The sequence below is a fragment of the Garra rufa genome, chromosome 18 (assembly GCF_049309525.1).
Source record: "Garra rufa chromosome 18, GarRuf1.0, whole genome shotgun sequence".
In the NCBI taxonomy this organism is placed as follows: domain Eukaryota; kingdom Metazoa; phylum Chordata; class Actinopteri; order Cypriniformes; family Cyprinidae; genus Garra; species Garra rufa.
This window is the reverse complement of record NC_133378.1, coordinates 29,970,645-30,077,751: the sequence shown is the minus strand read 5'-3', so window position 1 is coordinate 30,077,751 and position 107,107 is coordinate 29,970,645. Positions and strand designations below refer to the sequence as shown.

Genomic DNA, 107,107 nt, shown 5'->3' with positions numbered 1-107,107 from the left:
AATATTTTTATTTTAAATAAATATAAATAAGTATATTTTAATTAATCAAAGAATCCAAAAAATTCAAAGGCAGCACAACTGTTTTCAACTCTGATAATAAATATTAATAGCATATTAATCAGCATTTGTGACCCTGGACCACAAAACCAGTCTTAAGTAGCACGGGTATAAATAGCTCAAAATTAGTGGTGGGCATAGATTAATTTTTTTTTTCTAGTTTAATCTCACTGTAATATTGGAATTAATCTAGATTAATCTAGATTAAAATGGCTAATTTGAATTCTGCCGAAGGCATTCTGAATATGTGTGCTACCCAAATAATGACTAAAAGTAAGTCTTTTACTTTTACTTTGACTGGTTTTGTGGTCCAGGGTCATATATACCTGAAAAAAAAAAAACTGGAGTAATGGCTATTGAAAATTTGCTTTGCCATCACAGGAATAAATTACATTTTAAAATATATTATGGAAAACCATTTTTATTGTTTTTTATTATAATAATCTTTCACAATATTACTTTTTAAACTATATATTTGATCAAATGCTAGTGAGTGTATGTGTATATGTCTCAGTCATACCTTGGACTGGGTGTGATAAGAGCAGCGGGCCAATCAGAAAGCAGGGGCTCAGTACTGGTGAGAGGCATGGGCAGAAGAGACAGTGGCATGAGTTCATGATTCCAGTCCATCTGGGGCAGAGAATCCACCAAGCAGGGCAATGCTAACTCTGTCTCCCTGGAGTAACTGTTAAAGGACACCTCTGGGGCGCTGGACCACAGGTGCACACAGCCACCAGAGTCCCCAAAGGAGAGCGCCTGTTTGCTGGAGGACACATCAAAGCTCATCAGCAGCTGCCCCACAGTGTTGACGTGGAAGATATCAGCCAGATTGGCCAGGCCGGTGGGCTCGCAGAACTGACACTGACCTTCAAACACAAAGACACAGGCTTACTTACCAGGATTTTTCTAAAAGGGTTTTTTTTGTTTGGTGTTGAACAGGATTTGTAATTTCTTTTTAAAGAAGTCTCTTCTGCTCATCAAGTCTGCATTTATTTGATACAAAATACAATTTAAAATAACTAAATATATGAATATATTTTAAAATGTAATTTATTTCTGTGACCAAAGCTACATTTTCAACATTATTACTCCAGTCTTTAGTATCAGATGATCTTTCAGAAATCATTCTAATATGCTGATTTGCTGTTCAAGAAACATTCTTATCATTATTATTATCAAGAATGCTTTAAATCAAAAATGATGATAAAGACATTTATAATGTTACAAAATATTTATATTCAGTTAAATGCTGTTCTTCTGAAAGTTCTAATTATCAAAGAAACCTGAAAAAAAAAAATTATGCTCAGCTGTTTTCAACATAATAGTAATAAAAATAATAATAATAAATGTTTTTTGAGCTGCAAATCAGAATATTAGAATGATTTCTAAAGGATAATGTGACTGAAGTAATGATGCTAAAAATTCAGCTTTGAAAGCACAGGAAAAAAATTATTTTAAAATATATTCAAATAGAAAACAGTTATTTTAAATAGTACAAATATTTTAAAATTGTACTGTTTTTGCTGTACTTTGGATCAAATAAATGCAGGCTTGGTGAGCAGAAGAGACTTCTTTTAACAACATTAAAAATCTTAATGTTCAAAAACTTTTGACTGGTAGTGTATGTATTAAATGTAATAGAATATTCTTATAAGTCTTATTAAAAATGATCTTAAGACTTTTTATTTTTATGCAATCTGTTATTTTATATTTACAATATAATTAATTTTGCTTTAAAACAGAGTATGTTTGATTGCATAAAAACACTTTAATTCATGCAAAAAAACTCTAATGATTAGGCTATATCTGATAAAACCACAAAAGGTTTCACATAAATTTTAAATGATGGTTTCATATATTGTTTTTTCACATTTGTGACCATTTTAGTTATAATATGGAGCCCTTTAAAGTTGTTCAATTCTGTAACAATTTCTGAAATCACATATTGTTGTATGTTTAACCTAAAATCAGCATTTGTAGTGGCTTTTGTTTTCCTTTTTTTTTTAATAAACTCAAAACCTTTAGTTCATTTTGTTTAGAAACACTACACATTACAGATGGTAAATGCATTGAAAATGCTGAGTCAGAATGTCTTTAAGCCAAGTACTTTGTAAAGCTGTTTAGCACCTTCAGCATGATTAGTTCATGTGACCCACAGACTGAAAATCTATGTGGACAACATGACAACCACCAAAAGGGAAATGAAAGTAAGGTGGGACTTTTGAAAGCAAAAAATCTGCAATAACATTAGTAAGTTTCAGAAGAAAAGAACTAGATTAAACGTGAGGCTGGGAACAACAACGGTAATCCAAAGAAGACCACTACAGGATGATTAAAATACTTTGCAAGTTGCAAACAAAAATCCCCCAGCAGTTCTTCAACACATCAGGGACAGTTGGCAGCCGACTGGGGTGTGGCAATGACACCAATATCATCCTGTGTATTTTTCATAGTATTTTATTCTGCGTATTACCATTAAAGTTCTCCTTTTAGTGACAACAGTTAGGTGAATACCACCTTCGTACATGCATCATACCTGTTTGTGAAATGATAGCCAGACGGGAGGTGTATGTTGGGATGAAGCGGAGGAAAAGGGGATCCACGTGGACCTGCAGTGGGGTGATGGCCCTCATCATGCGCAGGTCGTATACCATGAGGAATCTGTCACATGACAGTCCATTCAAGCCCCGGCTCGAGAAGCCACACGCCGCCAACAGGTTACCGTGTACGTCGAAATCAGACAGGCTGCCAGAGAAGGCATCAAACTCGTGCTCCATTTTAAAAGTGCGTACATCACGCAGAGACATCTATGACAAATGATTGACACAAATAAAAAGATTAAATTAATGTTCATCACACTCCAGTGATTAAATAAGGTTATGCATGTTGATGAATGCATTTAAAAAAATAATAGTGTCATCTTTTAGCTTTATTGCAGTTTATTTCAATTTTACATTTTAACTTTTACATTTAAACTTTACAAAAACTATACTACCAGTCAAAGGTTTTTGAACAGTAAGATTTTTAATGTTTTTAAAAGAAGTCTTCACTGCTCACCAAGCCTGCATTTATTTGATCCTAAGTACAGCAAAAACAGTAAACTTTTGAAATATTTTTACTACAAAAAATAACTTGTTTCTTTTTGAATATATTTTAAATTGAATTTTTTCCATCGTTACTTCAGTCACATGATCCTTCAGAAATCATTCTAATATTCTGATTTGCTGCTCAAAAAACATTTATTATTACTATTGGTATATTGAAAACAGCTGAGTAGAATTTTTCAGGTTTCTTTAATGGATAGAAAGTTCAGAAGGACAGCATTTATCTGAAATAGACATTTTTTGTAACATTATAAATGTCTTTATCATCACCTTTAATCAATTTAAATCATCCTTGCTAAATAAAAGTCTTAATTTCTATAATTTCTTTAAAAAATTATACTGACTCCAAGCTTTTGAATGGTATAGTGTACACTGTTACACAAGCTTTTTTTTTTTCAGATGAATGCAGATTTTTGGGTATTTTAATGTGACACTGATCCTTCAAAAATCTAATATGCTGATTTGCTGAAAATGTAGCTTTGATCACAGGAATAAATTACATTTAAAAATATATTTGAATAAAAAGCAGTTCTTTTAAATAGCAAAATATTTCACAATATTACTGCTTTTGTTGTATTTTAGAGCAAATAAATGCAGGCTTGGTAAGTAGGACAATTATAAAAAATAAAAAAAACATGAAAAATTTTACTGTTCAAAAACTTTCGACTGCTGGTGTATATATTTAAAGGGATAGTTCACCCAAAAATGAAAATTCTGTCATTAACTTCTCACACTCAGTCGTTTCTAAACCCGTGAGACCTTTGTGCATCTTCTCAACACAAATTAAGATATTTTAGAAAGAAATCTGAGAGCTTTCTGACCCTGCACAGACAGCAACGCAACTGACACGTTCAAGACCCAGAAAGGTAGTAAGAACATGGTTAAAATAGTCCATGTGCCATCAGTGATTCAAACTTAATTTTATGAAGCTATGAGAATACTTTTTTTGTGGTCAAAGAAAACAAAAATAATGGCTTTTCTTCCATGTCAGTGTTCTCGTAGCTTAATTACATTACAGAGGAAACATTAATGTCACATCGACTATTTTAACAATGTCCTTACTACCTTCCTGGGCCTTGAACGCATCAGTTGCATTGCTGTCTCAGAAAGCTCTCAGATTTCATCAAAAATATCTTAATTTGTGTTCCGAAGGCAAACAAACTTTTTACATGTTTGGAGCCATATGAGAGTGAGTAAATAAGGACAGGATTTTCATTTTTGGGTGAACTATCCATTTAAATAATGATCAACAACATGCTTGAAAATGACTTTAACTGCAGTTACTAATGAAATACCAAATTCTTTTTCTCTGTTTTTTTTTTTTTAATGAAGTTGTGGTCAGACAGATGGATCCATGCACATTAAGCTCTTCCACCTAATTTTGTGGACCATCTGAAAATTCCAATCAGCAAAGAGTCTGAGCTGATCAGCCTGTGAGAAAATCAGGAATGTGTGAAAGCACAAAAAGAAAAAGCCCTATGTATTCTACCCGTGTTTACAGCTAACGTGTAGGCAGCGTGTTACCACATTAGCTCAGACCAAAACTTTTCACACACAACATCCTTCTATTCTGCGGGAAAAGCGAAAGAAGGAAACTATTTGTTCCACATCCATTTTCGCTTTACTCCTTCACTTACCTTGCCAGATGTGTGACCACAAAAGAAAAAGCGGTTGGACTGTCTTATGATGGCGACTCCGGGAACCTCAACAGTAAACTAGAGTGAATGAAATGAAATGTCAGGAAAAGATCTCTGGGTATTTAAATACTAAAACATCTTCTTATGTATTATATATAATAACAAAATATATATGTGACCCTGGACCACAAAACCAGTCGTAAGTAGCATGGGTATATTTGTAGCAATAGCCAAAAATACATTGTATGGGTCAAAATTATAGTTTTTTCTTTTATGCCAAAAATCATTAGGATATTAAGTAAAGATCACGTTCCATGAATATATTTTGTAAATTTGATATTTGATGTCAAAACCTAATTTTTGATTAGTAATATGTATTGCTAAGAGCTTCATCTGTACAACCTTAAAGGCGATTTTCTCAATATTTAGATTTCTTTTGCACCCTCAGATTTTCAAATAATCTCGGCCAAATATTGTCCTATTCTAACAAACCATACATCAATGATGGAAAGCTTATTTATTTAGCTTTCAGGGGATTTATAAATCTCAATATCAATACTATGACTGGTTTTGTGGTCCATGTATAATAAAACCATATAAAAACAGGTCCAGTTTTATTTTAAAGTATTACTGCAGTGTCGTCTTACTTTTTGTGTTTCCTGTACTGTTGTGAGGTCCAATTCAGCCACATAGTTCTGCAGACCCCCCATTAGCAATGTGTTATTATCGGTTAGAATCAAACTGTGCATGTCGGCACCCTCCTCCATTCTGAGAAAAAAAATAAAAAATGAATGAATTAACACCCACACATAGGCACAGACAAGCAAATAAAACCTTTTATTACAGTATTCGCAGAATATGCCTGTGTTCTGTGTGATATTAGGCTTTGAGGGCTTCCAACTCACACCAGTGCCGGTCTGGACATGACCTGCATTTATCTGCAAATGATAAATGTAACATGTAGGTGTGCAACTCACGGATAATCAAACATAACTAAACCTCCCCGCGTGTGGCATTTAAGATTGTTTTTGGTCAGAAACAGCACTCCTGTCTCCATACTCTGGATGTGGCGAATGTCATCAGTCATGTGCACCTGGAAAGAGGAGTAGCGGCCCATTGTTGGACCAAAGAAGGAACTTGCATGCCCCTGTTATAAAACAGAGAAAAGAACAAACACACACACACCAAAGTTTGTTATGCGGCTCACGCTTGTGAATAAAGTGACATCACTTTTTCAATGTGGAAGTACTCCGGAGATAATGTAATTTGATGGCCAAAACCACAGCTGAATTTTTGGAGCGAGATTAAACTTTAGCCTTAAATCTCCCAAGTTCAACAGAAACATTTATTCATTCATGCAGAATTTTTGGTGAAAATACTTGCTAGGTGTATTCATTCATTTTATAGCTCTGAGTATTATTTGAATATGACATACACTGCTGGTCAAAGGTTTGGAATTATTATACATTTTTAAAGAAGTTACAATTTAGGGTGCATTTATTTAATAAAAATACAGTAAAACCATCATATTGTGAAATTCTATTACAATTTTAAAAAGTGTTTTCTATTTGAATGTGTTTTCAAATGCTATTTATTCCTTTCATGGCAAAGAATTATATTCAATTACTCCAGTCTTCAGTGTCATGTGTTATGCTGATTTGCTTCAGAAAAATATGTGATTACTCATATTTTTGTAAGAACTGTCATAATGTATGATAGTTTAAGTATTTTAAGGGAAAAAAAGAACAAGAATGCATTAAATTGATCAAAAGTGAAAAAGATTTATATTTTAAATAAATTCTGTTCTATTGAAAAATCCTGAAAAAATGTATCACAGTTTCCACAAAAATACTGAACAGCAACAGCTGTTGTCAATATTGATAAAAATAAGAACCATTATTATTAAGTGGGCACAAACTCGGCATATTAGGATAATTTCTGAATGATCATGTGAGACTACAGACTGGAGCAATAGGTGCTGAAAATTTAGCTTTCCTATCTTGAAATATATTAAAACAGAAAAGTGTTTAATTATTACCATTTAAAATTGTAAGAATATTTCACAATATTAATGTTTTACAGTGTTTTTGATTAAATAAATGCAGACTTGGAAAGCATAACTGGCTTCTTTAAAAATCATAATTACCCGGTGGTTCCCCATCCATAGCAGCTCCTCTTGCATGTCGAAGTGTGTTGCTGTCACAGGGATCCCAACTTCGGCAGCCACGCTGTGCAGCTCCGAGTACATGCCCTCCACTATGTGCATGGATTCAGACACGGGAACAGCCAGCGCGTCGGGGTCAAGCTCCACGCCCTGCAGCAGCGCTGGGTCGAGCCGTGGGTCCATTGAGGAGTCCAGACCGGGCTCCAGGCCACCATGCAGGCCGGGCGTGTACTCGCCCAAACCCGGGTCCAGACCCTCAAAGTTCATCATGAGGATGGTGGTGCTGCAGTAGAGGGATAGGAAAATTGGGTCAATGGTGACTTTTGTGTCCTTTATAAATGTATAGGTCTTTAACAAAGAAAACTTTCCATGTGCATACAGTGAGGTCAATAAGTATTTGATCACCCTGTGATTTTGCAAGTTCTTTTACTTAGAAATCATGGAGGGGTCTACAATTTTCAGCATAGGTGCATTTCCACTGTGAGAGACAGAATCTAAAAATAAAAATCCGGAAATCACATTGTATGATTTTTTAACAATTTATTTGTGAATTATTGTGTCAAATAAGTATTTGATCACTTGAGTCAAAAAATAATAATATTTGGTACAGAAGCCTTTGTTAACAATTACAGAAGTCAAATGGTTCCTGTAGTTCTTCACCAGGTTTGCACACACTGCAGGAGGGATTTTGGCCCACTCCTCCATACAGATCTTCTCTAGATCTCTCAGGTTTCGGGGCTGTCGCTGAGCAACATGGAGTTTCAGCTCCCTCCAAAGATTTTCTATTAGATTTAGGTGTGGAGACTGGCTAGGCCACTCCAGAACCTTGATATGCTTGTTATGGAGCCACTCCTTGGTTTTCCTGGCTGTGTGCTTTGGGTCATTGTCATGTTGGAAGACCCAGCCACAACCCATCTTTAATGCTCTGACTGAGGGAAGGAGGTTGTTGCCCAATATATATGTCACAATACATGGCCCTGTTCATCCTCTCCTTAATACAGTGCAGTCGTCCTGTCCCCTGTGCAGAAAAACACCCCCAGAGCATGATGCTTCCAGCCCCATGCTTCACTGTAGGTGTGGTATTATTGGGATGATACTCATCATTCTTCTTCCTCCAAACACGGCGAATGAAGTTAAGACCAACAAGTTCTACTTTGGTCTCATCTGACCACAGGACTTTCTCCCATGACTCCTCTGGATCATCCAGATGGTCCCTGGCAAACTTCAGACGGGCCTGGACATGGGCTGACTTAAGCAGGGGAACCTTCCGTGCGATTGCAAGATTTTAAACCATGACGTCTTAGTGTATTACTGATAGTAGCCTTGGAAACGATAGTCCCAGCTCTCTCCACGGCATTGACCAGCTCCTCCCGTGTAGTTCTGGGCTGATTATTCACCATTCTTAGCATCATTGATACCCCACGAGGAGAGATCTTCCGTGGGGCCCCAATCCGAGGGACATTGACAGTCATCATTAGCCTCTTCCATTTTCTGACAATTGCTCCAACAGCTGTTCTTTTTTCACCAATTGGCAATTGCCCCGTAGCCCTTTCCAGCTTTGTGAAGGTCTACAATTTTGTCTCTTGTATCTTTTGACAGCTCTTTGGTTTTGCCCATGTTGCTACTTAGACTTTGGCTTATTGTGGGGTGCACAGGTGTCTTTATGACAGCTAAAGACCTCAAACTAATGCTACTAATTTAGAATCATGAGCAGAGTGTAGTTGGACTATTTAGCAAAATAACAGGTCTTTGAGGGTCAGAAATCTGGCTGATAAGCAAGTGATCAAATACTTATTTGATACAGTAATTCACAAATAAATTGTTAAAAAAAACCATACAATGTGTTTTCTGGATTTTTATTTTTAGATTATGTCTCTCACAGTGGAAATGCATGCTGAAAACTGTAGACCCCTCCATGATTTCCAAGTAAGAGAACTTGCAAAATCATAGGGTGATCAAATAATTATTGACCTCACTTTACAGTCGTGGCCAAAAGTTGAGAATTACATAAATATTGGAAATTGGAAAAGTTGCTGCTAAAGTTTTTATAATAGCAATTTGCATATACTCCAGAATGTTATGAAGAGTGATCAGATGAATTGCATAGTCCTTCTTTGCCATGAAAATTAACTCCCGAAAAATCCCGAAATCCCGAAAAAAAACTTTCCACTGCATTTCATTGCTGTCATTATAGGACCTGCTGAGATCATTTCAGTAATCATCTTGTTAACTCAGGTGAGAATGTTGACGAGCACAAGGCTGGAGATCATTATGTCAGGCTGATTGGGTTAGAATGGCAGACTTGACATGTTAAAAGGAGGGTGATGCTTGAAATCATTGTTCTTCCATTGTTAACCATGGTGACCTGCAAAGAAACGCGTCCAGCCATCATTGCGTTGCATAAAAATGGCTTCGCAGGCATGGATATTGCGGCTACTAAGATTGCACCTAAATCAACAATTTATAGGATCATCAAGAACTTCAAGGAAAGAGGTTCAATTCTTGTTAAGAAGGCTTTAGGGTGTCCAAGAAAGTCCAGCAAACGCCAGGATCGTCTCGTAAAGAGGATTCAGCTGCGGGATCGGAGTGCCACCAGTGCAGAGCTTGCTCAGGAATGGCAGCAGGCAGGTGTGAGCGCATCTGCACGCACAGTGAGGCCAAGACTTTTGGAAGATGGCCTGGTGTCAAGAAGGGCAGCAAAGAAGCCACTTCTGTCCAAAAAAAAACATCAGGGACAGATGGATCTTCTGCAAAAATATGGCGAATGGACTGGTGAGGACTGGGGCAAAGTCATATTCTCCGATGACGCCTCTTTCCGATTGTTTGGGGCATCTGGAAAAAGGCTTGTCCGGAGAAGAAAAGGTGAGCGCTACCATCAGTCCTGTGTCATGCCAACAGTAAAGCATCCTGAGACCATTCATGTGTGGGGTTGCTTCTCATCCAAAGGAGTGGGCTCACACACAGTTTTGCCCAAAAACACAGCCATGAATAAAGAATGGTACCAAAACACCCTCCAACAGCAACTTCTTCCAACAATCCAACAACAGTTTGGTGAAGAACAATGCATTTTCCAGCACGATGGAGCACCGTGCCATAAGGCAAAAGTGATAAATAAGTGGCTCGGGGACCAAAACGTTGAAATTTTGGGTCCATGGCCTGGAAACTCCCCAGATCTTAATCCCATTGAGAACTTGTGGTCAATCCTCAAGAGGCGGGTGGACAAACAAAAACCCACTAATTCTGACAAACTCCAAGAAGTGATTATGAAAGAATTGGTTGCTATCAGTCAGGATTTGGCCCAGAAGTTGATTGAGAGCATGCCCAGTCGAACTGCAGAGGTCCTGAAAAAGAAGGGCCAACACTGCAAATACCCTTTGCATAAATGTCATGTAATTGTCGATAAAAGCCTTTGAAACGTATGAAGTGCTTGTAATTCTATTTCAGTACATCACAGAAACAACTGAAACAAAGATCTAAAAGCAGTTGAGCAGCAAACTTTGTGAAAACTAATATTTGTGTCATTCTCAAAACTTTTGGCCACGACTGTATATATATATATATATATATATATATATACATACACACTGCCATTTAAAAGATTGGGATCTGTAAAATCAGCGAGACGTTTCTTATGATCATGAAGGGTTTTGATCAAAAATACAGAAAACAATGTAATATTGTGAAATATTATTAAAATGTTAAATAATGTTTAATGCATTAAACGAATTTATTCCTTCTGAATTTTCAGCATCATTACTCCAGTATTCAGCATCACATGATCCTTCAGAAAGATGTTTATTCTTTCTTTTTTTAATCAATACTTTTATTCAGCAAGAATGTGTTAAATTGATAAAAAGCAAAGACGTATATTGTTAAAGAAGATTTATATTTTGTATACATGCTGTTCTTTTTTTACTTTTTTATTCATCAAAGAATCCTGAAAAAAGAATGATTTCTGAAGGATTATTTGACAATTAAGACAGGAGTAATGACTGATGAAAATTAAGTGTTGCATCACAGAAATAACTTCTATTTTAAAATATATTAAAACAGAAACCATTATTTTATATTGTAATAATATTTTGCAATTCTACTGTTTTTTTTCTGCATTTTTATCAAATAAATGCAGCCTTGATGAGTATAAAATACTCATCTTTCTGATCCCAAACGTTTGAACGGCAGGGTATATTTACATCTTCCTTCTTAATGTAATGACTTTTTTGCATCTTACCATCCCAATTTCTCCTTAAAATATTAAATATGAAAATAAAAGCTAACATTCTGCATGTATTCTCTCCCTCCCATTTTTATTCACTTATTTTTATTTTATTTTACTGACATGACATTGTATTGACTTGAAGATGCATCATATAAAGTATCATATAAACTATGATAAGTCCATCAATGCTAGATTTTTAAAAAAATGTTATTTAATTTAAAGTTATTAATATTTCTTTTTCCAGTTTAGCTCATATAGTGCTAGGTTTGTCAGTAAATTGTTTATTGAAATTATACAAGATGTTTGCAGAAATATTAGTAATCAATACAATTTTAGTAAACAGAGTTATAAAGTAAGCAAATCTTAAAATAAACTATAAAACTATCAACCTTGTGACATTTCAAAGGCACGGCAGTTTATGAACATAATGCATTCACCAATACATTCATAAGAAATAATAAATGCACCCATTTAGACAATTAAAGCTAGTCATGGAGACTTTCTGTATGTGCTGCTTTTACAAAGCTAGTGAGCTGCCTAGAAGGCATGTTTAAGCATGATGAGTTCAATGAGCATATTCCAATTCTGAATGAACCCAAAAGAGCGGTCTATGTAACGTTAGGCAGTTCGGGTTTTAAAAACAGCAATACTGCTGCATACTACGTGAATAAACGTGATGGTATCACATCGAGGTGTCCGACAGTTTTTCGGTATTCAACCGCAGTGAATACAAAGAATGATTATAGCGTAAACTTTGAAAAAGAACGTGCAAAAATAACGTTACGTCTGAGTAAAAGAGCAAAGTTAACGTAACGTTGTTCATTTTCTGTGCATGGCACTTATGACATTTTACACTTAGGATTTTAATCCGTTTCTAAAGTTCTTCAAGCAAACTAGCAGGGAGGGACTTAAAATGTGTACTGTGAACATTTAACAGGATAAATCATACCTCTAAAATAAAGTTATCCTCGGGTCCATATGCTCATACTCCTCGCTTCATTCAAAACAAAAACAAACACGCACTTCCGGGTTAGACAGAACTGCATCCGGAATCATCATAAGCGCTTTTGGACTGACATTTAAAAAAAATTTAATCTATCTATCTATCTATCTATCTATCTATCTATCTATCTATCTATCTATCTATCTATCTATCTATCTATCTATCTATCTATCTATCTATCTATCTATCTATCTATCTATCTATCTATCTATCTATCTATCTATCAAAATAGAAATTTTATATAACTTTGTAACTTGCATGATCTGTGACTGTTGGCTCCAAATTATGAAGGCCTTTGTTACAATTCAGACTCAAATTTGTTGCTTTTAAGCTGTTTGAGATTAAAATATTATTTAAGTTATCTATCTATCTATCTATCTATCTATCTATCTATCTATCTATCTATCTATCTATCTATCTATCTATCTATCTATCTATCAAAATAGAAATTATATAATTTTGTAACTTGCATGATCTGTTGGCTCCAAATTACGAAGGCCCTTGTTACAATTCAGACTCAAATTTGTCAAATAATAACACAAACTAAATATAAACCTTTAACATTTTCCTGACATGTCAAATGAATGTGTAGAAAAGTTTCTTAAGTCTAAATGTGGAAGGGTTATTTATTGTTGAGATGATCTAGGTAGGACAGCTTGGATACAAACATGACCAGAAGCTATAAAGTCAGCAGTAACTTAGATTTAGTCAAGACAGATGTTGATGTCACTACAGAAGCAGGCAGCTGTCTTTAGGAAAGAAGAAATTTTGTGCATGCTGTCGCCATGGTTTGTGGACATAGTCTCACTTCCTCTGATTATAAAAAAAACTTTCAGATGAGGGAACTATCTCATTCAGGTTTCTAAGAATGCTGTGTGGTTAGATTTACAGCATTGGAACTTCTATAATTTCAGTTGTAATAAAAGATGAATTGTTTTGCTTTGTAGTAACAGCAACGAACTGATGAAACATTTGTGAATGGGAAGACCTACAGGAGAGATTTACCAACCTAAATTTTCTCATGAATCTTTTATGTGCTTAGTCGAGGTGGAAGAAAATTCCTGTAACTATGTAATGCAGAGTTCTAAGTTAAAATATTGTGGCTCACAAGTCCGTGTGAAATTCAGATCTCTACTTTATTTCAATCACTTAATCAACCAATGAATAAAAAATAAATACATATATGAATAGCTGGTGCTTATGTAAAACTGTATACAAGTATTGTAATACTAGATTGGTTATGTTAGAATAGCATTGTTCAGTAGTAAGTCTATTAGTATAATTATTAGTTACTTATTATGTCATCAAACTTCCCATATCGCTTTTGTTGTGGCTTTTGTTGTCTTTTTAGTACATCACGTCAGTGGACAAGTTGATGGTCTTGTAAATTTCAAATTTAATAATTGATAGAATATTTATCAGAGGATGTATTTTCAAGAAAATTCCACTCATATCTGACCTCACACCACAATCAGCACAAGCGCCATAGAAAATAAAGTCTACACCAGTGTCAGAAATACAATAAACAAGTTAAATGTAAAAATGTAAATACATAATTTATGTAAAATGTAAAGACAATATATAAAATGCAGACACATTCACAAACTATTTCTATGTGTGTGTGTGCAAATTATTTAGTGATATTTGGAGTGGGACCTAAAATTCATCATTTATTTAAGAATTAATAAGATAATAAAACTTAAATAATACATTTTTTGTAATGTCCTTATGCCCTTGATAAGTAATGTCTAAATGTAATATCTGACATAAAAGCTAACATTACTCCAGCAGTTAACCTCCTCAGGTGCGACTTAACTTCATAAGCATTTATTTAGTGCACTTTGACTAACTTGTAATGTTACAGAGCCCCTAAAGCAGATTTGTCCAAAACAGGACCCATTTTTAATTTCCATTTATTATTATTATAATTATTATTTTTTATTTTTGCGCATTGAAGTGTAAAAATTGAATGAAGTGAATTTGATTAAATAATAATTTGATTTGAAAAAAAAAAGTTATTTAAATGTTTGTTTAAATATTTTAAAAATGATATATTTGAATATAATTCAACATTTACTTTTGGCCCAAAGGCATAACATACATATTTTAAAACATATATATTCTTATTTATAAAAAGGATATATACCTTTAAAGGGATACTTCTCCCAAAAATGAAAATCCTCCAATTATTATAAACAATCGCTTATTTATAACCATCAGGTGTCAACTTTTGAATATCAACCTGCTTTATATGGACACAGAGATGGATTGTTGGGTTTTTTTTTAAATCGTTATCAGAATAAAATGTCATATTGTCACGCCAGGCCAGCAGAGGGAGCCCTTACCCCCACTGACTGTTGCTGCTCCCTCTGCTGCCTCTATGGTTACTTCCTGTTTATCAGACATAAAAGCCAGCTCATCACACACACACATCGCGAAGTATTGTTTTGCTCCAGCGGACTCTACCAAGCGTTTTCCTTTGCTCTCAGGTTTCCTAGTCTCCTTGTTGTTCCCTAGCCATAGTTCTGTTTTTGTTTTCCCAGTCTTAGTCTTAGTTTTCTAGTTTCTTGTTTTCATTTCATTGTTTCATTTGGACTGCCCACTTGGATTTTGACCCACGCTTGTTTATTGGATTACGCTATTGGATTGTCTTCGCTGTTCATGTTTGCTGGTGTTTTCGACCCTGTCTGTCTGACTACGATCTGCTTAATAAAGCCTTGCATTTGGATCCTCACTCTTGGTCGTCCCGTTTGTGACAGAATACTTCGCCACACCCGGATCCAGCGGCTTTACTCACCACCAGCATCACAACATGGACCCAGTCGACCAACTTCTGCTCCTCAGACAAGGAGATCTCCCCATCAAGGAATATGTTCAACGTTTCAGTGAGTTGTTGCATAAAGTATCATTTTTTGATGAGGTATACTTTAAGGACTTATTCCGTATGGGGCTGAATGAACCAACAAGATCAATGTTGCCTGGGGGGAAATCCTTATGCTCACTGAAGGATTATATGAACTATGCACTGTCGTTATGCGGCTCTCCATGTACTGTGGGTATTCTAGTTGAGCCCCAGCACAAGATGTCTGCTAGCTTCAAGCCACAGCACAAGATGTCTGCTAGCTTCGAGCCACAGCACAAGATGTCTGCTAGCTTCGAGCCACAGCACAGGACGTCTGCTAGCTTCGAGCCACAGCACAAGATGTCTACTAGCCCAGAGCCAAAGCACAAGATGTCTGCTAGTTCAAAGCCTGTTCATAAGATGTCTGCCTTTCAGGAGCCCCTTCACAAGATGGCTACCTTCCCTAAACCTGTTCACAAAATGGCCGCCTTTCCCGAATCAGCTTTCGGAATGACCATCCTTCCTGAGTCCGCATTCAAGATGGTCACCCGATTGGACCCAGCTCACAAGAAATCTACCACGTCTGACTTCTCTCACAAGATGGCTGCCACCCCAAGGCCCGATCACAAGATGGCCGCCATCCCCAAGCCTGTTCACAAGATGGCTGCCACCCCCAAGCCAGTTCACAAGATGGCCGCCGTCCCAAAGCCTGCTTCCAAGATGGCTGTCCTTCCCGAGTCAGCTCATAAGATGGCCGCCTTTCCTGAGACTGCACCCAAGATGGCCGCCCTTCCTGATCCTGTTCGCAAAATGGCCGCTCTTCCAGACCCTGCTCACAAGATGGCCGCCGTTCCAAAGCACGTTCATAGGATGGCTTCCGTTCCTGAGTTCCCGGTCAGAATGGCCACCACGCCAGAGCCTGCTGCAAAGATGGCCGCCACGCCAGAGCCTGCTGCTAAGATGGTCGCCACGCCAGAGCCTGCTGCTAAGATGGCCGCCACGCCTGAGCCTGCTGCAAAGATGGCCGCCACGCCAGAGCCTGCTGCAAAGATGGCCGCCACGCCAGAGCCTGCTGCAAAGAGGGCCGCCACGCCAGAGCCTGCACCCAAGATGACCGCCACGCCCGTGCTGGCACACAAAATGGCCGCCATACCTGAGGCTGTTATTAACAGGGTGGCTACAGCGTCAGACTCTCACCCTTCCAGGACGTATCAGAGACTAATGTCTAGCTTGGAGGACCCACCACTGCTGTCAGCTCGTTCGGCTGGTCCCTTACTGTCAGCCGAGCCAACGTCTGCTCACCCCACATCAGCCAAGCCAGCGTCTGCTAGCGCCACATCAGCCAAGCCAGCGTCTGCTAGCGCCACGTCAACCAAGCCAGCGTCTGCTCACGCCACGTCAACCAAGCCATCGCCTGTGAACGTCATATCTGCTTCTCTCGAACCTGCACCAGCTGCCGTTCCTACCAAGTCAAGTTACAGCTGCTGTCCCTGCCGAGTCAAGTCACGTCACAGTCACTGTCCCTGCCAGGACAAGTCAAGATACAGCTGCTGTTCCTGTCAGGCCAAGTCAAGCAGCTGTTCCCTCCGAGCCAAGCCAAGCCACAGCTGTCCCTTTCACGCCAAATCAAGTCACTGCTGCTCTTGTCATGACGAGTCAGGTCATAGCTACTTCTTCACTGCCAAGTCACATCTCCCCTGAGCATCCAGAGCCTTCACTCCCAAGCCATGCAGAGCCAACGCTCCCAAGCCATGCAGAGCCAACGCTCCCAAGCCATGCAGAGCCAACGCTCCCAAGCCATGCAGAGCCAACGCTCCCAAGCCATGCAGAGCCAACGCTCCCAAGCCATGCAGAGCCAACGCTCCCAAGCCATGCAGAGCCAACGCTGCCAAGCCATGCAGAACCAACGCTCCCAAGTCACGCAGAGCCAACGCTCCCAAGCCCCACGCCCAATGACCCGGAGGGCATTCCTCTGCCAACTGTGTTACCTGTTATGGCTATCGCCATTTTGAGTGTGTGGGCTGCACACTGCGCCCCAGTTGCCTCTTCGGCCCATGAGTCTGCCCACAAGTTTGTTCTGGAGACCTCATCTACAGGCATGTCCGCTGCGCCTATACCTCTTTCGGAGGTGGCGTACATAGCGGAACTTCACGCTCTGCCCGCTCCGCCAAGGCTTCACGCCCTGCCCGCTCCGCCAAGGCTTCACGCTCTGCCCGCTCCGCCAAGGCTTCACGCTCTGCCCGCTCCGCCAAGGCTTCACGCTCTGCCCGCTCCGCCAAGGCTTCACGCTCTGCCCGCTCCGCCAAGGCTTCACGCTCTGCCCGCTCCGCCAAGGCTTCACGCTCTGCCCGCTCCGCCAAGGCTTCACGCTCTGCCCGCTCCGCCAAGGCTTCACGCTCTGCCCGCTCCGCCAAGGCTTCACGCTCTGCCCGCTCCGCCAAGGCTTCACGCTCTGCCCGCTCCGCCAAGGCTTCACGCTCTGCCCGCTCCGCCAAGGCTTCACGCTCTGCCCGCTCCGCCAAGGCTTCACGCTCTGCCCGCTCCGCCAAGGCTTCACGCTCTGCCCGCTCCGCCAAGGCTTCACGCTCTGCCCGCTCCGCCAAGGCTTCACGCTCTGCCCGCTCAGCCAAGGCTTCACGCTCTGCCCGCATCGCCTGTGCTCCCTGCTCTGCCAGCACCGCCAGTGCTCCCTGCTCTGCCAGCACCGCCAGGGTTCCCTGCTATATCTGCTCCGCCAGGACTCCTTGCTCTACCTGCTCCGCCAAGGTTCCTTGCTCTGCCTGTTCCGCCAAGACTCCTTGCTCTGTCTGCTCCGCCAAGGTCCCTTGCTCTGTCTGCTCCGCCAAAATTCCCTGCCCTGCCAGCTCCGCCAAAGTTCCTTGCTCTGTCTGCTCCGCCAAGGTCCCTTGCTCTGTCTGCCCCGCCAAGACTCCCTGCTCTGCCTGCACCGCCTAGGTTCCCTGTCATCTCTGTCTTGGCGTCTGGGGCCGTTCCAGAAGTCTCTGTCTGCCCAGGAACTGCCACGAAAGTCGTTCCTGAAGTTCTCGTCTGCCTGGTCACGGCTATGGAGGCCACGTTCTCCCATGAACTCTCTACTTCTCTCCTTGCTCTGTCTGCCTCCTCTATCTCTGTTCTCCCCAGGTCCCAGTCCATAATGCGGCCTCCTGTTCCGCCCTGGAGGGCTTCTACGCCTCCTGTTCCGCCCTGGAGGGCCCCTGCGCCTCCTGTTCTGCCCTGGAGGGCTCCTGCGCCTCCTGTTCCGCCCTGGAGGGCTCCTGCGCCTCCTGATTCGCCCTGGAGGGCTCCTGCGCCTCCTGCTCCGCCCTGGAGGGCTCCTGCGCCTCCTGTTCTGCCCTGGAGGGCTCCTGCGCCTCCTGTTCCGCCCTGGAGGGCTCCTGCGCCTCCTGATTCGCCCTGGAGGGCTCCTGCGCCTCCTGCTCCGCCCTGGAGGGCTCCTGCGCCTTCTGCTCCGCCCTGGAGGGTTCCTGCGCCTCCTGCTCCGCCCTGGAGGGCTCCTGCGCCTCCTGCTCTGCCCTGGAGGGCCGCTCCGCCTCCTGCTCCGCCCTGGAGGGTTCCTAAACCCCTTGCTCCGCCTTCGGCTCCGCCCTGGAGGGCTTCTACGCTTCCTGCTCTGCCCCGGAGGGTCGCTAAGCCTCCTGCTCCGCCCTGGAGGGCTCCTAAGACTCTTGCTCCACCTCAAAGGACTGCTCTGCCTCCAGCCCTGCCCTGGAGGGCTCCTGAATCTCCTGCCCTGCTCTGGAGGGCCTTTGCCCAACCTGTTCTGCCTCAGTCTCCTGGCCCCCCCACCGCTCCCCTGGACTGTTTCCTCCTGTTGTTTTTTGGAGCGTCTGGAAGCCGCTCCTTGGGGGGGGGCTATGTCACGCCAGGCCAGCAGAGGGAGCCCTTACCCCCACTGACTGTTGCTGCTCCCTCTGCTGCCTCTATGGTTACTTCCTGTTTATCAGACATAAAAGCCAGCTCATCACACACACACATCGCGAAGTATTGTTTTGCTCCAGCGGACTCTACCAAGCGTTTTCCTTTGCTCTCAGGTTTCCTAGTCTCCTTGTTGTTCCCTAGCCATAGTTCTGTTTTTGTTTTCCCAGTCTTAGTCTTAGTTTTCTAGTTTCTTGTTTTCATTTCATTGTTTCATTTGGACTGCCCACTTGGATTTTGACCCACGCTTGTTTATTGGATTACGCTATTGGATTGTCTTCGCTGTTCATGTTTGCTGGTGTTTTCGACCCTGTCTGTCTGACTACGATCTGCTTAATAAAGCCTTGCATTTGGATCCTCACTCTTGGTCGTCCCGTTTGTGACACATATACATCTGGCATGACAGTGATATAATAATATTATCATTTGATGATATAATAATAAGTAACAAATAATTATACTAATAGACCTAATACTAAACTACAGTCAAACCAAATACTATTCAGACACCAGATATCATTTTTGATATTTTTTTTCAAAAATATAGTGCAGGACACTATAGTTCATTTACAGTATGTAAGTGAGGATAGCAAAAGAAAGTAAACTGTGATATTATACCCAAAAATTCTTTATACATTGGACTACCAGTAAAACTTCTTTATACACTGGACTACTAGTAAAATTGATACAAATTTGGGACGAAAATTTTTATTTGACACTTTGACCTGACCATGTTTTGTTACATATACCTTTCTATCAGATCTTATCTGACATTTTCAAGATGAATTTGTTCTGACACAGCCTAACTCTCGAAGTTCTTGTCATATTTTATTACCATTTTACCAGTTCAAATTTTAAAGGTGTCCGAATAAATTTTGGCTTGACTGGATTATTTTTCTAAAAATCTTTATCAGAAGAAAGTAAGTCATATACCTCTGGCATGAAGTTTTATAAATAAAAAAAATCAAAAGATATTTTAAAGGTCCATCAAATTCATTTGGTGATGTAATAATGAGTAACTAATAATTATACTAATAGACCTAATACTAACCATGCTATTATAACACAACCAATTGTATTTATATGTGTATTTATTTTTTGGTGATTTGTTAATGAAGTGATTAAAATAAAGTAGAGATCTAAGTTTCACACGGATATACACCTTTAAAACACAGTTCTCCCAAAATTCTCTAAGCATAACAATATATGTAACAATCACCATAACTTATAACCATTAAGTGTCAACTTTTGAACATCCACCTGCATTATAGAGAGATGGACACAGAGATGGATTGTTTGTCTAAAAATCTTTATCAGATAAAAGTTAGTCATATGTGAAGGTGAATAAATGATGACAGACTTTAGTATCACTTTAAGACCCCTAAACCACAAATGCCCCCCATAATACAATAGGACCTAGCACCCACAATTCAAAAGATATTTAATGCATTTCACGTCTTTAAAGGTCCTTCATATTTAAACTTGATGGCACCAAGGAGCTACTTATGTTAAAAAAGTCTATAAAGTTATTATTTGAGCTCATCAAAGTTTGAAGTATTATGTTAAGCATCTTAAGTTTGAGGAACAATACGTATTTTTTAATGAAAGCGAAACTCAAAACTTAATTAGGCTAAGTCTATCTAGCCTACCTGTAGTGGGGAAATCCTGGTGACTCACCGCCCCAGCATAAAAGATGCGCTGCTTCCACTACAAGCAAATTGCCTTCCAAGCACTGCAGAAGAAAGGATAACTCTAACAGATTCTATCGGACTGTAGGACATCTTATTACAATGAATTCATCATTATTATTAATACTTTACGTGGCGTTATCGGCGCTGTCAAGCGCCAATGGAGCTCCGACGCGGGCAGATGATGAGGTGAATTTCACTGAGTGTAAAGCGCTGTCCATCAAACTCAACGAGATGGCAAGAGATTTATACAATACGGTACGTACATTAAGGATGGTATATTAATTTTAAATATTTGTTAATTAGTATTTTTTTTTTCAAACACATTATTGAGTTGTTGATAATAACGTATTTTTATGCTGTCTGCAGGTTGAGTCTCCAAACTTTACAAGCATCATTGATGACCCTCCAGTATCTATAAGACCGATTGACATATGCGACCCACTAAGCCTTCAAAACAACAGAGAGGTAAACACCTGAATAATTCAGATGCACACTTTTACATTAATGATTTTCTCATAGATCAACTACTGCTTATAGACCTTATTTAGTGTAACGCCATATTTAATTTTTGACAGGATTGAAAACATTCGTACTCCTGTTTAACAACATTCCATCTGTTCAGCTAACGTTTTTTAGGAAAAACAAAAGCAGATAAAAACTCCATAAAAAGTGTTGAGAGTTCTGAAAATGACAAACTTTGATACATTAGAAATGTTTACATCTATGTAAAATTCTAAATGGTGTCTATTTTGTCTAACGTTGTAATTTGTCCCTATCTTGCATTTCAGACTTGTCAATCAAGAATTATCCTCGCTCTGGAAAACTACACTACAATTTTCAACGAGGATGGTGTGTTTAAGAATCCTGCTTGCAGTAAGTGGAGAGAGAGCGCCAACAAGGTGGCTGATGTTACCAGAGACCTCCTGCGCAAGCTAAAGGTATATCAGTTTTTATTCAAAAATCTTTGCGATTGTTTCATGTATACTTCCTTTTGATATAATGTCTGGACACCTGCCACCAACAAGAGGCACAAGGTTGTTCCCACATCCTTATCAGTTATCCTCCTGGAAAGTTTTGTATGTAAATGATTGCTGCATCAGCTTCTCTAAACACTTTTAATTTCATTATTGTTCTAGTTTGATTATCAGAAACCAGCGGTGGTTGCTCCGTTGACTGCGGTGGACTGGTACGGCAATGCTCTGTGCTGGGACAGTGTGGAAAGGCTCTATTCCTTCTCCATTATATCTGCTCGCGTCTTCTCATTCCTGGCGTCCACAGAAGCTCCTGGAGTTGAGATGAAACAGTGTTAGATTAGAGAGAAAGTTGTGTCATTTGTGATCATGTTGGTCGAAATGTTCAAACAGCTTTTGCTGCTTCTACAAAGGTTCTCCTGTGTTATAATAACATGGATTTAATAACATCTTTATAACATTAAGAGTTCATGCTTGACATGAGGTGATATATTTATGCAACTATTTATTATGTTTGTATTTATTTCTATATTTATTGTATCACAATGTGTAACATTTTCTAATGTAACTTCCAAAGAAGTGCGTAATAAACACATCGACAAATCTTCTGTATATTGTCTTCGTTCATGTGTATTGTTTGCTGAGGGAACAAAGAAATTAACTGAAGAACTAGCATGTATGCAAATCACTTTTACTAGTATTAGTGCTCTAATCAACAAGGAAATGACTGAGCGAGTGTGGCCAAATTTCCCAGTCTGAAGTCAACAGCTCTCTGTAAAAGGAGAGGGAAGATGTGATTTCCATAAACATTCATGCTACGCTTTACGGCGGTATGCAGCTTCCTGCAAAATATGTCCCAAATTCGGAGTGGCTGTCACCACTCAGTTCTCTCAGGAACGTGTGTGTATTGTCCTGCCAAGAATGATGTCATAACTACAAAGAGGAACTTGGTTTACCAACAAACACACAAGACGAGCAAAGACAGAGTACACATTATTGACTTATTCCAGCTAATAACGTTTTTTTTCCTTTTGACAGGAGAAGATACATAGGCAAAAACAACAAATAACTAACATATTCAAAGAATAATTTAAACAAATAATCATCAGACATTTTATGACTGCACTGCGAAAATATTTAACTCTTATCATTCTTCTTATTATGACATGCATGTGTGAAAATTTTCCTGTGGTTACAGTATGTGAAAAGGAAGTAGGAATATTGCCACTACCAGTGAATCTAAAAACTCTAGATATCACCTCTGATAACTTCTCTTACTCATGAAATATTTTAATAGAGTCTATGTGTGTGTATATATGTGACTCTGGACCACAAAACCAGTCTTAAAGGAGTACTTTCAGAACAAAAATTTACAGATAATGTACTCACCCCCTTGTCATCCAAGATGTTCATGACTTTCTTTCTTCAGTCGGAGGAAAATTATGTTTTTTGAGCAAAACATTTCAGGATTTCTCTCCATATAATGGACTTAGAGATGGTGCCCCAGAGTTTGAACTTCCAAAATGCAGTTTAAATGCAGCTTCAAAGAGCTCTAAATGATCCCAACAGAGGAAGAAAGGTCTTATCCAGCGAAATGATCGGTTATTTTCTAAAAACATTTACAATTTATATACTTTTTAATCTCTACACAATGTACACAGCTAGACAAGACAAGACAAGCATTTGAGGTTAAAAAGTATATAAATTGCTAGATAAGACAATTCTTTCCTCGGCTGTGATGGTTTAGAGCCCTTTGAAGCTGCATTTTGGAAGTTCAAACTCGGGGGCACCATAGAAGTCCATTATATGGAGAGAAATCTTGAAATCTTGGATGACAAGGGGGTGAGCACATTATCTGTAAATTTTTGTTCTGAAAGTGAAATACTCCTTTAAGTAGCACAGCCATATTTGTAGCAACAGCCAAAAATACACTGTATGGGTCAAAATTATCGATTTTTCTTTTATGCCAAAAATCATTAGATATTTTGTAAAAACTACCACAAATATATCAAAACTTAATTTTTGATTAGTAATATGCTTTACTAAGAAACAACTTTAAAGTTTTTTTTTCTTACTATTATGATTTGTTTGCACCCTCAGATTCCAGATATTAAAATAGTTGTATCTCGGACAAATTTTGTCCACTCATAACAAACCATACATCAATGGAAAAAGTATTTATTCAGAATATCAATGGTCCAGGTATATAGATATTAAATGTTAAACGTTTAATTTATCAAATGTAAAACCTCAATATCAGTACTTGTGGAGATATAATAAAATGTACACGTATATAACTCTTACAGAAAAATACCCATATAATATAATTTCAAATAAAACAAAGAATAAAGTAAAATACATTTTAATTCCTCGTTGTAGCAATGGTCCAAGGGCGGAGCGAGTCTACGGCTGTGTTTCAAACCTAGTACGCTGCTTATCTAGACATCGACATAAGGCATGACATCGTCATTAGGATGCTGCCTACGTAGGTAGCTCGCTAGGTTTTCTAACACAGCCGCAGACTCTCTATTTCCTGGTTACTTCGCAAGGTGGGTGGCTGTCATATGACAACATTAGTTCTTTATTTACACTATTTAATGCATTTAAACTTGCATTTTGAGCTGTTTTCATTACTTGCTTTCTTTGCGCTTCAAACGTGACTCTTTTTCATGTCGCCTTATCTTCAGCTTTTATCAGCAGCGACTGAACTTGTCTTGAATCCACTAGCCGGATAGCTAACAGTGTTCGGATGATAAATTTTCAATGAATGTCGTACATACTACGCATAAACATCCCGCAAAGTACATATTAGACGTGGTCGGTCGTATACACACTTAAATAAACAACCAAAAACAAACAAGTTATCGTCGTCAGAGGTTAATGTTATGCAATTGTAAAAACGCACGTCTCATTGTAAAGAGTGTGGTCTCTGTTAAAGGGCAACCTTATTTGTTTTTTTAATGGCTTTGGATGTTTGCATTAAGCATATTACGGCTGTTGTTTTTGTGCAGGATGAATGTGGGCGTTGCTCACAGCGAGGTGAACCCAAACACGCGGGTGATGAACAGCCGGGGGATCTGGCTGGCCTATCTGCTGCTCACCACTGCCCTGCATGTAGTCCTACTCAGCATCCCTTTCTTAAGTGTGCCTGTGGTGTGGACGCTTACCAATGTCATACACAACCTGGTCAGTCCATGCAAGAAGTCTTTAAAGGAATAACTCACCTGAAAATGAAAATGTGTTTATGGTTTACTCACCCTCAGGTCGTCCAAGATGTAGATGAGTTTGTTTCTTTGTCTGAACAGATTTGGGAAAATGTATCAATTTATCAGCTGCTCACTACTAGTGGATCCTGAGCAATGAATGGGTGCCGTCAGAATAAGAGTCCAAACAGCTGATATAAACATCACATTTCATCAGTTCATTAGTTGAGGTCAAAAGTTTACATACATGTTGCAGACTCTGTTAAATGTTATTTTACCAAAATAAGAGGGATCATACAAAATGCATGTTGTTTTTTTTATTTAGTACTGACCTGAATAAGATATTTTACACACAGTCCGCAAGAGAAAATAATAGCTGAATTTATAAAGATGACCTATTACATACACTTCTTAATACTGTTTTGTTACCTTTTTTTTGTGATAGTTATTCAAGAGTCAATTGTTTGCCCTGAACAGCTAAACTGCCTGCTGTTCTTTAGAAAAATCCTTCAGATCCCACATATTATTTGGGTTTGCAGCATTTTTGGGTACTGTACTTGAGGGACTTATATGCAGCTATCACAGAAGGTTAAAACGCTCACTGATCGCTCACTGATCCTCCAGAAAGGAAAACGATGCATTTAGAGCCAGGGGTGTAAACGTTTGAAAAAAAATTAAGATGTGTACATTTTTCATATTTTGCCTAAATATCATATTTTTCCATTTAGTACTGCCCTTCAGAAGCTACGTAAGATACCTACACTCAAAAATAAAGGTGCTTTACGATGCCATAGAAGAAACTTTTTGTCTAAATGGTTCCATAAAGAACCTTTTAACATCTAAAGAACCTTTCTGTTTTACAATCTTCAAATTCAAAAAGCTCTTAATGCATCGTGTTTCCTTCTAAAGCATCAGTGAGCATTTGAACCATTTGTAGTAGTTGCATATGAGTCCCTCAGTTGTCCTCAGTGTGAAAAGATGAATCTCAAAATCACATAGTATGTTGGAAAGGTTTCAAATACACAAAAATGCTGAAAAACCAAAGAATTTCAGGGACCTGAATGGTTTTTCTGAAGAACAGCAGACAGTTTAACTGTTCAGGACAAACAAGGGACTCATGAACAAATATCACTAAACAAACAAACAAAAACACACACACACACACACACACAGCTGTGGATCATTCAGTATTAAGAGTACGTCAACTTTTGAACATTTCTCTTGTGGACTATATATATGTAAATATCTTTCATGTGAAATATCTTATTCAGGTCAGTATTAAATAATAAAATACCACGCACTTTGTATGATCCCTCTTATTTTAGTAAAATAATTAACATTTAGCAGATTCTTCAAGGTGTATGTAAACTTTTGACCTCAACTGTACATCTTGGATGGCCTCAGGGTGATAATCAGTAATCAGCTCATTTTCAAATTTAGGTGCACTATTCACTCTTAAAGGGATAGTTCACCCAAAAAGAAAAATTCTGTAATAATTTACTCACCCCCATTGTCTATTCTTGATGGAATACTAAAGCAATAATAAAAGCATCAGCTAAATAACACATTGGTAATTAGTCAAATTAATAAAGCCATGTCAAGCTTCAGTAATTGTAGAATAAACATGTAATCGTTGTATTCTCGGTTCAGTGGCCGTGTGTTAACTCACTTCTCTGCCGATTAGGCGATGTATCTGTTTTTACATACCGTCAAAGGCACGCCGTTTGAGACGCCAGACCAAGGCAAGGCACGTTTGCTCACTCACTGGGAGCAGATGGACTACGGTGTCCAGTTCACAGCATCAAGAAAGTTCCTCACCATCTCGCCTATTATACTGTGAGTCATATTCATATTTCTGTAGTAAGTGACAGAAATAGGACCATATGTCCTCAATAGAATGGCTTTACTACTTTTTCCTATAATCAATTACAATCATTTGAAATTACTTATTACAATTCTTTACAAACTTTTATTTAATTTATATTCTGTTATATCTTATTCGATTTGTATAATTATATAATATTTATTTGGTAACACTTTACAGTAAGGTTCATTAGTTAACATGAACAAAGAATGAACAATACTACAGCGTTTATTAATCTTAAAGTTAAATTTCAGCATTTACTAATGCATTATTAAAATTACAAGTTGTGTTTGTTAACATTAGTTAATGCACTGTGACTAACATGAATAAACAATGAACGACTGTATTTTTGTCATTGACTAACATTATAAAAAGATGAAAAAATCGTCTAATAAATGTATTGTTCATTATGTTAGTTAATACATTAACGAATGTTAACAAATGACACCTTACTGTAAAGTGTTACTATTTATATCAGTTATTTTATCTTAATTATATATAGTCTTTTACTTTGTTAATTAAATGCCGTTTTTTTTTTATAGGTACATCTTGGCCAGCTTCTACACCAAATATGATACTACTCACTTCCTAGTAAACACAGGCTCACTACTAAGTGTCCTCCTTCCCAAGTTGCCTCAGTTTCATGGAGTTCGTCTGTTTGGTATAAACAAATACTGATATGACACTTCAGCCCACTTGTGGATGGGATGTAGCATCATGGAGATGAGATGAGATGACTGAAGTTCCTTTATTCTCCATATGGTGCTTCCTTGGTCTAAAGCCGTAAGGCCTTAAGGAACTGAAACTGCACTGGACTGAAGTACACCATTTAAAAAAAGGCCTTCCATGCTCAGGTTTATTCGATCTGTGGAATTTCTTTTTTTTAAATCCTGTCTCATGTCTGTAATTTCACTTCATCGTAATCTCTAGATCTCCCATTATAATTTCAAGATTCATCACATTCAAGGACGTTTTCGTCTGCATTGCACCAGACAATGTGCCAGTTATGCACCCTCATGTCGTTCCAAACCTGTAAGAAATTAAGATATTTTTGATGAAATCCGAGAGCTTTCTGACCTTGCATAGACACTAACGCAACTGACACGTTCAAGGCCCAGAAAGGTAGTAAGGACATCATTAAAATAGTCCATGTGACATCAGTGGTTCAACCTTAATTTTATAAAGCTACAAGAATACTTTTTATGCACAAACAAAACAAAAATAAGGACCTGATTCAACAATTTCTTCTCTTCTGCATCAGTCTTCGCTGATGTGGTAGTTGCAGGGTCAGAAAGCTTTTGGATTTCAGTAAAAATCTTAATTTGTGTTGCGAAGATGAACAAAGGTCTTACAAGTTTGGAACAACATGAAGGTGAGTAATTAATGACAAAAATTTCATTTTTGAGTGAACTATTCTTTTAAGGTTCACTTTGCGTAAACCTATTTTTCACTACATGCTCTGTTACTGTGGGGTCAAAAAATGATAGTGCTGAGTTATAATATTCAGTTTTTTTTGTCAGTGTTCTAGTATATATACAACATGTCACAACTGCAGTAAATAACTTATGTTGAATTATTAAGAAAAACTTATTTTAATTTGAATTCTAATCGCATTTTTCATTTCATTTGCTTCAAAAAAGCAAAACAATGATCTGTGACAATGTATGAATGTGATATGATAAACAATCTTAAAGTGCTCTCTTAAAGTTCATTGCTTAAGTTTCTTGTGGAGTGCTGGCTAATATTAGATTTCTTTGAATTCCTGTATTTATTTCATTTGTTGTCATATCATGAAACCTTCCAATTTGAAGCAATTGCCATAGTGCACATACATTATTATTACAGATTTTTAAAATGTACTTGTCTGCATGGATCATGTTTGTTCGCAATACAAAAGTGAAAGTATGCACAGTGGGGAACAAAAGTCTGAGACCACATTGAAAATGTAGTATTTAAAACCTAATTTAAAGCTGGAAAGTTTTAGAATGTTTCAAAATAAAACATTAGAATGTAAAATGACAAAAGAAATAGTATATTCTGCACTACTGCTTTTCCATGTTCCTTTTTTATGTGAAAGACGTACAGATGGTCAGATGTTGATAAGATGGTTTTTGGATCAGTCTCAAGTAATGCCGGAGATCACGGTTATCAGGTTTTAACACAAAGTTGTAGAGATCATACAGCGCATTTAAACCAAATATTGTGACATTCTGATGTATAAAGTTTTGTTAAAATTTGTGATGAAAAATTGTTACATTTGGACCCCATACTGTCACAATATAACGTTTCAGCATCAAATATCCAGTTTAGTGTGTTCAGCTTTTTTCCCCAACTCAGTTGTATTGTGTTGCACTGGTATAATTAAAATGGCTCTTGCACAAGATAACTTATCAGTCATTTGGACTAATATACATACATTTGGACATATACATCAATCTAGTTGAGGTCAAAAGTTTACATACACCTTGCAGAATCTGCAAAATGTTAATTATTTTACCAAAATCAGAGGGATCATACAAAATGCATGTTATTTTTTATTTAGTACTAAGAGAAAATAATAGTTCAATTAAAAAAAAAGACACAGTTTGCTTGATTCTTAATACTGTGTTGTTATCTGAATGATCCACATGTGTTTTTTATAGTTAAAGTTGTTCATGAGTCCCTTGTTTGTCCTGAACAGTTAAACTGCCTACTGTTCTTCAGAAAAGTCATTTAGGTCCCACAGATTCTTTGGTTTTTTTTTTTAAAGCATTTTTGTGTATTTGACCCTTTCCAACAATTACTGTATGATTTTAGGATCCATCTTTTCACACTGAGGACAACTGAGGGACTCATATGCAACTATTACAGAAGGTTCAAATGCTCACTGATGCTTCAGAAGGAAACACAATGCATTAAGAGCTGAGGGGTGAAAACATTTTGAATTAAGGGGTAAATTTAACTTATTTTGTCTTCTGGATGACATGTACTTATCTCCTGTAGCTTCTGAAGGGCAGTACAAAATTAAAAGAAAAAACATAATATTTATAGTAAAATAAGAAAATTGTGCGCATCTTCATTCAAAACGTGTTTCTTTTTGAAGTTGAATATGACTGCATGCTCTCAAAATCATACAACATTGTTGGAAAGGGTTCAAATACACAAAAATGCAGAAAAACCAAAGAATTTGTGGGACCTGAAGGATTTTTCTGAAGAACAGCTGATGAACAACTATCACTAAAAAAAAAAAAAAAAAAAAAAAAACAGCTGTGGATCATTCAGGTAACATCACAGTATTAAGAATCTTACTAAATTCAATTATATTCTCTTGTGGACTATATGTAAAGGTCTTTTGTGTGAAATATCTTATAATCCAGGGTGGTACTAAATAAAAAATAACATGCATTGTGTATGAATAATCAACATTTTACAGATTCTGTGTAAACGTTTGACCGATATATCAAAGATATTACATTTACAGTTGAATGTGTGGGAGTAGCCTATATGGTCATCATTGCTCAGCCACCGGTGTTTATTCTATAATGATCAGGGGCGCCGCTCGCAATTTTGGGCCCTATGACAAAATATGAGGTTGGGCCCCCCCTACCACACAAAAGCAGATCTTTGGGGGCCCCTAAAAGGCGTGGGCCCTTAGAATTGTCCTAACTTACCCCCCCTTAGCGGCGCCCCTGATAATGATAAGCATGTAATGAGCACGACATTAAAGTCTGATACTCAGACAGAATGGCATGAATTGCATCATGTCACGAGGAAGGATGTAAATCATATGAAGCAATCATAATACTACAGGATCAGTCTAACCACATGCAGATGAACGTGGGAATCCTCGCCTCTGACCTATTGGATAACAACAAACCACGCAGGTGAACAAGGAAGAGGTGAAGAATGAGCCACGCGGAAGCTAAACAAACACAAGTTGTACACATACGCACAGACTCGGCTCTTTGTCAGCTCGATTATACTGGATGCGCATTTGGATAAATTGTGAAGGTGTACAGGGGGAAATCCGTGAGTTTTACATGTTACACACCTACACGCGGACGGGGCAAGCCCAGCGACTGCGATAAGCCGATAGTTGCACGGGAATCCCCACCTACAGGTTCAGGTGTCTCCCAACTGCATTTCAGGGAAGAGGTAGGAGGAGGGGAATAGTGTCCTCGGCCCACCATGCCACCGATTTGCGTAGCATATGTAACACCCGCTGTCTATTTACCACGGATGCACATGCAAATGGTATTCTGGCTCTGTGTGCTAGAATACTGAGGAATCATGTGCTTCTGACTCGGGGACCACCGCTGATCTCACCGCTGGAATGCAAACAGCATTTGCATGAGCTGCAGACAGAGGAAGAACAGCAACAAGGAAGGATGTGACAGCTGCTTTTGCCCGCAACTTTAGATTCAGAATTTCAAAGCCGGTCGAATCCAAAACCAAACGCTGAGACGGGATTCCTGACAGGCGCGGTGACAGAACTGACAATGCTTCTGCTGTTTCTCGCAATTCTGCTTTCTTCGTGTTCCTGTTCCGAAACCTGCTATAAGAAAGGTCTGCACTGATCGATGAAGGTCAGCCAAACCACAGCATTTGTATAAAGAAAACCAAAAGGTGATCAGCCGTAAAACAGTGGTTAAAGAGGGACTGCGTCTTGTTCTGCTGATGGCTGCGGAATGACTTAGTATTTTTACTGATTCACTTACTGGAGAGGTGAATGTAGAAGCGTCAGCAATAATAAAAACAAGACAAGAACAAAGAGACAAGAACAAAAGTGAAAATGATTTTAGGGGAACCTTGTTATTATTTTTTGTTTCTTATTGCAGAGGAAACTGTTGAAAGATGGAAATGTAAATGTTTACAATGCTTCTAATATGGTGTTAGAAAAAAATAAGTTAGGGAGGAAAATTTCAATGTTTTTCCCTCCTGCAAAAAACATTTGGGTTCCTCCTTACATAGCAAAAGTTCTGAAATATAGTTTTTAATCCTACCTAATGTTGTTTCTTCATTACAAACGTTTTGCGAACAATTCCACTGCGTGTTGGAATGACCAATAAATAAATAAATTAATGGTAGTGCTGTCAAATCGATTAATCGCGATTAATCGCATCCAAAATAACAATTTTTTTTTCATAACATATGTGCGTATGCTAAGTATCTTTATGTCAACAGTTGAGGTCAAAAGTTTACATACACTCTGCAGAGTCTGCAAAATGTTCATTATTTGACAAAATATTTTTTTATTTAGTGCTAAGATGAGTAAGATATTTCACATAAAAGACGTTTACATATAGTCCACACAAGAAATGAGCCCTTTGTTTGTCTTGAACAGTTAAACTGCCCGCTTCAGAAAAATACTTCAGGTCCCACAAATTCTTGGGTTTTTCAGCATTTTTGTAAACCAAGTTTTAACCCCATGGCTCTTAATGTGTAATTTTTCCTTCTAGAGCATCAGTGAGCATTTGAACCTTCTGTAATAGTCAATATGTCAACTTTTGAACAGGGCTATTTTTATTAATTCAACTATTATTTTCTCTTGTGGACTATATGTAAAAGTCTTTTATATAAAATATCTTATTCAGGTCAGTACTAAATAAAAAAATAACATGCATTTTGTATAATCCCTCTTATTTTGGCAAAATAATTAACATTTTGCAGATTCTGCAAGGTGTATGGAAACTTTTGATGTATGTATATATATAGGCCTATATATATATATATATATATATATATATATATATATATACACACACACACACACACACGTATATATTTAAGAAATAAATGTAATATATATTTATATTATATAAATCATATATAAATATGAATACATTTATGTTTGTGTATTTATATATAAATATACACAGTACACAATTTTTTTGGACGCAATTAATAGGTTTGACAGCAGCACTATTAATTAGTTTTATTGTCTAAAGGTTGTTCTACCATATATTACAACTAGGGTGCCAGTATATATTTTCATAATGATTTTTGTATTTATAAAAGTCTTACTGCGTTACAGTTGTGGTTTTTCTTTGCAAAGCAAAGAAATATATGTGGACACAAAATGTTAATTTTAACAATGCTCTTGAATAGATGAAATGTCATATTTTTGGAGAAAATTAAATATGAAAATATTGTGGGCCACATCTATAGATGATGACAATAATAAGTTATGTTAAACGTGTTTTGTCCTTAAAGAATTTCAAAGTTGCAAATAAAGCAGTGCTGAAAGCTCCTGATGCATTTTGGTACATTCTTTAAGGACATCCATCCCAATGCTAAATCTCCTCTTTCTAAAAAAGTGCCAGTATCAATGAACAGTTTATGTTGACATGTAAAATCTTAATTTATGCTGCCACCAAGTGGTCACTACAAAGACGTATTTAAAAGGTTTACACAGTTTCTGACAATCTCATGTTAATCTAATCACCTACCTTATTTTTGCAGTAAGAGTGTGTGCGGCCATTTGCAAATTTTAAGTATCTGGCTTCCATCACATTGGCATCCAACTATTTTCAGCTGCACAAAACATCTTGTTCTACTGCTTGATATAGAAATTGGTGTGTCTTACCATGTTATTGTATGTACAGTCGTGGCCAAAAGTTTTGAGAATTACATAAATATTGGAAATTGGAAAAGTTGCTGCTTAAGTTTTTAGAATAGCAATTTGCATATACTCCAGAATGTTATGAAGAGTGATCAGATGAATTGCATAGTCCTTCTTTGCCATGAAAATTAACTTAATCCCGAAAAAAACTTTCCACTGCATTGTTAAGAAGGCTTCAGGGCGTCCAAGAAAGTGCAGCAAGCGCCAGGATCGTCTCCTAAAGAGGATTCAGCTGCGGGATCGGAGTGCCACCAGTGCAGAGCTTGCTCAGGAATGGCAGCAGGCAGGTGTGAGCGCATCTGCACGCACAGTGAGGCCAAGACTTTTGGAAGATGGCCTGGTGTCAAGAAGGGCAGCAAAGAAGCCACTTCTGTCCAAAAAAAACCATCAGGGACAGATTGATCTTCTGCAAAAATATGGCGAATGGACTGCTGAGGACTGGGGCAAAGTCATATTCTCCGATGACGCCTCTTTCCGATTGTTTGGGGCATCTGGAAAAAGGCTTGTCCGGAGAAGAAAAGGTGAGCGCTACCATCAGTCCTGTGTCATGCCAACAGTAAAGCATCCTGAGACCATTCATGTGTGGGGTTGCTTCTCATCCAAGGGAGTGGGCTCACTCACAATTTTGCCCAAAAACACAGCCATGAATAAAGAATGGTACCAAAACACCCTCCAACAGCAACTTCTTCCAACAATCCAACAACAGTTTGGTGAAGAACAATGCATTTTCCAGCACGATGGAGCACCGTGCCATAAGGCAAAAGTGATAACTAAGTGGCTCGGGGACCAAAACGTTGAAATTTTGGGTCCATGGCCTGGAAACTCCCCAGATCTTAATCCCATTGAGAACTTGTGGTCAATCCTCAAGAGGCGGGTGGACAAACAAAAACCCACTAATTCTGACAAACTCCAAGAAGTGATTATGAAAGAATGGGTTGCTATCAGTCAGGATTTGGCCCAGAAGTTGATTGAGAGCATGCCCAGTCGAATTGCAAAGGTCCTGAAAAAGAAGGGCCAACACTGCAAATACTGACTCTTTGCATAAATGTCTTGTAATTGTCGATAAAAGCCTTTGAAACGTATGAAGTGCTTGTAATTATATTTCAGTACATCACAGAAACAACTGAAACAAAGATCTAAAAGCAGTTGAGCAGCAAACTTTGTGAAAACTAATATTTGTGTCATTCTCAAAACTTTTGGCCACGACTGTATTATCTCTATCATGAACACACTAGTTTGTAGTTCAAAGAGTTTTACCATTTACTGCACGTTGTTATTCTTCTGTTATTTCTCTATAGCGGCTAATGAACCGGAAGTCTGACCCATATAGGGTTACTTTTGCATTGAAGATTAAGGTGAACAGAGTAATTCTACATCCCTCATATCTCTAAAGAGTCTTTAGTTTTAGCAGGTTTATAGAAGACAGATACAGCTGTACTTCTTTTTTTCCAAAATCACAGGAGCTCCTGGAGGCGTGCTGTGGGCGGAGCTAAAGAGCCATGAGCACGCAAAACTTTTCCATAACAATTGTCTGCAAGCTGTGACATTGACATAAAACAGGAACAAAACCGTTGATTTAAATTTGATTTAATTTTCTTATAAAACATTTGTCACCGAAAATCCGGGAACAAACACACTTGCACAACTCCAAAAACACTAATACTTTCTAATGCATGAAAGAGCATTAGATTTCCCCTTTCATTTTTGAATTTGATAAGAGACCATATTTATTGGCTTACAAAGTAATGTCAATACATAAAAACACACTGTATGTATTACTCTTCTTTTATTGCTGATTCATAAAAAAATAATCCTTTTACCATAAACAGACTTACAGCTCAGTCAACGGCCACAGAAAGCTGTATAACGTATGTGCCTCTTCTGATTCACTGATTTAGTAGTATAAACTTAAAAACAAAACATAAAATACAGTCCATGTAACAGCACAGCGTTCACAGTTCCCTGCTGACACAGGAAGTCTAACTTAAACCCAGAGACAAATGAATAAAAGACAAATAAAAACCGATCATAAGAAAAATAAATTGAAACAACTCTTGGCCTTTCTCACGAGCCATGAAAACAACAAAGCATTTTCACTGTTAATAGTCCATCATGAGAGACTGAAGTCACGAATGAAAACCTCCAACAGACACCTACAGAAGAACAGTAAATGCTACACATGAACAGATCTCAGATCTGCTTAAATTAAATATTTTCAAACACCGTCATCGGTCATTTCACCCGTGAGTTGTTGAGTCGTGGCGATGTCACATTTGGCTTCACATCATCGTCCGTCTCCCAGCCATCCTCTTCCTCGACCTGATTTTCCTCATCAGTGGAGAACAGCTCATCCTCAAAGAACGATCCGCCCAGCCCGTACTCCTGTGTGTGAACTGACACCTCATTGGACAGCAGGTGTGGAGAACCCTCAATGAAGTCTGCAAACCTAAGTGCAGACAAAGTAATAAACAATATGATCAAAACTGAGAAAAAGTATTCTCGTAGCTTCATAAAAAATACATTTGAAGAACTGATGTCACAAGAGCTATTTTAATGATGTCCTTACTACTTTTCTGGGACTTGACTGTCGGTTGCATTGCTGTCTAAGCAGGGTCAGAAAGCTCTCTGATAATTTTATTAACACTACTTATTCGTTTCTAAAGTATCCTCTCATACCTTTTAGGAGACTGGAGCCTGGAAACTGTCTTCCAGGTGTTAAATTCAGGACTGCTGCAGTATGTCCTTAACTCTTCTAGAGCTTTCTGAGTCTCCATTTCCGACTGTCTCTGATACTCCTCTTCTGTCAGCAGACGGCGTGGCTCAAGTTTCTTTGGCTTCAGCTTCCTTCACAGCATTTATTCAGCAAGTAGACAGTGACTACATTGCTCAACATGTATTTGAACAACATTTGGTAAAGTTATATACTCACTGATAAAGCATGAAGGCCTTGGTAAAAGGGTACTCTAGGTTCTTGGAGCAGAATGCAGCTATCATGATGGCCAGAGCCACTTGCTGGACCTGAATGCCAGCGTACACCAGCAGAAGGCCGAATATCTGCAGTGTCCAGGACAGGATGTTGATACTTCTCTGATCCACTAGGGGGCCATAGCGGTAACACACTGCAAAACTGATGAACCCGACCACAATGGAATAACCTGAAATTACATATGAAAAAGAACAGTCATCAACTAATATAAAAAAAAAATATTTTATTTTATTTTTTTGATCTAAATAAAAAAATCTTTTTAAATGGAACCGCGGGTATTAAGACTTGTATGGCTTAATATAACAAATGATGTCTCTTACTTAAATATGTACTAAAAAAAAAAAAACACATGAAAGATTTACGTTATTTTAAAATCCACATCGTTTTATACAAATTTTGGATTATGGTGGGCACCATTATTTCGATGACAAGAAATGGCTGCACTCGGTGAGCAACTAGTGCTACCTGTTGCCATTTTTACAGCAATACAACTCTAAAAATAAAAGACTGATACAATGCTCCCTTGTCACCCTGGATGTTCATTTCTTTCTTTTTTCAGTCGTAAAGAAAATGTTTTTTGATAAAAACATTTTAGAATTTCTCGCTATATAATGGACGTCTATGGTGCCCCCGAGTTTGAACTTCCAAAATGCAGTTTAAATGCAGCTTCAAAGGGCTCTAAATGATCCCAGCCGAGGAATAAGGGTCTTATCTAGCGAAATGATTGGTTATTTTCAAAATTTTGTTTACAATTTATATGCTTTTTAACCTCTGCATGAACTCTGTTATTTTCTGAGACAGTTAGAGTATGTCTAAAAATTCCCATCTCATTTTCTCCTGCAAAATCGTCCTACATTGTTGTTTTGCCTTTTTTGTAAAGAGGGTTTGTTCATTTTGTAAACACTGGGTCAGTACTTTTTCAGCAATGTAGGATGATTTTGAAGTTGGAGGAGAAAATGAGATGGGACTTCTTCAACTGTCTTGAACTAGAAAAAAACAGTATATAAATTGTAATTTAAAAAAAAAAAAATAGATCGTTTCACTAGATAAGATCCTTATTTCTAGACTGGAATCATTTAGAGCCCTTTGAAGCTGCATTTAAACTGCATTTTGGAAGTTCAAACTCGGGGGCACCATAAAAGTCTATTATACTGAAATGTTTTCCTCAAAAAACATAATTTCTTTACGACTGCAGAAAGAAAGACATAAACATCTTTGATGACAAGTGGGCGAGTACATTATCTGGTCATTTTTGTTCTGGAAGTGAACTACTCATTTCGGACTCACGTCTTTGTTCTCTCCACTTTAGCCCTGATGCCTTTGAGGCCTTTAGTAGACCACAGCTACTGAAAGAGCTTACAAATGGCAGAGACAAGAAACGCTAGATGCCATCCTGGCAGGATGTAAACATGCCGATGCTTGTCATGACGCCGCGGCCACTGAATGAGTTTCTCAACGTGGATTTCACTCGATATCCGGGGACATTTAGACTCCTTGTGGGGAAAATTGATGGTACCACATTTAGTTTAAGCCTACGCTTATATCCATCATCACCTGTAAGCTCTTTCAGTAGCTGTGGTCATTGTATTAGTATTTTATTTTCCGAGTTGTGTTGCTGTAAAAATAGCAATAGGTAGCACCAGTAGCTCACCAAATGCAAACATTTTAAATCATAATGGCACCCCCACAGTCCAAAATGTGTATTAAACAATGTGTGTTTTTTTTTTTTTTTTTAAATAAAATAAACCTTTCATGGGTTTTGTACTACATATTTCAGTAAGAGACATTTACGTTATATTAAGCCATTTAAGTCTTAATTCCCTTTAAAACTTTACAACCTGACCCAGGCCTGAATACCACCACAATTTTTTTGATGGTTCGCTTACCGATAGCCAGATGCCAGTGATCTTTAAGAATGATTTGGAGATTCCTAAACACCAGCTGGATGATGTAGACAGAAAAAGACCATCCGCCCATCAGCAGCACATAGACTGGGCTTTTCTACAGGCCAAGGAAAAAAAACATGTTAAAAATAACTTAACCATTTAAGAAGAACTGCTACACAAAGCCGAACTAAATCCTAAGGTGTTCAGTGGTAGAGAGAAGAATGTTTAAAACACATTAACAAATTTAAAGAATCTACCTTGGGTAAAAAACGGCTGATGACAAAGACGAGGATGATGAGGGAAGCAATCATTCCAGTGCTCATGCCAGCAGAGTAGTAGAAAACTTGACTTCTACAAGACAAATCAAGTAGGTGTGAGTGTTATACACACTACGTCTAACTAACAACCCAATTGTGCCTACACCAAGGAAAAGAAAGAGCAGAATTGGCTAAAATACTAATAAAAATTTTTAAAACAAAGGAAAAGTTTACCCAAAATAATTAACAACAAATCAACAAATTAAAAATTTTCGGTGAACTATTTACTGTACACTGCTGTTCAGAAGTTTACAATCAGTAAGACTTGGATTGTACAATCAGTAAGACTAGGATTGTTTTAGTAGTCTCTTATGCTGATCAAGGCTGCATTTATTTCCTGTCAAGAATACAGGAAAAAACTGTAATATTGTTATTACAGTTAAAGTTGTTACAATATAAAACAATGGTTTCTATTTTAATATAAATTTAAAATAGAATTTATTCCTGTAATGCAAAGCTGAATTTTCATCAGCCATTAGTCCAGTCTTAAGTGTCACATGATCCTTTAGAAATCATTCCAAAATGCTGATTTATTATCAATGTTGGAAACAGTGCTGCTGAATATTTTTTTTGAAATCTGTGATACTTTTTCAGGATTCTTTGATGAATAAAAAATTAAAAAGAACAGCATTTACTCAAAATATAAATATTTTCTAACAATATACGTCTTTGCTATCACTTCTTATCAACTTAACGCATCCTTGCTGAATGAAAGCATTCATTTCTTTAAAAAAAAACAAAAAAACAAAACAAAACAAAAAAAGATTACAATTTACTGGCCCCAAACATTTGAACAGTAGTGTATATTGTTAGAAAAATTTTTTTTTATTTTAAATAAATGCTGTTCTTTTTCATCAAAGAATCCTAAAATCACATGTTCCAAAAATATATTAAGCAGCAAAACTGTTTCCAACAATAAATCAGATTTATTTATTATTCAGAAATAAAATGATTTCTGAAGGATCATGTAACACTGAAGACTGTAGTAATGGCTGATAAAAAAATTACCTTTGCATCACAGGAATAAATTAGATTTTAATGTATATTCAAATAGAAAAAGTGTTATATAATATTGTAATAATATTTCACAATATTATTTTTTTTTCTGTATTTGTGATCAAATAAACGTAGCTTTGAAGAGCATGAGAAACTTCTTTAAAAACATAAAAACTCTAAAAACTTTTGAACAGCAGTGTATATAAACATCAATTACCTGCTTAGAATGTCTGCAAAAAAGAACAGCAACAGTCCAGCCAGAAAAACCAAAAACAGGTAGATGTCAAAATCTATAGAAGGAAAAACAATGTCAATCTTCCAGTCCTAATCATATTAGAGCATGAAGACTTTACGGCATGACTGGAACAGTCTGGAATAGTGACTGGAACAGTTTTGGACTCACGTCGACTAGGTTGCACTGTATAGAGTGTACGGGAATCTGAAGGGTCCACTCTGAAACAGGTCTTGTTGTTAAAGAGACTGATGCTCACGGTGGTCTCATTGGTCTGTTCACGAACAAAGTACTGCACGAGTTTCCAGATGCTGAAATGCTCAAGCTCCTTTAGGTCATGCTCATCATTAACCACCGTCACCTTTAGTTTTGTAGTGCTCCACACTCTCACCTGTCAATCAAATAAGGAGAAGGGGCTGTGAACACTAATGAAACAGACAAAAGTCATAGCTAAAAGTGCTCTACCTGTATTCTAGTCCATGTTTCCCTCCACCCAGGTACAATTGAGTTGTTGTAGCAAAAATGTTGTGCGGCTTGTACTTTGATTTCTTGTCCATCTTTAACTTCTATAATGGGACGGGTGGTACCTGCAGGAAGATGGAGAAAGACAGTCATACTTTTTGTGAGTCGTTTATATTTAAAATATGCTATTATGGAAAATGCTTTATGTCTAAAGTATTAAATATGTATCAACAATCTCTTGTGAAGGAATGGTTCTACTACAAAATAACTGGCTGAGATATAAAATATTAATTTCGTTATTTTAAAAAGATCTTTTCTCACAGGTTTAACTCATTACATCAGCTAACGTACATACTTAGTACGCTAACAACACTTAGCTTTCTTACTTGTCCTAAATCATTTAAAAGCAATATATATATATATATATATAAACATGATATATCAAGACATATCTATTGCTTACCTGACGTTTGAGATAAATGAAATAAAAACAACACGGCAGTTAAGATAACTTTCAATCTGACAGTTTCGATTCCAAAACCACTTTCAGATTTCATTAATCCCGCCATGATGTCTTCTCGCGTTCCTTCGATGGTCGGAGTGACGTTACCAACGAGACTTGAGTGCTGAACAGCGTCACCTGCTGCACTGGAGGGATGAGAGCATCTGTTTCCTTCATCAGACGTTTGTCAAAAATGATCTAAAATACTGCATTTGCTCTCATTTTTTAAACCGTTGTTTCTATTCAAATCGGGATATATGTTTTTGATGTGATATTTTACAGATATACACTACCAGTTAAAAGTTTTTTAATGTTTAGCTTCTTTTGCTCACCAAGCCTGCATTTGATCCAAAGTACAGCAAAACAATTATCATTTTGAAATATTTTTAATATTTAAAATAACTGCATTCTATTTGACTATTTTAAAAATGTCATTTAATTCTGCGATTTCAGAGCTGAATTTCTGAATCCTTCAGAAATTATTCTAATATTCTGATTTGCTGCTCAAAAAACATTTTTTTTATTATTATGTTGAAAACAGCTAAATAGATTTTTTTCAGGTTTCTTTGATAAATAGAAAGTTCAGAAGAACAGCATTCATCTGAAATAGAAATCTTTTGTAACATTATAAATGTCTTTATCATCTTTTTTGATCAATTTAAAGCATTCTTCCTACATAAAAATAATAATTCCTATAATTTCCTATAATAATATAAATAACACACACACACACACACACACACACACACACACATAATATACATATATAAGTGTAATACTGCTTTACATTGTTGTTACATTGTTGTTGTTGTTACAAAAAAAATATAAAAAAATATTTTTTCTAAATAAAAAATTTATATCATACATTTTCCCCTAATTTACAAAAGACACCCACTAAAATGTCATTTAGTGTAACAATCTTGTCAGGCATATATACAACAAAAATCAATTTATGACATATTAAAAGACAAATTACTTTCACCCCAAATATTATTTTATATATTTTAATAGTATTTTAATATATTTAAATATTTAATATATTTTAATAAAGTCAGAATAAGAATTTTTACATAAATATTGTGTTACACTGAATGACAGTGTTACATTATTTCAATCAAATTTGGACATTTTATTCTCCAAAAACGTATTTGAAACCTTAAAAGTAGACACTTTGCTTACATTTAATGTGCTTTCTATAACATAAAAACTCACTTTTTTTGACGTGGACATCTTAACATCTTTAATATATATACTGACTCCAAGCTTTTGAATGGTAAAGTGTATAATGTTGCAAAAGCTTTTTATTTTAGATAAATGCTGATCTTCGGATCTTTCTATTCATCAAAGAATACTGAAAAATATGTGATAAAAATATTATTAATAATAATAATAATCAAAACTCTTTGTAAATCAGCAAATCAGAATATTGGAATTATTTCTGAAGGATCATGTGACTGGAGTAATGATGCGGAAAATGTAGCTTTAATCACAGAAATAACATTTTAAAATATATTTAAATAGAAAGCAGTTATTATAAATAGCAAAAATACTTCAGAATTTAACTGCTTTAGCTGTATTTTGGATTAAATAAATGCAGGCTTGGTGAGCAGAAGAGACTTCAGAAGAGAAAAAAAAATCTTTTGACTGGAAGTGTAATTTCTACCTTTTATGAAATGGTTTTACTACAAATAAAAAAAACACTGTTAAACTATGGTGACCACAAATAAACCATGGCTTTGCTACACTGACTGTAATTTAACCATGGTATTTTTAATGAAACTGTGGTTATACAAATGGTAGTCAATATGCCAAAAAACATGTTACTACATTTTAATATAATAAAACCATGGCTAATTTTCATAAGGGACAGTCTAAATCGAAGTACACTGCATAGTTTTTAAGAATTATCTTACATTTATTCATGTACTAAATAAATTGACAAAACAGTCCCACTCAGGATTTATTTATATTTTTTTCTTTGTATCACATTTCTTGTAATTCAACAGGTGTTACAAGCATGACAGATACTCAGCTTCACTAACCCTATTAAACAAGTCTTGGCATGGCCATTTCTCCACCCTGTGCCAGATTGTCTTTTCCTGTTGTGCTTTCTCATAATCCCATCCTTTGTCTTTAAGGCTCTTGCCCTAATTACCATTTGAAAACACTTACTTACTCTTACTCTTTCTTACTTCAGCTCTCTAAGAACATTCAGCTTCTTCAAGCAAATCCTCTCTTTTGTCCATGAAATGGACTAAATCACATAAAACATTTCAGAAGGCATTTAATTCCCTTTACAGTGCATAAACATACATGTCTCTTCCATTTAAAGGTCGAAAGCACTTTCACCTTTGTCAACATTACATCTACATAACATGAATTCAGGTCACCATATCACTATAACTTACTAGTAACTACTAGTTCTATAATACAGGAATATTTCATTACTTAAGTACAGAAATTCATATAACTTCTCTTTCAGTCAAAGTAAAATATATACAGATATATCTGAGCGTAAAAGAGTCTTTCTTACAGCTTTAAATGTCAAATGCAAGGTAGAAACCACTTTAATACAAATCTGAAGAGCAGATTTTTACAACAATTTAACAGTTCACAGCATGGCAGGTTGAGGTTAGTCCATTCTCAATAAGCATCTGGACGTGCTGTATTAAATTGTCCTTAAATATTTAGGCCGACAGTGAAGTATAAATGTTGGTCACAGACTGTCTCAACCCCAGGCTCCTCCCGGGTGGAAATCTGGGACAACTGAGGAAGCGGCGGAATAAGGGGTGGAATATCCCACTGTGAAGTTCTGCAAACCCAACATCAGACATTTCCAACTGTAGCGAAGAGCCTTTCCTACGTTCTGTAAAACAAAAAGAATGTTGCAAAATTACACACATAGTGAATCTAACTCTAGCCAACCAATATAATGTCCTAAAGGAATTGATCAAATTTGCTCAAAGCCCTCTGGCTACATTCCCTATTGTTCTCTCACATGAAAATCCACAGACATATTTGTTTAAAACTGTTTTGGAATGTGTAAATGCAAATGGTCCTTGAGCTGTGCATATTTCTCTCCTGATTCAGATAAGATGACTTGTTTGCTAGAGAAAGCAATACTTTGGACTGAGAGCTCGTATTCCAGCCAGAAACAACAGTTTGTAGTTAAAACACTTAATAATGGATTTGTTTCGTACAAACATACAGATGTTAATCGATGGACTGGATTTGTTTGGATCACTTGTGGATTATTGTGATGTTTTATGAGGTGTTTTGGTTTTTATTCTGAATCCACCCATTCACTGTAAAAGATCCATTGGCGGTCCATAATGATAAATTTCTCCAAATCTGTTTGAAAGAAGAAACAAACTCTTTTACAGCTTGGATAGTCTTGGGCAAAACTATTACTTTAAATAACCCTTCTTAGAGTACATTAGCTTTGTTTTTCTTTTATTACATGATATCTGAATATTAAATTATTAAACAAATTACATCATTAAATAAAATAGAATTACTACTAAAGTACTGCATGACAACATAATGTTTTAATGCTTAAAGAACAAATGTTTGTATTTTTATTTTCATTAAATACTGTATTTTTATTACCATATACACCACCAGTCAAAAGTTTTTGAACAGTAAGATTTTTAATGTTTTTTAATGTTTTTCCAAAATACAGCAAAAACAGTAACATTTTAAAATATTTTCACTATTTGAATATACTTTAAAATGTAATTTTTTCCTGTGATTTCAAATCTGAATGTTTAGCATCATTACTCCAGTCACACGATCCTTCAGAAATCATTGTAATATTTTGACTTGGTGCTCAAAAAGAAAATATCGTTTAATGTCACAAAAGCTTTTTGTTTAAGATAAATGCTCATCTTTGGATCTTTCTATTAATCAAAGAATCCTGAAAAAAATTACTCAAGATGGAGAAATGATGCTGAAAATTTGATCACAGAAACAAATTACATTTTAAAATATATTCAAATAGAAAACAGCTGTCTTCTGTCTTGTTGGTTTGTATTTCCCCTGTACGTTTGGTGCTTTTTTTTATTTTCAATTTTAAATAATTTCATTGTTTCATTCTTTATTATTTGCAATTGTAGGTTTTGTTTTTAGATAAATCATTTAAAAAGTGTAATAATTACTCAAAATGATTGGACTGTTAGATTTCCACAATACTTTGGAGTTTCAAAATCATTTAAACTGGATTGAAACACAATATAGTTCTATGTGGGGTGGGGTGACGCGACATGGCTTCATTCACAGATCCAGGAAGTTTAGTCTGTGCCAGCAGCAATGTTACAGAATTAAGACTTTGAGTGGTTTAAATGGCTAAAGGATTTCCAAGTAGACAATTTAGCTGGATTGAACACTAGGCTTTATCATTATAAACTGTAAACAGCATGAAGTTTAGTGGCTTTACGTTAGTGGCTGTCTCTCTGTGTGACAACAGGTCAGAAACAGGATGCACTGCTTTATCCTGTGGGAGGAAGTTTAAGCCGCATGACAATGGAACACTATGTGATCTGAACGACCCTCTCCCTCCCAAAATAACACAAATAATTCTCTAGCTACATAGCCCTTGTTGTATATGGCCAAAAACACAGGCACAAAATTCACTAAATGTAATGTCATAATCTACATGTGTAAACTACATTCATTATTAAAAAATATAATAAATATTAAAAAATGTCAAATCTGTTCTATTTATGGTTGGAGAAAGTCAGTGAAAATGGCAGTATAATCCTTAATGGAATCCTTATTGCTAAGCCCTCTATTTCACTTTGTATTGTTGAAAAAGCATCAAACTTTAACAAGCTACTTGTAGTTGCTTTGGGAAAAAAATTGTGCTGCTATAGATATTAAGTGGATTACAGTGAGATGGCAAGTTTACTAAAGATACTCTATTTACTCACAGTCTTATCAGTTTTAATCGGCTAAGTCTGAAAAGGAAACAGTCTAAGACGGCAGACAGGTTACCCGTTGATCTTTGACCTAGTCTAACACTGGGTTAGCAAACTCACTGAAAAAGTCATGTGCTTGTTCAGGAAATAACAATTTATATGGTTATTTTATTTAAAGCAACTAAAATGGGAACTGAACATGATTTCATAATCATAATGATCTGGTTATTGCAAAAACATTTTGTTTTGAAAGCATCTTTTCATTACTGAATATCACATGACAGTTCTCTGTTGTATAATGTCACTCCTAGCCAGGACACTACTATTCTGAAATTCTGAAAAGGTTTGTGATATTTTAAATCATTTTGAGAAATTTAAATTAAAATGAAATTTATTGCCAAAGTACCCTCGAATTTGTGCAACTGAAAATCAACAACTGGAAATAAAATTAATCAACCCACAAATCACAAATTTACCAATACCACTGGAACAGTTGGAATGTAAATTATACTAGCCAATATTACCAGTAACGTACAAGGTCTGCTTGGGTTTGTCTGCATCCCATTAGCAACAGTCCGTAAATATTAATGAAAAGTTAATGAAAACAAATATATATATAGTATATCTTACCTTTCTGTATTTTTTATACTTTTCTTTCTTTTTTGCTTTCTTTTCCTCCTTTAGCTTGTGTTGGCTGTCGTCTTCCACTAAAGGCTCGTATGGTGATCTCTCCGGTAGTAAAGTGAGACGCAGATCTCTGGGCCTCTTCTCCAGCGGTTGACCGAGGCTCTGCTCCGGTGCGCCGGTATCGACCTGCCGCCTGTATCTACCGCTGACGTCCTCAAAAAGGCCAAGCCGTGGGACACCGAGAGATTTCGGCTTCATGGTCTTTACCAAGACTCAAGAGTGTGTTGTCCGTGCAGTCTGATCAAGCGCTCAGGACTGCATACGCACATCCTCTTGGAGTAGCTCAGCGGTGTTTGGGTTTGGCTGGACTCCAGCTCTGATTGGAGTCCTACATCATCAGGTTCACACCAGGTGGGCGTCTGAAAGACTGGAGTGCAAACTCTTGCTGACAGTCCGGAGATAGTGAAGTATATTCAAATCTAATTTAATTTCCATTCTATTACAGTGTTGGGGGTAACGCATTACAAGTAACGCGAGTTACGTAATCAGATTACTTTTTTAAGTAAAGCATTACGCATTACTTTTACATTTACAAGAAAATGTAGGAGTTACTTTTTCAAATACGTAACGCAAGTTACTTTGTTTTTCTATTCATTCACTGACAGCTCTCCTGTCCCAGTGTTGAGAAAAATGGGGAGTAAGGTGCAGACCAGCCCAGTCCAGGAGAGAAAAAGTAACGTAATGCATTACTTTCCATAAAAAGTAACTAACACAATTAGTTACTTTTTATGAGGTAACACAATATTGTATAGCATATTGTAATCCATAAAAAGTAACTAAGTAACACAATATTATAATGCATTACATTTAAAAGTTACTTTCTCCAACACTGCTATTGTCCAGGTGAGAAAAAGTAACACAAAAGTAACGTAACGCCTAACTTTCAATAAAAAGTAACTAAGTAACGCAATTAGTTACTTTTTATGAAGTGACACAATATTATAATGCATTACATTTAAAAGTAACTTTCCCTAACACTGCTACTGTCCAGGTGAAGAAAAGTAACACAAAAGTAACGTAACACATTCCTTTCCATAAAAAGTAACTAAGTAACACAATTAGTTACTTTTTATGAAGTAACGCAGTATTATAATGCATTACATTTAAAAGTAACTTTCCCCAACGCTGCTATTGTCCAGGTGAGAAAAAGCAACGCAAAAGTAATGTAATGCATTACTTTCTCCAACACTGCTGTCCAGGTGAGAAAAGGTAACGTAATGCATTACTTTCCATAAAAAGTAACTAAGTAACGAAATTAGTTACTTTTTATGAAGTAATGCAATATTGTAATGCATTAACTTTCCCCAACACTGTAATTGAATTAATTCAAAGGCCTGCTACATACAGATAGGGTACTGTTAAAGCTTACATATTGCGCGTGGTGTGGAAATCATTGATTAAATCAATCAATTTATTTGGATTAGAGCATACTGGCACTTTCCACCAAATAGGGCCTGAAATTCTATAAACAAACAAAGAAAAAAGTGTTTAAAAAGTGGTCATTTAAAGAAGTGATTTAAAAATAGTTGACGGTCAAACTAAATTTTATATGAGCTATTATATTATTTTGGTCTAAAAACCCAGGGTTCAAATCCCTGATTTGAGTAATTTTGCGATTTGTATGAAAATTAAGCTATTCGCAAAACAACGATTAAATTAGTTGTTAATAATAATAGTATTTTTTAAAGTACCATATTTGTGGAATGTGTACTTTTTAACAATTATTTTAATCTGTTATAGGCTATAGACTTTTTTTTTAAATCACTAACAGAAACAAAATGTTATTTTCCTACAAATAACATAAAATGCTACAACAAAGATTTTAAATAAATTAAATTATGACTGAAAATAACTTGGAAACGCTGTAATATGAAAGAAAGAACAGACGTTCAGAAACTTGAACCATGACACGCCCCGCCCCTTTGTGATCACGTGATCATTGACTGACAGGAGCAAAATCAGTGAAGCGAAAGTCGAATCAGCAGGCATTTGGACATAGACTCGGCTTGTAAGTATACGTAGAGTTTCTTAATTAACTGCGATAAAAGGTTTTGGTCTTGACCTAAAATTATTATACGAATAGGTAAATTAAACTTTAACGTTTAAAAGGTATGTTTTAATTTTACAGTCGGTGATGGTTGAGAGTTAGCCTATAATAAACTCTCATTACAGTGACTGGTAACTGAATGCTTTTTAATTACTACCTGTCTGCTTTCATTTTCAGTTGTTTAGTGTTTCTAATCTACTGGTTGTTCAGTTTTAAACGTTGTCAAGTCCAGACACCCTATCATCAGCATCACTGCTGTGTGGTACAAAACTGAATAAAATAATAGACTGAACTTATTAAACTTTCTTAGATGATATTAGAGGGCAAAAGTTTTTAAATTAAGATTACACTCCCTTTAAGATGATAAACTCTTAAAGCAGTTTTGCCAGGCAACGTTTTCTGAGCAATGTTCCTTGAACACTTTTCCACCGAGAATGTGTAACAAATTTCTATCTGTAGGCCTATTCTTTAGATCTGTTTTGGGCCCTGTGTTTCACCTGGATGCCCGTTGACAGCAAAATACCAAAAGTTGCCCAGCAACATTGCTCAAAAAATTCCCCTGTGTGTATTGTCAGCCTTAGACTGCCAATGATAACAATAGTGAGAACAAATTATCAGATTCTTTAACTGAGTGTTATAAACAATGTGTTTACTGTTGTTGTAATTTTTATTTAAATTACAAAATGGTATTTTTCAAAATACATAATGCATCAAATCAAAGTAAAGTTACTGATTTGGCAACCAGTTTTGTTACTGTTATTCTATGAGTAGTTCAGGATAGATGTATGATGCAACGTGTGATGATTCAAAATCACATGGCATTAATTCATGTTCATATGCTTATATATACTTTTTTAAATATGCTGAAGAAGAATGCACTAAGAATCACAACACTTATCACAGCCTCACCATTGTTTGTGTACATAATTTAGTAACATGTATAGTGACATGAGGTCATTCATAAAATAGTGTATACAGTTTAACCACAGAAATTTTTTTTTTTTTTTAAAACAAATGTTTGTATGAAACTGGTTAACTTCTCTTAACTTCCTCATTCTTTTGCTGTGTTTTGTAAATTGTAACATCGGTGTTGAAATTACATGCCATTTGTAGATTAAGAGAAAGTCCTCTACACGCTAGTATACTTTAGGTCATACATTCTTTTGAACATACTTGAATACATAGATTTGATTAGAATCCCTTGCTGAAAGTTCATAATGTACCTGTAACACTGGTATTTTTTCTTATCTTTTTCCTGTCTCTTTTGTCCATGCCATATGTTTGTTGACTAATCCTTCCCTCATTGTGTTCAGACATGTCTTGTTTAATCATTGGTTCTTGTGTATTTGTAGTTCTCAGTGTTTTCTGTCCTTTTTCTTTTATTGCATTACATACTCTCTGAATGAGCTTGCTTTCATTTTTCATCCATGTTCCTAGAAAAAAAATCATAATTTTTGGCTGTTGAATCCTTGGACATTAAATTTAACTGAAGAAAAATTGTGGATGAGTCAACTGCATTTGAATGAATCTGCCAGATTTAAACACTCCATGGTGAGAAAAGTGTGGTCATATGTCGTTTTCATCATTTATGAGATAAATCAGTGAGTACATGTATTTCTAAACAAGTTTTCTCTCATTCAAGGATGGTCTCACAAAACCAGCACAGCCTTGTTTCTTTAAAAAGTGCAAATTCTATGCTGGATCCAATTGATTTGAAAAGTGAACCTCTCTATTCAACACAAAGGTATGTAGCATCTACTTAGTCAGAAAATATCACAACATCCTTCATAAATGCTAAAAACATTCATACCAGACTGACAAAAAAAATACTGAATATAGACTGTATTTTATTAATTCTGGATTAGTATCTTCCATATTGACAGTAAAACATAATTGAATATGTTTAATAATAATAGGCTTAATATGAAGAACTTCATGTTCACATGCTGCATGCATTGCACAAATGCAGTTGAAGCCAAAAGTTTACAGAATCTGCAAAATGTTAATTATTTTACCAATCTAAGAGTTATTCAGGTCAGTACTAAATAAAAATAACATGCATTTTGTATGATCCCTCTTATTTTGGTAAAATAATTAACATTTTGCAGATTCTGCAAATTGTATGTAAACTTTTGTTTATGTGTTTTATATGTTTTATATGTTTTAAGTTTTGGTAAGCAGAGCAGGCTGAATGATGTGTCAAACAGAAGCAAAGCATCAATGACTGAGCCAATTTCTTTCAATATTGGAGACTTTGCCACTGAGCAACGGTATGTGTTTACTGTCATTTTTGCTCAATTTAATGCATACTTTAAGTTTTTCATTTTCTCAAAGACAAATATCAAACTGACCCCAAACCTTTGAACAGAGAGTTCAATCGTACACTTTCATTGTATTTCAAATGTATTTTTACAGGTCTCACAAGAACAATGTTACTGACCATTCCAAATCAGCCATGGAGTGCCAACAAGAATATAAATCAAGGCTGAAAGCCAAATTTCAGTGCATTCACAATGACATGTCCAAGCAATCACAACCCACATTCCTGATTGACATCTTCACAGAGCTTTACATCACTGAGGGTGAAAGTGAGAATCTCAACAAAGAACACGAGGTGAGACAGATTGAGACGGCGTTGCAGAGAAAAACCACAGTTGAAATTCCAGTCAAATGCAATGACATTTTTAAACACTCACCTGAACAAAATAGACCCATCAAATGTGTGCTGACTAAAGGAGTTGCAGGCATTGGCAAAACAGTCTCGGTGCAGAAATTCATACTGGACTGGGCTGAGGGCAGCGCTAATCAGGATATCAGATTTGTGTATCCACTTCCATTTCGAGAGCTGAACCTGATGAAAGGAAAGCAGTTCAGTTTGACTGAGCTTCTCCAGCATTTCAAAATGGAAACAGGCTTTGGAGATAATCACGAAAAGCAAAAAGTTCTCTTCATCTTTGATGGTTTGGATGAATGCCGCTTTCCTTTGGATTTCCAGAATAACGCAAAGCTAAGTAACCCAACTCTCTCAGCATCTATTGATGTTCTGCTAACCAATCTCATCAGTAACAATCTGCTTCCTGATGCTCTCCTCTGGATAACATCTCGGCCAGCAGCAGCCAGTCAGATCCCTCTTGAGTACATCGACCTGGTGACTGAAGTTCGAGGGTTTAATGACCCACAAAAGGAGGAATACCTCAAGAAGAGAATCAATGATGAACAGCTCTCTGGTCGTATCATCACACACTTAAAGTCATCAAGAAGTCTATACATCATGTGTCATATACCAGTCTTCTGTTGGCTCTCCGTTACGGTGCTAGAGAGAATGTTCAACGCAGCGGAAGATGAAGAAATCCCTAAAACGTTAACTCAAATGTACATGCATTTCCTTCTCATTCAAACTCATGCGAAAAACACGAGATACACCAACGATCACAACCCAGGAATGGAAGATGAAGATATGATTTTAAAACTAGGTAAACTAGCCTTCCAACAACTAAAAAATGGCAATCTGATATTCTACGAGGAAGACCTGGCGGCTTGTGGGATTGATGTGAAGGAGGCAGTGGTGTATTCAGGAGTTTGCTCACAGATCTTCAGAGAGGAGTCTGCTTTAACTGAAAACAAAGTGTACTGCTTCATCCATCTGAGCATTCAGGAGTTTCTTGCCTCTGTATATGTGTATTACATGTTTAAGGTCCACCACAGCAACGTTCTTGATCATGAAGAGCATCAGGAGCTTACAGAGACCACCTTGTTTGAATTGCACAAGAGTGCCATTGATGAGGCCATACAGAGCGAGAATGGACACCTTGACCTTTTCCTCCGCTTCCTTCTGGGACTTTCGTTGGAGTCCAATCAGAGCCTTTTAAAAGGCTTACTCTCTCAATCTGGCAGCAGAGCCTGTCAGAGCATTGAGGAAACCATTGACTATATCAAGAAAATGATAGAGGAGACATCCATCCCAGAGAAGTCCATCAATTTCTTCTACTGTCTTAATGAACTCAATGATCTCTCTCTGGTCAAGGAGATCCAGCGCTTTCTAAACTCAGGGCATTTTTCTAAACTATCCCCTGCACAGTGGTCTGCACTGGTTTTTGTGTTACTGACATCAGAAGAGAAGCTAGATGTGTTTGACCTGAAGAAGTACATCAGATCAGATGAAGGCCTCACCAGATTGCTGCCGGTGGTCAAAGCTTCAGAATCTGTACTGTAAGTTTTTGTTTTGATGTTTTTGTGTTTTAAAAGTGATTGAGGTCACTTGTGTGTTTGGTTCTTATTTACAAAGTCTACATTATATTCCAGACTGGATAATTGTGGCCTTACCATGAGATGCTGTAAAGCTCTTGCTTCCACTGTTGGCTCCAGTTCTTCTAATGTAAGAGTGCTAGATCTGTGCAATAACTCCATAGGAGACAAAGGACTGGAGCTTCTGACAGCCGGACTGGAAAACACACAGTGTAATTTAGAGGAACTGAGGTAAAGCTCTTAGTCACTGTCTTGTCTGTTCATTTGAAATAGAATCTTAATACATTATAAATGTGTATACTGACACTTTTAATCATTATAATGCTTGCATTAAATATTTAGAGGGAAACGAGATGGTGCTAAACTAACCCTAACTCTGGTACTGAAAAGAAGACGTTTATCGAAAATGGTTTAGCCTATTGTGTTTTTTTAATTTTTTTGAAAGTACTAAATAAGAAAAAACCCAATAAAGCATAAATCATTTTAAAAAATTGTTGCCTATTTTAAAGAAGACCTATCATGCCTTTTTACAAGATGTAATATAAGTCTCAGGTGTCCTCAGAATGGGCCTCTGAAGTTTCAGCTCAAAATACCTCACAGATCATTTATTATATCATTTTGAAAATGGCTATTTTGAGTAGAAGCAAAAACGCTGTTTTCGTGCATTTCTCTTTAAATGCAAATGAGCTGCCGCTCCGCGCCCCTTTTCCAGAATAGGGCTGTGCTTTTACAGCTCCTACATCAGAAACTCTGCCAAAAAACATCTGTTTGGTTTTGATTATCGTGTATGTCGCACTGAAATCATGCATTTTAAAGCATGATTTAAAATCAACAGTTGTGGGCAGGGCCTATAAAATGTGACATCACATTTTACAGATTCTGCGAACGACTTGTTCTGAACACTGCTTATGATTTATGGGGATTAAAAAAAGGAGGAGGTGGATTTGAATCATTTTATGGTGGTTGTGTACACATACTGCCAACACACATTTATGTTGAGTGAATTTTGCATAATTTTGTATTTTTTCAACACAATGATTTCATATTCTAGTTGTAAATTTATATTTAATACTATAACATTAGAACTTAAAAATATTCATGTCATGTGCTACTGTTTCCTCAGGCTCTCATACTGCAGAATCACCACACGCGGCTGCTCTGTTCTGCAATCAGGACTGCTCCCAAACCTTTTAAATCTTAGGGTGCTGGACCTGAGTGAAAACAGTCTGAGAGAAGCAGGAATTAAGATCTTGGCCAATTACCTGAAGCATCAGCACTGTAAACTTGAGAGATTGAGGTCAGTAGCAATAGAAATAAACATCTTCAAACCACTTCAGTTCATCAGAAGACATCAATACCAAATGTAGCATTTGTTTGGTCCATATGATCACTAGTCATTGAATTATATATAGACTCAAGGATTGCAGAGTTACAACTCAAGGCACCATTTCAATAGCCTCAGCTCTACAGTCCAATCCATCTCACTTAAAAGAGCTCGACCTGCATTGGAATAACCCAGGAGATGAAGGAGTAGAGAAGCTTTCAGCTCTAATACAGCATCCACTCTCACAGCTTGAAACACTTTGGTATGTTTTGTGTTTTATTTTACTAATAAAATGTGTTGTCATATGTATATGGCCCACAAAACCAGTCATAATTGTCAATTTTCTGAAATTTAAATTAATACATCATCTGAAAGCTGAATAAGTAAGACATTTCCATTGATGTATGGTTTGTTAGGATAAGACAATATTTTGCCGAGGTACAACTATTTGCAAAAAATCGAAATATTGAGAAAATTGCAAAAAAAAATTGAAATTGAATTTTTTTTTTTTTTTTTTAAAGTTAGCAATGCATTTTACTAACCAAAAATTACGTTTTGATGTATTTACGGTAGGAAATGTACCAAATATCTTCATGTAACATGAACTTTACTTAATATCCTAATGATTTTTTTGGCATAAAAGAAAAATCAATAATTTTGACCAATACAATATATTTTTGGCTTTTGCTACTTAAGACTGGTTTTGTGGTCCAAGGTCACATATATATTATTATAACTCTAACTTTTTACCTAAATTTGCCTAAATGTTCATTTTTCAACCCATAGGCTAACTTATGGTTTGCTCACTGAGAAATCCTGTCAGTCTTTGGCTTCAGCTCTGAGGTCCAGGTTCTCTACTCTGAAAGCTTTAGATCTGAGTGGCAACGCAATATATGATGGAGCAGTGAAAATGCTTTCACATGGACTTGGAAGCCCTCACTGCAAAATAGAGATTTTGAGGTAAGGGTTTTAAATCTGCAGTATATTTAGATGCAACCCTCTGCAAACTCTTAAAGCAAATCCTGTCTTTTCAGGTTGGCATTGTGTGAGATCACAGAAGTGGGTGTTGCTGATTTGGCCTCAGCTCTTACTTCTAACCCGGCTTCTCTGCGAGAGCTGGACTTGAGACAGAACCACATAAAGGATTTTGGTGTATCAAGACTCGCTGAAGTGGTAAAGAATTCCAACTGTAGGCTGGAGACATTACGGTGAGTGGTAGAACTAAAGATAAATTACACAAATTAAGATTTTTTGATGATATCCGAAAGCTTTCTGATTACACAAATTAATTATAAATCTAGTTTTATGTTTTAACAACAAGATATTATGAACATGAATGTCTTTCATTACAGTTTAGGAGACAGTGGGATCACAAAGGAAGGTTGTTCTGTCCTCGCTGCTGCTTTAAACTCAAATCCGTCGTATCTAAGAGAGCTGGACCTGAGCAGTAATGAGCTCACAGACGCAGGGATGAGGCTCCTTTCTCCTGTCCTGAGGAATCACAGCAACAACATTATGAAAATAGAGTAGGTTCTGCACAAATATTTAAAATACATAACATTCAGATAATCTGTTATCAGATAATATCATATCAGATAATCTGTTTTGTATAAACAAGTTTAAAATAGATATTTTACAGAAAGGTAATACTTTTATTCAACAAGGATGCATTCAGTTGGTATTAAGAGACAGTAAAGATATTTATTTATTATGGTATTTTATTTTAAATAAATGCAGTTCTTTTGTACTTTATATTTATCAAAGAATCCTGAAAAAATCCACAAAAATATTAAGCAGCAAAGTTAAGTTTTCAACATTAGGTTTTCAAGATTAAGTTTTCAGCATTGATAATAATAAGAAATGTTTATTAAGCAGCAAATCAGCATATTAGAATGATTTCTGAAGGATAATGTGACACTGAAGACTGTAGTAATGATGCTGAAAATTCAGCTTTGCATCACAGAAATAAATACTATTTTAGAATATATTCAAATAAAAAACAGCCATTCAAAAAATTTAATAATATTACTGTTTTTACTACATTTTTGATCAAATAAATGCAGGCTTTGTGAGCATAAGGTACTTATATACATATATAAATGTTGAATGAAATGCCTCTCTTTCATTGTTTTTTCCTAGTTTGAGTCAGTGTGGTTTAACTATGGGCTGCTGTGATTCACTGGCTTCAACTCTTGAAGAAAAATCAAGTCTTAGAGAACTGATTTTGGGAGTAAATAATCTACAAGATCTGGGAATTAAAATCCTCTGTGCTGGATTGGAAAATCCACAGCTGGACACTTTAGGGTAATGCTATATCCAAAAAAAAAAAGTAAAGTTGCTTTTGGAGAAGTTACTTGTAAAATTGTATTTTATTTATTATGCCTATATAATTGTTTATATGTAACTAATGTTTTTTTTTTTTTGCTGTATAGGCTGTCTAACTGTGGGGTCACAGGGGAAGGCTGCAGAATTTTAGCCTCTGCACTGAAATCTGAGCACTCATTTTTAAGAGTGCTGGACCTGAGTGAAAACAGTCTTACAGATTCAGCCGTGAGGCCGCTATCTGTCCTACTAGATGATCCTGACTGCAAACTAGAGAAACTTATGTAAGTAGTTATTGGTGAGACCAACTGAAACAGCATAATAGCTACAGTGTGTCTTACAAATTGTACATATGCATTTGTTTAGCCTTATGTAATAAACCTTTTCATTTGTTTTTCCAGCTTGTATTAAAATCCGGCCTCTTTGTACCACAGTACTCATCAACATTTGATGAAAGTGTAGCAGAATGCTGCCATACCTCACCATTGATGACTGTGCTTTTTGTTGGTAATTTATATGATGCTTCCAGATGTTTTATTTTAAAATCTTTTATTTATATTGTTTTTATATTTTAGTATGAAATATTGAGCATTGCAATAGTGCTATTAGTTATACAAAGCAACGCTTTCCGTTTGATACTAATATGTACTATGTACAGTTAAAAGTATGTTACAAGTTGACTGATATACTGCTGTTGTTTTCAAAAGATGGGCCAAAGTGTGCACGTCGTTTTTTTCTAAATAAAGGTCATTAACACAGTATTTCCACTGTACTGTTACACTAAACCTGTGTCATTACAAAATAGCTTTAAAGCAATCAGAAAGGTTGTTTGCATAAATTTTATTTGTTTTTTTTTTTCATTTCGTAGTTTAAATTAATGCTATTATTTATTTTATGTAAGACATTTATATTTTAAAAGTTACACACTGATTTTTATATGTACACTATCAGTCAAAAGATTTTTAATGGTTTTTAAAGAAGTCTCTTCTGCTCACTAAGCTTGCAATCATTTGATCCTAAGTACAGCAAAAACAGTACAATTTTGAAATATTTTTACTATTTAAAATAACGCTTTTCTATTTTAATATTTTTGTGTGTAATTTTGTATGTAATTCCTGAGACTTCAAAGCTGTTTTCAGCATGGTTACTCCTACTTCAGTGTCACATGATCCTTCAGAAATCATTCTAATATGCTGATTTGCTGTTCAAAAATATTTATTAGTATTATTATCAATATTTAAAAACAGTTGAGTTTTTTTTCAGGACTCTTTGATAAATAGAAAGATCCAAAGATCCGCATTTATCTGAAATAAAAAGCTATTCTAACATTACACACTATACCATTCAAAAGCTATATATATATATATATATATATATATAATTTGTAATTATACACATTAATACTTTTATTTAGCAAGAATGTTTTAAATTGATCAAAAGTGATTATAAAAACATTTATGTTACAAAAGATTTCCATTTCAGATAAATGCTGTTCATCCGAACTTCTGTTCATCAAAGAAACCTGAAAAAAAATTCTATTCAACTGTTTTCAACATAAATGTTTTTTTGAGCAGCAAATCAGAATATTACAATGATTACTGAAGGATCATGTGACTGGAGTAATGTTAAAAATTCAGCTTTATAAATCACAGGAATAAATTACATTTTTAAATATATTCAAATAGAAAACAGTTATTTTAAGTAGTACAATTATTTCAGAATGTTACTGTTTTTGCTTGGTGAGCAGAAGAGACTTCTTAAAAATACTTTTGACTGGCAGTGTATGTGTATTTGTCATTCATTTAGAAAATCTAAAATCCTTTATCCTGTAAAACTATTTTGTTTGTTTGTATCAGATACTAATTAAAGACGTGTGGGCATCTGTAATCACTCACCTTTTCCAACATGAAAGTGCATATTTTGAACACTTACGTTTAAATAATGTCACTGCAAATATCCGTACAGACTTTTCTCTTCCAAACTTTTATTTTACACAAAACAGCATTAGACATTTAATCTGTTTTACAGTTTTCCATTAATACATGGGACTCAAAAAAAGTACTTCCCCTTTTAACACACCAAAATGGAAATATTTACAAGAAATCAGGTGGAAAGACAATACAGAAATAGACAGACTTGACAGCAGAAATAGAAAAGTTGTGATCCTGAGAAGGAGGAAAGACATGTTTTCATAAACATATATACTGTAAATGTACAACATGAACTCAACATCTATAGATCAGTACAAAGTTGTGATGTGGCTGAGATCCCATACACATCGAACTTCTGTAGCTTGTTAAAGCACATTTGTCAGTTCTGACCATCCATTAGTGCTTTAAGCTCTCATAGTGGTGCAACTTGCTCTTCCAGGCTAATCTTTCTTAAAAAAAAATGTTGAGGTCTGAACTCAGACAGGAAAAGTCTGTGAAGCTTAAGCTTTACCAGTAGAAGGTTTTAGTGAGAAAACTGGCTGCTGTGTTCAGCCAGCTGCCACCGGTGTCTTGTTTAGCACCAGTACGGGATATGGCACGGTCCAGCTCTTTTTCCGGACTTTCGTCTTCAGGCAGGTAATCTGGCACATGCGAATTCTCTTCTACCTTTGAGCCAGAGGTGCTGAGTGGAATGAGAACCTGTAACCAGAGTATAGCCATGTAAATAAATAACAGCGATGTTATGGGTCATAAAACTATTGAAGCAACATGCTGTCATGAATGCGCATCGAAGACTGACAAGGAAGAGAAGAAATTGCTGAATAAATTATTTTATTCTCTCTTTGTAACATTACGGTTGAACCACTGGTGTCATATAGACTATTTTAACAATGTCCTTACTACATTAATGGGCCTTGAATGTGTCAGTTGCCTTACTGTCTATGCAGGGTCAAAAAGTTCTTGGATATCATCAAAAATATCTTCATTTGTGTTCTAAAGATGAACAAAGATCTTACGAGTTTGGAACGACATGAGGGTGAGTAATTAATGACAGAATTTTCATTTTTGGGTGAACTATCCCACTAGATCAGGGGTCATTATTCTCACTGTAAATCATATTTAAAACATAGTTAAAAAGCAACAGAAACACTCACCTCTTCTCCGTTTTCATTTTTCACTACCTGCTTCGCTGAAAGCACTTTTGTGGCAGCAATGGCAGTGGCTAGACTCTACAAAAAGATATTTCCTTTTAGTATTTCATGAAAACAAATCTCCTTTTATTAGCCTCAGAGAATAGGAATAACGCTTACCTCAGTGGGCAGGTCGGCACGGATGCGTACAGTACATCTCTTGAGAGCCATTTGGAATGTGAAGCTGATTACTCCTTTGACTCTCAAAAGGGCTTCTTCACACACACCTCTTTGATCCTGTCAACACAATGCCACATGTGATTTTACTCTGTAGTCTACATAAATATGACAGAACCAGTTTATTAACCAGGGAAGATGAACAAAGTACACGTGTGAAAGCATCATATGGTACATACCGCTCCATCCAAGCCTTGTATATGCAGGGTAACCGATTTGGCTTTCTTGTTGGAGCTGTTGATGAAGAACTGGGGTTTGTTCTTCCTCGTCTGTTGCTCTGCAGTCTGACAAGCCTGTCTCTGTGTTTGAGAACTCAACACGCTATACACCTCTTTTGCAAGGTCTGTAATTTCAGTCGTCATACTAGTCCTTTAAACAGTAGAAAAGGGAGAAAAACAATATCAGAATGATTTTTCTTCCTATTCAAATAATGTGGATTTATGAATTGGGCAAAGTAAGACTTAGGACATATTTTAGTTAAGTGTATTAACTTTGACTTCAAACTGAAATAAAATAAAATACTTAAAACCTTAAACTTGTTTTATTTTAGCTAGTGGCAACATCTCATTTTCATTAAGTTTAACTTGTACATGACTAAATCTGAAATAAAAAGTAATAGAGACTACAAAAGTAATAAAATAATGTACACCACTAGTCAAAAGTTTTTGGAAAGTAAGATTTTTAATGTTTTTTTTTTAAGTCTCTTCTTTGATCCAAAGTACAGCAAAACAGTAAAAATTTGAATTATTTTCACTGTTTAAAATAACTGTTATCTATCTGAATATATTTTAAAATGCAATTTATTTCTGTGATTTTAAAGCTGAATTTTTAGCATGGTATAGTGTATAATGTTACCAAAGCCTTTTATTTCAGATAAATGCTGATCATTGGGTCTTTCTATCTACCTATTATTTGGTATATGGTTAATTTTAACTTGACTTTATGAAATTAAAAGTAAAATACTAATTCAATTAAACTAAAAAATTAAAATTAAAATAACCCAAACTGCAAAAAGAAAAAAAATAAACAATTACAAATATAAAATAATATTTTTTTTTTAATTGACTTTAATTAACTGTCACTCCCATTTTTTAACAGACGTGAAAATGAAGAATTCAAACATTTTTATAATTCATGAACAAATATTTTGTAATTTGATTTTGATAAACATTTTCCATGTTAATGCAATGTCTGATTTTAAAATGGTTCTCAAAGGATGAATTTTGAAATTTTAAATTGTCAACTAATCCATTATTTCTTATGATTTCTAAAGTGTGATAGGGAAAAAAAGCTAACAAGGAGGTCTGTTTGTGGCAAAGGACAGAACTCCTGTTGTGAAGTAGATTTTTGAGGTGCACTCTTGTCATAAATTAATCTATTATTTTTCCTACATATTTAAAATGTAAAATATCCAATTCGGAGTCTTAGACCTATCCAACGATATACAGTTTGACATGATTAGATTAGGATTTATTCGTAAAATGGTGAGGAAACAGGCATCCCACAAAGGGGACGGTGACAGTTATGGGGTTCAGAAAATAAATCAATTTATCTTCTAGTACATATAATAAAATCACCTCTCCATCAGCATCTCCAGGCTCACCATCATGCCAAGCTCATTTTTCATGGTGTTAATGTTGCGGGGCGATTCAGCCAGGTACCGCAAAGTCTGAGGAGACACAAGCCTTAAGAGGTCAACAGACATTTAAAACGATTTAATAGCACAACTGGCTCTTTGTCAGTTTGACATGAATTTGTGCTTTAAAAAAAATCAGATCTGGGTGTACCTGGAGGGTGGCAAAAAGCACTTTAGGATCTTTGTGGTCGAGGAACAGCACTAGTCCTGGAAGGCAACCCTGGTCCTGAACAATGGCCTCCCGATTCTGTGGCTCAGACGCAAGGTCCCGCAGCTGTGTGACTACTGATAATGCGTCCATCATTTTTGCAGATATCTGAAACAAAAAAGATATGAAAACACATTATTTGACTTATTTTTGAATACATAGATCCACTTTTAAAACTAAAACATGATTCAATACTTTAATTTATTCAAAACGTACCTCTTGGTTTTCTCACTGCACACAGTTTTGTATGAATTGTGATCATGAGACAGCAATTTTAATAGTATGTCTTTTAAATAGTATATGTATTAAATAATATAGTATTTGTAGGAGTATTATGGGATGTTTACATGCTTCTTTTTAATGGAGGTTTTTATAACATCTTTTAAAGAGAGCAACAGCTCTGGTCATGTGACCATTTACACCAGCCACGTAAATGTCCACAGTAAATCAAGACGCATACAACTCTCAAAAGTACATTTTAGTCACTAATATTACTAATGGCGTTTAAATAGTTGATTAGAAAACAATTAATTACAGCCCAAACGCTGTACACACTAACAACCTTGAGACAATCAGGTCCTTACACAGCAGTCTGTTAGCATTAAAGCTAGCTACATCGCTGGAAGTCAGATTTGAGTTTAACGTAAATTTACATTCCTGTAATTAAGGGAATTTATTTTATTCGTTTTAACCTTCTTATGCATAATTCTCAAAAATCTTCGTGTTGATTAAATTATAAAATTACAGTGTATTACTCACCGCTACCGTTACTTTACAACAGCGAACACTCAAAATACAAAACTTCCCACTGCTTCTGTTAAAAAAATGATTGGTCGAAGCCATCTGACGAAATTTCTAAACCCTTCAAGATGATTGGCTACAGGCGCCAGCCCTTTTCGTCGGACCAATCACAAACTCTCTCACACAAAGAGCTTTATTTGAGTTTACCTGCGGAAAGCGTGGTACCAGGAAGAGGTAAAGTATATTCTAGTACGCATAAAATAAATCGGCAATGTAACTATTAACTAATTTTGTTTTTTATAATACAAGGCTGTTTTGTTTAAATTAAGCGGAGATTATCGTATAGGTTGGAAATACGTGCGTGTTGTCACGCACAGAGAGATATTGTAGGATACTGGCGGATGCCAGAGATGTTAATGTTAGTCTTTGTTGATGTTGATAGTTAATCACTGCTGTAGTTAGTTGTAGCTTCTTTCGCATTGACGCTGATAGTGTCTTTAACGTTTAAAATTTAACGTCGCACATTTTAACGGCGCTTTTGTTACATTTGAAAAGAATGCAGCTGATTTGATCCCGCAGGTCACGTGGAGAAGTTTGGTGCAGTGAAGTGTTGTTGGCTCATCTGTCAGCAAAAAGCCAGCGTGGAAGCTCACAGGAATACTGTCAATGTCTCTGCTGGAGGACATCGTTGACCTGCTGAGATGTGTCCTGGAGTACTTTGGAGTGCCACCTGACATGGTAAAGTGAAAATTAATTTATATATTTGCATATATTATTAAAGCTAAAAACATAGTTTTACAGGGTCTTTAAATGTATGGTTGTAAATGCAGCTTTTTAACAATACATTTTTGTAAACACTGTGTTGTTGCAGTTGGTTCCAGTATGGGACAGTACACACTGTGGACAGTACCGGAGCATTGTCCGTATGATTGGGACAAACCTTCCCCTCTCTCCTCACCCCAGACTGCGGTTTCAGGTAAACATGTACTCTGTTGTTTGTTCTCAGTCATTTTTATTTCTATTTTTGAGTACTTTAGAGAAATATATATGACTCAAATGAAAAACACATCAGTTTTTAGTTTTATGTATATACTCAGTATTTATTCAGATTTTTATTTTAAGCAAATATTTGGAATTAATTTAAACGTTCATTTTAGTATAGGTTTTAGTAATAAGTTGTGTTTTTATTTCTTTTTTTAATTTTGTGAATTTTCTAAAAAAAAAAAAAAAAAAAGGAATTAAATCAATAATTTGAATAAAAAAAAAAAGTAATTTTAGTACTTCAACTTAGGCTTATTTATTTCAGTTAGTTTCCAATGCAACATGCAACATTATTAATTTTTGTATGTTTTTTAAATATATACAGTTGAAGTCAAAAGTTTACATACATCTTGCAGAATCTTCAAAATGTTAATTATTTTACCAAAATGAGAGGGATCATGCAAAATGCATGTTATTTTTTATTTAGTGTTAACGTGAATATGATGTATTTTACATAAAAGACATTTACATATAGTCCACAAGAGAAAATAATAGTTGAAATTATAAAAAAGGCCCCATTCAAAAGCTTGATTCATAATACCGTGTTGTTACATGAATGATCCACAGCTGTGTTTTGTTGTTTTAGCAACAACACAGTATTAAGAATCAAGTGTATGTAAACAGGTTCATTTTTATAAATTCAACTATTATTTTCTCTTAAGGTCTATGTGTAAACATCTTTATGTGAAATATCTTATTCAGGTCAGTACTGAATAAACAAAAAACATGCATTTTGTATAATCCCTTGTATAATTTTTTATTTATTGTTTTATTTATAAATGCGTGAACATTTGTTGACATTAAAAAAAATCATATAGCAAGTGTACTTTTATCTAAACTCTTAACAAATAGTTTCCTATTTTATATTAATTTCTTTCTTAAAGCTGCTGTTTAGCTGTTATTAAAATTAAATTACTGTTTTTGCATATCAGAGAAAAAAAAAATATAGAAGTGTAATTCTTTTATGCTTGGTTCATTTTGTAACAAGCATAATGCATGCTTATATACAGGACATGCATGTCTTCACTTGATATGAATTGTTAATAAGAGTTTTTGGAAGCACTTAAAAGTCTCTTCATATGCAAAAGGCTTTGAAGAGCTTAAGAGCACCATCACTAATGAGTTCTGACTCTTCATTTCAAGATTCCTCTGCAGACATTCAATAGACATGGCCATATTGATGTGACGGTGGACACTCCAGCCATTCCTACATTAGCGGATGTGCTTTGGCTAGTGGAGGATGAAGGGGACAACCACACTCAATTCAGGTAGTTGCATATAAATATAATTGTCCTTGGACAGGTGTTTATTAATAGCTCACTGACTGTATGAGTGCTAAATATACTTCTGAACAGAAAGTTATGCCTGTTATGAGATTTCTGGTTTGATTCTGGTGTGTCTATTTCATTTTTGTAATTTTGTTTACAAGAGAAAGCTCAGTGTAATCACATCTTATCATGTTTACAACAGGAATGTCATCCCATTGAGGAAAGCATTTGAGATTCCCTCATTGGGGTCTGAACGCTCTGTGTCTGTCCCGGCTCAAAGGGGAGGCAGGGTGCTGGGACAGGGCCCCCAGCCAGAGGCCCTGCAGAAGATCTCAGCTTTGGAAGAGGAACTGCAGAGACTACGAGCACAGATTGCTATGATAGTTACAGTTCCAGCAGGTAACATGTGTTATTTGTTTCTGTAACTGACTGTCTGTGGGGGCTAGACATAGTTAAATAAAGTCTGTATTTTTGTATTCTTTGCGCACAAAAAGTATTCTCCTAGCTTCAGAACATTTACGCTTAGGGCTGGGCGATAATTCGATAACGATAATTATCACGATATAGTTTTTTTTTTTCAGATAAAACGATAATGACAGTTCGTTAATGTTTACTCACTATGCGTAACGCTGCGCAGGCATTTTACAACCTTTACTTCCGGATGCCGCACGCAGTATTTAGTTTATAGCTACAGGGCTCTACAGTGCGACCATTTCACTCGCATTTGCGACTAAAAATTAGTACGTGCGACTGTAAAAAAATATATTAAGGAGCACCCGATCAGCATATTTGCGCTCAGGGGAGCTTCAGAGGGTTCTATGTGTTTTGCAACGTCGTTGAGTAATGTATCACCAATCCTTTCATAAATAAAGTGTAAAGAGAGTGTAAATAAGAGACTGACTGTGCAGTATAGACAGCGTCGTTGATTATGTGTTGATTATTGTGATATCGCAAACTAAGGCCCAATCCCAATTCTATTTTCTACCCCTTCGCCTACCCCTCGCCCCTTCCCCTTGTCCCTTGAAACAAAGTGTAAAGGGGAAGGGCTAAAATATTTCCCCTAAGGAATGGGACACCACTACAACACTGTTATACGTCATCATAGGTTGTCGCTAGTTCCTAATGTTACGTCAGAGGACATGCGCAGATGTTTATCACTCATTCCAAGATGTCAAAATGTTGTCATGTTTCAAAAAGTACAAATGTACGATGTACGCACCGTTCATTCACATGTGGCCGTAAGCAAAACAAACAACGCATTATCACATGCGCGGCAAATTGCTAATCAGTGTAGTGGTGCCTGGAGAAGTATATATGCTTCATTTGTGAATATCGTTTTCAACTTTCTATTTGAACGCGTTCGTTTTCTGGATCCTTGAACTAAAATGTTTACAGGGGTTCACTGGTTTAAGAAATTTCTGATCGTAAAAATCTGCTTCTTTTTATTTGTAAGGTATCGTTTTTATTATTATGTACTGATTTAAATTACTGGTGCGGTGAGCGGGCGCAGGTGCATTAGGCGCAATCATCAAACACATTTCAAAGCAAGCCGGCTCCACGGTCCTGACTACATCATCACTGCCTTTATTGGGTGTTTTTAGGCAATATTTACATTTATTCACATGACTGGATGTGGTGGACTGCCATGATTTTGGCGAATGCAGGACACTACTGAATAATGCGCATCAGAGGGGATTTAAAAAGTGGAAGTGTGTATACACCGTATACCTGCGTACACCCTCCACTACACCACCGTTGCAAATTGCCGTGCCACTGGTCTTTTATGTTTCTAACATGCAGTCAAGTGTAAATGACAAAAATATATTTTGTAATATCGTGCAATCAGTGCTATCTGCTTGCAAACTTTAGCGATTTTTTTGCTAACGTTTATTTACAAAACAACACCTTAAACACAAACACAAGATTGAAGGTAATATACATAAAAAGAAACATTGTCATCAAAATCCTTATTAAAGGCAAAAATTACTTATATTTACGAGTCTGCTTGCTCAAGTGAGCAGCCATGTTGGAAATTTCTCTTAGCCCTTCGTTTGAAGTGAGGTCCTGAAAAATCTTCGTTTGGAGGGCTATCTGGCCCTTCCCCTTACCCCTACCCCTCCAACCAAAAGAGAAATGAGACACCCCTACCCCTTCATGTGAACGCGCCAAACGGAGGGGTAGGGCTAAGTGTAGGGGTAAGGGGTAGAATTGGGATTGAGCCTAAGATAAGTGACAGCTTTTAATATTTTTTAAGGTAGTTTGTAAATGACATATTGATCTAATACAGCAGTCAAATAAACAAGAAGTTATTATTAAGTGACTTACATTGACTGACTACAACACTATTGCCTGATTTTGCTCTATTTCGTTGTCAAAATTAGTCTGAAACAAGTCACAACTGCGCGCATCTCCATTCAAACACAGCGGTGTTTAGTTTATGAATGAAACGTGCGTTTTCAAACGAATCTAGTGAAATGATTCAATTTCCCATTCATAAAGACAGACACTTGCTTTATTCCCGAATGAACCATCTGTTCGAACGAATCAAAAGAATGATGTGATTCAGTAAATAAATCCGTGTCTTGGCGACACCTGCTGGCAGATCTGCTCAGTTATTTAAATCTTTACTATTTCTGTATTCAAAATTGTATATTTTAATAGATATTTAATAAACATTTTATATTTTAATAAACATTAATCTCAACATGAATCTATGATTTTGATTGCACTCATGTCACCTCTGAGCCTCATTAAACATATGAAAAGGTAAAAACAAAGGTAAAAAAACAAAATTCCCCTGTAAATCACTTTGAGGAGTCAAATATCCCCTCGTAATAGAAAGGCAAATTTTTTTATTTTTGATTGTTTAGAATGTGCTCCTAAAATTTTGACTGTGCTCCTAAATTTTTTAAGTTAGGAGCACAAGTGGTCCTAGCAAGAAAAGTAAGCGTAGAGCCCTGAGCCATTATTTTTTTTTATTTACATTGTCAGACAGCTAAAACATTTGACAAAATATGTTAAATCAGCTGCATAAAGGGATTGGCATGCTGAAAAGATTTGTCTATTCTTATTTTTGTTGAATGATAAATATACTTACAAATCACTGTAACTCTGCATTTACAGTCAGAGCCATGTTACAAGTGTTGTATCATATTACAGTTCTAATTTTTTTTATAAAAACGTTTTATATATTCTATTAATATTAATAATATTGTATTTGTAGATAATATTGTAGATTTGACAGTTATCGTGATAATTATCGATATCGACTGATATGAAAAAATTATCGTGATCATTTTTTTTGCCATATCGCCCAGCCCTATTTACGCTTAAACTAAAGATGTCACATGGACTATTTTAACAATGTCCTTACTACCTTTCTGGGCCTTCAACATGTCAGTTGCATTGCTGTCTATGCAGGGTCAAAAAGCTCTCGGATTTCATCAAAAAATACCTTAATTTGCGTTCCAAAGATGAACCAAGGTCTTGAATCTAAAATTAATTTTTGGCTCAAATAATAATTGATTAGTGGAACACAGAGGGAAAATAAAATGATTTTCTGTTTCAGGAAAATAACTTGACTAACATTAGTGGACCTCAGAGACTAAATAAAATAATCAAATAAGTATGATATGACCTCTTTATTTTCGGTATTTCGGTTATTTTTCCTGACCGACAACCGCTGCTCGTTATCCGAACATTAACCGTTAACTGATAAAATTAGAATAATAAATTAGTTTAAAATAAATATACAATGCACGAGTATCTGTGATGATACATTAAAAATACAATCAAATGTTTTATTTTAACGTGCATACAGAGCAAAAACAAAAACTGTATTGACATATATTCAAATTATCACGCATTAGCAGCGCTTCTGAATAGAGAAAATCTGAATAAAAATGATGACAAAACTAAAACACACTGGCGCTTAGAAGAACGGTACCGGTCTTGTTCTTCCCATCGGACATAAAAATATAGGCTACTGTATAGCAGGCCAGCCTATACCTCAGTGTACCTAGTTTTTAACATGTGGACATGCTGTACGGATAGACTGGACCGCTGCCTGTTAACTGTTAGATCCGCGACAAAAACACCATCACAAAAATCCTTTCAATTTGCGGTTCGGGACTTCCATCCACTAGGCGTTTCTCAATGTCAAGGAAGGATCCTCGGAAGCCAGAATTTCGAGGATGCTACGTCATCGACATCCGTCGAAGGACTGTTCCAATGTCGAGGATCCTCGGAGTTTCAACCAAGGACTGCGTCCTTCGTTCGAAAAATATCCCATACACAGGAAAGGATGCATAAGTGTAGCCTTCGCGCTCTTCGCGCTCTAAAATCACCCACAATCCTATGCGCGCAGCTTTGCTATCTTGTTCAAAAATACAAATGTCGGACGTTAGCGGAGTCATGAAGGGAATGAAGGGATCATTTTGCTCAATAGGGTAAAAATAGTGTAGTTGGGGAAATTAAAAAATAAACTTGTTTGTGAGATAGGACAAGTCTTTAACAAATAGTTGTTAAATTATAAATATTTTTCAATATCAAATATTATTACAATGGCTTGGTTGAATTCCGGTCGGTTATTTCTTGATAACAGACAACCGCGAAGTATACGGCACACGGTTGCCATGAAAAACAGAGCGTTGCTATGGACGCAGTTCTGTTCACTCAGGCAATATAATCGTTTTTAAATCATTTTTTGACTGTCAAGTGTGTTTAAACCAAGCGTGCCGTAGGTGTCCTGAAAAGTGAAGCCAAAAGTTTTCGATCGCCCCCCGGTGGCTGGCTGCAGTATAGGTCATAAACCCCGCCCTCTCCATGTAATCTAATGGGACGTGAGCCAAACTAAATAATCGAATTACATGGCAAATAATTTTTTTCCAAAGGTGATTTCCATCGTGTGAGGTAGTTCTTATAATGCTGATTCATGCTCAGGTGTTCGTTTTTCTAATAAGTTTGCTTTTAAGTAGTTATTTGATGCTATAAAAACGGGGTGTGGTGTCATGATTGTGATCATGCGATTGGGTCTGCGGGAGTTTGGGCGGGACTTTGACACCTCGGCTCCGCCTCACGACACTACTGCGCATGCTCTGGCTCCAAACGAACCTCTACTGCGCATGCTCTGGCTCCAAATGACGTAACTTCGCCCAAGATGGTAGCGGCCATATTGAGCTGTTTTGGCTTCACTTTTCTATAGTGGAAAGAAGCGGAAACGCGTTGTCCATCTTTTTTACAGTCTATGGTTTAAACAGTGCAGGGTCAATTTGACGTAATGGATGTAATTATTTTTAAATATATGATAAGAGCGGACCTTTCACTGAGGTAATGACGCAATAACGTGCACTTGCTAGCCTGTTCCATTTATGTGTTCTCCGAATGCTTAAGAGGAGCCTCACCTAGCCTCTGAAGGAAGTGACTTGGAAGGACCAGTCCTGCCAAGGACGTATCCTTGACATTGAGAAACACCTACTGTCATATGCGTGTGGAGAAGCGCGTGTTTTACAGCGTTCAGCAATAGCCAATCACAGACATATATGTTGATTTGATTATCACTGTGGCCAATCAGAGGAGGCTATGTTACAATCCACTCACCACCCAAAGTGCCGGTTTCAGTTTTCCTGATTTCTACACTTTCGCAAACTCTCTCATTAAAACAAAGAAAGTGTAGGTATTATATAAATAAGAGATTAATTGTGCAGTGTAAAGGTTATTTGATTACTTTTTAATAACTTTATGAGATTGAGATGAACTACTCTATGATGAGTGATAGCTTTCCAGTGACTGTAATACCATAAGGGTAGGGCTGCACGATAGATCGTTTCAGCATCTTCATCGCGATGTACGCATACGCGATAGTCACATCGTGACAGTCACGATGCAGGGCAAAAAATTTTTTATGTGTGTCTGATTTAAAAATGTACTTTCTATATTTCTAAACTTTCTATTCACGGATCTATATTTGTCTAAAATAAAGGAATTAACTCATGTTTAAAGGTTCTTTAAAAACTACAATGCACACATTGCTTCTCCTACTTCATGCATGCAGTCTCTGCGTGCGCATGGCGAAATGAGCGCGGGACGGGAGAAAAGCGCCGAAATGGAAGATTTGGTCGCAAAAAGAAACGCAACGTCGGTCATATGGAAGTATTTTGGATACAAAGAGGATGCTGCTGACCAAAAACAGGTGCTTTGTCGGGAGTGCCTGGCAGTTATTGCCACAACTCGCGGAAACACTACGAATTTAAGGGACCGTTCACATGTCGCGCCTAAAAACGCGTGGAAAACGCTAGGCGCACCGCTTTCTCCTTCTTTCCAAAGCGCTCTGTAACTTGAGTGGCGTCTGCCGTTGCTAAGCAACCATGATCCGTGCTCTCCTAAAGACGCGGAAGTTTCAGCAAAGATAAATGGATTTCCAAAACTAAAAATTGCTTGCAGTAGCTCTGCTGCTAAAAAATGTTATCCCTGTAACAGCTATGATCAGCTGTTCCTCCATCTTGGCTAAGCTTTTAACGTTTTTCGTTAAAGGAAGAAGCTGATTTCCCTTTCATCAGGGTAAAAGCAACATTCATTATTAATTTCATATTAGATTTGCCTGAATTGACAGTGAATAAGGTGAGTCAAACTGTTTATGAAACTACCCAAAATAAGCTTTAAAAAGTATTTTATTTCAGGGTTTTGATTATACTGTACTTGTAAATTTTTTTATGCTTTGAAAATGCTTACAAAATTACCCCAATTATTCTTGAATTATTATTTGATTTTTAAGCAGTTCAAAACAACCTGATGAACATAAATGAATTTGTACACATCGCAATATATATCGCAAGAAAAAAATATATTGCAATGTAATTTTTTCCCAATATCGTGCAGCTCTAGTAAGGGGAGCGCCTATTGCGCACTGTCTAGATAATAATTCATTCAGAATTTGAATACATTCATTTACGCATTCACTCTCTGATAACCCAATATCGCCACTTGCCACTGAGTTGCATATACTACATCAGTTTACTAGGTAAACGTGAAGCGAAATATGTCTACAGCCACACTGCACGTGTCGACACTCGCACGTGTGTAAACATAACTTACAAATAGCATTATTTCTTTCACCATGCAGCAAATGTAAAAAAAAAATTAAACCGTTTAACTGATAGTAATAATCGGTTAAAATTCTTACTGTTGGTTAATGGTTAAACGGTCAATATGAGCATCCCTACTCTGATATCTTTTTATATTAATTTCTCAGGCCCTTCCATTCTTCCAGCTGATCCTGGCACTCCATGCTCGACTCTACCAGTTCCTGTCCTCACTTCCACTCCTATCTGTCCTCCACCGCCACCTCCACCACCACTTCCCCCTCCGGCTATCGGCAGCTGTGTCGAGGTTTCCGTGACAGATGTGATTCGACAAAGACAGGCAGCAAAAAAAGAAAAGCTTGCACAATGTGGTCCATCTGCTGATACAGCGCCTGCTGCCCTGCCCTCCATGTTAGATGTGCTGAAAGACATGAATCAAGTCAAACTGCGTTCTGTGGAAAGGTATGGATTTAACATATTCAAACTTTAAGCATAGCTGCGTTTCAAGCTCAGTACTGAGTGTGGATTTGTATTTGTAGATCTCCAGGTGGAACTCCAGTAAAGAGACGGCGAAGTAAAGGTGTAGCGTGTTCATCTGATCCAGCAGCTCTTATCGCTGAAGCACTGAAAAGGAAGTTTGCACACAAACGGAGGGATGATTCGTTTGGAAAAGAAAACTGCTCAGCTGAACCCTCACCTTTCAGCAGTCCAGACACTCCCAGGGTAGGTTACCTCTTTTTCCTCTAAGATGATTTTCTGTTGACAACAGCACAGCAGGAGATGCGTATCTGAGATGTCATTCTGACTGTTTAAGTACACGATGGTGTGTGTAAGGGTCACGCTAACATTTTGTCAATGTTGCGAACAGATATTAATGTCTTTCTTTCTTCAGTCGAAAAGAAATGAAGGTTTTTGTGGAAAACATTCCAGGATTTTTCTCCATATAGTGGACTTCAACGGGGATCAACAGGTACATGTCCAACATTGTTGTTTTACCTGTTTTTGTAAAGGCGTTTGACTCTGTAAACACTGGGTTGGTACTTCTGCATGACCTTTACAACGTGACTATGTAATGCGTGAAGTCTAGCAAAGTATTTATTTATTTTTATTTGGACCTTCATCCTGTTGATCACCATTGAAGTCCACTATATGGAGAAAAATCCTGAAATGTTTTCCTCAAAAACCTTCATTTCTTTTCAACTGAAGAAAGAAAGACATTAACATCTTGGATGACATTAGGGTGAGTAAATTATCAGGATTTTTTTGTTCTGGAAGTAAACTAATCCTTTAACTGTTATGGATAGAATATAATCATGTTTAAGCCATCCGATCAAACCAAAAAAGTGCTTAATTTGACAACGTTAACTTTTATGTACAGCTTTTAGCAGATAAACGGTAATAACAATAAAACAAAACAATCTTCACACCAACATTTTTGCCCATTAGTAGGGCTGCACAATGAATTGGAAAAAAACAACAACAACTAAAATTACAATTATGACTTGTGATTATTAACTTGCAAAGGCTGTGATTTAATTAAGTGAAGCGTGGCATCGTGGTTTTTTTACACACAAGCAGATCATCATAATCCAGTATTTTCAGTCTCTGATCGCTTATTACATTCATTTAGGAATGCAACATGTGCAAACCCATCTTCCCAAAATTGTAATGAGAAGCGCTTATAAACTGTTAGTTGTCAACCAAAGAGAATCCTGCAGTTTTTCATCAAAATCTTCCACCAGAAGCTTGATAGCTTTTCCATTAAGCTTTAAAAATGAAGACATTAAGACAGCCATTATTATTATTATTAATGCAATTTTACAGTTAACAAAATTATTGTGGTTTCCCTGAATATGTAATTTGTTTTTACAGTGAAATAATAGTAATATATCTAATAATATATAGATCAAAACATTTATATATATTTTTTAATTTCTTTTTTTTTTTTTTTGCACAAGCAGATGTTTGATGGTTATCTGTGTTGTTGTGCATGTACACACACTTGCTACTGTTGCTTCCGATTTGTAACTTCCTTTGATTACAGATATGTAAATTTATTGCAGATTTTGGAGGTAGAACTGGGGTTTTTGAGTGCCATAAACAAACATTGTGCCCAACCTGGGAAATTTGGGAGCAGGATTCAGGCTGGATTTTTGACTTCACAGTGGAGTAATAGCAGTGTAACTCTCATTTTAAACCACTAGGGGAAGTGTGCCTGTATGAAAACTTAATAGTGTTACATTTAGACCAGCAGAGGGCGACTTTTCATTACTGTGTCCAGTTTGCACCACGTGAAAGCTGTGGCAATTTTAGCCACCTCAGCACTGACTGAACACATTTCCTAGCAGTATCCAAACATTTATTGGCATTAATGAATCATTTTGAAGCATTTTTTTGCTCAGATCTTTTAATGAGATTTCCCCCACTTTCCAAATCTTTCCTACACCTGTTTGATTTTCTATCATTATTACACAGTACTTGGACAGAACCATTGATGTTTTGCTTTAGTTGCAAATGCAGTCTAATGAGAATGTGTCCTGTTGTGACTTTAGTGTTGTATTGGTTTCAGATTCTCCCTCACACCAGACGCAGCCAGGGACGCATTCACCTTTGACTTTCGACCTTAACGTCTTCCAGAAACAAAGTTGTGTCTTGGACTGACATGATGGATAGATTTGTTATTGTTGGTTGCACTGTTTCTCTCTTTCCCTGTCCCCTTTCTCTCTGTACTGATCACATGGGCCTCCATCTGAATACACTGTGCATGTTTTTGAGATTTTTGTGCAGACATGCTGATTTTTTTATTTGTAAATATTATGTACAGCTGACTTCTTAATTGTGAGTGACTAATGATGAATATTGATATGAGATGGCAGTAAGCATCTCATAAGATGTTACAGGTCGATTACTTTCAGCCACCAATGTAGTATATAACATGGTCTAATCTATGCAATGCTTTTTTTATATATACAGATTTTTTTTTTATTTTTTATTTAAAGCCTAGTTGGACTAACAAAAGTTCTCTGAATGAAATACTATCAGGCTTTAAGTTTCAAAAAATGGTACTTGATTTGCTAATAACCATGTTTCTCGCGTATTTTCATCATTTCCTACAAAATGCTAATGCAGTATCACACTCAGAAGCAATAAACAAGTTATAAGCCTTTCAAATGTGTTCAAAGTATGTCTATTTTATTATTAAAAAAACACTATATTCCATTTCTATTCTATCTGCTTGTTTTTAGCTCAGTGAAACCTTTTTGAATTTGAAGATCGATGTAAATTTAACTTACTTTGTCTTCTGGGAACACGTAAGTATCTTCTGTAGCTTCTGAAGGGCAGTACTAAATGGGGAAAAAATATATTTAGGCAAAAAGAAAAATATACACGTCTTCCTTCTGTTCAAAAGTTTGCACCCCCTGACTCTTGTATCGTGTTTCCTTCAGAAGCATCAGTGAGCGGTTGAACCTTCTGTAATACAGTCCCCTCAGTGTGAAAATACGGATCGCAAAATCATACAGTCATTGTTAGAAACGGTTCAAAAACAAAAATGCTGAAAAACCAATGAATTTGTGGGACATGAAGGTTTTTTTTTGATGAACAGCAGGCAGTTTAACTGTTCAAGACAAAAAGGGTACTCATGAACAACTATCACTAAACAGAACAACAAAAAAGCTGTGGATCCTTCAGGTAACTACATATTAAGAATCAAGTGTATGTAAACTTTTGACAACGTTCAAAAGTTTACATACACTTGATTTAAAATACTGTGTTGTACGAGCAGTGCTAGTATGCCTCTTAACAGAATTACCTAAAGATACTTTTACTTGCATATTATAAAGATACAGCGGCAATAGCACATAAAATGCATTGCAACTATACGCATATGCAAACTTTGCTTGTGTGAATCACTGAATGTGCACTGTGTACCTTTGACCCTGACCTAACAACCTCCACACGCCTGCATGTTTACACTGTTGTTGTCAGGCCCAGTGTATGTATGTATGTGTGGGTGGATGCTTGTTTGATGGAATAATCGCAACGTGTTGTGTCTGTAAACCACATCCTTCCAATCACTAAAGGTTATCATGGAGAGGATATGCTGGTCTACCGAGACAGGAAATGGTTACACGCTGAAAATCTGATTGATCCTTTGCTTCCGTCAGACGTGTTGTGATGTTGGCCTGACAGGAGGGTGTTGAGAGTGGAATATTGCAGTGTGAAGTCTCTCCCCCACTGCTATATCTGGCATATGCTTTCTATTTTTGTTTATCTTTAGAAATGCACCTGCTCTAATGAGAAACTTGTGGACTAAATTTAATACCCCCACGTTTCCGTAACACATGTTTGTTTGTTCTTAAGCTTGACAGAATTTGTCAGGAGGGTGATAGTGGTGATGTTTTTTCCCTCCCCTTTTCAGTTTGTTAATACCGCAAATAAAATGTCGATGCTACCAGACAGGAAATAAGTTTTCCCAGGCCCTGTGATTTTTTTTTTTAAACGACAACCCTGACCGCAGCCCGCATCTGTTAGCTGATCATTTTGTAGGCGGCTGTTTGTATTCCCTCCAAGGTTTTATACAGTGTAAAATGGTTTGAGCATTTGGAGGGGAAAAAAACTAATTTCATTGTGTGAGTTTTGTCAAAAGCTGGCAAAAAGCTATTGAATTTTTAGCTTTTAATCATGTATTCAGGCCATAGATTTACAAGTGTACTACTAAAGCTTGCCAAAAGAATGATAAAAAGATTACACTTTTTAAAAAAATTATATTTCTCTTCCAGACACTGATGGACGTTTTTTTTTTTTTGTTTTTTTTTTATTCACCATCAGGATTTTACATTAAAACTGATATTGAGTGTTTACGGAAACATGTATTTTTAGTTGTTTTTGTAATAAATTTTGATATTTGAAACAATATTCAGCCTGAAAGGTGAATAAATAAGCTTTCCATTGATGTATAGATTGTTAGGATAGGACAATATTTGGAAAATCTGGAATCTGAGGGTGCAAAAAAAAAATCTAAATATTGAGAAAACAGACTTTAAAATTGTCCAAATTAAGTTCTTAGCTTATTTCTATTAGAAAAAATATTTTTGGATATATTTACAATAGGAAACGTACAAAATATCTTTATGGAACATGATCGCTACTTAATATCCTCATGATTTTTGGCATAATATGAAAAAACGATAATTTTGACCCATACAATGTATTTTGGCAATTGCTACAAATATACTTGTGCTACTTAAATGAGTAGTTCACTTCCAGAATAAAAATTTACAGATAATGTCTTCACCCCCTTGTCAACCAACATGTTCATGTCTTTCTTCAGTTGTAAAGAAGTTTTTTCTCTCCATATAATGGATTTCTATGGTGCCCCTGAGTTTGAACTTCCAAAATGCGGTTTAAATGCAGATTCAAAAGGCTCTAAACAATCCCAGCTGAGGAAGAAGAGACTGATCTAGTAAAACAATTGGCAATTTTCTAAAGAAAAAGACAATTTATATACTTTTTTGAACCTTAAATGCTTGTCTTGTCTAGCTCGGCGTGAACTCTGTGTATTTCGGTCCATGACAGTCAGGGTATGTCGAAAATTCCCATCTCATTTTCTTCTCCAACTTCAAAATCCGCCTATATCACTGTTTTACCTTTTTTTGTAAAGGCCATTTGACCTTATTTACATGTTCACTTTGTAAACACTGCAGTGATGTAGGATTATTTTAAAGTTGGAGGAGAAAATGAGATGGGAGTTTTTCGACATACCCTAACTGTCAACCAGAATACACAAGAGTTCTTGCAGAGCTAGAAAAGATGAGCATTTAAGGGTTAAAAAGTATATAAATTGTAATTTTTTCTAGAAATTAACTGATCTTTTTGCTAGCTAAGACCCTTCTTCCTCAGCTGGGATCATTTAGAGCCCTTTGAAGCTGTATTTAAACTGTATTTTGAAGTTCAAACTCGGGGGCTCCATAGAAGTCCATTGTATGGAAAGGAATCCTGAAATGTTTTCCTCAAAAAACATAATTTCTTTACGACTGAAGAAAGAAAGACATGAACATCTTGAATGACAAGGGGGTGAGTACATTATCTGTACATTTTTGTTCTGGAAGTGAACTACTCCTTTAAGACTGGTTTTGTGGTCCAGGGTCACATTTTTAAAGATTTTTTTCCCCGTTTTTATTCAGTTAAATATTTACTTATTCCTTCTATCATTTCACATATTCCTCATTAATATTAGCTCGTACCTGCACGTATAATAAAAAAAGGTAAAGAGTAAATACAGGCTCTGAAATGCGACGATTCTGTGCTTGAGGGCAATCTTTATGAACAAAAAAACGAGTCAAAGAACCACTTGAGGGCGCTTAAGGATTGCCGTCATCGTTCAATCAGAAATAACGCTGCACAAACTGATATCTAACTGATGAACAGAGCCACTTTACAGAGAAAGAGAAAAAAAACCTACAGTGCAGAGATGTGATAAGAGTGGAAAAACAAAAAAAGAGGCAAGGGTGAGGCCACGAAAGTTCATGAGTCGGTGTCATTTTCAATTTGCATACTTGTATGAACTTATTTGCAATGCAAAGTCAAGCCAAAGATTTAAAGGAACACTGCAATGTGATTGGCCGCTCGCTTGGTCACCTGACACACTCTTTGTTCACTATTTTGAACATTTACCTATTTACCTCGGAGAGGATTCCTTGTGGAGGGTTTCCAAACATCAATTTGCAGATTTTTTTGGTGTGTGTGTGTGTGTGTGTGTGTGTGTGTGTGTGTGTGTGTGTTCCAGAGGCGTTTTGCGTGCTTGGAAAAACATGTGGAGGCCATGCTATTGAAACAAGGCTAAACAACTGAAGTTAATAGGTCAGATTAAGGTATTACCAACAATGCAAGGCACTTGAACCATGTTGGGAACTTACTTAATATATATTTTTTCCACTATGATAGTGGATCAACTGTGTTTTTTAGGGTTTTGAGGTTACAAAAGTTCATGTGACTTTTGACTTGCATTGTTCAAGAGCTTAGACTACATGCAAGTTTAAGCAGGAAATCCAAATTACATGTTTAAAGTCATTGAACATAATCTGTTTTTATGTGTGCATGTTACACAAGCACTATTTACACTCAACACAAAGCCCCATGAGGCCCATTGTGACTGGTATGACCCTATTTGCACTCGCTCCGTTTGTCAGGACAACACTTGACTAATTCAGTTTCTCTAGAATTAAATTGATTTTAACGTTAATAACACTCAAATGTACTGTATAAGCGTTATGTGTGTGTGTATAACCTCCTTTCTGGCCTGAGCTTGGTACTTTCCCAGTGAGAGTCATTTGAGTTCTCAAATGAGTAAGCTGATGATTCTGGGAAGGAAAGGGTTAATTTTTTACTGCCCCCATCTCTTTTTTTCTCCTTTTCTTATCCCTCTCTCTTTCTTCCTGTCACTCTGTGTGTCTTCCTGCTCTCCTTTTCTTTCTGTTTCGTTTGGCAACTCTTCATTTAGATTTTTATATTAACTACACACATCTTGCTCTCTGACACACATGCCCATGTTTTATTTGTGGATAGTGGTTATGCGTGTGTTTAAATACTACTTTGTGCTTTTCACAACCTCATGTATTTTTTATTAGCCCCCATAAACAGAGGAAAACACACCTGTCTCTATCACCTGCTCTTATTGCAATCATAAACATTACAAATAGGCGTGTGTAAGAAGGAGAGAGCGGCTTTTTGTATGTTAGCAGGCCGCTAAGTGTCATGGGTCAGCTGCTTTGTGTGTGTGATTTCCACACAAGCAGAGAGATGATAAATAGAAAAAAGGTGTTTCAATGAGTTGAACCTGTAGGTTGAGTTGAGCTAGTTTGTCTGCTTTTCAGCTGCCTGCTTTAATTATTGTATTTTTGGGTTTAATTAAAGACAAATATTAGGTCACAAACAATACAGTCTCCTTCTGTGAGTACACACTGACTCATCGTGACTTAATGAGATGACTCAAAAGTTACCATGATAATGAAAACATTTGATGTTTCAGTACATTTGTTTCTCATGGGTTCATGATACAAATGTGTGGCATTACAATGTGGTGTAAAAAAAGTACAAGTTAAATTATTTCAGTTTAATATTACAGCTGCAAGTAAGAGATTCGTAGGTTGGTTCCACTAAACACTGTGGCTCTGAAGTGCTATCAAAACAGTGTTTGTTTGGGGATTTAGACCAGCAACATGCTCAACCAATAAAGTGCAACAGTCGAATTCTGGAAGTAAAAATTTTATTAATTTCCCCATGGGCAAATTAATTTTTAACAAAAAACTTTGTGGCCCTGAGGTAGTTGATTGATGGCATATGCTTTTGTTGAAGCCACCAACCTGCATAATTTCTATTTATTTTGAACATAATCATGTTTAGTAGTGAAAATCCTAGTCAGAAACTACATTACCCATGATTCTGCAAAGAAATCCACCAATCAGAATCAAATTGCTGCTTCTGCAATGAATCACTTCAAATGACTTCGCTCTCAAACTGCTTAATATTGTATTATAGATAGATCGATCGATAGATGGATAGTTTCTAGTGCTGTCAAATGATTAGTCGCATCCAAAATAAAAGTTTTTGTGTACACAATGTGTGTGTACTGTGTATATTTATTATGTATATATAAATACACACATGCATATATCAAAGAAAAATGTTTTTTTATATATCAAAAGTATTTATATATAATATAAATTATATGAATATAAATATATACATGTAAATATTTTTAAATATATACTGTGTATTTATATATACATAATAAATATACACAGTATACACACATTATGTACACAAACACTTTTCAAATGTGATTAATTGTTTGACAGCACTAATCGTTTCAAATTAGTTTAATCATTTTTAATTCTGTTATAGCTTTGTCTAATTATATGCACTGTATATTTGCTTCATATTTAGGGGTGCACTTAAGTTTTTTAGCCTTGATCTTATGAAAGCACCTGCAGATTTGGTTTGGTGCTCACTCTGCACATAGTGTGGCCCATTAAATATAGCTATTAAAAAAATATGATTAATAATAGTATTATTGTGCTTTATTTAGATCTTAAAGGAGTAGTTCACTTTCAGAACAAGAATTTACAGATGATGTACTCACCCCCTTGTCATCCAAGATGTTCATGTCTTTCTTTCTTCAGTCGTAAAGAAATAGTGTTTTTTGAGGAAAACATTTCAGGATTTCTCTCCATATAATGGACCTCTATGGTGCCCCCGAGTTTGAGCTTCCAAAATGCCGTTTAAATGCAGCTTCAAAGGTCTTTAAATGATCCCAGCCGAGGAAGAAGGGTCTTATCTAGTGTAAAAAACATTTACAACTTATATACTTTTTAATCTCAAATGCTCGTCTTGCCGAGCTAGACAAGATGAGCATTTGAGGTTAAAAAGTATATAAATTGTAACTTTTTAAATTGTAATCGTTTTGCTAGAGAAAACCCATTTTTCCTTGGTTGTGATCGTTTAGAGCCCTTTAAAGCTGCATTTTGGAAGTTCAAACTTGGGGGCACCATAGAAGTCCATTATATGGAGAGAAATCTTGAAATGTTTTCCTCAAAAAACATAATTTCCTTACGACTGAAGAAAGAAAGACATGAACATCTTGGATGACAAGGGGGTGAGTACATTATCTGTAAATTTTTGTTCTGAAAGTGAACTACTCCTTTAAATATTTTAAGATAAAATAATAAACAAAACAATAAAGTGTGATAATACTATTATATTTTAAAATAAATAAGTATAAAATAAGCATTAAATAAAAATGCAATTATTGTATAGTGCACTTAAAAAATACAATGCTATTATTTACATTTTCATTGTTTTGTATTGCTTTTCGTTTTTAATATGAATTTTAGCCTTTTCAAACCTATCCACCTTTTGGGCGAGACTTCCGGTTCATTAACTGCTATATAGGGAAATAAGGAGAAGAATAACAATGTGCAGTAAACAGTAAAACTGTTTGCACTACAAGCCAGTGTGCTCATAATTAAAATAATACACTGTAATAACACTGTAAGACACAAATTTGCAATATCAGACCGCAAAACTAGCCGTTTTGTACAGCTAAAATTAGCTGGAAGAGGATGAGACAGGAAGCCAGACCCATAAATAATCAGAATCAGAAAGCTTTTATTTTGGCGGGTTGTCGGTAAATATGCTACCGGTTAGCGCGTCAGTGAATGTTTCGCTTGGAAAGATTTATGCTTTCATTTCGAATGGAAATATTATCCAACGGTGATTGGACATGAACAGCTGTCAACTAACTTATGCCGGTACGCTATGAATGAACGGTCTGGACTTATTTACACAGCGTATTTTTTTTTAAGCGCACCATTTATTTGCACCCCAGTTCATATTATTTAATGTTAATAATGTTGTGATTCATCTTATAGCTTGCTGGTTTGCCTCATAGCTTATAATTCTTTAACAAAGAGTTTAAAAAAAAATATATATATATATTTTTAATTTGCACTACGTCACGATTTGGTCAGTTACATGGTTGTGGCTCGGATGTAAACAACACCAACTAATGAATACGCTGTTCTGCTAATTTATGCTGTCTAAACCACTGTAAAATATGTGGAAGCTGCTAAATCATATGGAGAAGGATTAGTAAGCAGGAAATGGCGAGGTATTTTGACAAACTAAAGTTAATAGTACTAAAGATACCCATGAGCAGTATTAATTAAGATATTAGCCTAATATTTCACCTACCTGATTGGAAATAAGAACCAACACAAATGTCAACATTCTTGAACTTGGAAATCCTGGTTCAGTTTGGCCAACCACAAACACCTTTTGTTCCTCAGTTTTTGCACTATTCACCTTGATTTGTTATAACATTTGGCAGTCTATAGTACTCCAAATGTCTTTCCCGGTCTCACCAATTAGCGAAGCCCCAAAACATGACAATAATTGATCATTTTCAGCAGCAATAATCAGCAAAATATGCAAGTTTTGTTCTGTTCAGTTCAGTTGCACTGTTTACGTTCAGTGCCGCCAATTCATGACGTGTTGTGAAAACACTCTATGGCCTGAGTTTGGACGGCGCCATCGCTAGAGGTAAACCTGTTTGAAAACAGTAATTTTTACAATTACGTTTGGTGATGCCTGTGCCTCAGCAATCGCAAACTTTAGATTTATCTTGAATACGTTTGTTTTACAGTTTATTTGACTGGAGCTATGAGCACCAGGAACATTTTGCATGTGTATCAGGAATTTGTGTGAGGACTGAAGTGTTTGGACTGGAAAGTGTGTGTGTGTTGGTGAAATAAACTTGGAGATGTCTACCCCTTGGACTGACACAGGGAATATACAATCTCATTTGACTTGCAAATTTCTATGCAAATGAGGGCCCTGTGTAAGGGTGTGTCAAGGAGGTGGTCATGTGTCTGCCAGTTGTGTATGTGGGGGTCACGCTAAGAGAGAGAGGAGGGCTGAGTATGCGTGTGTCGTGAAGGCTGAAACAGGGAGACACGTGTAGAATTACGGTGACTATCTCTGCCCACACTATGCAGTGGTCCACAGCGTTCTTGCGACTTTGTGTCTTCAGTTTCTTCCCAAGAATTCTTATTGAGAGATTGCTTGGAAGAACAGTTCTGCCTAAATTCTTTTTTCTTTAAAAAGTTTGTTAATTAAACATACTGTGGTGTCACTATTCATGAATTGCTCATAATTGAATGTTCTATTTTAATTCACACTTCAAAATTGTTTCTGTCTTTTCAATATTTTATTTATTTCTGCTTTCTAAAAATGTGAGAAATTTTCTAAACTTTAGAACTTTTGCTAACTTTCTTTTAAACGTTTTTTTTTAATTAAATATATATTTTTAGAATTTTCTTAAAAAAACATTCTTTTATACTGTCTAACATTCATTTTTAAACTTTCTTTCTTTCCTTTTGTTTTTTTGTTTATAACCTTATTTCTTTCGGTCTTTTTCAATTTTAATCTTTTTTGAACTTTCAAACTTTCATTCAAACCTTCAAACCTTCTTTTGAACTTTATTTCAAACGTGGCAGAGAATTGAAAAGTTTAAACTGCATGATAATCTATAAACAAAAGGTGCATACAATGGTGTCTGTTTGAAACAAATGGCCTGTGTAGTTAATAATTTAATAATTTGTTTTATGAACTGGTAGGTGTTTTCTGGAGTTCTGGATGTGTGCTGCATGTGTGTTTCTGTGCTTGAGGCTATGTTTTAGGGGTAGTTTGAGATGTGTCTGGGGGGTTGAGGGGGCAGACAGAATGAGTGGAAAACTGGCTGCTGAGACCCCTGGCCTGATATCAGGCAGAGAATTTCATTTGACTTGCAAATGCTATGCAAATAAGGAGACCCGTGACAAGGTGTGTCTAGAAGGATGTCAAGACATTGCCAGGTGTTTTTCAGAAAGGGGTAAAGAGAGTTACATCATAGTGACTGCTGAGGCAAATTAAGCATTGTTGCTCTTGAGTTTGCTTTAAAATGATTCATTGTTATGAAGTTTTAAGTAGCAAACATATGCTGTAAAATATGATAAATAGATGCATTAGATTAGAATACTTAGAATTAATATGAGACCTTATTTGTAACATTTGTTGGTCTTGTTTCTTAAGAGCTGAAAGTGAATTAAAAAGTGAATCAAAGTTGTCCTAAGACAACTTTTAGGACAACTTTGATGAAAGGTTTTGATGCACTTTAAATGTTGACTACTGCAGTTCATCCAAAAATGAAAATTCTCTTATTAAGAGACACAAGGGTGAGTAATTAATGATGGAATTTTCATTTCCCACTAATGAAGCCTTATTGTAAATTGTGCTCAAAGAGTGCTCAAACTCTCAAACGACATAGAAATTGTATGGGGTAATTCAGTAACTTGGCTCATAAAACTGATACTAGTACAAGCCAGCTATACTTCTTATACATGCAAAATGCAGTGCACCCAAGATTAGTATTTAGGCACTCAAAAATGAATGAACGATGACAAAAATAAGACCAAGTGGCATCTACAGTCAAACCAAAGTTTATTCAGACACCTTCAACATTTCTCACATTATCAGTTTATTCCCTATTGTTTAGAAAATGGTAATAAAATATGACAACTCAAAAATAAAACTCTTTGATAGAAAGGTATGTAACAAAACATGGTCAGGTCAAAGTCTCAAGTAAAATTTTTGGTCCTAAATTTCACTAGTAGTCCACTGTATGAAGCATTTTGGGGTATAATATGTCACAGTTTACTTTATTTTGCTATCCTGACTTACATAAATACACTATAGCGCCTTGCACCCACTAGTAAAAATATCACAAATTATATCTGATTTCTGAATAATTTTTGGTTTGACTGTATATTAGTTTATTATTTATAAAGAATAATATATTTATTGTTATCCTTTACTGTTCTTACCTTAAAAAGGAACTGAGTTCATTAACTCAGGCAAGTATGGGAGTAATTGCACTCAAATGTTTGCTCCAGTTTTAAACAACACATATAATCCTTTAGAAGTAGGAATGTACAGGTTTCGCAGAATTCAGAACATAGGCAGCAAAACCTGTCCATGGCACACTGACAAAATTTTTGGGAAAATGACTTCATTCTTTCAGGCGAAACCCTGCTTGCCAGAGCTTCAGGCAGGTGATTAACCTCCCACGTTAAGATGGAGAATCCTCTGGCAGAACTATACATCAGTCACATCCAGTCTGTCCTGTTTGCCTCCACTTTCCTCTATCTCTGGAATTTATAGGAAAGAAGAAGTGGTGAATGAGGTGGAGGGGAAGAGGTTAGGCTTATCCGTGTATATCAGGATGTTTTGTGCTTTAGGAGAAGTTGAGCTTTTGTGCGACCTGTGATCAATTCAGAAGTGTTACACTAGTGAAAGTCAATCATTGGATTCTGCTGTATTTTTTAACTTTAACTACTTATTATTCCTCTAAAGACTTCATACAAGAAATGATGCAGAACAAGCCTATATGAAACCTAAATAAGATATCACGTCAAATGGGTCACATTTTTCCCGTTCGGCAAGTCTTCGCCATGACGGGTTTGGACATGCTGGGATCGGAACTCTGAGAATAGGGAGAAGGTGGAAACAGGCCTGACGGGATTCCAGCTCTGTGTCCCGACCGAGGGAGTATCGGTCCAGCATTTTCCCACGAGAACTGTCGTGACCTTCCATGCAACTCTGGGGGTCCCCCAGGGATTTTAGGGAAAAATGTGTATATGAGGGTGTCTGTGTGTTATCGGAGATTTATCCAGCTCGTGGCTGAACTGAAAGCGAATGAAATGTTGGATTCTCCCTGAAAAGTTGTTGCATGTTCAAATATTTGACCATACTGTGCTGTTTAGCCATTATTAATCATTAAGTAATAATTCTATGAATCACTAACCAATGTCTAATTTGCAAGCAGCTTGTCCTGAAGGAGTTTTTTTTTCTTTTGGCTGAAACAGATATTATCTGTACTGATGTAAAACACTGAAGCATAAAAGTTGATCAAATATTTAAGTATTATGATATTTTTTTAAACTACAGCAACGGAAATATCATTTATGGCCTTTTTTACCTGATAAAAAGAGGGAAACTGCTGTTCAAAATCTTGGTCAATAAGATACACTACCAGTCAAAAGTTTTTGAACAGTAAGATTTTTAATGGTTTTAAAGGAGTCTCTTCTGCTCACCAAGTCTGCATTCGTTTTATCCAAAGTACTGCAAAACAGTACAATTTTGAAATATTTTTGTTATTTAAAATAACTGTTTTCTATATGAATATATTTTAAAATGTAATTTTTTTTCTGTGATCAAATCTAAATGTTTTGCATCATTACTTCAGTCTTCAGTGTCACATGATCCTATAGAAATCATTCTAATATGCAAACATTTTAGTTATTATTATTAGTATCAATATTTAAAATAACTGACTTTAGAAAAATAGAAAGATCCTAAGATCAGCATTTACTGAAATAAAAAGCTTTTGAACCATTATACACTATATCATTCAGAAGCTTTGAGTCCGTATATATATTTTTTTTTCTTGGGGTGGAAAAAATGATAGAAATTACTAATTTTATTTTGCAAGGATGCTTTAAATTGATCAAAAATTATGATAAAGACATTTATTATTCAGCTAAATGCTGAATAATAAATGATGAAAAGATTTCTATTTCAGCTAAATGCTGTTCTTCTGAACTTTCTATTCATCAAAGATAAAGTTCTACTCAACTTTTTTCAACATAATAATAATAATAAATGTTTAAGCAGCAAATCAGATTATTAGAATGATTTCTGAAAGATGATTTGACTGGAGTAATTTATTCTTGAAATCACTGGAATAAATTGCATTTTAAAATATATTCAAATAGAAAACAATTATTTTAGGTAGTAAAAATATTTCAAAATTTTACTGTTTTTGCTGTACTTTGGATCAAATAAATGCAGGCTTGGTGAGCAGAAGAGACTTAAAAAAAAAACATAAAAAATCTTACTGTTCAAAAACTTTTGACTGGTAGTGTATATGGCTAAAATAATATGGTTAATAATTTTATACAGCTTTTTATTTCACTTTTTATTTAACAAGGACAAATTGATGGTCAAAAGAGACAGTAAAGACATTTATGGTGTAATATTACAGAATATTTCTGTTCTTTTGAACTTCTTTTGCATTTTTAAATTTTATTATTTTAAAATACAGATTTTTTTTAATCAAATAAATGTAGCTTATGTATTTTACGCATTAAATAATTGTACCGACTCCAAACTTTTGAACGGTAATGTATGTTGTGCCATCAGTTTATATATATAAAAAATGTGCATAAATATACATTTTAATGGTGTTTTTGATTTTTTTTTTTTTTTTTTTTAAATTGACATGAATTGACATGAAAGTGAGTGAATTATAAACGCATTTCTAGGTTAGGTCCCAATTAATTCTAGACATCCTAGAACCCGGATCCATAACGTTGCCTTTTCCTTTGAATCTGACAAATATCACATGAATGCTTATCGGGTTGCTGCAAGTGTTTGTTGAAGTGTTGCGTAAAGAGTCGTTTTTAATCAGTATGAAAAGGTCTCAGTGTTTACTCATTGTCTGAATAAGTGCCATGTGGACAGTGTGTGAGAGATCTGGTATTTATTGAGTATCACGCCATTGTTTAATAATAATAGTCATCAAGAATATAATGTCAGTAATTTTAACCTTTACTGGCAGCAATTGAATTTTCAGCTCTGTGTCAATGTGTTATAAAATCTGTGGGTAGTATGCAATCATATTTACCTTATTTATTTAATTACATCTCTAAGTTATCATTGACTCTGTCTATTTTTTTTATTTATGGTGCTTCAGGTAGGCAGAAACCTGGCTGTGTCTTCTCCTGTATCACTCCTGGATCAGTGCAGCCTGACATGATGTACTTGTTTGGACTGGAGGCAAAGATATCTCTGAGCAAAACCAGCTGGTTAGGTTCCCAGGACACGGGAGACTGACGTAGGTACCTCTGATGAGAAGGATTGCCATGGCCTGTGGCTCTTCCATGTGTCAGGCAGGCTGACTTGTTGATAATGCTTTGCAATCCAACTTTCTTGCTAACCATATGTCTTTTTATTGTATTGTCACTCTTTCTTTTCTTGCTCTGCTCCCACTGAACTACAATAGCTGTGGTTTCCCCCACCAAAGGCCTGCTGCTTCCATCTGTGCATGGTTAATTATGCTATAAATAATATTCTGTTAATTAAAGGCAGCTGTGGGTGCCAGAAATTTACCATAAAATACAATGATAGCAATGGTACAGCTTATGGCTTAGAATTTTAATGTACCTGCTTCCATTACAAAAATATATTTTTTATTACACCAATACTTGTTTGTAGACAGTGCACAGGTCATACATACAAAGATAACACACGTCACTAAAATTCAATAAAATGAATAGTAAGTAATAGAAAACATAACTCAAAACACCATACTGTACATTACTGATAACAAAAATAATAAGACAAAATTATTTGTACAAATTTATTTATATAGTCAGGTCACACGGGGACTTTTATTGTTTTTCCATCATCAATTATATGGTAATTTATTGTTTTTACTTCCAAAAAACATTCATTTGACTACATTTCTTAGTCAATAATAATAATTGGTAACGTACAGTTAACCAATTTACACGTTTTTAGCATTTTTCCAGTGTTTTTCTTTAGAAATGACAACAAAAAAGTACAATCTAACTCTTTTAGCACACTTTAAAACCTTTGTTATTTCACATTTGTGGCCCTGGACCTCAAAACCAGTCTTAAGTAGCACGAGTATATGTGTAGCAATAGCCAAAAATACATTGTACAGGTCAAAAATTATTAGTATATTAAGTAAAGATCATGTTCCATGGAGATATTTTGTAAATTTGCTAACCTAAATATATCAAAACCAAATTTTTGATTAGCAATATGCATTGCTAAGAACGTAATTTGGACAATTTTACAGGCGGTTTTCTCAATATTTTGATTTTTGTGCACCCTCACATTCCAGATATTCAAAAAGTTGTATCTCTGCCAATTATTGTCTTATCCTAACCAACCATAAATCAATGGAAAGCTTATTTATTCAGCTTTTATATTATGTATAAAATTACATTTTGAAAAATTGACCCTTATGACTGGTTTTGTGGTCCATGTTCAAATTTGTTTAGCTGTTGGCACTCCAATATAACTTATGCTAAGTATTCTATACATTGCTTATTGTGCTTTCCACTGAAAAATATTGACACACACTGCATAGTTGCTGATTTTGCATAGACATTGCAGTTTATTTTTTATTTTGTTTGCTCATATTGTTTTTACTGTCTAATAAATGAAATCGCAGTTTTTAAATGTCAGTTTAGTAAGAAAATAGCATCTCTGTGGCCCCACTTTGCAGTAAACAACACATGCATGCATCTCTTCTTCCCTGACTTGTCACATGTGTTCACACATTTCTCTTTCACTCTGACATTATTGAAGTGAATGAGAAGCAGGGTGACAGTACAGGTTAGTCGTGCGTGTCCGGGTTGTGTTGTGTATGTTAGCGTGTCTGGACTGATCCCGGATCCCAGGGGAGAGGTCCAGGGCGTGATGGGAGGGTGAGGGGGCAGAGACAAGCTGAGCTGAGCCGAGCCTGTGGTGATTCACCCTGATCCCAATCTGGTTCTGCCAGAAGGATCACATAGCACCACTCTTACATCCTCCTTTTCTATCCTGTCCTTTCTTCTTGTTTTTGTGCTCCTTCCTCGTCATTACGTGTGCACGATCACACGTTTGTGTATGTGTGTGTTCGCATGGGTGGGTACGTTTGACAGAACTTGACAGAATTGTAGATGACTAAATAAGCCTTTGTCTTCTCTTCACTGCTGATTTTCTCTGTTCCAAAACATAGTAAGCTGCATATTTACTATATAATCATTATACTAATCAAGGACCCTCAAAAGTGACTACTTTGTGACACTCTACAATAGGCAGAATCTCTGTGTGCCATATATACAGTGCTTTTGCAATGCTTTAAATAGACTTTCTATAGCATATTAGCAAGCTAAGAGCATAACATATACAGTCAAGACCGAAATTATTCATACCCCTGGAAAATTCTGACTTAAAATTACTTCTATTCAACCAGCAAGTTTTTTTTGGACCGGAAATGACACAGCCTTCTCCCAAAAGATAATAAGACGATGTACAAGAGGCATCATTGTAGAAAAAAAAATATTTCTCAGCTTTTATTTACATTTGAACAAAAAGTGGCATGTCCAAAATTATTCATACCCTTTGCAAACTGTCACAGTCTATGGGAAAATCCAAAGTTATCTACCATTCCAAATAGTCCAAGCTGTTCTAAAACGTCCTAATTATCCTGATTCATTGGGAACAGCAGTTTTAATCAACTCGACAGGTGAAAAACAGAAGCTCTCTGTTGTTGGTTTGTAGACAGCCATGGCTCACTGAGGACCTGCGGCTGTGCATTGTGGCTGCTCACAAGTCAGGAAAGGGCTATAAGACTATATCTAAATGTTTTGAAGTTCCAGTGACTACAGTGCAAAGTTTTATTAAAAATACAAGACGTTCCGCACTGTGAAAAATCTCAGAGGACATGGTCAGAATCCAAAAGTGACACCTGTGCTGGCCAGGAGGATAGTGAGAGAGGTAAAGAAGAATCCAAGGATCACCACCAAGGCCATCCTGATGAATCTGGGCTCTGCTGGTGGTAACATCTCAAGGCAGACAGTCCAACAGACACTGCGCACCGCTGGGTTCCACAGACGCAGACAAGGAGGACACCACTTCTCCAGATGCTCATCTGGTCAAAGAAGAAGACTACTAGTCTTCTGTTTTATGGTCAGATGAAACAAAAATTGAATTGTTTGAACCTAATCACAGTAAACGGCACCATGAAAAAGGAGCAATACATCAAAATTCTCAACAACAACATCAAGCAGTCTGCAGAGAAACTTGGCCTCGGGCACCAGTGGACATTTCAGCAAGACAACAACCCAAAACACACAGCAAAAGTTGTGAAGAAATGGTTAGCAGACAAAAACATTAACGTTTTGCAGTGGCCCAGCCAGAGTCCTGACTTAAATCCAATTGAGAATTTGTGGAGGGAGCTAAAGATCAGGGTGATGGCAAGGAGACCCTCCAACCTGAAAGAGTTGGAGCTCATCACTAAAGATGAATGGGCAAAAATACCAGTGGAGACATGCAAAAAGCTGGTCAGCAATTATAGGAAACTTTTGATTGCTGTAATAGCCAATAAAGGCTTTTCTATTGATTATTGTGAAGGATATGAATAATTTTGGACATGCCACTTTTTGTTCAAATGTAAATAAAAGATGAGTAATATTTTTTTTCCACAATGATGCCTCTTGTACATTGTCTTATTATCTTTTGGGAGAAGCCTGTGTCATTTCCGGTCAAAAAATACATTTTTATTAAAAGTAATTTTAAGTCAGAATTTGCCAGGGGTATGAATGAATAATTTCAGGCTTGACTGTATATAAAGTTTAACTAGACTGATTTTAACTGCACCCCGACATTTATGATCAGGAAATATTCCTGTGTCCCCCTCTCACTACTCTCTAATAGCTACATGCTGAGTAGTTAGGTCCCATCATTTTGAAGTAAATGTGTTCAAAAGTCTGAAAATCTGTGTGTAACTTTAAGGAACATCACTACCAAACACCTTTTTGGGAGTTATTCCATAAAATTGTTTTTATATGTGTACATCTGTTCAGAACTGTTCTAGCTAACCATGTGCTGATTAGCATCTTTGAGCTAGGTTTCAAAAGTATCAAAAATTGTCACTACCGAAACAGTCACAACCTAAACATATGGTGAAGTTTCAGTAGTGACATCTTTGTTTTTTGGGAGTTATTCCATAACATTCAGTTTTTGTATGTGTACCACTGTTCGTAACTGTGCTAGCTAACCATGTGCTGATTAGCATCTGAGCTAGGTTTCAAAAGTATCAAAAATTGTCACTACCAAAACAGTCACAACCAAAACATGTGGTGAAGTTTCAGTAGTGACATCATTGTTTTTTGTTTTGTTTTTTGAGCTATTCGATAACATTCAGTTTTTATATGTGTACAACTGTTCAGAACTGTGCTAGCTAACCATGTGCTGATTAGCATCTTTGATTTAGGTTCAAAACTATCTAAAATTGTCACTACCGAAACAATCACTACTGAAACATTTGGTGAAGTTTTGTAGTGACATTATTTTTTTTATTAATATTATTTTTTGGTGTTATTCCATAATTTTTTTTTTTTTATGTGTACAACTTTTCGCAACTGTACTTGCTAACCATGTGCTGATTAGCATCTTTGAGCTAAGTTCAAAAGTGCCTAAAATTGTCACTACCGTAACAGTCACGACCGTCATGATTGTTTTGATAGTGACAAAAAGGAACACATATTTCTTGTTTTTCTGAAAATACAATATGAGAATTAAAACATGCAACATTCCTAATTTTCATTTAGTTTGTCATCTAATATTTATATTTTATTTTACCTTTATTTAAATTAACACATATATTTTTTTTAAAGTTTCAGTTTTGCACTGTAAGGCAAAAATGGAAAAAACTGGTAATTTTCTGCCAGGACATTATTTGTTAAGTTTACGGACATTTCCTTTAACCCAAAAACACAACATAATACAATGCGTAATTCAAAATAAGAGTAATTCTTAGAGTGTACTTCCAAAATGCAGTTTAAATGCAGCTTCAAAGGACTCCAAACAATCCCAGCTGAGGAAGCAGGGTCTTATCTAGTGAAACAATCTGTAATTTTCTCAAAAAATTACAATTTATATTATTTTAACCTCAAACTATCATCTTTAGTATTGTTTAGAGACTTTTGAAGTTGCATTTAAACTGCATTTTGGAAGTTCAAACTGCATTTTGGAAGTACACTCGAAGAATTACTCTTATTTTGAATTACGCATTGTATTATGTTTTGTTTTCGGGTTAAAGGAAATGTCCGTAAACTTAACAAATAATGTCCTGGCAGAAAATTACCAGTTTTTTCCATTTTTGCCTTACAGTGCAAAACTGAAACTTTAAAAAAATATATGTGTTAATTTAAATAAAGGTACTTGGGGGCACCATAGAAGTCCATTATATGGAGAGAAATCCTAAAATGTTTTCCTCAAAAAACATAATTTCTTTATGACTGAAGAAAGAAAGACATCTTGGATGACGAGTACATTATCTGTAAATTTTTGTTCTGGAAGTAAACTACTCCTTTAATGATAACAACATGGTTTGAAATGGAGCATTTATGCATCAGTGGGTACTTTTGAGTGGGTAGATGTTAGAAATAGCCCGTGTTTATAGGATGCATCGCCCTTTTTTCCGCAACCCGCCTCCCTGTCTTTATCAAAATCTGTCTTCCTGTTGTGTAAGCACCCCAAGCGCTCAGGCCTCCATTGTTTGTATCACCACAACTGCATGTTTGCATGAATGCGTATGTACATGTATTTAAACATGCATGTGTGTTTGTCTTTATGGGGGAGGGTGCATGGCTGACAAGCTCTTATCAGGTCTCAAGGCTCTGCACCTGTTCTTTATTACTCACCTGTCAGTCAACCTCAAGGCCACTATACATACCTGTATGCTCACGCTAGCGTGCTGATATTATATAATAAAAGCGAATAGGGTCGCGTCATAGCCTGGGTTTCCCCCTCTTGGCTTGTGTTAAATATTTGCTTTGCTAAAAATCCATTCCTTGGAAGAGCGTTTTTGTGTGCCCAAAGATCTCAGATGCCGTCGTCAATAAGTTAGAAAGGTTAATGGAAAGAATATAGAGGATTAAAATGCAGCATATAGGAGTTTTTGTCTTTCATGTGGCTGTGTGGGAGTACAGGTTGAGGTGTGGTAGTGAAGTTTATTTGTTTGTGTTTGTGTGTATGTGTGCAAGGCGTGTCTGTGGTTCAGGGAGTGTTGTGGTCTGTAAGACGGTAAGTTTGTTCTGGGACATATGCGTGAGGACTGATGTGTCCTGCCAAAACCACTGTGTTCACTATTGTCCAGTGTGAGTTCTAAAATGCTGGCTAATGGAGTTAAAGGTGCACAATTAAATATACAATTAAGGATTATTTTATTTCAGTTCATAAATTGGAATTTGGCTCCAAAGGAAGATAATGAATGAAAATAGCAGGAAGTGGAATTTACTAAACTGAAATTCAACGGATGAACTGCATTAGTTTAATACAAGTCTTGTGCCAACACCTACACATAATTACTGAATTCATTCGGAGTAATTATGCCTATTTATTTCCTGATGCACTGGTCATTTTAAATTTAGTTTAGTACTGTCAAAACAATTAACATCGGCACTTTTCATTTTGCCACACAGTGCAACAGTGTCCGCTATATTGTTTCAGAAAACTTTATTGAAATAAATACTGATATTGACATTTGTAATGTATTGATTACACTACTGTTTGAGCTCTGTAAGACTTTTTAATGTTTTTGAAAGAGCTCTCTAATAAAAATACTGTAAAACAATGAAATATTATTACAATTTAAAATAACTGTTTTCTATTTTAACATTTTATAATGAAATTTATTTCTAAAACTGAATTTTCAGCATCATTACTCCAGTCTTCAGTGTCACATGATCCTTTAGAAATAATTATATTATCCTGCTTTGCTAAAAAATCTAGAATTTTTTTGTAACATTATAAATGTCTTTACTATTACTTTTAAGCAGTTTTATACATCTTTGCTGAATACATAGATGAATTAAATATAAATTGAAGTGCAGGAGTGCTCTTGTCAAACCTTGTTGTCAACACTACACTGGGACTTTGATTATAATAAAATAGTTTTGATACTGAATCGCTACATTATATGTGACCCTGGACCACAAAACCAGTCATAAGGTTAAATTTGACAAAACTGAGATTTATACATATGAAAGCTCAACAAATAAGCTTTCTATTGATGTATGGTTTGTTAGGATAGGACAATATTTGACTGAGATACATCTATTTGAAATCAGAAATCTGAGGATGCAAAAAAATCAAAAAGACTGAGAAAATAACCTTTAAAGTTGTCCAAATTAGGTTCTTAACAATGCATCTTACAAATCATAAATTACATTTTGATATGTTTACAGTAGGAATTTTACAAAAAATCTTCATGGAACATGAACTTTACTTAATTTCTTAATGATTTTTGGCATAAAAGAAAAATCAAAAATTTTGACCCATGCAATGTATTTTTGGCTATTTCTACAAATATACCCCAGCGACTTAAGACTGGTTTTGTGGTCCAGGGTCACATATATTTCTGCAACAAGGTGTTTTTGAAGTAACTAAACAGATGCTGGTAATTGACCCTTCGCAAAAGCCCACCCTCCAATTGACACATGAACCGATCGTCTTTTCTTATTTACTTAAAGCTCAAAATAAACACGAATGAACATCAGAACATACAATCAAACCAAATATTATTCAGACACCAGATATAATTTGGGATATTTTTTTACTAGTGGGTGCAGGACACTATAGTTCACTTATGTAAGTGAGGATAGCAAAATAAAGTAAACTGTGACATATTATACCCAAAAATTCTTTATACAGTGGACTAGCAGTAAAAAATTTGGGACCAAAAATTTGATTTGACACTTTGACCTAACCATGTTTTGTTACATACCTTTCTATCAAAGTTATGATAAGATGTAGGATGGTATGATAAGATGAATTTGTTCTGACACAGTTAAACTCTGAGTTCTTATCATATTTTATTACTGTTTTCTAAACTATACTGTATAAACTGTGATAATGTGATACATTTTGAAAGTGTCTGAATTAACTTTGGTTTGACTGTAATTCTTTTGTGATTATCAAGATGAATTTGTTCTGATGAGTTCTTATCATATTTTATTACCGTTTTCTAAACTATAGGTAATAAACTCTAATAATGTTAAAATTTTTAAGGTGTCTGAATAAATTTTGGTTTCACTGTATTTTATTTCAACCGCGGAAAGACACAATTTTTTCAAGTTTAAAGGTTGTATCAGCGATTTCTAGCCTGAAACATAAAGTGTCAATTTCAGCTGACCTTTCATCACGATCCGCTCGCTGCCTGCCCCATAAATTGTCTGTGAAAAAACCGCGTCTCTCTGGTCAGCCTAGGGTCCGAGATATGCCAAAAAAACAATCGGCACTACCAACCTTTCCACACATAAACAAACAGTGTTCCAACCAATCAGCGTCAGGGGTTTGGTGTTGTGGACTTTCCTACTGGTGCAGGGATGTGAGGGAGGCGGAACGAAAGTTCACAACACCAAACACAGGCAGCGAGCGGATCGTGAAGAAAGGTCAGCTGAAATTGACACTTTATGTTTTTGGCTAGAAATCGCTGATACAACCTTTAAGTCCACTGAAGTTAATCCACTCTCTTGTCTGATTTGTTTGTTGGAAAAAAGACAGATTCAGCGTTCTGATTGGTCCGATCGCCTGTCAATCAAGCTGTTTATGAAATCTTCTCTCTCTCTCAAAATGGCTATATTTGAGAAAAAAAAGTAGTAAGAGTTTGCATCACTGGATATAGCTGTCAGTTATTTAACGTTTCTGTTGTAACACAGTTGCCTTATATTAAATGATTTGCAGATTCTTTCAATGTTAAACTGACGCTTCGCGCTGGAATTTGCGCTCTGCTTCTGTGAAAGGTAAACCCTGTCTACTTAATTTGATTGGACAGCTGAATTATTTTGACATTGACGAGCGCTGAGGCAGACCAGAAGTCTATAAATGTAACTTTTACAGCTTTTTGTCATCCTAACAACAAGAGCACTGTGTAATGGAGTGTCCCTCTCTGTCTATGGTAGTTACGGCCCTAAAGAAATGTATTACTAAAACTATACATACAGCTGTTGTATGAATGTCTGTGCATCTAATTCTAGATTCTAATTCTAATTATGAATTAGAATCTGACAGATTCATTTCATCTGTGATTGGCTCCACAGTTTCACAAGGGTGATGAAGTGGAACATCCTGGGACTTTATTTTGCAGGGTCACGTATTATCTTACCAATGGGTGGTAAAGGAAATCTATGGTAATGATTCACCAGAAGTATAGTGAATTGCCTTGGGGCACCAGTTAGACTTCCTCTCCAAGATGTGTTCTGACGACTCGTCCATTGTGCACTGCATCAACAATGGAGAATGATTTAGAGTACAGGAACTGGTGGGGCCATTTGTATTGTGTGCAAGGACAACTTCAGCTGAATCAGCAAGACAGGGCAGACTGTGGTGGATTTCTGCCATGCCAGGGAACCCCTGAAACACTTTCTGACCACTTCTTTCAACATCTGCCATAAACTCTTAAAAAATGTATGTCAGTCAATTTGGCAATTGCAAAATAGTGGAAAATCCCAGCACACAGGAGAGATTGCGTTATGTGGAGGTCTTACTTGTCTTATTTTTGATGTTGCTTCCATTTTGTACCTGCGTTTTCCCTCAGGGTTTTCTTCTTTGTTTTGTAACGCTTTAAAGCCTTAAATTCACTTCCTTATATCTTTCTCCAGTCTGAATAACAGGCACCTCATCATCCACATTTGTTTATGTTAAATAGGAACAGTATACTTTTTGATGGTCTGCCCACATAGCTCACATCCACTTTTTTACTTTTCTAAGCTGGGGGGAATTGTCACTTTTTTTTACTCCAGTGAATATTTCCCATGGTTATGGGAAATTAAAAATAAGTTGTCACAATTTGAACTTTCTCTTTTGTTATTTAATGACTTTTGTGCAATAAATAAATAACACATATACAGTTAAGGTCAAAAGTTTACATACACCTTGCTGAATATGCAAAATGTTGATTATTTGATGAAAATAGGAGTGATCGTACAAAATGCATGTTATTTTTTTAGTACTGACCTGAATAAGATATTTTACATAAAAATGTTTACATAAAGTCCACAAAAGAAAATAGTTGAATTTATAAAAATGACCCTGTTTAAAAGTTTACACACACACACACACACACACACACACACACACACACACACACACACACACACACACACACACACACACACACACACACACACACACACACACACACTTGATTCTTAATACCATGTTGTTACTTGAATGATAATTTTTGTGTTTTAGTTGTTTTTCAGTTGTTCATGAGTCCCCTGTTTGTCCTGAACGGTTAAACTGCCTGCTGTTCATCAGAAAAAATCCTTCAAAAATTCTTTTTTTAATGCCATTTCTGTGTATTTGAACCCTTTCCAACACTCACTGTATGATTTTGAGATCCATATTTTTACACTGAGAACAATGGAGGGACTCATTTAGCAACTATTACAGAAGGTTCAAACGCTCACTGATGCTTCACAAGGAAACACCATGCATTAAGAGCTTTGAAGATCAGGGTAAATGTAACTTATTTCTGAGAAACATGTAAGTATCTTCTGTAGCTTTTGAAGGGCAGTACTAAATAAAAAAAAAATGTACACGTCATCCTTCTGTTCAAAAGTTTTCACCCCTGGCTCTTAATGCATTGTTTTTCCTTCTGAAGCATCAGTGAGCATTTGAACCTTTACTAATAGTTGCATATGAGTCCTTCAGTTGTCCTCAGTGTGAAAAGATGGCTCTCAAAATCATACAGTCATTGTCGGAAGGGGTTTAAATACACAAAAATGCTGAAAAATCAAAGAATTTGTGGGAACTGAAGTATTATTTTCTGAAGAACAGCAGGCAGTTTAACTGTTAAGGACAAACAAGGGACTCATGAACAACTATCACTAAACAAAAAAAAAAAACAGCTGTGGATCATTCAGGTTGCAACACAGTATTAAGAATCAAGTGTATGTAAACTTTTGAAACGGTCAATTTTTATAAATTCAGCTATTATTTTTGTCTTGTAGGCTATATGTAAACATCTTTGATGTAAATATCTTGTTCAAGTCAGTACTACATAAAAAATAAAATGCATTTCGTATTATCCCTCTTGTTTTGGTAAAATAATTAACATTTTGCAGATTCTACAAGGTGTATGTCTGGGGTGCCCAACCCTGTTCCTGGATATCTACCATCCCTCAAAGTTTAGCTCCAACCATAATAAAACACACCCGATCCAGCTAATTAATCTCTTGGGTAGCACTTATTAATTGTAGACAGCTGTGTTGGAGCAGGGCTGGAACTAAAGTCCGCAGGTAGGTAGATCTCCAGGAACAGGGTTGGGCACCTCTGGTGTATGTCAAATTTTGACCTCAACTGTAAGTGCTAAATTATACAATATCAAACCAATGTTTTGACTAACATATAATCAGTTATAAAAGTATAATCATATGAATGCATGCAACATGTCTTGAAGGAATAAACACCCAAAAATGAAAATTTACTCACTAGTTCGTCTGCAGTGAATGGTGCCGTCAAAATGAGAGTTCAAACACCTGATAAAACAAGTAATCCACACCACATCTTGTGAAGTAAAAATCTGTGTTGTAAGAAGCAAATCTATCAATAAGGCAACTTTAAAGCATCATTTCTTGCCATAATAAAATAGACTTTTTCATAATAAAAAGTCCATCTCCTATTGTCCTGTCATATCAAAATCCACCAACTTTTTGCTTTTTTTTGCCTGTAAATGGTGTGTGAATTACTTAGTGTGATGTTTTTATCATCTTTTTGGACTCTGATTCTGACGGCACCCAATCACTGCAGTGGATCCACTGGTCAGCAAGTGATAAAATGCTAAATTTCCTCATATCTGTTCCAACTAAGAAACAAACGCATCTACATCTTGGATAGTCTGAGAGTGACTACATTTTCAGCAAATTTTCATTTGTGGATTAACTTGGCAAGGCAAGGCAAGTTTATTTAAATAGCACATTTCATACACAAGTCAAGTCAAGATTATTTATACAGCGCTTTTTACAATACAAGTTGTGTCAAAGCAACCTTACAGTATTAAAATAATAAAGTAAAATGTCAATAATAATGCAAGAGTTCCATTGCATTGCAACAAAGTCAAATTGGGGAGGACTCATCTGGTTCCCATGGCCTTGTGTCGGTGGCCGCCTAGGGTAGGAGTTCTTTCTTGATGATCTGTCTCTGGGGCTCAACTAGTTGACACGGTATCCTCTGACATTCGGCTGTAGGTGTTGATCCACCATCTGCTCTTGGTTTGGACTGGATCCGGGGGACTGCAGTGACCATCTGATCTGGATACGGACTGGATCTGGTGGCTGTGGTGACCTGGGAATAAGAAACAAACAGACTAATATTAATGTAGATGCAAGAGTTCCAAGTTGCCACAAAATCAGGTTGGAGAGGACTCACTGTTTTCGCTGTCTTGCGTCGATGGCCGTCTAGGTGATGAGGTCTTCACTGATGATCTGTCTCTGGGGCTCATCTAGTTGATGTGGTCTCTGCTGACATTCAGGGCTGTAGAGGATATCTCTGGGTGCTGATGGGCATGGACTAGATCCGGGAGACTGCAGTGACCATCTGATCTGGATACAGGTGGCTGCGGTGACCTCGGATTAAGAAGGAAAGATACTAATATTAGCGTAGATGCCATTCTTCTTCTGATGCAACGAGTACATCAGGTGTTATAGGAAGTGTCCCTGGTTCCGGTTGACCTAAATAATGCAGCCTAACAATCCTTTAACGGATTTGGATTATGAAATGTATTAACTGTAGGCCAGGTTAAAGAGATGGGTCTTTAATCTTGATTTAAACTGACAGAGTGTGTCTGCCTCCCGAACAGTGTTAGGTAGATTGTTCCAGAGTTTGGGCGCTAAATGTGAAAAATTGATTTTGATATTCTAGGTATTATCAAATTGCTGGAATTTTGAGAATGCAGCGGACGTGAGGGACTATAATATGATAAGAGCTTGCTCAAGTACTGAGGAGCTAAACCATTCACGGCTTTATAAGTAATTAGCAAGATTTTAAAATCTATACCATGTTTAATAGGGAGCCAGTGCAGTGTTGACAGAACCGGGCTAATATGCTCATACTTTCTGATTCTAGTAAGAATTTCTAGCTGCTGCATTTTGGACCAGCTGGAGTTTGTTTATTAAGCGTGCAGAACAACCACCCAATAAAGCATTACAATAATCTATCCTTGAGGTCATGAACGCATGGATGAACGTTTCTGCATTTGACATCGTGAGCAAAATGCTAGAAATGTGGCTTTCGAAGGAAAGATTGCTATCGAATAGCACGTCTAGGTTCCTGACTGATGACGACGAATTTACAGAGCAGTCATTGAGTATTAGACTGTGTTTTAGGTTATTACATGCGGAGGTTTTAGGTCCAATAATTAACACCTCTGTTAATTATTCTTAATTCAAAATGCTGTACATAAGAGGAGTTAAAATAGTCATAAAAAATAATAATCACAACAATAAAAACAGAATTTAAGAACATTTAAAATGATTTAAAAATTGATTTAAAATTAAAACAGTTAAGAATTTAAATTATTATATTATACATAAAATACAGTGCAATTATTCCTTTAACATTTCATTTAAAATCTTTATTAAAATATTGGACTTTAATATTGCAGATTTAGCTTGTAGAATTGAATTAACAAACTGTTTTAACTACCTGCTAGAATAAATTATAAAATCATTTGTGTAATTGACATTTTGGTCCCACTTTATATTAGGTGGCCTTAACTACTATGTACTTACATTTAAATTAATCATTTGATACAATGCACTTATTGTCATTAATTTCTGTTATTACATTTAAAATTACACTGTTGACCCATTCCTTAAACCTACCCATACCACCAAACATGTCCCTAACCTTACCCATATCCCACCTCAATAGCAGCAAAAGTATTTTGCAATGCAAAATGAGCACAGTAAGTACATTCTACTTATTTTCTGATGTAAGTGTATAGTAGTAAGGCCACCTAATATAAAGTAAGACCAACGTTTTTAATTCAAAAGTACATATAGTTAGCATGTCAAAGGTCACACCTTGCAATGACTTACATTTAAAGTGTTGGCAGCATGGACTCTTGATGCACTTTCTTTTTAATGTGAGAATTTAGGAAGTAGACTGATATGCTGTGGTATTTGCGGTAGATTCCCAATACATTGACCTTACCTTGAAGAGCAGGTGACTGGATTGATTTATGTGTTCATACGTTATGTTTCTTAAAATCGTTATTCCCTTAAACATCAGAAATTTGCGTCAAAAGTTTGTCCAAAAGCAGTGTAATGACTCAGCTGTGCAAAGTGGCAGCGAATCTATGTGTGTTTTGCATAACTCCTTTGCTCCCTCTTCCCCATTCCGATCAAACCATCACACGGTGAGTCGGCTTAATCTGCTCGTTCTTACTTAGCCTTGCGTGTGGTTTGTATGTAGTCAATTTGTTGAGATTTCAAAGGACAAAGTGAGTATGAAGTAAATATCATTAGTGCATTTGTATGTGATTTAGTTTGTGTGCGTTTCTGTGGTTTTTCAGATGGATTGTATGTTAAAAGGATAAAACGTGAAGGTAGGTTAAATCAACGCCGTGATGGAGGCTCGGCTACGTGGGTAACTTTCTTTCATTCTCAATTTCTTTTTGACTTGTATGCTAGTAATGAATCAGAGTTTAGAAAAATTAGACAATACTTCAAATACTGTCAACGCAATTAACTTTATTTTGATCTTGGCGGTTACTATGGCAACAGCCTTGAAATTATTTGTAAAAGTGTGAAAGGAAAGTTGAAAGCCAGTGTGACATTTGATTTCTTTACGGTTAATGTTTTTTTTTTTTACTTTAATCATGACATGTTTTCTGTTTCGCTGTCAAAAGTCCTAATGAAAAAAAAATACCATAAAGCCATTAAAAAGGTGATTTTAATTAGTCATTATTTTGCAGATTCAATAAAAGGGTTATAACAAATTCTTTTAATGATTGTAAAGTTAGCAAAACACAATATATTTACAATAAAATTTCCTCTACAATTCCAGATGCATAAAAAAAGAGTATAGATTCTGTTGAAAGAATCACAAAAAAAACAAAAAAAAAAACAATGTGAATTATCAGGAAAGAACAAGTTTCACATGATTGTTGTTTTAAATTGGATCTTTTCATTGTTTCATTAGTTCAGCTCACTTAGTCAATGATCAGTCACAAAGGTTAATAACTCAAACTAAGCTATTTTATTACTTGGAATATAGAAAAATACATATGTACCAAATTTTCTGATACTTTTACATCTTTATTAAAGTTTGAAAGCTTGAGTACTAATTCCTTTTATCTGTAATATTCATAATTTTTTGTTTTGTGTGTTGGTTTATAGTTTTTAATTGCCTATATATACAAATTATATATTTGGGTGAAGTATTATTTCAGATATTCAGATATTCTTGCCATATGATACTACATTAGTTGATTTTTTTTTGAGAAGTCCTCACTGATATGTTGTCACTTTCTATCCATTAAACAACAAACAAAAACATCTCTTATCTCTCTGACCTTCTGTGCTTCGAATTTTTTTTCAATCCTATCCACTTTCTCTCTCTTTCTGTGTATGTGTGTCTGTGGTTTTTGTCACTGTTATCTTTGCTTAGGTCTGTCTGAAACCCAAGTGCTTCTGATGACACATTACCCAAGTGCTGTGCTCTGATAATGCCTAACTCTCTCTCTCTCTCTCTGCCTGTATGTGTGTGTGTGAGTGTGTGAGTGTGTGCGTGTATGCGAACATTTGTGTGTGAAGGGGAACCCAGAGTGGTGGCTTCCCAGTTTAATAGCGATGTGGTTTAGGGTGGATATGAGAGAACTCAAAACGTATTTTCCACCTTTTGTCTTGCAGAGTTGTGTGTTTGTGCTGAAATGCATTCAGCGGTGGTGTGCAAGTTCAGCTGTTCTGTTTGATATGCTAAAATTTACTTGCTGTAAGTGCGTTAAATATTAAGAAACTAATTCATACTCTGCTTATTTTTTTCACATCTACCACATTTATCATACTTTCAGCACAGTGCAGATGTGTTAAGTAGTAACCTCGAATGTTTACAGTTAGCATAATTTCTTTTTTTTTCTCATGCTTCTCTTTTGCCTTTCTTTTAAACATCATCAGCATTATTTTTTAACACTTTCCCTTGTATTATCTTCTGTCGCTCTTTTTCACACATTTCCACAGCGTCCATCACTGACTGCCTCTCCTCCACTGTTTTGACTCAATCACATGAACACAAAATAAAAATATCCAAATCCCTCCCCCCGCTGTCCTAAGAGGACATTTCTATAATATTAATGAGGTATTGTGGAAGGTGTGTGTGTTTCTGTGTGTGTAGTTATAGAGGAAGTGACTTGTCGAGTTGTTTTCATTTCGTACTCCAGCTCTCTTACGCTAACCACTAACAAATCGCACACATATATTACTTCTCCTTTTTTTTCTTTTCTTTTGTGTATGATGTACTCATGATTGTGTACGTGCATGCAACATTGTTTAAGAGCATGTAACACATTCACAGTACAAAATGTGCTAAAAATACACTTGCGTTTCTAAAATACTTCATTAAGCAAAGCAGCATGAAACATATGCATATACTTAAAACAATGCATCCTCAACTTGGAAACCCCCTCATGAGGGGCTACTGTGTAATATCTTGTATGTTTCCAGATATCATGCATATGAATGTGAGTTGTCTGTTTTGGTGCTTGTGTGTATTTATAGATGCGGCTCTGTCATTTAATGTGCCACTATAAAATGAATGATAACGCTTGAGCAGGTGTTGTGGAATCCCCTGACTGCATTGCACTACACAATAACACACACACACCAGAGCTTACATGAACGCAGGCCACACCCCTGTTGCACACATCTTTGATAAATAGGCTTATTAACTTATTAACAGTTCACTTAGTGGGCCTCATCTATGCAAGAGTGAAATAGAGTGAAATAATAATATAATTATCATTAAAAAATGTTTGGGTTTGGAACTTTTTTTTATAATGTTTTTAAAAATCTTTAAAGACCACTATGACGGCATTTTTTTAAAACAGTAAAAACATTACTGAAAAAAATAGTAATATTGTGAATTATATATTATTACAATTTCAAATTACTGTTTTCTGTTTGAATATATTTTAAAATGTAATTTATTCCTGTGATGCAAAACTGAACTTTTTACTCCAGTCTTCAGTGTCACATCGTTCTGAAATTCTGGTTTGGTGTTCAAATGACATTTATTATTTTTATTAATGTTCAAAACAGTTGTGCGGGGGGGGGGGGGCATTTATTTGAAATAAAAATCTTTTGAAACAAATTAAATGTCTTTACTGTCACTTTTGGTCAACAGATGCATCCTTCATGAATAAAAGTATTCATTACTTAAAAAAATCTTTTTAAAGGTATATACATTTTTCTATATTTAAAATAATTTATAGTATAATAAGAATAAATTTGGTAAATAGAAAGTAAAAAAAGCATTTATTTAAAATAGGAATCAGACTTTAATTTATGACCAATTTAACGCATTTCTAGTGAATAAAAAATGTTAATTTCTTAAAAAAAAGTAAAAAAAAAGTCTGACCCAAAACTTTTGAATTAAAGTGCATTTGAAAGTAAAATTATTTACTTTTATTTTTTTCACCTCAAATTTTATATTTTTTTTTGGGGGGGGGGGGGGGGGGGTAATTGATTGTATCTTTTATTTTGGTAGTCTCTTAGTTTCATTTTTGTGTGTGTGTGTGTATATATAATATATATATATATATATATATATATATATATACATGGTTGAGGACAAAAGTTTACATACACCTTGGGGAATCTGCACAATGTTCATTATTTAACCAAAATAAAAAGAGGGATCATACAAATACATGTAAATTTTTTTTTAGTACTGACCTGAATATGATATTTCACATAAAAGATGTTTACATATAGTCCACAAGAGAAAATAATAGTTAAATTTATAAAAAGGAACCCGTTTAAAAGCTTACATGCACTTGATTCTTAATATTGTGTTCAGTGATTCATGAGCTCATGAGTCCCTTGTTTGTCCTGAATAGTTAAACTGCCTGCAGTTCTTCAGAAAAATCCTTCAGGTCCCACAGTTTAATATTTTTTTTTTCAGCATTCTTGTGTATTTAAACCCTGTGCAACAATGACTGTACCATTTTAAGATCCATCTTTTCACACTGAGAACAACTGAGGGACTCAACTACTTCAGAAGGTTCAAATGCTCACTGATGCTTCAGAAGGAAACAAAATGCATTAAGGGCTGGGTTTTTCCGGGTGAAAACTTTTGAACAGAATAAAGATTTATACATTTCTCATATTTTGCCTGAATAACTTTTTTTTTTTCCGTTTAGTACTGCCTTTCAGAAGCTACAGAAGATACTTACATGCTTCCTAGAGACAAAATAAGTTCAATTTACCCTGATCTTCGAATTCAAAATTTTTTTTTCCCTGGCTCTTAATGCATCATGTTTTCTTCTGAAGTGTCAGCGATTGCTTGAACCTTATATGAGTCCCTCAGATAATACAGTAAATGTTGGTAAGAGTTCAAATGCACAAAAATGCTGAAAAAATAAAAAAAAAATAGAATTTTTCTGAAGAACAGAGGGCAATTTACCTGTTCAGGACAAACATGCATAACACACACAAAAACTGTATTTCAATATATATATAAAAAAAATGAGTAATTGAAAAATGTACAAATAAAGTGAGGGGGAAAATCCCCAGTTATTTGTTTATTACTTTTTCACAATTCACCATTATTCATACAATTGACAAATATTCATGTTTCGTGTGACATTTATGAAAGAGCATTTTTAGGAATGATTCAGAGAAATTCATTCTTTGAATTTCATGAATGACTGTCTTTGAGTTTACATCACAATTATGACAGCCGACATGTCAGTCAAATCACATGCTGCAATGTTCCGATTCTAGATTATAAGTGCGAATGTGTTTGAAATTACATGTAGTGCAAAAGGACAGGTCTGTGGAAAAATCACTTTTAAACACCACTGAAGAGGAGAAACCGGAAAGACTTGTGACCAACCCGTACTGTCATTTGCAGACCAACTTTCGCTTTCATTTCACAGTATTCTAAACCAGTTGCATCACTGTAAAGATAAAGATACTTATATAGTGTAACTGAGTGACA

At 36.0% G+C, this 107,107-nt stretch overlaps 7 protein-coding genes across 11 annotated transcripts in view; 3 read left to right on the top strand and 4 right to left on the bottom strand.

Annotated features, from left to right (window-relative positions):
* Window positions 1-12,198, bottom strand: part of pan2 (poly(A) specific ribonuclease subunit PAN2) — a 25,950-nt gene extending 13,752 nt beyond the window's left edge. For all 4 annotated transcript variants that reach the window (XM_073822904.1, XM_073822906.1, XM_073822905.1 and 1 more), the window contains exons 1-7: window positions 12,131-12,198; window positions 6,945-7,245; window positions 5,776-5,945; window positions 5,446-5,566; window positions 4,799-4,876; window positions 2,594-2,864; window positions 578-923 (exon numbers count right to left, since the gene is read on the bottom strand). In XM_073822904.1, coding sequence (XP_073679005.1) covers window positions 578-923; window positions 2,594-2,864; window positions 4,799-4,876; window positions 5,446-5,566; window positions 5,776-5,945; window positions 6,945-7,232 — 1,274 coding nt within the window. In that variant the 5' untranslated portion in view covers window positions 7,233-7,245; window positions 12,131-12,198. The remainder of the gene's footprint in view (window positions 1-577; window positions 924-2,593; window positions 2,865-4,798; window positions 4,877-5,445; window positions 5,567-5,775; window positions 5,946-6,944; window positions 7,246-12,130) is intronic.
* An 11,881-nt stretch (window positions 12,199-24,079) lies between these two features.
* On the top strand, window positions 24,080-29,077 carry ormdl2 (ORMDL sphingolipid biosynthesis regulator 2). Its single transcript, XM_073823271.1, has 4 exons — window positions 24,080-24,173; window positions 24,636-24,810; window positions 26,512-26,663; window positions 27,234-29,077. Exons 2-4 carry the CDS (start codon window positions 24,637-24,639, stop codon window positions 27,367-27,369), a joined length of 462 nt encoding a protein of 153 aa, XP_073679372.1. The 5' UTR covers window positions 24,080-24,173; window position 24,636; the 3' UTR covers window positions 27,370-29,077.
* A 5,786-nt stretch (window positions 29,078-34,863) lies between these two features.
* nemp1 (nuclear envelope integral membrane protein 1) lies at window positions 34,864-40,766 on the bottom strand. The gene is made up of 9 exons (XM_073823539.1): window positions 40,635-40,766; window positions 40,175-40,296; window positions 39,881-40,100; window positions 39,695-39,767; window positions 38,422-38,515; window positions 38,165-38,279; window positions 36,222-36,447; window positions 35,969-36,136; window positions 34,864-35,738 (listed from the first exon to the last, which is right to left on the bottom strand). Exons 1-9 carry the CDS (start codon window positions 40,738-40,740, stop codon window positions 35,525-35,527), a joined length of 1,338 nt encoding a protein of 445 aa, XP_073679640.1. The 5' UTR covers window positions 40,741-40,766; the 3' UTR covers window positions 34,864-35,524.
* A 2,173-nt stretch (window positions 40,767-42,939) lies between these two features.
* LOC141291049 (required for drug-induced death protein 1) lies at window positions 42,940-46,578 on the bottom strand. The gene is made up of 2 exons (XM_073823217.1): window positions 46,220-46,578; window positions 42,940-43,539 (listed from the first exon to the last, which is right to left on the bottom strand). Exons 1-2 carry the CDS (start codon window positions 46,472-46,474, stop codon window positions 43,402-43,404), a joined length of 393 nt encoding a protein of 130 aa, XP_073679318.1. The 5' UTR covers window positions 46,475-46,578; the 3' UTR covers window positions 42,940-43,401.
* Window positions 46,579-50,494: 3,916 nt separating this feature from the next.
* Window positions 50,495-56,948, top strand: nlrp12l (NLR family pyrin domain containing 12-like). Its single transcript, XM_073823216.1, has 11 exons — window positions 50,495-50,593; window positions 50,739-52,532; window positions 52,626-52,799; window positions 53,692-53,865; window positions 53,981-54,154; window positions 54,679-54,852; window positions 54,927-55,100; window positions 55,245-55,418; window positions 56,032-56,196; window positions 56,325-56,498; window positions 56,616-56,948. Exons 1-11 carry the CDS (start codon window positions 50,544-50,546, stop codon window positions 56,623-56,625), a joined length of 3,237 nt encoding a protein of 1,078 aa, XP_073679317.1. The 5' UTR covers window positions 50,495-50,543; the 3' UTR covers window positions 56,626-56,948.
* A 1,238-nt stretch (window positions 56,949-58,186) lies between these two features.
* Window positions 58,187-62,155, bottom strand: armc1l (armadillo repeat containing 1, like). The gene is made up of 7 exons (XM_073823604.1): window positions 62,116-62,155; window positions 61,300-61,464; window positions 61,090-61,181; window positions 59,692-59,881; window positions 59,456-59,572; window positions 59,300-59,374; window positions 58,187-58,844 (listed from the first exon to the last, which is right to left on the bottom strand). The coding sequence occupies exons 2-7, from the start codon at window positions 61,450-61,452 to the stop codon at window positions 58,653-58,655; spliced, it is 819 nt and encodes a 272-aa protein (XP_073679705.1). The 5' UTR covers window positions 61,453-61,464; window positions 62,116-62,155; the 3' UTR covers window positions 58,187-58,652.
* Window positions 62,156-62,271: 116 nt separating this feature from the next.
* On the top strand, window positions 62,272-74,704 carry mtfr2 (mitochondrial fission regulator 2). 2 transcript variants are annotated; one of them, XM_073823552.1, is made up of 8 exons: window positions 62,272-62,331; window positions 62,677-62,835; window positions 62,969-63,073; window positions 64,282-64,406; window positions 64,609-64,805; window positions 71,674-71,947; window positions 72,025-72,208; window positions 74,055-74,704. In XM_073823552.1, the coding sequence occupies exons 2-8, from the start codon at window positions 62,764-62,766 to the stop codon at window positions 74,097-74,099; spliced, it is 1,002 nt and encodes a 333-aa protein (XP_073679653.1). In that variant the 5' UTR covers window positions 62,272-62,331; window positions 62,677-62,763; the 3' UTR covers window positions 74,100-74,704. The 2 variants fall into 2 exon arrangements, with proteins under 2 accessions (XP_073679653.1, XP_073679652.1); XM_073823551.1 differs by having other exon boundaries at window positions 71,656-71,947.
* Window positions 74,705-107,107: the final 32,403 nt, after the last annotated feature.

Coding starts and splice junctions, on each gene's coding strand:
- armc1l (XM_073823604.1), bottom strand. CDS start 61,452: ATGATGGACGCATTATCAGTAGTCACACAGCTGCGGGACCTTGCGTCT. Junction 61,182..61,299: donor TGCTTTTTGCCACCCTCCAG/GTACACCCAGAT, acceptor GTGTCTCCTCAG/ACTTTGCGGTACCTGGCTGA. Junction 59,375..59,455: donor GTGCCGACCTGCCCACTGAG/GTAAGCGTTATT, acceptor ATCTTTTTGTAG/AGTCTAGCCACTGCCATTGC.
- LOC141291049 (XM_073823217.1), bottom strand. CDS start 46,474: ATGAAGCCGAAATCTCTCGGTGTCCCACGGCTTGGCCTTTTTGAGGAC. Junction 43,540..46,219: donor AGTATAAAAAATACAGAAAG/GTAAGATATACT, acceptor TTTGTTTTACAG/AACGTAGGAAAGGCTCTTCG.
- mtfr2 (XM_073823551.1), top strand. CDS start 62,764: ATGTCTCTGCTGGAGGACATCGTTGACCTGCTGAGATGTGTCCTGGAG. Junction 62,836..62,968: donor TTGGAGTGCCACCTGACATG/GTAAAGTGAAAA, acceptor GTGTTGTTGCAG/TTGGTTCCAGTATGGGACAG. Junction 64,407..64,608: donor GACAACCACACTCAATTCAG/GTAGTTGCATAT, acceptor TGTTTACAACAG/GAATGTCATCCCATTGAGGA.
- nlrp12l (XM_073823216.1), top strand. CDS start 50,544: ATGACTGAGCCAATTTCTTTCAATATTGGAGACTTTGCCACTGAGCAA. Junction 50,594..50,738: donor GACTTTGCCACTGAGCAACG/GTATGTGTTTAC, acceptor GTATTTTTACAG/GTCTCACAAGAACAATGTTA. Junction 54,155..54,678: donor TCACAGCTTGAAACACTTTG/GTATGTTTTGTG, acceptor TTCAACCCATAG/GCTAACTTATGGTTTGCTCA.
- ormdl2 (XM_073823271.1), top strand. CDS start 24,637: ATGAATGTGGGCGTTGCTCACAGCGAGGTGAACCCAAACACGCGGGTG. Junction 24,811..26,511: donor CCAATGTCATACACAACCTG/GTCAGTCCATGC, acceptor TCTGCCGATTAG/GCGATGTATCTGTTTTTACA. Junction 26,664..27,233: donor ACCATCTCGCCTATTATACT/GTGAGTCATATT, acceptor TTTTTTTTATAG/GTACATCTTGGCCAGCTTCT.
- nemp1 (XM_073823539.1), bottom strand. CDS start 40,740: ATGGCGGGATTAATGAAATCTGAAAGTGGTTTTGGAATCGAAACTGTC. Junction 39,768..39,880: donor TACAGTGCAACCTAGTCGAC/GTGAGTCCAAAA, acceptor TTCCTTCTATAG/ATTTTGACATCTACCTGTTT. Junction 36,448..38,164: donor TCACTGGCATCTGGCTATCG/GTAAGCGAACCA, acceptor ATGTAATTTCAG/GTTATTCCATTGTGGTCGGG.